General features: G+C 32.4%; 14 protein-coding genes and 2 pseudogenes across 25 annotated transcripts; 9 read left to right on the forward strand and 7 right to left on the reverse strand.

Annotated features, from left to right (window-relative positions):
• The first annotated feature begins 357 nt into the window (after positions 1-357).
• LOC114388516 (LRR receptor-like serine/threonine-protein kinase GHR1) lies at positions 358-5,781 on the forward strand. 6 transcript variants are annotated; one of them, XM_028349037.1, is made up of 5 exons: positions 358-610; positions 678-827; positions 933-2,301; positions 2,442-3,986; positions 4,707-5,781. In XM_028349037.1, the coding sequence occupies exons 3-5, from the start codon at positions 1,242-1,244 to the stop codon at positions 5,288-5,290; spliced, it is 3,189 nt and encodes a 1,062-aa protein (XP_028204838.1). In that variant the 5' UTR covers positions 358-610; positions 678-827; positions 933-1,241; the 3' UTR covers positions 5,291-5,781. The 6 variants fall into 6 exon arrangements, with proteins under 6 accessions (XP_028204838.1, XP_028204837.1, XP_028204836.1 ...); XM_028349036.1 differs by having other exon boundaries at positions 696-831; XM_028349035.1 differs by having other exon boundaries at positions 696-827.
• Positions 5,782-7,745: 1,964 nt separating this feature from the next.
• LOC114386756 (protein KRI1 homolog) lies at positions 7,746-11,191 on the forward strand. Its single transcript, XM_028346797.1, has 3 exons — positions 7,746-7,866; positions 8,453-10,603; positions 10,856-11,191. Exon 2 carries the CDS (start codon positions 8,533-8,535, stop codon positions 10,579-10,581), a length of 2,049 nt encoding a protein of 682 aa, XP_028202598.1. The 5' UTR covers positions 7,746-7,866; positions 8,453-8,532; the 3' UTR covers positions 10,582-10,603; positions 10,856-11,191.
• LOC114386757 (probable 3-hydroxyisobutyrate dehydrogenase, mitochondrial) lies at positions 11,116-17,418 on the reverse strand. The gene is made up of 10 exons (XM_028346798.1): positions 17,167-17,418; positions 16,878-16,966; positions 16,523-16,637; positions 15,711-15,861; positions 14,812-14,894; positions 14,225-14,320; positions 13,983-14,125; positions 13,371-13,455; positions 12,235-12,314; positions 11,116-11,372 (listed from the first exon to the last, which is right to left on the reverse strand). Exons 1-10 carry the CDS (start codon positions 17,278-17,280, stop codon positions 11,276-11,278), a joined length of 1,053 nt encoding a protein of 350 aa, XP_028202599.1. The 5' UTR covers positions 17,281-17,418; the 3' UTR covers positions 11,116-11,275.
• Positions 17,419-23,796: 6,378 nt separating this feature from the next.
• LOC114388314 lies at positions 23,797-33,845 on the forward strand (annotated as a pseudogene). Its single transcript, XR_003661478.1, has 7 exons — positions 23,797-23,952; positions 24,397-25,230; positions 26,378-26,524; positions 27,072-27,320; positions 30,004-30,840; positions 31,951-32,106; positions 33,432-33,845. The product of XR_003661478.1 is annotated as an uncharacterized LOC114388314 (transcript).
• A 2,624-nt stretch (positions 33,846-36,469) lies between these two features.
• LOC114387188 (endoribonuclease Dicer homolog 2-like) lies at positions 36,470-39,874 on the reverse strand. 2 transcript variants are annotated; one of them, XM_028347332.1, is made up of 7 exons: positions 39,762-39,874; positions 39,551-39,657; positions 39,267-39,444; positions 39,000-39,113; positions 38,089-38,223; positions 37,872-37,948; positions 36,827-36,939 (listed from the first exon to the last, which is right to left on the reverse strand). In XM_028347332.1, the coding sequence occupies exons 2-6, from the start codon at positions 39,631-39,633 to the stop codon at positions 37,904-37,906; spliced, it is 555 nt and encodes a 184-aa protein (XP_028203133.1). In that variant the 5' UTR covers positions 39,634-39,657; positions 39,762-39,874; the 3' UTR covers positions 36,827-36,939; positions 37,872-37,903. The 2 variants fall into 2 exon arrangements, with proteins under 2 accessions (XP_028203132.1, XP_028203133.1); XM_028347331.1 differs by lacking the exon at positions 37,872-37,948 and having other exon boundaries at positions 36,470-36,939; positions 39,762-39,873.
• A 7,151-nt stretch (positions 39,875-47,025) lies between these two features.
• LOC114387205 (protein POLLENLESS 3-like) lies at positions 47,026-50,156 on the forward strand. The gene is made up of 5 exons (XM_028347345.1): positions 47,026-47,434; positions 47,774-47,986; positions 48,176-48,324; positions 48,424-48,492; positions 48,585-50,156. Exons 1-5 carry the CDS (start codon positions 47,222-47,224, stop codon positions 49,747-49,749), a joined length of 1,809 nt encoding a protein of 602 aa, XP_028203146.1. The 5' UTR covers positions 47,026-47,221; the 3' UTR covers positions 49,750-50,156.
• Positions 50,157-52,253: 2,097 nt separating this feature from the next.
• LOC114388645 (histidinol dehydrogenase, chloroplastic-like) lies at positions 52,254-56,964 on the forward strand. Its single transcript, XM_028349244.1, has 13 exons — positions 52,254-52,595; positions 52,676-52,728; positions 52,829-52,901; positions 53,033-53,134; positions 53,545-53,646; positions 53,765-53,836; positions 53,907-53,969; positions 54,076-54,117; positions 54,414-54,473; positions 54,557-54,667; positions 55,402-55,572; positions 56,122-56,212; positions 56,435-56,964. Exons 1-13 carry the CDS (start codon positions 52,398-52,400, stop codon positions 56,710-56,712), a joined length of 1,416 nt encoding a protein of 471 aa, XP_028205045.1. The 5' UTR covers positions 52,254-52,397; the 3' UTR covers positions 56,713-56,964.
• A 1,187-nt stretch (positions 56,965-58,151) lies between these two features.
• On the reverse strand, positions 58,152-62,040 carry LOC114385665 (pentatricopeptide repeat-containing protein At1g51965, mitochondrial). 2 transcript variants are annotated; one of them, XM_028345674.1, is made up of 3 exons: positions 61,170-62,040; positions 59,049-60,280; positions 58,152-58,860 (listed from the first exon to the last, which is right to left on the reverse strand). In XM_028345674.1, exons 1-2 carry the CDS (start codon positions 61,908-61,910, stop codon positions 59,075-59,077), a joined length of 1,947 nt encoding a protein of 648 aa, XP_028201475.1. In that variant the 5' UTR covers positions 61,911-62,040; the 3' UTR covers positions 58,152-58,860; positions 59,049-59,074. The 2 variants fall into 2 exon arrangements, with proteins under 2 accessions (XP_028201475.1, XP_028201474.1); XM_028345673.1 differs by having other exon boundaries at positions 58,152-60,280.
• A 785-nt stretch (positions 62,041-62,825) lies between these two features.
• Positions 62,826-67,128, reverse strand: LOC114388545. The gene is made up of 11 exons (XM_028349085.1): positions 66,965-67,128; positions 66,774-66,851; positions 65,930-66,025; positions 65,751-65,826; positions 65,574-65,660; positions 65,377-65,450; positions 65,177-65,284; positions 64,952-65,089; positions 64,123-64,228; positions 63,701-63,909; positions 62,826-63,267 (listed from the first exon to the last, which is right to left on the reverse strand). Exons 1-11 carry the CDS (start codon positions 67,031-67,033, stop codon positions 63,199-63,201), a joined length of 1,110 nt encoding a protein of 369 aa, XP_028204886.1. The 5' UTR covers positions 67,034-67,128; the 3' UTR covers positions 62,826-63,198.
• Positions 67,129-73,169: 6,041 nt separating this feature from the next.
• Positions 73,170-79,430, forward strand: LOC114388176 (homeobox-leucine zipper protein HDG11-like). Its single transcript, XM_028348509.1, has 9 exons — positions 73,170-73,288; positions 75,295-75,412; positions 76,172-76,654; positions 76,966-77,067; positions 77,158-77,361; positions 77,989-78,169; positions 78,297-78,568; positions 78,714-78,803; positions 79,047-79,430. The coding sequence occupies exons 1-9, from the start codon at positions 73,170-73,172 to the stop codon at positions 79,428-79,430; spliced, it is 1,953 nt and encodes a 650-aa protein (XP_028204310.1).
• A 1,157-nt stretch (positions 79,431-80,587) lies between these two features.
• LOC114386678 (putative germin-like protein 2-1) lies at positions 80,588-82,103 on the reverse strand. The gene is made up of 2 exons (XM_028346714.1): positions 81,915-82,103; positions 80,588-81,277 (listed from the first exon to the last, which is right to left on the reverse strand). The coding sequence occupies exons 1-2, from the start codon at positions 82,024-82,026 to the stop codon at positions 80,742-80,744; spliced, it is 648 nt and encodes a 215-aa protein (XP_028202515.1). The 5' UTR covers positions 82,027-82,103; the 3' UTR covers positions 80,588-80,741.
• Positions 82,104-84,849: 2,746 nt separating this feature from the next.
• Positions 84,850-87,736, reverse strand: LOC114385797 (tubulin beta chain-like). Its single transcript, XM_028345862.1, has 3 exons — positions 87,240-87,736; positions 86,787-87,056; positions 84,850-85,808 (listed from the first exon to the last, which is right to left on the reverse strand). The coding sequence occupies exons 1-3, from the start codon at positions 87,631-87,633 to the stop codon at positions 85,132-85,134; spliced, it is 1,341 nt and encodes a 446-aa protein (XP_028201663.1). The 5' UTR covers positions 87,634-87,736; the 3' UTR covers positions 84,850-85,131.
• Positions 87,737-101,023: 13,287 nt separating this feature from the next.
• LOC114388663 lies at positions 101,024-103,000 on the forward strand. Its single transcript, XM_028349273.1, has one exon. The coding sequence runs from the start codon at positions 101,374-101,376 to the stop codon at positions 102,535-102,537; it is 1,164 nt and encodes a 387-aa protein (XP_028205074.1). The 5' UTR covers positions 101,024-101,373; the 3' UTR covers positions 102,538-103,000.
• A 12,865-nt stretch (positions 103,001-115,865) lies between these two features.
• Positions 115,866-120,048, forward strand: LOC114388549 (dihydroceramide fatty acyl 2-hydroxylase FAH1-like). Of its 4 annotated transcripts, none has more exons than XM_028349093.1 (8): positions 115,866-116,028; positions 117,002-117,059; positions 117,253-117,345; positions 117,994-118,190; positions 118,350-118,455; positions 119,155-119,301; positions 119,392-119,485; positions 119,686-119,820. In XM_028349093.1, exons 2-7 carry the CDS (start codon positions 117,006-117,008, stop codon positions 119,437-119,439), a joined length of 645 nt encoding a protein of 214 aa, XP_028204894.1. In that variant the 5' UTR covers positions 115,866-116,028; positions 117,002-117,005; the 3' UTR covers positions 119,440-119,485; positions 119,686-119,820. The 4 variants fall into 4 exon arrangements, with proteins under 4 accessions (XP_028204894.1, XP_028204891.1, XP_028204893.1 ...); XM_028349090.1 differs by lacking the exon at positions 119,392-119,485 and adding an exon at positions 116,175-116,361 and having other exon boundaries at positions 115,874-116,028; positions 119,686-120,048; XM_028349092.1 differs by lacking the exon at positions 119,392-119,485 and having other exon boundaries at positions 115,874-116,047; positions 119,686-120,048.
• An 11,924-nt stretch (positions 120,049-131,972) lies between these two features.
• LOC114386352 (berberine bridge enzyme-like 13) lies at positions 131,973-133,931 on the reverse strand. The gene has a single exon (XM_028346348.1). It carries the CDS (start codon positions 133,873-133,875, stop codon positions 132,244-132,246), a length of 1,632 nt encoding a protein of 543 aa, XP_028202149.1. The 5' UTR covers positions 133,876-133,931; the 3' UTR covers positions 131,973-132,243.
• A 4,222-nt stretch (positions 133,932-138,153) lies between these two features.
• Positions 138,154-139,751, forward strand: LOC114385818 (annotated as a pseudogene).
• Positions 139,752-143,280: the final 3,529 nt, after the last annotated feature.

Below are 143,280 nucleotides of genomic sequence, written 5' to 3' on the forward strand. Positions count from 1 at the left end.
ATAAAATAAACAAACCCTATCTTTTGTTCCGGCTTTTTTTTTTCACCTTGCCTCCATGTCAAAATTGCAATGACGAATGCAGACACTGAAAACCTCAAAAGAATGAAATTCTAGAGGCTGCTTTATCTTTAGGCCTCTCATAAACTAACAATTAGGATTCCATTTTAAGGTGCTCCAATCCTCCATTGTCACATGCAAACTAAAAGACATAAGTTAAAAAGAACAAAGTTACTCTCTTTTTAATGTTTTCTTTATTGTCACACTTCATTAAAGTAAATTTTTTTGGGGTCATTTACTGCTCAGAAAATTTAAATACTTTCTTTTTGGGTTTTTAAAAAGATTTCTATCCATCAATTAAAGCCTTTTAGGACCAAAAAAAATTCTGGGTCCCTTCTCCTTTATTGCAGTATGGAGTGTCAACTGGTTCTCATTTCCCTTTTCCCCTTAACTTGGTTGTGGCTACAATGCTGCTGTACTGTACTTAATTTCTGAAGTTTTAACTTTAAAGTTCTAATCTTTGTGCTAAACTCTCCTGTCTGCTTCAAAAGATTCATACCTGAGGGGAGGGATTTCTGCTACAGTCTACATTGTGCTTTAGGAAGTGTTTTTGGTAAGAAACATAGTGTTTTATGTCTCAGATCTCTCAACATTCACACATTTTGTTTGGTTCATTTCAGTGCATTTCATGTTTCTAGGTTACACCATGCAGCTAATGGTTGTCTCTGCAAAAGAAGCTGCACTGCATTTGTTGTAAAGTTTTTCTTGTTTTGTTGAAGGACAACGAATCTCTTGGAGCTACTAGTTTCCCATCATTTGGTGGTTGTTTAGTAAGTAAAGTCGATGACTCTGTGTAGTTTTTTTTTTGTTTGTTTAATATTTTGTTCTGGCTTTATCATTTCTTATTGAATGCTGTCTATCTTTGCTTGCTGTAGGTTGGGGCACTTGTGGTTTTGAAGAACCCCTCTTTTCGTTTTTGCTGTAAGTCCTTCACTAAGTGTGGATTGAGAAGCTTGAAGACCCAACTCTCTCTTTTGAAGACTGTGTTTGCTTGCTTCTTTTCTAAATTGCTGCTTTCTTTTAGAAGAACCAAAGAAGGGCATCTTGGAATTCTATTTGTACCTTTTTTTGGTGGGGTGAAGATAGTTGCTTATCCTTTTGAACTAAAAGGGTGAAAGCTCCCTTTCTGTCTTCACTTAGTGTGAACTACACAGAAGTAAACATTCTAGTGTCTGTAGAAGACTATGAAGCCTTTTAGCCTTTTAGTGTTATCTTTATATTTCTTCTCTGTGGTGGGGCAGCTTCCTTCTCAGGACATTTTAGCATTGCTGGAGTTTAAGAAAGGCATCAAGCATGACCCTACTGGTTATGTTCTCAATTCCTGGAATGAGGAATCCATTGACTTTGATGGATGCCCATCTTCATGGAATGGAGTTCTGTGCAATGCTGGCAATGTTGCTGGGGTTGTCCTTGATAACTTGGGTCTCTCTGCTGACCCTGACCTGAGTGTGTTTTCAAATCTTACAAAGCTTGTGAAACTCTCCATGTCCAACAATTCCATATCAGGAACACTACCTGACAACATTGCTGATTTCAAAAGCCTTGAATTCTTGGATATCTCCAATAACCTCTTTTCCTCATCCTTGCCATTGGGAATTGGTGAGTTACGGAGCTTGCAGAATCTGTCATTGGCTGGAAATAACTTCTCCGGCCCAATTCCTGACTCTATTTCAGAAATGGCCTCCATCAAGTCCCTGGACTTGAGCCGCAACTCCTTCTCTGGAATGCTGCCAGTGACGTTGACTAAGACGACTAGTCTTGTATCTCTTAACTTGTCTCATAATGGCTTCACTGGAAAAGTTCCCAAAGGTTTTGAGCTGATCCCCGCTCTTGAAAAACTTGACTTGCATGGAAATATGCTTGAAGGTAATTTGGATGTTGTATTTATGCTTTTATCAAGTGCCAGCTATGTTGATTTAAGTGAGAACATGCTGTCAAGTTCTGATTCCAAGAAGAAGTTTCTACCACGAATATCTGAAAGTATTAAGCATCTGAATCTAAGCCACAACAAGCTTACTGGGTCATTGGCTAGTGGAGCTGCTGAACCTGTTTTTGAAAACTTGAAGGTGTTGGACCTCAGCTACAATCAGTTGGATGGAGAATTGCCTGGATTTGATTTTGTTTATGATCTTGAAGTTCTTAGACTTAGCAACAACAGATTTTCAGGATTTATTCCTAATGGCCTGCTGAAAGGAGACTCTTTGGTTTTAACTGAATTGGATTTGAGTGCCAACAACCTCTCAGGTATATTGGCAGTTCCATTTTTTCTTTTGCTCAAAATAAAAAACCTGTCATATTTTCCTAATGGAATTGATTGTTTGTGGTGTTACATGAGAGTCCTTAGCTTCTGTTATTATTTGTCTAATATTCTAATTGTTTTTCAGGGCCACTAAGTATAATTACATCAACAACACTTCATTCTCTTAATCTCTCATCAAATGAGTTCACGGGTGATCTGCCGCTGCTGACTGGAAGCTGTGCTGTACTTGATCTGTCAAACAACAAATTAGAAGGAAACTTGACCAGGATGTTGAAATGGGGGAATATAGAATTTCTTGATCTCAGTGGGAATCATTTGACGGGGACCATCCCTGAGGAAACTCCTCAATTTTTGCGATTGAGTTATTTGAACCTATCCCATAATTCTCTAAGCAGCTCCCTTCCAAAAGTCTTAACACAGTATCCAAAGCTTAGAGTGCTCGACATTAGTTTCAACCAATTGGATGGACTACTTCTAGCTAATCTGCTCACACTGTCCACATTGCAAGAGCTGCACCTTGAAAATAATATGATCTCTGGTGGCATCAAGTTTTCATCTTCTGCTGACCAATCTGATCTTCAGATTCTTGATCTTTCTCACAACCAGCTTAATGGCTATTTTCCTGATGAGTTTGGGTCATTAACTGGCCTGAAAGTGCTAAATATTGCTGGAAATAATTTTTCTGGTTCTCTTCCAACTACCATTGCTGACATGAGTTCACTAGACTCCCTGGATATATCAGAGAATCATTTTGCTGGTCCTCTACCAAGTAACATCCCAAAGGGGCTCCAAAACTTTAATGCTTCACAAAATGATCTGTCAGGACTTGTCCCGGAAGTTCTTAGAAAGTTTCCTAGTTCTTCTTTCTTTCCTGGGAATACCAAGTTACATTTTCCAAATGGTCCTCCTGGATCAGTCAGTTCACCTGCTAAAAGTTCCAAGAGGAAGCATATGAACACCATAGTTAAAGTCATAATCATAGTGTCATGCGTGGTTGCACTCTTCATATTAATCTTGCTTGCTGTCTTCATACACTACATACGTATATCAAGATCTCCACAAGAATATGATGCAAGTAAGGATATCCACAGGCATCCTCAACCAATTATCTCGGCTCCTGTTCGTACGACTGATAGGGGTGGTGCTTTGGTTGTTTCAGCTGAGGACCTTGTGACCTCACGCAAAGAGTCACCATCGGAGATTATCAGCTCTGACGAAAAAATGGCAGCTGTAACGGGGTTCTCTCCATCAAAACAAAGCCACTTTTCATGGTCACCAGAATCTGGTGATTCACTTACTGGTGAAAATCTTGCAAGACTAGATACGAGATCGCCAGATCGGTTGATTGGTGAGCTGCATTTTCTGGATGATACGATAACATTGACACCTGAGGAGCTCTCAAGGGCCCCAGCTGAAGTTTTGGGAAGAAGTAGTCATGGTACTTCTTACAAGGCAACTCTGGAGAATGGTTTGTTGTTGAGAGTGAAGTGGTTGAGAGAAGGAGTGGCAAAACAGAGAAAAGAATTTGTCAAGGAGATGAAGAAATTTGCAAACATCAGACATCCAAATGTTGTAGGATTGAGAGGATATTATTGGGGTCCTACACAGCATGAAAAGCTTATACTTTCAGATTACATCTCACCCGGAAGTCTTGCTAGTTTTCTTTATGGTAATATGTTGACTTTCCTTCTAATATGATTAGACTGCTTTTCTTAAACTTGAACCTTAAATAAAGGAGGCACCTTAGGAGTGGTGTTGGGTAGGTTAGAATTAATAAACAAGATATATAGAGGATTTGAAGGATAGGATAATATAGTAGACTAAAATAACATGATCCTTGATTTCCAAATGGTTAACATATCTAAATGGTCTTTTGAAATGCTTGGAAGTGCTTGCCATGGCAGCTTCTACTATAAAATCTGCTTGTTCATCACACATATTTGATATATTTATATTGATAGCCTTATATAAATTTTATTACTTAATTTATAATTTTCAGTCTGATTCCTTCAAATTGCACCACAAAAATCACTCTTTCGAAAAATATAATCTACATGCAAGGAAATATGTCAGTTTTTGTCAAAATTTGCCAAAGATAAAAAAATTTCATTTGAAGTGTGTAAATCTCAATCCTTCTAAACTGATTGGTTATGCTTGAATCTGATAATGCCTTAGCTCCCATGTAAAGTAATCTGTACTGTAGTTGCATGATGCCTACTATGCATTAATTCTAATGTGTCTTCTGTGTGTCTGTATGCATTGATTCTAATGCCTATTATATTTTACTGGTGCAACTAGTAAAGGTTTCTAATAGTCATCTATTATATCTATTAGTCTTTCATTCCTAAATATGTCATGTTTGAACTTAATTATAAATTTCAACTGTCAGATCGACCAGGAAGAAAAGGTCCACCACTAACTTGGGCCCAGAGGCTCAAAATAGCAGTCGATGTAGCACGTGGTCTGAACTATCTCCATTTTGATCGTGCTGTTCCTCACGGGAATCTCAAAGCTACAAATGTGTTGTTAGATACAACTGATATGAATGCACGTGTCGCCGATTACTGCCTTCACCGACTCATGACTCGAGCTGGTAACATTGAACAGATTCTTGATGCTGGGGTCTTGGGTTATCGTGCACCAGAGTTAGCTGCTTCCAAGAAGCCAATGCCCTCCTTCAAGTCAGATGTTTATGCTTTTGGAGTGATACTTTTGGAACTTCTAACTGGAAGGTGTGCTGGTGATGTTATATCTAGTGAGGAGGGAGGTGTTGATCTGACAGATTGGGTAAGGTTGCGCGTAGCAGAAGGCCGAGGCTCAGAATGTTTTGATGCTACCTTGATGCCAGAAATGAGCAATCCAATTGCAGAAAAGGGAATGAAGGAGGTCCTGGGAATAGTGATGCGGTGCATTCGGTCTGTTTCTGAAAGGCCTGGTATCAAGACTATTTATGAAGATCTCTCTTCTATATAATCTGCTCATGCTAACTGTTTCAACTTTGACATATTGTGGGAATTAATGTCTCATTAGTGTCCCATGTTGGTTCAGAGCTTGGCCTTTTAACATGTTTGTATTAACCATTTTTTTAGCTGTAAAAATGGGGCTGCGCCAAAAGCATATACATGGATGTTACTTGATGGGTTGTGACCATCTAATTCTGTCTTGAAATGGTATGTGCTATGAATGGTCATTTCTTTGCAAGTACTACACGGTTGAAGGCTGTACAAGTTGGTCATGTAACCGTTAGCACTTAGCAGTTATATTTTTTTGTTGATTTAATTGATCTTTTTTAGAGTTGATGGCCAAAGATGTTGGACATAGTTCTCCGCAAACTCAGCTGGTTTTCACTTTCAGGAAGTTGCGTGCCACTAATGAGTAACAGTAGCTGTTACTATTGTCATGTAATCACAATGGTTGTGGAAGCCATGATTTATTAAATTCAATCTTTGCCTGTGTTGATTAACTACCGGTATTTATTTCTTACAGATTTATCTAGAAGTATAATTCGTTGTTCAATTCAAGAGATTTTCAAACATTAGATTTGATGTTTTAAAATCTTAAAATCTTGCTCTTAAACTTCCAATTCTTTTAAAATCTTCCAATCCTCCATATTCACTAGCCATTTTCTTTTCTTTGGTCCTTACCTACATAACCTTTTTAGATTGCATTGGTCGTCTCAAATCTCAATCTCTTCCTAAATGAGGCTCTATACTTGAAGGATCCTTTTGTAGGGTATTCCACAATCAAATAAGTATTATCGGTTTAGAATATTTGTATTTTAAAATTGAATTTTATTAAAAGTGAATTTGAAATAAAATGGGTTGTGTTGGAAACTTTCTTAAAATAAGATTGCATTGTGCTAATGCATGATCTTGCAATAGCTAAGGTGAAGAGTCAGAGGACATGTACTCTAACACTGTTTTGGATTGGCGGTAAAAATTAACTTTAAGAATAAAATCATGGTAAAATCATTACGAAAACAGTTATTTGCTGCTTTGGAAAATTACGATAGATTTTTTTATTCAAGAGAAATCAAATATAGATATTACGAAATTTATAATACTCAATGACTCTATTCACTAAGTGAGTTACAGGCCTGGATAATTACAAAGAATTTAACTTACCTTTTTATCAAGCAAAAACTAAGTCTATGTTTGTGAATGGAGATTTCATGGAAAAGGGAAGATAATTTTTTGTTTCTATAAGTATTTTTTAAATTGATAATTTTTAATAAAAGAAATAAAACAGAAAATAAATATAAGCTTATTGTCTTAATCATGTGTTTATTTTAATGAATATTATATAATTTTCTTAATTTTAAAATAAAAATAGCACAAATTTATTTTTTTCTTGAAAATTAAACTTCTAATTTGTAAACATACCTTAAGAGGAATCTTCTCCCCCCTCCCAAAAAAATTGGAAAAAACATATATATTCTGAATGAAAATTAATAACTATGTCAAAACACAAAAAAATGGGTTTCATAAATTTAATTTTTTTATTCATTTACATATATTTGAAAGGCTGAAGACAATTTTTATTAAATATATTTTATGGTCCATGCTACTTGTAGTATAAAGGTTAATATATTTTTTTTACTGCAGTACAAAGATTAATTATGTGCATGCAATAATTTATCTTTAGTATATAAAATGTTTTTTTTTTGTTTGCAGGTATGTAAATGTTTTTTTTTTTACTACAGCAATGTAAATGTTAATAATACATTTTATATTGTTATAAAATATTGGCATAAGATTTTTGGATATCATGATATTAATGTAGAATATAAATTATTGGTCTCTGCCATACAACCTAGCTAGCCAACTGTATGGTGGATTTGATTGTGTAGAAGAGAAAAAAATGGAAGAGAGTTGGGAAGGAATATCTGAATTAAATTAGACAGTAAAAGTGTGGGATCCGCACATAATTTTAAAAATTTCTCTCCCTTTCTCTCATATTTATCCACAATCAAACATATGCTCAATGAGATCCTTTGTTCTAAACTTCTAAACACATTTTCATGCAAGATTTATGAAAGAAAAAAATAAGATTCACGATTTCTTGTAATTTAATTTAATAAATAAGTTTAAATATTTTTTTAATTTTTTTAATTTAGTATTATTTTATTTTACATCTTTGTAAAATTTTTATTTTTTATTTTTAGTCCTTAAAATATTTTATAGTACTTTAAACATGGAAAAAAATATTGTTTAAATAAAAAAATATAATTTATAAAAACTAAAAATAAAAAATAATTTTATAAAGAAAAAAAAATAAAAAAACAATAAATTAATAAAACTAAAAAGATATTTAAACCTAATAAATATTATAGATTATAGATTTGGCACCAGATCTAATCTACAAAGTCTGACCACAAATTGGAGCGGGTCGGTTTGGTCAAACCCGTTATGTTTGTTTTTAATAACGTAAGGTTTGGTTGAACGTGTGAAATTCACAATCACAAACGATCTTGTCTCTGTCTCTGGTTCGCTTCGTCTCCGGCGTCTCATTTACGGTCCCTGCCTCTGTCTCTGTCTCCGTTCGTTCTGGTTAGACACTTACCTTTTTCTTATTCATTAACGCTTTATGTATTCTGTTCTTTCTATCTATCTCCTGTGACTTCAGTTTCAAAAATTGTCATACCATTCTGCTCCGTTTTGTTGCTTATTTATTTAGTTCCCTAACAACACTGCAAGTGCTCTTTATTGGGGTTGTATTTATTATCTTGCTACCCACTATCTGTATCTGTATTGTATTGTGTTACTCATTTCATCTTGTCTTTGTACTCTACCTGTTTGATGTTATACCCGCTAGGGTTAGCTTACTGGTGGAGGGTTTGGGTAGTTTGCATGAGATCATAGGTTCTTAACCTCAGTGTCGCCTGTCATTGTACACCAGAAAAGAGCTGTTTGATGTTTCCCTTACCCACCTGACACAAGTTAACTGTGTTAAATAAATAAAACAAGTATTTTTTAAAAACAATGATACTAGAAACTTTGAAATAATGTTCTGCATGAGAGGAATATAGTTCTGTTTTTATTTTTATTTTATGACCCGACAAGTTCTAGTCGCTTGCTTTTGGCAAATTTCCTATGTAAACCTGCTAAGTGTTTGGTATATATTTGGAAATTTCAGATTATACGCTGAACATATCTTCGGGGGGATCTGTGTTTTGGAGGATTAATTTGTAGCAGTTAGCCTTGTCACTGTAGAGAATGCCTCTGCAACTTTTTGATGGCAGTGATTCCGAAAATGAGGACATTTCAAAGATCAAGATAGACGAGAAGTATGCTCGTAGGTTTGAGCACAACAAGAAGCGGGAGGACCTCCAGCGTTTTGAGGAATTAAAAAAGAAGGGTGTTATTGATTCACCTTCACCCTCACATTCTGAAGGTGAGGAGGAATCTGAGTCTGAGTCATCATCAGATGATGAAGACTATGAGACACTTGTCAATTCTAGAAGGAGTGACAAGGAGTTCTTTGATGCCTTAATTAAGGTGAAGAAGCAAGATCCTATTCTTAAGCTAAAAGATGTTAGGCTCTTTGGGTCGGATGATGATAGCATTGATGATGAAAGCAATGAAAAGGAGAAATTTAAATCAAAAGACAAGAAGGGTGAAAAGCCAATGTATTTGAAGGATGTGGTGGCAAAGCATTTGATTGAGGAGGGGGCAGATTTTGGTGATGAAGAGGAGATAGATGAAATGGAAAAATGTAAGGGTAAGAAGGTAATGCCTTCCAAAGATAAAGACTTTGTTAATAAGGATGGGAAGAAGACTTATGGTGATGAGCAAGAGGAGTTGAAAAAGGCTTTTCTGGAAGCAGTAGAAAGGGAGGGTTTGAAAGATGGTGAAGAGGAGTTTTTCACTGTGAAGGAGAAGGTAGGTGAGGAGGACAAAGTAGATAGTGATGACAAGGAACTTGAGGAGAAGCTGGATGAGTATTTTGGTGGAGATGTAGAATCAAATGAAAATTCCAAGTTTCTAAGAAGCTATTTCATGAACAAATTGTGGATTGACAAGAGTGGGAAGAATTTGAATGTTGGAGAGGATGAATTGCAAGAGATTTCAGAGGATGAGATAGAGCTCGAGAGACAGGAAGAATATGAGTACAGATTTCAGGAAAATCCAGGAGATAGGGTGTTGGGTCATGCTCGGAAGGTGGAGGGATCAGTGAGGAAGAAGACGAATGCAAGGAAAGAGCAGAGAAAGAGCAAAGAGGAGAGAATGGCTATAGAACAAAAGGAGAGGGAGGAGGAGTTGAAACGCTTAAAGAATTTGAAGAAGCAGGAAATACAGGAGAAGGTTAAAAAGATAATGAAGACTGCAGGGATCCATGGTGATGATATTATTCCATTGTCCATGGCAGAAATTGAAGAGGAATTTGACCCAGAGGAGTATGATAGAATGATGAAGAAGGCATTTGACGAGAAATATTATAATGCAGTGGATGCTGACCCTGACTTTTGTAGTGACATTGATGACAATGAGAAGCCAGATTTTGAAAAGGAGGATGAATTACTTGGGCTTCCTAAAGGCTGGGATGCATGCGGATCTAATGGTGGGTTTTTAGCTGCAAGGGAAAAAGCACTGAAAGAAAAGATTGAGAATACTAGTGATGACGATCTCCCTGAAGCAGAAGATGAAAAAGAAAGGTTTGAGAATACTAGTGATGACAATCTCCCGGAAGGAGAAGATGAAAAAGAAGAGAAAATTCCTGAGGAAGGTAGTCGGAAGAGGAAGCGCAAAACAGCACTTTTGGAGAAAGCAAGACAGGCAATGATGGATGAGTACTATAAATTAGATTATGAGGACACAATTGGGGACCTGAAGACAAGATTCAAGTATGCCAAAACAAAACCAAGTAGATTTGGCTTGAGTGCCTCAGAGATACTATTGATGGATGACAAGGAATTGAATCAGTATGTTTCCTTGAAAAAGCTTGCTCCTTACCAGGAGGAGGAATGGAAACTAAGCAAACAGAAAAGATACATGCTGAAGATGAGGGCTAAGGAGCTCCTTCGCACATCAAGTTTGGATAAGAAGAAAAGGAAGAAGTCAAAGGTTGATTCTGGCAAGATAACTTCATCAAAAAGTGTTGTGGAGAACGAAAAACCAAGCACAGAAGAATCAAATATTAATAGGGATAATCTATCAAGGAAAGCCAAGAGAAGGCGGCAAGTGGCTAATTTGAAATTATCACAATCGAGGCTTAAAGCATATGGGAAGATTCCCTCAAAATCTAAGCATGGAGGAAAGCACTGAAAGCTGTCACTGATATATGCAGGTAACTACTTTAGTGCGAGGTTAATTTGAAGTAGCTATATAAAAATATCCATTGCTATTGTTAAATAATGACTGGTTTGATAAAACATTTCCTTTCTGCTTAAGGTGATTTATTTTAAATTAATGTGATTATATTCAGTCAAAATTAAAGTGATATTGGATTAAGTTCATATATTTATTTATTTTTGAAAAGGATTTGCTTCCTCCCCCTCCCCAACCTTGTCTGCTTGTAACTTTTTTGGTGGTTTTGCAGAAGGAACCAACTAACCGAGGAACTTACGATCTTAGAACAGATTTGGAGCTTACTATTGCAAATTACTGTGCCGTGGATCATGGATGTGTTTGCCTAAGTGTTTTTGTGGAGAGAAGTTTTAGTTGTCTTTATGTTTTCTCAAAATGAAGTTTCTTAGAGTCTATGGAATTTCTTAGCATACAATTACAAACTGTCAATTGGACAAGCAATGTTGACCAAAAGTTGGTGCTCGTCTCTGTTTTCAATATTGCATGTACTCATTTAGAATTAGTGCTTTAGTATTTGCTTGTCTTGCGGAATCTCACTATTTGCAATAAGTTGCAACTGTTTCTACAACTTCATTGAGCTCAATTGATGTTCTTGCCATATATATTAGGCATGGGATCAAAACATTTTCATGTATACAACCAACATCTTAATTTACTTATCATGAGGTTCGTCCATTCCAGAGTAATAATGATGAAAAGCACATGAAAAGTCTTTGGCTTCATGGCCAACGCTGCAGAGCTCAGTATATCTGCACAAAAAATTCATTGGTAAACAAACTGCTAATACTTCATATACTCAGGACTAAAGCTTTCAACTAGCTTTAGCTTATAAGTTAGTTTTACCAACTCATGAGTCAGATGTAGCTAATGAAAACCTCCCCCCTTGGATTTCTAAAGGAGTTAAAGCTATTAATAAAGACATATAGGAAATTATGCATTTGCCAAAGTGGTGCATCATCCAAATAAAACATGCCACCTTTCGCTAGAAAACAGAAAACAATAAAAGAAAAGGCTTCGACTCCAGTATAATGTGTTTTAAAAGCTAATCCTTCTCAATATTTGAAATTAAGTGAATTGAAATCCTTTTGTATTAATTTGCCAATAAAATATGTATTGGCATTACATGTTGCAATAGAAGTGGAATTTCGTTTCATAACGAGAGTGGGAGTTCAAGCTCAACTTATATATAAACACATCGGGTATATTTTTCTATTCCGTCTTACTGTCTAGTCATTGAATTATGAAGACCAAATATTTATGAATTTGGGAAAGAAAATACAACAGAATCTCATGTAACATTCCTCTGACCAACTATTTACCGAAAATTTTAATTAAAAAAATGCACAGTGAAAGAGCCGTGATCATACATGGCCTTCATATTCAACACAAGTTGAGTTATCTATATAAAAAAACATAAGTTGATTCATCTAGTTGGCAGTTTGCATAATTTGTTTGCTTTAGTAAAAACACTGATTGTACCATCTTAATGCTTAAGCAGCACATACATATTATAATAGTTTTAAGGTTCAGAATCACAACAGTTTTCACCAATGGATTTAACAGAAAGAGGTGTACATGACATGCCAAGGATATGCAAGAAGAGGGACTTACATCTTTTGTGCTTGTGATGTTAGTGGGTATTTACATCCGGCCAGCTTAGCTGATTCTACCGCTAGATTCAAGTCTTTTGCCTGGAGCACACATACAATTAATTCGACTTATTTTTAAGAACCAAAAATTCAAACTAAAGCAAACACACTTGTAGAAACAGATTTTTTAGAAAAATCATTACACTTTATTTAGCAGGTTATATATAATTTTGTATAAAATCCAACATCAGGTTTCACAAAACAAAAAATTAAGAAAGGCATCCAAGAAATGTATAATAGATTGCTAGGAACAAAGTGAGAATAGTAAACGAAAAGAGAAACAGCATGAGTCAACATCATTAATATATATAGGATACTGCAAAAGCTCTAAAAAAGGAAATTGTGCACCAGATAAAAAGTTTTCTGGCCGTTCCCAGGCTGTAACCCAATAAAATAGAGTAGAACATTGTGTTTTGTCATGAACCAATTCTTCATAAAGGCATTCGATTTAGGTCATTTTTAATAGTTTCATTTGGAGTTGTTCTTGGTCTTCAATCTATAGGCATTTACCAAATTCATTTTTTTTTTCTTTTTTTGGGACAAATTAACAAAATTTTACAAGCTAATAACAATTTAGCATGCATTGTATTGCTAAAAGAGAACATGTAAATTTCAGAAAGAACATGTAAAGCTTTGCTAGTGGAGCCAACGTAGAGAGATTTTTCAGAGAGAAAAAAAACTTGGTTAATTATGCTATTAGCCACCCATTCTTTGAATATCATGAACTAGTTGAGCAGTTAGTTATTTCTAAATTGAAAATAATTTTAACAAGAATTTCTTCTTCTTTTTTTGTAAGTTTCCCAAATAAATTTCAGTATATATCAAATTGGTCATTCTTATTATTATTATCGTGTGTCCATGCTCTTGTATCCCCACACCCTTAGCTGTGAGACTAATCTAGTTTGGGTTGAGATTGTCCCTCTTAGCAATGCATTTTTGCAAGCTTTAACTGTTGAAATCAATGATTATTAGAGGTCTAAATTTGGCGTAGTTGCATCCCACTGTTATGACTATTCATACTAAAGATTTCCAAGTGGTACAATCATCACAAATTCAGAATTAAACATTTTCAAGTTGAGTTAAAGCTCAGTTACTTACCATAAGCTTGGATGCAAACCCTCCGTTATAATCCCTTGACGAGGGCACCCCTTCCATCAGCCCAGGAACTGGGTTGTAAGCATCACTGTAATCAATGCAACTTCAACATATTATTTTGATAATCTAAATACCAAAACTTTAACCTTCTAAAAATTTCCTTAACAGTTGTGAACTAAGCTATAAATGGAAGGTTTATTGCTGGAAAAGGAAGCATATTTTTGTTATCAGGAGAAAACTACAAGGGTCTCAAAGTATACAACAAGACAACAAATATGAGGACAGTAATTTTTGACGAAAACACCAATAATGAGATAGGAATATTTCACTAGCAGTGAAGCTATGTCAACTGTCAAGGCAACTAGTTATGTGTCTCTCACACGGTGTACTTCAACATTATGACCTTTTGAACTTCATGCTACTTTCATTTGTATTAGGGGAACTATACTCCTACATTCTACTTCATATCTATTCCTTTATAGCTACAATATGACAATACTAATTCTAAGGCCCCTAAGAATCATAGCCACTACATATTGTTAATGATGCTGACTAAACCAATATAATTCTGCAGCTAGTTGTCACATTGACTCGACAGAGAAAAGAGCCACATACCTACTCCAACAGCGAGCACTGGAGCAGTTAAATATATTTGTCAAGGTTCTGGCAGAAACACCTAGAGATTGGCCTAGAGCAAGAGCTTCTGATATTCCCAGCATGCTAACAGCCAAAGCCAAATTATTGCAAATTTTTGCAGCCTAATAACAAAACCCAGGACAAAATATGTGACTTACAGTTAAACAGGCAATTGGGAGTACCCATAAACCTACACTAATTATAAGTAATGTGTAACTTACAGAACCACTTCCTGCTCCACCACAATATATTGCACTTTTACCCATTGAAAAGAGCAAGGGTTTTGCAGCAAGAAATGCTTCCTCCAAACCACCAACCTGGGGAAGTTCCATATCTTGTTATTACTCATTTTTTGCCAACAATTTACGACTTTGCGGCAATTGTTTTAGCACTATTACCTCATTCCCATGTGCAGTTCATAACATTACAACCTTTGTAGTCAACCAATCATAACTTTAATGCATTATAGATAATATTGTGGCATGACTATTATCAAAATTTAACATCAAATTGAGAATATACTAAACTTCAGTGAACTACTAGTTTGGTCATCAAAGCATCAATTTGGTACTCTATGATACTTTTTTGACACCATCATAGTCCAAAAGTTACTGCAAACTTGGACCAGATTGATATCATTCAATGACTGCAATTAATCATTTAAGGTCTAATTTGATGTCATCAATTTGGTACTCAACAGGAATTGGAAAAATTAGTGATACATTGAAGCTACAATTATTACCAATTTACCAAGTATATTGTAGTTTATGTAAATTTTCAGCAGGTTAGAATAAAACAGTAACAATACCATAAAAGTAAGTGTCCCTGCTTCAGCTGCAGTAACACTTCCAGATACAGGAGCATCCAACTTGAAGGGTTTTTCCCAATCACCTACACAATGTATAATCATTCAGTACCACAACATTAAAAGAGTAAATCGTTCAACCTACTAATTGCTTGAAAGCAATTGATAGACCAGGAGGATTTTATGACAGCCCCTCTACCCATTCGTAAAGAAGAATATAATGAGACAGCTTATTCTCTAGAAGACTTCATTGAACTCCTATCCATTACCATTCAAGACTAATCTTCAAATGAATACAGATTTGAATCTTTTTACAAAGTAATATCTAATGACTAAAATGCAAAATCTACTCATGCTAAAAGCTAGACAACCAAATACAATCATGAGACACAAAGTAGTGGGCAATTTTCAGTTTGGAACCAGTAAGATTGTAGTAGTTCCAAACTTATTTGACACATACCTTAACCGCAGACCTATTGTTAACTTCATCCATTAAAAAGTTGAAGGAACATGATGCAACAGAATGACAGAAAGGAACTTTATAAAATATTTGAACAGTAAGATGTATAAACTGCAGAACCCACGGCTTTGTGATTTTAACACTAAAAATATACTATGGGTTTGTGTGTGGGAGCAAAAATGAACACAAATAATGGGACATGAGTTAAACATATTCCATGAAGAGAATAGAAGTTCCTCTCGAGCTTTATACAAATATCAAATTTTTGTGAATTGGATAGCATAGCCATAGTATACACAAGTGAAAAGACATTTTCATAAATTAGTTATGAATGAATATATGATAAAAAATAATTCTATGGTACTAAAAGCACTAACAAATTCATAGATGGAAATTCAAGTTATGATATGCTTTACTTGGTTGATATTTCACTTTATGTTACCTTTCTTTTCTTTTAGAATATAATTAGATACTGTAGCAGAAAGGTTTCTTGATGTTTCTGGATCAATAGTGGATGAATCTAACAACAACCATGGCCTTAGGAGTTTTCCACCATGAAGCAAACCATTTGGTCCAGTGTAAACATCAATCACCTACTTAAATTAAATAAGGATGTTATTTTGGTATCAGACCAAAGTCATATAATAATATTGGGAACTATTACACACTTCATGGAAACCTGAAATATGCTAAATGAGATATTCAGGTACCCAGCTTAGTAAACTATTTAGTTAAATGACAGTTTACAGTTTAGGGCTTGCTTTAATATAGATGCCATCATTTATAAAGAGCTAAATGGAAGAAAGGATACAATCAGACTATACAAAAATAATTTGATATAATGCTTGACTATTGAATATGTTCATTTCTATGTCTCCAGATATATATTACAAATCCTATGTTATTCGATGTAATGTGCTACACTAGGTTAAATAGGGAAGAATTGATGGAAAAGGGTGGAAAATAATGGATTTCATCATGTTACAGAATCAGAAGCCTTCACTTTTGTATATAAGATAGCAATACAGGTCACATCAAACACTTCAAATTTCTTTTTTTTCTTTTTTTCTTTTTACCAAAGAAACTGTATGGAGAAGTTGACAATCTTCTCATCTGAGCTAGTTGACAAAAAATTGAAATCATAATTCAAACAATTAGAAATTGTTGAAGAACTATAAAAGAAATTGAAGCCACAAATGATGTAATGCTTTCACATGTAGGGGAATGCCTTTTGGAACTAATGGCCATACTCACATGGGCAGAATTAGGTAGCATTGTGATTACAACATCACTTGCTTCTGAAACTTCATAAGGTGTTTTCTTTGTGGGAACTCCCATCTGAGAGAACATCTCGAGAACATCAGAGTTTCTGCCAATTTTTAACAAATTCAATTAACAACACGACAGACATTCTACTCAAATTAGCAAAAAATAAAACAACCAAAATCATATTAACAGTTCCATTAAAAAAAAGTACCACAAGCCCCCAAGATGAATTAAACCTAAAAATGAAATGAGATTATACTTTATAGCATTCTCACAGGGACAATTTTAAGAACTCGAAAAAAAAAAGAGCATGATAAGATCAAGAAAATGTTTGAAACAATACAGGTCATGAACTGTGAGTCTGAATCCAGCTTTGATCAGATTATTTGCCATTCGGGACCCCATATTTCCAAGACCAATGAATCCAACATTCTGCAGTGCAACAGTGATGAGAAGAGAGAAAAGTGAAAATTTACAAAACATGCATCAACTTAACAAGTAACAACATGTCATAGGGGACATACACATACTCAACCAACTGAAGCTACACATTCCAGTGTTTTACTTTTGCATACTCAAATCAATTTCAGCTTAGAATAGGCAAAAATAGAGATAAAATTAGAGAAAGAGACCTGCAAGTGACGAGGGGGAACTTCTGACGAAGAGAAAGTGCGTATTGAAGAAGAGACTAATGCAGAGTTGCATTTCGAAAGAGAAAGCAAAGATTTCAATCTGCAAATCGCCATAGATAGATATCCTTTCCTATTTCTCACTCCAAAGTTAAAATGAGACACGGCATGGAATTTCACGATGGAACGAAACAACCACGTGCTTAAAAAATAACGTTAATTTAAGAAGTACGAGGCAAACTTCAGTGTCAACATGGTCTTGTTGAGTTTGACATGGAAATTTTGTGTCAATTTTTACTTTAAAATTAAAACCCTGTACTAATTAATAAATAGAAGTGCTAAGAACACTTTTTCTTAAGAATAAATACTTAATTTGGCACCTGAAAATGTGATATTGTTAGATAATTTTATTATTAAATTATAATACATTTTGAATGATGAATTTATTGTCAAATTATTTGTATAATCAATTTTTCATATTTTTACCTATTTAATAATTAAATTTAAATTTTTACATTTTTAATAATCAAAATAGTTATTTATTTCTTTTTCTTACTAACAAATATATGAAAATCACATGATTTTAAATTTTTTACACCTTATTTAATAATTTTTCTCATGGTATTATAATATTTAACTAATAAGAAAAAAGTATTAACAAAATGTGTCAGAGAAAAATTGATATAACGCATTCATAAAATAAGGATAAACATAAACTATGGATAACTATGAATCTTGACGCCGCATGAGGACACACTCGTCGACCTTTTAGACCATGATAATCTTGTTTGATTGGTAACTATTAATTATTTAGTTTATAAACAATGTATGGGCCAAAGCAAAGACAAACCCGAATAATGGATCCTGATGGAAATAATTAAAATATCAATGTTAAAATTAAAAACTTTAAAAAAATCAAATCAAATTATTAGAGAAAATTAAAAGCATGTTTAGTTTATTGTGTAGTTTTTACTTCTGGGAAACAAATGGATCAGTTTAAGAACTGATTTCAAAGGGAAAAGTTTGGGTGGAAGAACCTACTTCCATCAACATTGTCTAATAAAACGAGCCACTAATATAAAAAAAAAAGTGCGCTAAAAAGAATAAGTGAGATGGAAGCATATGAATTTTTTTTTCTTTTTTTAGACCACTACTACAGAGAAAAATCTTTTCAAGTTAAATAGAATTATTATAAACCATAAAATTCTCTCTTCAAAACCAGATACCTTAGATTTAAATCCAAAATCTTTGGTAAAAGCATATGAAACTGACATCCAGTTAACTTGTGCTTAAATAAAAGTTTTTTTTTCTTTTTTTTTTTTTTTGAGAAAAAGGAGTAAACATATAATGGGTGATATATATATATATATATATATATATATATATATATATATATATATATATATATATATATATATATATATATATATATATTATACTTTTAGTAAAATTATCAAGTAATAGTTAATCTTGAGGATATAGGAGCAACGAGTACATAATTAATGTTGATAATGTGTGTGTGTTTTTTTTTCTCAAAATAAAATAAAAATATCCTACTATCAATCAATTAATGATTTTACAATAAGTAAGCAGATACACAAACAAAATGTATTAAGTCGACTAATGCTAGTAATTATTTCATAAAGATAAACATCCATTATATTTTTAAAGTTATAGAATTTAGGCACAATATCATAAAAAAACATTTCTCAATTTTAAAATATCCTTAAATTATCTTTTTTAAGGTTCTTCGCCTCAACCTCACATGAATATCTATATAATTCTAAAATAACTATTTCATAATAGAAAAAAAATTTTCAAATGCGATTATTTCTATTTCAGAATTATATAATTATAGAATAGGAAAAAAATCTCATTTTGGAATAGTTTTCTGAAAAGAATTTTTCTAATATGAAATACACATGAATACCTATATAATTTTAAAACAACTATCTCAAAATATAAAAAAAATTTCTTAAAAAAACTATTTTAAAATGAGAGTTTTTCTATTTTGAAAGTATAAATGTATTCTAAAATATTTATTCCAAAATAAAAAGATCTCATTCCATGATAATTTTTCTATAAAGAATTCTTTCTATTTAAAATAATTGTTCTAGAATATATATACACTTCCAAAACAATTATTTTGGATTAGAAAAAATTCTTTCTAGAATGAGATTTTTTGTATTCTAGAATAATTATTCCGAAAATGTATATTTATTTTGGAATAAAAAAATTCCATTTGGAAAACAATTTTTTATATGGTAGAATAGTTGTTCTGATATAAACTCTTGGAATAACTATTATGGAATAATATTTTTCCTATTTTGGAATAGCCGATGTGAGCTTGAGATCTGGGACACGGTGGAGGGTGGACGTAAGTTGCTAGAGGAAGACGGTGGGACATTTTTGTCCATGGAACTTTCTTTGGAAGGTGCAGGATTCAAATGTCAAAAGACTAATAGGACTAGATTAGGCACTGGGTTGAGCCCATTTGTGTTGACTGCATAGGAGACGACCAAGTGAGGTGCAGAAAATGCAGCTGTGGTGCTGGTGAGGGTATCATGATGTGAGTGTGTGTTTTTATGGAGAGGCTGATAGAAAGCAAGAACTAGGCTATAGCTACTCTTAATAATTTACCATTACAAGCTATATAGAAAGTTATATGAATAAAATAAACTTTCATATTTCTATTAGAGTTATAGTTAATCACTTTGTACTTATTCCTTCTCATTATCAATATAATTCATTTTCAATTTATCACACTCTTTTTCCCCCTCAATTCTCTCTTCTCTTTGGTCTGAAATCATGCTTACCAACAATTTATTCATTAATGATCATAGTCAAATGTGGGTACAATTTATAACCTATATGTATCCTAAGTTCATCCAATATAACAATTTATAACCTATATTAACAACGGTACAATTATTCTCATCTAGTTTTATAGAATTTAAAATAAAACTAAATAACATTAAAAGATAAAATACTATGTATCCTAAGTTCATCCAATATAGTCCCTTCAACTATTTAAATTTCTTCCTTTTGAACCTTCTTAGGTCCATCTTAACAAAGACTAAGAGACTGGGCATGATTAATTCTTTATTGTTTGATGTGTGTCAATATGCTGAGGGTGTGATCAGCGATCAGCGAGTGATAAAAAGATAAGAGAGGACGAGAGAGAGAGAGAAAGTGTTGTGAAAATGAATTTTAAATAAGTTTATTTTTAAAAAATTTAATTCTTAAAATAATTTAATATTTAATAAAAATGGATTCTTAGTTGTAACTACTTTGAATCCAGTTTCTATTTAATTATTGCTAAACCTCGTATTTTATAGAATGTTTTGTCATTTTGACTTAATAAATCATAACCTTTTCAAATTAAAAAAATTGGTCGTCAACAAGAATCATTTTGGATCTATTCCTATTTTATCATTTTGAGAATTGCATAATTTTGATTTCTTATTATATATAATGCATAAGGATAAGGGATACTCTTGCCAAAATTACATTGAAGAATGCATAGGAATAAACGAGCACTCTTGTTAAGTTAAACAATATTTTTATAAAATTTTCCTCATTTTAAAAATAATATTCGTGTTAAATATATTTTAACTATTCCTTAAAAATCACGATAGTCGGAAAAAATTTCCCTTTTATCAAATGTCTCCTAAAGGGAATATGGCTTAAAAACCAATTATCTATTGATTGAAAAAAATCCATAAAAATATTAATATTTAAATTATAGATATAATATTTTTTATTATAAATTAACTATGTAAAATCAAATATTAATTTAAGCTCGTACCACTGACTCCAAGTACCTAAATCAATTGATATAAAATTATTTTTATCTTAATTAATATTAATAATTTAAATTTAAATACATAAATACATTAAATACTTGAAATGAAAACTTTATTGTCTATAATCCTATTTGACTTGTACAAAACTCTGTCCCATAAAAATATACATTTGTTCTTGAGTTCGTGCCTGCCTTTTACTGGTAAAAGCTTTAGCATATTCATGTCAATCTGTTTGACAATGTTATAAAAATATAAAATCAAATATTTAAGCTCGTGGCTTTTACCGGTAAAAGCATTGGTATATTTATGTAGGTAAGTTTGATGGCCGTTATTAGGTCACATTGGTGTATTATATATCATCTAATTACATAATATCACTTGATTTCTTTTATTACATCAAATAATAATTATTATTTTTAATTAAAGTCTAAAAATATTTTTCATATTTGATATTTTTCTTTTTAATTTGAGAAAAAGCAATTACCTATATAGATGTGTGAAAAAGCAAAAATCTATCCTAATAATAAAATAATTTGTAATATATTTTTAATAGAATTTCTATTATTATATAAAAATGTATAAATATGACATAATGGTATGTATCTTACCTAATTTAACTTTTACAATTTTGAATATAATTTAATGTATTAATTAATTTTTTATAATTTTAATTTTTTAACAAAAACTTAAAATTCATTAAATAATTTTTTTTAAAATTAATCTATTTTTTTAAGAATAAAACTTCATTCCCGCTCTCAATTAGACATTTTTAATATTCTCCATGTTTTCTCTTTTAATCATCTTTCAATCTAGTATATCTTATCTCTATATATCTTAATTGAATTTCAGTAGTCTTTTAAGAAAATGTTTTTATTATTTATCATAAATTTCAATTATATATATATATATATATATATATATATATATATAAATAATTTATCTCTTATAGTACAAAAAATTAAAATACTAGTTTATTATTATTATATAATATTTGATATATAGGGATATAAATTTTGTGAGTGATTATATAGGGATAGCGTCCCTATCATTTACCTTTCTACTCATGAATCATGCGGCTGGAGGGAGTAATGTAATAGTAGTAGTCTTGCATTATACGTAATGTACGTAAATACTTGGTATAATCCTCTTAATCAACGCTATTAGAATTATAATATTAAAGTAAACACGAATCAACAAACGCGCTAACAGAAGAAATATCATGGGGCATGCTATTCATGAGACATTAGTTGTAAACAATAGCCGAATTAAGAATTTGGGTTTGGAACCCTATCTCACCATACTTACTGTGCATGTCTCAAAATAAAATCGGTATAAAAATGTTTTACAAAATTTATAAAAGCTCTGATTTCATTTGTATCATTTTTTTAATTACATAGTTAAATATCACTTAAAAATTTGTGAAACAAACATTTCAAATTAAAACCTAAATTCGGAATTACACCGAATCAAATATTAGTGGGTTCTATACCATATATACTGATATTTTATGTAGGCAAATTGAATATATCTATATATATATATATATATATATATATATATATATATATATATATATATATATATATATATATATCACGTACAATTAATTAAAAGAAACCAATTAAATAAGAATTGACTCTTAATGAATAAAATACTATTATCTTTCAAAACTGAAGAAGAAGAAAATACTACTATTATATATTAAATGATAATGAATATAACTTTTTTTTAATTATTAACCGCTATTAAATTCTTACTTAATAGTTAATAGATCTTTCTCTTTCTGTCTCTTACACACCGATGATTTATAGAGAAGTATTTTTTACTGATATTAAAAATTAAAATAAAATATATTTTACAAAATAAATATATTTTTTAAAATTTAATAATTAAAATTATAAATGTTTTCAAATGGTTTAATACAAGAGTTTCTTTATAGTAAAAAAATTACAAGAGTTTCTTTATATTAAAAAAAATTACAAGAGTTTCTCGATATTTTCTTCAGATGCAATCTTGCAAGTTAAGAAAATATTCGGCCAAAAGTTAAATAAATCATATATGCTGATGACTTGTTAAGAAATTATAATATATATGCAAAATATTGAATAAGTCCATCCCCAATTACTCTAGAAAAAGTCCATCCCCAATTACTCTAGAAAAAGTCCATCTTCAAGACGATCGCAATTGGCGAGAAATTGTCCAGGTGAGTTGACAAAATATACATCAGATTATCTATTGCATAAAATATTGGCTTAAATATTTTTTTAATGTATGATATACTTCGAATTTTGTTTAGTTTTTAATAATTTTTTGTCCTTAATAATTTTTCTATCTAAATCTGTTTAAATAGCACTTCAAAAGGTAAAATAATTTTTGAGAGAAGACCCACATCAGCTGAAAAGTAACCAATAATGTGTACTTTTTAATCTTTTTATAATTAATAAATCGACATTAATAATAAACTCTTTCTTAAGCTTTTATACCAAGGAAATTTATAACTGTCTAGTATATACATGGCATGATCTATCACGAGTTAAAAAGAAAATCAAGACTAAAATTGCGTATGGTAATGAAAAGGGTTCATCTTTGTTTATACTCATTAACAAAGTATTTTTTTAGTTTCATATCTTCTAGAGTTTTTTCTTCTATCCGCAGAAAATTGTAGTCCCAGTAGAATATATAAATGTCAAAGCCTTTTCGTTAGTCTACGATCTTGCCTTGTTCCTCGTAAATTCGCAACCCTCATTCCTTTCTATTAAATTATTTATTTTAATTAAAAGCATTGAAACTTCAAACATACACACACTTTAAATTCAATATTCATGTTTATAAACGTCATGGCTTAGAGCATCCGCAATTAATGCACAACTCCATCTGTCGCTATATAAATCTTTTGTTCCAAGGTTAACAATTGAATTTCTGTAGTTGAAATTACCAGTTACTATACTCTCTCTTTCTGAAACAATTTGCCCAATTGTTTGAGGTATGCTCATCTTCCCATGACTGCCACTAGTTTCCATTTCTTGCTGCATACTTACCAATCATCTTAATCATTAAAAGTTCACATAAACTTGAATATCACTAACCCATTAGTCTCTGATCCATATTGACTTCATAAAACTGGCTATCAAGTTAAACATGGTTTGCTTTTGTTCGTTCATTAATTTTGTCTTACTATTATCTTGTTTTAAGTGTAACACGAGAAATATATATATATATATATATATATATATATATATATATATATATATATATATATATATATATATATATATATATATATATATATATACTGGCATGCATATGATACCTATTTTGTTTTATTTTCCTTCTACTTTTGTTCGTTGGCTGGCTGAAGATGGTACCCTTTTTAAAATTGCTTATAATTAATTATCAATTCTTGCTAACAAAGGATTGTCCTAAACAGATGTTCAATATGAGATTTGTATCTCAAGATTGGGTGGTTTCATGTGCACTAATACTTCTGGTGTCATGCACAACATACTCATCAGCTTCTTTGGGGAAACCTGAGAACAACATAAAAACATCTGTTTTTAAATCACCCAAGATTGAGCTAGGTCCAGGGTTAGTTTCAAACAAATTTTATTTTGATGTTGACTTTCCAAGAGGCCATATTGCACTCAAGAGTTTCAATGCTGAATTGGTTGATGAGTCAGAGAAATCAGTGCCTCTCCAAGAAACCTATCTCCATCACTGGCTTATAATAAAATACCACCAGCCAAAAAATGTGACACACAATAACCAAACAGATATTGTTTTTGTGAGAAACAGTGGCTTTTGCCAGGATGGTACTCTTATCCAGTATTTTGGTCTTGGATCAGAAACAAGAGGAACCGCCACTGATATTCCAGACCCTTTTGGAATAGAAGTTGGAAACCCTTCAGAAATTCCATATGGATATGATGAGAAATGGTTGATCAACGTGCATGCCATTGACACAAGGGGCGTGGAAGATAGGTTGGGGTGCATTGAGTGTAGGTGTGACCTTTATAATATCACAAAGGATGCAGATGGTAACCCTTTGAGTCCAGATTATAAGGGAGGTTTGGATTGTTGCCCTGATAATACCACGTGCAGGCTAAACAAAGGCTTCAAGGGTCCAAAGAGAACCTTATACCTTAAATACACAGTGAAGTGGTTCAGTTGGGACAACTACGTGGTGCCCCTTAAGATTTATATACTTGATGTGACTGATGTTTTGAACGTGTCCAAAGGAGGGACTCCAAAGCATAATTGCGAGGTAAGTCAATTAAGTTTAATAATACTAACACCTCATGTATTGGTTTTAAAGAGAGTACACCTGTTTATTTTTACTTCTTTTTTTATATATAATGATCACATTGAGATTTAAATTTAAAATTTTATGTATATTATTCAAAATCTCCCCCCATAAGTCAGTCCTAATAATTTTATATATAATTGTTTTTACCTGTGATGTTTATGCTTTTTTATAAAAAAAATATACATACTCCTTCCATATTAGACAGATTTAAATTCTGAAATCATTAACTGATGGATTTAAAATTTCATTATATCTTCACCAAGATTTATTTAATCTTATATTGTTAATTTCATTTACTTGGTTAAGAGATAATATTTAAATCAATCATATCCGTACAAGTAATTTTTTTTTTGTCTAAATCTATACAATTATTAAATAAGGATATGATTGGAAAAGAAATTTGACCAATCTAAATTTCTAGAAAGAGAATAGTCTTAAAATAAAAAAAAAATGCGAGAAGTCTATAACTTTAGACTGAAAAGTATCTCGTTTACTTTTATATATGAACTACGGAGGTCGTACAAAATATTCTTAAAATGATTTTTATATTTAAAGAGTACACCTGTAATTAAAATTAACTTTTAAAAAAGTCATTTTTTAATTATTATTATTATTATTATATGATAAAATTATGGGATAAGGGAATCAATCACGCAACTTTTGAAAACATATGAATTCAAAGGCGTTATATATATATATATATATATATATATATATATATATATATATATATATATATATATATATATATATATTTATTTATTGATTGAGTTGATTTTTGAAGAGGTCTCTCTTAATAAAAAAAATTCAGCCTCTTCTAAATTATGTAATTTTTATTTATTTTCATTTTGATGTTCATAGTTATATGTTTCTTATTTTAGTTTTTCAGGTAATTAAAAGTAAGAAAAAATCGTCGAATTAAAAGCACTAACTACAAAAAAATTAAGTAGGTACTATAAAGTATAGAAAATTTTCTCCTAGAGCAGTATAGAATATTTCGTCCACTTGTATATGTCTCAATTCCAATATAATCCAAAAATATATATAATTCTAGTCCACGTTTCATTTTGTTGGATGTAAGTAACAAGAGATTTATTTGCTACAGGTTGAGTATCAGGTTGAACCTCGCAGCAAAGGCTACAATAGTAGTGATGTCAGAAAAACAAGCTTCCCAATGCAGACTGGTGGATATGTCATCTATGGTGTTGGTCATCAGCATGCAGGTGCAATTGCATCAACGCTACACGGACAGGTGACATATATAATTATATGAATATTAATGCTTTCTAGTCACACGAGTAAATAAGCAAAAACTAATTAAACAGGGAAAATGGTACTATTTTCACCCTTAAAATTAAAAGGGATTCTAAATTCGCACCTTTTGTTCCATTCATGCCATTGATTTCAACTGAGGATCATAAAACATTTTACTTATTCAACATGTAGTACAACACTAGTGATGGCTTTTTTTTATATATAAAAAAAACAAATGTTTTCATTGATATATACTTCTTTTTCTTTCACCAAATCCACTCCTCCCACATTCACCAAAAATAAATTAAAATAAAACAAAAAATAAAAATCTTCTATCTTATTCAGGAAATTGGAGGATAGTTGTTGGGGATTGGATCATCAGTGCTTCTTTTACTATATTTCAATTAACCATATCTTTGAACCCTTATCATTGAAACTGAATTAATTTGTAAGATGTTTATACCCCGAAGAAAAAAGATTGTGAGATGTTAACTAAATATTGGACTAGTGCTTATTGTTTGAAGTTTTGACAAAATTAATTTCAGGATGGGGGAGTTATTTGTTCTTCAATACCAAAATATGGTACTGGAAGTGAAGCAGGAAATGAGAAAGGGTATGTTGTAGGAATGTCCACATGTTACCCTCGACCAGGTACTATCAAAATAAAAGATGGTGAAACCCTAACTCTAGAGATTATCTACAGCAACAGCGAAATGCACAGTGGAGTAATGGGGCTTTTCTACATCTTGGTGGCAGAACAACTGCCACACCAACACCACCTTTGACATTATTATGTGTCCTAACTAAATTCATCTTGGAAGTGGATCCAAGAGACTATAATATTATATGGTATCTATATAAGTGAATATGTGTTGTGATGAAAAATAAAGCCAGCTCTGAGTCTTGTAATAATAGGTCTAGTATTAATGTATTATACTATAGTCGCACATCTTTAGATATATATCCTGTCAACATATTCTTCATCACGACGAAGAATATATAGTAATTAATCAGATTAAGAATAGCTGGTTCTTATCTGAAATGTATGATTCCGTGTGTTGATTGTACTCTGTAAATGATATACATAGTAAGTAAAAATAATATTAAAAGTGCTTTCAAGATAAATAAAAAAAAAAAAAGTAACAAAACTGTAAGGATTTATATATATGATCAATTAATTTAAAATGAAATTTTTTCACTTACAAAAGCCTAAAAAACTAATTCCCTCTGTATATTACGTTATAACATCTATAGTCGTTATTAGAGTCTTAGGAGTAATTGAATTGAGTTACTCTTGAACTATTTAAATTCAATTTGTTAAGTAGTCAATCAAGATCAAGCTCATTTTTTAATTAAATAAATAAACTCAAATTTAAAATTAGGTTCAGTTATTTAAATGAATCAAACTTAAACTTGGTCAACATTTACAGCTCATTAATAACTCATGCATGTGTACATATCATAAAAAATAAAAAGTGTTGTACTACATGTTGAACATGCATTTTTTTAATTATTATCTAATATTAAAATATTTTATTAAATACTATACTGATAAAGGTAAAAAATAATTTAAGAAAAATTTCTACAAAAGCAAAAATAATTAAATTATTAATGAACTAAAACAAGTAATACCGAAGCTCTATTTTTGTATAAACAATTCAACCTCAAGTTTTTAGTTATACTAATTGTTTAAATAAATAAACTAATTAAGCAATCCATTTTTTTGACTGTCAAACCTAAATTTTTAGTACTTCACTTGACTCATTTACATTTTAATTGTTATCACATACTCATATCCTTTTAAGATATTGTTGGGCCAATCCAATACATATTTATCCATCATCGATTTCAGAAAATTACTTACGAATTACATATTTTTTTATAATTCTTTTAAAAAATGTTTTACAAATTAACGGTCCATGTAAGATTTAAACCTCTAATTTTTCGGTTATTAACACGACGTTCTAATTAATTGAACTAATAGGTTAATTATGTTATAAAATAATTGATGTTATTATATATAACACTAAAATTTCTAATATATATTTAATGCACATGTAAATTTACATAATATTAACAATTAATTTTGATTCATTAAATATATTAAAACAAAATTAATTGCCACAAGATTTATTATGTAAATTTACTTGTGCATTAAAGATACATTAGAAATTTTAGTGTTATATATAACGACATTAATTATTTTATAACATAATTAACTTATTAACTCAGTTGGTTAGAGCGTTGTGCTAATAATCTGTAGGTACATGCGGATTGCGAATTCCTAAGTTTGTTAGGGGTAATTTTGAAAAAAAATAAAAAATTATTAGGTGTACAAGAAAAATGTTTAGTTCACATTTGTATATCAAATGGTTAATAGTTCTATTATTATTTTGTTTTACTAAGAAAACATGACCACTATAATTTTCAAGCATATAGGGATTGGATTGATGGTTGTCAAAAAGATGAGTTTAGAATGAAGAGATTCTTGATGAGTATGTTCTTATAGAACAGGTTACTAAGAATGACTACTACAACTTCTAAACATATAAGAATTAGATTGATGGTTGTCAAAGATGATTGAGAAATAAAACATTCTTGATGAATATATTTCTTTAGAGAATATATGATTCCTAACTTTCAAACACCTACTTATAGTGTTTATGAAGCGTGTTTAGAACATGTGTATTGTGAGTTCTTTTATACTCATTAACAAAGTATTTTTTAGTTTCATATCTTCTAGAGTTTTTTCTTCTATCCGCAGAAAATTGTAGTCCGATTAGAATATATAAATGTCAAAGCCTTTTCGTTAGTCTACGATCTTGCCTTGTTCCTCGTAAATTTGCAACCCTCATTCCTTTCTATTAATTTATTTATTTTAATTAAAAGCATTGAAACTTCAAACATACATACACTTTAAATTCAATATTCATGTTTATAAACGTCATGGCTTAGAGCATCCGCAATTAATGCACAACTCCATCTATCGCTATATAAATCTTTTGTTCCAAGGTTAACAATTGAACCACTCTAGTTGAAATTACCAGTTACTATACTCTCTCTTTCTGAAACAATTTGCCCAATTGTTTGAGGTATGCTCATCTTCCCATGACTGCCACTAGTTTCCATTTCTTGCTGCATACTTACCAATCATCTTAATCATTAAAAGTTCACATAAACTTGAATATCACTAACCCATTAGTCTCTGATCCATATTGACTTCATAAAACTGGCTATCAAAGTTAAACATGGTTTGCTTTTGTTCGTTCATTAATTTTGTCTTACTATTATCTTGTTTTAAGTGTAACACAAGAAATATATATATATATATATATATATATACTTGCATGCATATGATACCTACTTTGTTTTATTTTCCTTCTACTTTTGTTAGTTGGCTTGCTGAAGATGGTACCCTTTTTAAAATTGCTTATAATTAATTATCAATTCTTGCTAACAAAGGATTGTCCTAAACAGATGTTCAATATGAGATTTGTATCTCAAGATTGGGTGGTTTCATGTGCACTAATACTTCTGGTGTCATGCACAACATACTCATCAGCTTCTTTGGGGAAACCTGAGAACAACATAAAAACATCTGTTTTTCTATCACCCAAGATTGAGCTAGGTCCAGGGTTAGTTTCAAACAAATTTTATTTTGATGTTGACTTTCCAAGAGGCCATATTGCACTCAAGAGTTTCAATGCTGAATTGGTTGATGAGTCAGGGAAATCACTGCCTCTCCAAGAAACCTATCTCCATCACTGGTTTATAATAAAATACCAACAGCCAAAAAATGTGACACACAATAACCCAACAGATAATATTGTTTATGTGAGAAACAGTGGCTTTTGCCAGGATGGTCCTCTTATCCAGTATTTTGGTCTTGGATCAGAAACAAGAGGAACTGCCACTGATATTCCAGACCCTTTTGGAATAGAAGTTGGAAACCCTTCAGATATTCCATATGGATATGATGAGAAATGGTTGATCAACGTGCATCCCATTGACACAAGGGGTGTGGAAGATAGGTTGGGGTGCATTGAGTGTAGGTGTGACCTTTATAATATCACAAAGGATGCAGATGGTAACCCTTTGAGTCCAGATTATAAGGGAGGTTTGGATTGTTGCCCTGATAATACCACGTGCAGGCTAAACAAAGGCTTCAAGGGTCCAAAGAGAACCTTATACCTTAAATACACAGTGAAGTGGTTCAGTTGGGACAACTACGTGGTGCCCCTTAAGATTTATATACTTGATGTGACTGATGTTTTGAGCGTGTCCAAAGGAGTAACTCCAATGCATAATTGCGAGGTAAGTGAATTAAGTTTAATAATACTAACACCTCATGTATTGGTTTTAAAGAGAGTACACCTGTTTATTTTTACTTATATATATATAATGATCACATTGAGATTTAAATTTAAAATTTTATGTATATTATTCAAAATCTCACCCCATAAGTAAATCCTAATAATTTTATATATAATTGTTTTTACCTGTGTTGTTTATGCTTTTTTATAAAAAAAATATACATATTCCTTCCAGATTTGAATTCTGAAATCATTAACTGATGGGTTTAAAATTTCATTATATCTTGACCAAGATTTATTTAATCTTATCTTGTTAATTTCAGTTAGTTAAGAGATAATATTTGAATCAATCATATCCTTACAAGTATTTTTTTTTTATAAATTCATACAATTATTAAATAAGGATATGATTGGAAAAGAAATTTGACCAATTTTAAATTTCTAGAAGGAGAATAATCTTAAAATAAAAAAAAATGTGAAAAGTCTATAACTTTTAAATGAAAAGTATGTGGTTTACTTTTGTATATTTTATAAATGGACAATGGAGGTCGTAGAAAGTATTCTTAAAATGGTTTTTATATTTAAAGGGTATCACTGTAATTAAAATGAACTTTTGAGGAAGTCCTTTTTCTAATTATTATTATTAATATATAATAAAATCATAGAATAAGGGAATTAACTACGCAATTTTTGAAAACATATGAATTCAAAGGGCGCAAAATATATATATATATATATATATTGATTGATTGATTGAGTTGATTTTGAAGAGGTCTCTCTTAATAAAAGAAATTTCTGCCTCTTCTAATTTATGTAATTATTTATTTATTTTCATTAAAATGATGACACTTATTGACGTTCATAGTTATATGTTTCTTATTTTAGTTTTTCAGGTAATAAAAAGTAAGAGAAAATTGCCAAATTAAAAGCACTAACTATAAAAAAAATTAAGTAGGTATTATAAAGTATAGAAAAATTTGCTCCTAAAGGAGTATAGAATATTTCGTCCACTTCTATATGTTTCAATTCCAATTTAATCCAAAAATATATATAATTCTAGTCCACGTTTCATTTCATTGGATCTAAGTAACAAGAGATTTATTTGCTACAGGTTGAGTATCAGGTTGAACCTTGCAGCAAAGGCTACAGTAGTAGTGCTTGCATTGATGTCAGAAAAACAAGCTTCCCAATGCAAAATGGTGGATATGTAATCTATGGTGTTGGTCATCAGCATGTAGGTGCAATTGCATCAAAACTATACGGACAGGTGACATAATTATATGAATATTATTAATGCTTTCTAGTCACACGAGTAATAAGCAAAAACTAATTAAACATGGAAAATGGTACTATTTTCACCCTTAAAATTAAAAGATATTCTAAATTCGCACCTTTTGTTCCATTCATGCCATTGATTTCAACTGAGGATCATAAAACATTTTACTTATGATAAAAATTAAGAAATGGTAGAACTTTAATGTTCATTTTACTAGGATGCATGGCTTTTTTTTGTAAAAAAATTAATATTTTCATTGATATATACTTCGTTTGCTTTCACCAAATGCACCCCTCCCACATTCACCAAAACTAAAATCAAAAATAAAAATCTTCTATCTTATTCAGGAAATTGAAGGATAGTTGTTGGGAATTGGAGGATAAAAATTAAGAAATGGTAGAACTTTAATGTTCATTTTACTAGGATGCATGGCTTTTTTTTGTAAAAAAATTAATGTTTTCATTGATATATACTTCGTTTGCTTTCACCAAATGCACCCCTCCCACATTCACCAAAACTAAAATCAAAAATAAAAATCTTCTATCTTATTCAGGAAATTGGAGGATAGCTGTTGGGAATTGGAGGATAAAAATTAAGAAATGGTAGAACTTTAATGTTCATTTTACTAGGATGCATGGCTTATTCAGGAAATTGGAGGATAAAAATTTAGAAATGGTATAACTTTAATGTTCATTTTACTAGGATGCATGGCTTTTTTTTGTAAAAAAATTAATGTTTTCATTGATATATACTTCGTTTGCTTTCACCAAATGCACCCCTCCCACATTCACCAAAACTAAAATCAAAAATAAAAATCTTCTATCTTATTCAGGAAATTGGAGGATAGTTGTTGGGAATTGGAGGATAAAAATTAAGAAATGGTAGAACTTTAATGTTCATTTTACTAGGATGCATGGCTTATTCAGGAAATTGGAGGATAAAAATTAAGAAATGGTAGAACTTTAATGTTCATTTTACTAGGATGCATGGCTTTTTTTTTGTAAAAAAAATTAATATTTTCGTTGATATATACTTCGTTTGCTTTCACCAAATGCAACCCTCCCACATTCACCAAAACTAAAATCAAAAATAAAAATCTTCTATCTTATTCAGGAAATTGGAGGATAGTTGTTGGGAATTGGATCATCGGTGCTTCTTTTACTATATTTCAATTAACCATATATATCTTTGAACCTTTATCATTGAAACTGAATTAATTTGTAAGATGTTTATACCCGAAGAAAAAAGATTGTGAGATGTTAACTAAATATTGGACTAGAGCTTATTGTTTGAAATTTTGACAAAATTAATTTCAGGATGGGGGAGTTATTTGTTCTTCAATACCAAAATATGGAACTGGAAGTGAAGTAGGAAATGAGGGAGGGTATGTTGTAGGAATGTCCACATGTTACCCTCGACCAGGTACTATCAAAATAAAAGATGGTGAAACCCTAACTCTAGAGATTATCTACAGCAACAGCGAAATGCACAGTGGAGTAATGGGGCTTTTCTACATCTTGGTGGCAGAACAACTGCCACACCAACACCTCCTTTGACATTATTGTGTCCTAACTAAATTCATCTTGGAAGTGGATCCAAGAGACTATTATATTATATGATATCTATATGAGTAAGTGAATATGTTGTGATGAAAAATAAAGCCAGCTCTGAGTCTTGTAATAATGGCTAAGTATTAATGTATTATACTATAGTCGCATGTCTTGAGATAATATCCTGTCAACATATTCTTCGTGACGAAGAAAATATATAGTAATCAGCTTAAGATCAGCTGGTTCTTTTCCGAAACGTATGATTCCGTGTGTTGATTGTACTCTGTAAATGATATACATAGTAAGTAAAAATAATATTAAAAGTGCTTTCAAGATAAATAAATAAAAAAAGTAACAAAACTGTAAGGATTTATATATATGATCAATTAATTTAAAATGAAATTTTTTCACTTACAAAAGCCTAAAAAACTAATTCCCTCTGTATATTACGTTATAACATCTATAGTCGTTATTATAGTCTTAGGTGTAATTGAATTGAGTTACTCATGAACTATTTAAATTCAATTTGTTAAGTAGTCAATCAAGATCAAGCTCATTTTTTAATTAATTAAATAAAATCAAATTTAAAATTAGGTTCAGTTATTTAAATGAATCAAACTTAAACTTGGTTAACATTTACAGCTCATTAATAACTCTTGCATGTGTACATATCATAAAAAATAAGAAGCGTTGTACTACATGTTGAACACGCATTTTTTTAATTATTATCTAATATTAAAATATTTTATTAAATACTATACTGATAAAGGTAAAAAATAATTTAAGAAAAATTTCTACAAAAGCAAAAATAATTAAATTATTAATGAACTAAAACAAGTAAAACCGAAGCTCTATTTTGGTATAAACAATTCAACCTCAAGTTTTTAGTTATACTAATTGTTTAAATAAATAAACTAATTAAGCAATCCATTTTTTGGCAGTCAAACCTAAATTTGTAGTACTTCACTTGACTCATTTACATTTGTAATTGTTATTATACTCATATTTTTTAAAGATATTGTTGGGCCAATCCAATACATATTTATCCATCATCGATTTCAGAAAATTACTTACGAATTATATATTTTTTTATAATTTTTTTTTAAAATGTTTTACAAATTAATGGCCCATGCAGGATTTAAATATGTGATTTTTCAGTTATTAACACGACGCTCTAACCAATTGAACTAATAGGTTAATTATGTTATAAAATAATTAATATTGTTATGCATAACACTAAAATTTCTAATGTATATTTAATGCACATGTAAATTTACATAATATTAACAATTAATTTTGGTTCATTAAATATATTAGAACAAAATTAATCGTCACAAGATTTATTATGTAAATTTACTTGTGCATTAAAGATACATTAGAAATTTTAGTGTTATATATAACGACATTAATTATTTTATAACATAATTGACTTATTAGCTCAGTAAGTTAGAGTGTTGTGTTAATAATCCATACATACATGCGGATTGCGAATCCCTAAGTTTGTTAGGGGTAATTTTGAAAAAAATAAAAAATTGTTAGGTGTACAAGAAAAATGTTTAGTTCACATTTGTATATCAAGTGGTTAATAGTTCTATTATTGTTTTGTTTTACTAAGAAAACATGACCACTACAATTTCCAAGCATATAGGGATTAGATTGATGGTTGTCAAAGAGAGGTTGAGAATGAAGAGATTCTTGATGAGTATGTTCTTATAGAACACGTTACTAAGAATGACTACTACAACTTCTAAACATATAAGGATTAGATTGATGGTTGTCAAAGATGATTGAGAAATAAGACATTCTTCATGAGTATATTTCTATAGAGGATATGATTCCTAACTTTCAAACACCGACTTATAGTATTTATGAAACGGGTTGAGAACATGTGTATTGTGAGTTCTTTTAATCTAATGATTAATAGGAGTTATTATTATTTTGTGTTGCTTTTATTACATTAGAGTTATGTAAATTTGATTAAAAAATGTTATGTGCATGCTAATGTTAATTATTATATGATATAATAATTGTAACATTTATATTATTGTATTTGATTTGAGATGTTTTGGTTTATTTTGGATTATATTTGGTGAGAAATACGAATATGATTTCTTTCAAAGATTGATGGTGTCTTCTTGAAAAAATACAACGTAAAATTCATACACAATAATAAAAAAAGGATCACAAAATATGTTATAATATATATCTATAATCACACACTTGTGTTATGATCATACTAATAAATTGTGAGTTATGTGATCATAACTTAAGTGAGTTAAACCCTAAATAATTTATCTTTATAATTTTAATTACTTAGTGATTTTGTTGTATTGGTTGTGTTTTGTGATCATTATATTAAAATTATTTTTTATACCACATTTATTCAATCCAATAATCATTTTTTAAAATTAATTTCAAAATAAATAAGAATTAAATAGATATGTATCGTTAATAAAAGATTTTACACTCTCAATAAATTAGAGATTATGTTTGAAATGACTTTTTAATGTAGTTAGTATCAAAGTTAGTGCATATAGTGATTTGTAACGGGCAAGTGTAAAAATATTCTACATTTTTTTTACAACAAATTATTAGTACATATCTTATTTTTTCAAATAAAACCAAATTAATATTGTTCAAATGAGAGAATGTAGAATTTTTTTCTTTACTTGATTGATGCATTTATTTGTTTTGTTAGAATACATGTTAGATGTATGATCTAATATATTTTTCTGCTATGCCCAATTATTAAGATTAATTCGGTTTTTAAAATTTGAAGGTTAGTAAGCAAACTTACCATAAAATTGAGGGACTAAAAATATACTTAAAAGCCTTTATATTATAACCACTGCACAAAACAACTAGGACAAAAGAAAATATTAACAAGTATTACAAGCCTCCAATGACTGGCTAACCCTAGTGTACCCTATAATTCTTCTTCCTTCAAGGAATTCAAAATTTCCTTGCAGGCTATCTTCTTGGCTGTGTCCCTAAGAGCAGGGCCGGTATACTCATACTCGTGAATGACCCCATCTGCTTCTAGCTCCATTCTATAATTAGTCACACCATCTTTGCGGGACACATCCTCTAGTACAATCTTATAACTTCTTTTTTGGCACAGTTCATTCAACTCTCGGATGGGATGGAGCTTCAGTGTTTCTGGTGTGACAAGGGGTTCCAAAAGTGGCCTTATGCTTTGCCACACAACCTCCTTATTGAATCTTGAATCAACAAGAATCGCTCCAGCCAGAGACTCTATGATATCTCCAAGTACCTATCAAACAATAGGAACAATCTTATGAGTTTTGTAATGGTTAACACATTGTGTCTGATCATCTAAGCCACAGAAAAGAAATGCTCTGCAAAACTCAGAAAGTATGTACTAAGCCAAAGAATTAATGACACAAGAAGGGAACAAAGCAGCTACATGTTTATACATGAGTCATGATGGACAAATAATGTTTGCAAGGTCCTTTAATATTGGAGAAGCACGAGATTTTCATCAAATTTACCAATAATTGATTAATTCATTAGTGTAGTAACTAATTATCCTTCGACATTAGAAGTACTACATTAGTAAGTTTTGTGAACTAATTAATTTATCCTTCACATAGAAAAGCTACTCCAAAATTGCAAGAAAACAGAATTGAAAACCAGAACAATGCTGCACCTAAAAATAAAAGAAAAATAGTAAATGCTAACAATGCGTTTGAAAGAGTTTTTACATAAATTACTTTGGGTTGAATACAATACTCTTTCACCTCAATTTAATTCTCTCTCAAATTTACTTTCAGATTCATTTAGAGCTTATCACAAAAGCTTATTGCTAAGATTCAAAGTGAAGATTATTCAAATAAGCCCGAAAAAATATATGAGAAAGTCATAAGCCACTTTCATAGGCTTAACCAAACACCTGCATAAGTGCTTGATGTTAATGTCAAGTAAGCCCAAGTAATTTATGTAAAAACTCTTTCAAACGCCCCACAAGTCTATGAATGGACCGAAATGCCTTTTTCATTAGAAAGTTTCTAGAGATTAGAGCACACTGCATATTTAACTCTAAAAAACTTAATAAGAGTTGTTTATAGATCTAATAGCTGACCAATTCATGGATGGACGGTCTTTTGTTATTATAGGCATGCATGTCATAGAGGAAGGAAAATATTTTAATAACGCCAATCAACCACAGCTCACACAACACCCCACCTAATCTGTACTCTAGCCTGGTGGTAGAGGGTTTAATTTCCCCCTTTGCCCCTGTCCACAGATCTTTGACCCTCATTCTATTACCCAATAAAAAGAAAGGTTAAAGTTATATTACAAAGAAGTCACAACTCAAATATATTATGATGATAAGAATTAATAAGAAATTCAAAGACACAAACCAGATACTAGAAAATCATAGAGAGGATATAACACTTACAGTCATGATGCAGGCGTAAGGGTGTTTACCCCTAGCATGATGGCATTCATCCATTATCAAAACCTTTATCAAATTCAGTTTCAAGAAGCTATGCCTCAAGCAATTCAGCAATATTGCAGGAGTCATGACAAACACCTATACATTCGAAAGCATTACTGACAGTAATTACCAATCCATGCAGCATACAAAAAATAAATTTCAAAAGCATCATACTAAAACTAAAAGTAAAAAATGACTGCAACGCATGCCATATTCAAGTCAATTGAATAATAGGGGAAAAAAAGCATTTGTCTTCTAATATGTTTTATTCAAGCATAAAGATAGAAGCCAAAACCTATGTTTAAGTATACTATAAGCTTTAACTTGGTACAAACTTTACAAATAAAGAGGAAAATGCCAAATTTAGACAACATGCAAGAAACAAATTCCAAAATGAACAATAAAAAGAGTTTGTAGCCAGATGCCCATCAATAAAATCAATGAAGGAAATGGAGTATTTCTTGAGTTCTCTTGGAAACAGGCATGGGGAGTCAAGAGAGACTAATCATGTAATCATATTAAGTTCAAAACAACAGACGCCCAAAATTTGAAGGGGGGATATTGTGTAGTATAACTACCAAATACCATAATTGTTTACTTCCATGATTAGGAAAGGTTTGTTTAAACTTGATTTGTACAGTTTTTATTCTGTTCTAATTCCATAATTAGGTCAGATGCAGACTATATATGTGATTTGTCATCACCCTCTGTAATTACCAAATTATTTGTAAATATTCAACCACCTTTTCAAGTGGGGGAAAACAGGAATATGTCACACATTACACAAACAGATGGGTCATTATTGAGCAAAGCAGATTCGTAGAACTAACAGGGCATCTTTCAGTCCAGATAGAAAATGCAAAAGCCCTCACCTCATGTTTCTCTACTTCTTGTTTCCAGGTAGTAGCATCCCAGAAGTCAACTCCCATGTCTCCCCAAAACATTCCCACTTTTAAATCGGTGTGCTTTTTCACGGCTTCTGCTTGCTAAAGTGAATGAATAGCAACAAGTTAAAAGACAATGAAGACAAAAAGCATTTATCCATTACATTAGCTCCTCAACCAGCACATGGCAATCAAATAATGCATCTCAAATTTGCAAAAGGCCACATCATATATCTATGAGAGAAAGTGGCATACTTGAGAGACCAACACAACTTGGGGAACCAAGAACACTGAAATTTGAGGAGAAGGCTTTCGCAGATGATGAGCATAGCTGCGAAGAAGCATGACGGCTATCAAAGTCTTACCAGAACCAGTCTCCAAGTACACTATGGTATTCTCACGGATAGCATTGTCCAACGCTTCAAGTTGATAGCTACAAAACAAATCAATGAGAACAAAATGATTATAACTATAATACATTCAACAATGCATGAACTCAACACTAGAAATGTTAACATCTATCAGCACATTAAACTCACCTTCCTGCAAATGGAAGAACATCAGCAGTAATCTTCTGCTGCTGGGTATTGGAATCCACTTCCAATGAGAGTACTTCTTCCATGAGTTGTTTGCCTTTTTGATCAACCTACATTCAAGTTCCATAGAAAGAAAACACCTCATCAGAAAAATGATCCCTTTCCTTATCATGGAAGATGCAAAACAGCAAAAAAAGTTAAACCCGGAACTCACAGACACCGATTGAAGAAAGGGTAGTGCAAAAGGTCGCAACTTTGGCCTCTGAGTGAGAAGTGAGACTGAGAGTGAGGATTTTAGCGGGTGTGTGTCTATTTAACAAATCTTCCGAAACAAAAAGTGGATGGATACTATACTACTACTTGTTACCTAAGCACCTTGCAAGGGAAGGAATAATAATACGTGGCAGAAAAAGACAACAAGTCAAAAGGGTCACTCACGCTGGTCTATTTGATTATTTTGGTATATGAAAAGAGTAAACTTTCACAGAGAATGATAACCATACGTACGATACGAGTATTCACTGACACTCTCGCTCACTATTTTCGCTGACACTTGAGAGTTGAGAGGCACGTTTTTAAACAAGTTGAAATAGTTGAGAATTTCATAGTGTTGACGGAGTTTCCAAAAAATTGAATTTAAATGAATACCACTGTGCTGATGTGTTCTGTTTCTTCTCTTTTTCTTTTTTCTGCCCTGTTGTGTTCTCCAAGGGTGAATGCATGCTTATGTAAGAATTAGTACATCCTAAAAATGTACCTGTTCAAGAAAAAAATAGGTTAGTGGCAGAAAGTGTGTGATGAATTTTTTTTAAAAGTTAAACACAAGAAAAAAATAAAATAAATGATAAATTTAATGTGATATTTGCTAAAGTCAATTTTTTACATTTTCATTTTGACTAAACAAAATAAAATATTTTTATTTATTTTTTATTAATTTATCATCTTACTTTTCTCCCAAATCATTTCATAAAAGTAATAATAATGGATTACAATTTGGTGTATTTTTGAATTGATTGTCATTAGATTTTGTATGGACAATTAAGATTAAAAGGATAAATTAGGAACGAGGTGTTAGTAATATATTTTTTTAGGTTAAAATATCTTTTCAGTTTTTATAAATATAAAAAAGTTGGATTTATGTCCCTACGAAATTTTTGGTTAACTTTTTTTTCTCATATTTTATAAATGTGTTATTTTTTATAAGCTAAATTCGATTATATTCGATCTTAAGTGACATTAATTTTTTATTTTAAAATTTAAAATTTAATTATGGGATTAAAAATCACCATAAATTATATAAAAATAAAAAATACGGCATTTTTTTAACCAATTCAAATCGTAAATAAATATGAAAAAACAAGTCATCAGTTGAACCATCCCCACGGCACCTGAACCACTATCAGCGCCACATTTGAACCAAACAGCCACCACCTCCAACCAAAAAATCCCAAACAAGCCAATTGCAAAAATGAAACACTCACGATAATCTCAACGAGAAATGTGTCGAGATCATCGGCGTTGATTCTAAAAGAAGCTTCGACCACTGTCACCTTCGACTTCTATTGGTTAATTTGAAAATCGAGATAATACTGGATAAATCTGAAGTCGTGTATAACACTTTCAGATTGAATCAAATTTCGGGGTTCAACCAAAATTGTTCAATTGGATAAAATCAGAAGATTATAATTCAAGAGTTTTGTTTTGGTCTTGTATGTTTTGTCACACCGTTATGCTTTCTGAACCAGAATGATTATTTATGATCAAAGAACAGGTGGTTTTTGGCGGTTGATGAACAGGTGGTTTTTGGCAGTTGATGGAAGTTTTATCTTTTTTAAAAACTGTCTTTTCCTGAAAGTCACTTCCATGTAATTTCCAAAATTTTCCTAAACCGAACATCTCGTTATTACATTAAAACAAGCGTGCACTCTTATTTTAACATAATAAAGAGATCAATTACACTAAAATGTCCAACAAACCTCCCCCATTTTAGTGTAATTACCGATCAAATCACCAAAGTCATAACATACCACAAACTACTGCATAGATGAAATATCGTGACGATTGAATTTCATCTTAGCAAATTACACGTTTCAAATATTCGAATATCAGGGTGTCACTAAGGATTGAACCCTTTCTATTCATAATGAATACATGAAGATAATCTGCACAATAGTTTATAACATTACTCTTGCTCGACACTAGTTTACTAGCCTGTGTCCCTATCCTTCATAAGCATATCAAAGCCAAGTCCCAGCTTCTTGAAGCGGCTAAACTTCATGCTTATATAGGTAGTCCTTTTCTTTCTTGCACCTGCAAATGCAATTTTTCAAAAGAATCATTGAGAAGTTATACTTCAACCTCCTTAACTTACATAACCGAACACATACCTTTTGGGATACTTTCGATGATGTGTTACAATCTCTACATGTTAAGCTTTCCACATTGAATTCAGCACCTAATGTCATATTAGATGGGAATTGGGTATCTTAACATAAGAGATTTCAGATGGACTTTAATCCTAATCCCACAGCCGACCTTTTCACGAGATCTCTACTTAACCATTTGGTTAAATGATCGGCCAAATTATGCTGAGTTCTCACAAACTCCACTGATATCACACCATGCATGATTAACTCCCGAACCATGTTGTGTCTAACACCCAAGTGTCTAGACTTCCCATTATACACTTGACTATATGCCTTAGCCAAAGTTCATATGGGGTAACCTTATTCCTTTTGTTAGGAATTCGGTTCAACAAGTAACATGGAATTCACCATTTCTTTCAAGGTTCTATTCTTCCTTTCGACTACACCATTCTGTTGTGGTGTATAGGGAGCTGTAGTTTGATGTATTATTCCAATGGATTAAAAATAAACCGGATCATAATACTCACCTCCCCTATCCGTACGAAGAGTTTTGATTAGCCCATTTTGATGAAGTTCTACCTCTTTCTTATAAATTTTAAATTTATCAAGAGCTTCATCTTTTGTATTTAATAAATATACATAACAATACCTTGATGCATCATCAATAAAAGTAACAAGATATATATATATATATATATATATATATATATATATATATATATATATATATATATATTTTATGACCTAATGATGGAGTAGCATGCAAATCACACAAATCACTATGAATAAGGTCTGAGACTTTAGTCTCACTTTTAACATCCTTAAAAGGTTTCCTAGTGATCTTGGTCAACATGCAAGTTTTGCATTTTTCAATGTTCATATCAAAAGGAGGAATCATACTTGTTTTTGACATATCTTTTAATCTTTTGTAATGAACATGTCCTAATCTAGCATGCCAAATTTCTGATTTTGTCATATTAGTTATAGAACTACACGAGGCCATACAAACAGATTCATGAACAAAAGGAACATCAATGTTTAATTTAAACATTCCATTACAACGATAACCAAATCCAACAAATGAACCATGTCTTGACAAGATGTACTTGTCACTTTCAAGTACTTGCTTGAAATCACAATTATTTAAAACCATACCAGACAATAAGTTCTTACGAATACCAAGTACAAATAAGACATTATCCAAATACAAACTTTTTCCGGAAGTAAAAACTAAATTCACACAACCTAATCCTAGGATTGGTTCAGTTGCAACATTGCCCATCTTCACAATAGAGTCATCATCGATTGGTCTAAATTCCTTGAACCAACGACGATCTTTGCACACATGGCTTGTTGCTCCCGAATCAAACCACCAAACAACGTCATCATCCTGCACATATAATGCATCAGATATTAGTGATACATAATTTGAATTCGTATTCGAATTAAAATTATTCACTACAATCTGACCTTGTTGCTTTTCAGGATCATTAGACCCACTTGGACCAGCCTTGTTCTTTCCTTTGAACACCCGGCAATCCCTCTTTAAATGACCAGGTTTCCCACACTTCCAACATGACAATTTTGTCTGTTTGTTTGGACCTTTGTTCTTATTTCCTTGAAATTTTCGTTTGTTACCTTTAGCATTATAATTTTGCTTAACTGTTCCACTTTCCTCTACCATATTAACAAAAGAGGAACCTGCTACGTTTTTATCATTGACTTTGTCAATTTCCTGAGCCCTCAGCGACTCCTCAATCATGAAATGACTACCGAGTTGAACCAGAGTCAACTCTTCCTTCTTATGTTTCAAGGTATGCTTGAAGTCTTTCCAAGAAGAAGGCAGTTTATCAATTATAGATGAAACTGCAATGGATTCATCCATTTTCAAATCATGTTGAGTAAACTGACCCAAAATCCGCAGCAGTTCATTATATTGTTCCATAACAGGCCTCGAATCAATCATTTTGTAATTAAAGAAATTACTAACTAAGAATTTGTTACTTGAGGCATCTTCTGCCATATACTTGGATTCAAGAGAGTCCCATAATTCCTTAGCAGACTCAACATTTTGATAAATATCAAAGAGAGAGTCAGACATACTGTTCAGAATGTGTCCACGACAAATGTAATCGTCGTTCTCCCATTTCGAACGCTTCCTTGTTTGATCCAGAGTTTCGTCTTCCATAAACACCGACAACGGTGTACTCAGCACATACACCACCTTCAATGTTGTCAAGAGAAAGTGCATCTTCTTCTGCCATCTTCTGAAATCCTGTCCTTCAAACTTGTCCAACTTCGCAAACTTGCTTGTCATCTTCGAACTATCGTTTGTCATCTCGAAAGAATTTGATTCAATCTTTTGTTGGTTAATTTGAAAATCGAGATAATACTGGATAAATCTGAAGTCGTGTATAACACTTTCAGATTGAATCAAATTTCGGGGTTCAACCAAAATTGTTCAATCGGATAAAATCAGAAGATTATAATTCAAGAGTTTTGTTTTGGTCTTGTATGTTTTGTCACACCGTTATGCTTTCTGAACCAGAATGATTATTTATGATCAAAGAACAGGTGGTTTTTGGCGGTTGATGGAAGTTTTATCTTTTTTAAAAACTGTCTTTTCCTGAAAGTCACTTCCATGTAATTTCCAAAATTTGCCTAAACCGAACATCTCGTTATTACATTAAAACAAGCGTGCACTCTTATTTTAACATAATAAAGAGATCAATTACACTAAAATGTCCAACAACTTCTTCGGTTTCTTCTACTTTGCCTTCTTCACCTCCTGAAAGGCGTTGGCTTCATGCTCTGCATCGCCGTCGGAATGCTGCTTCGATCTGCTCGGAGCGGTGACTGTAGCTGCTTCAGCCTCGGCGTTGTTTTCAGAGTTCAGACCCTCGAAAACCCCATTGGAAGAGAGACGGAGACAAAAAATATATTTTAGTCTTTTTTTATAATATTTTTTATCGTTGTTTAAAATTTGTTAAAAATATAAATTCAAAACCTTTCATATTTTAGTCTTTCTTTCTATAACACCTTTCATTTTTTTTTTGAGTTCTAATAGATGTTAGATAACATTAAATAGTGTATCAGAGAATGTGTTATTAGTATTTTTCATTATGAAATTATAAATCTAATTTCCATGTTCCATTTGTTTCTTCTACTTTCACTTTTATCCTCTATATCAACCCTATCAACTATTGATTTTTCCACTCCGATTAAAGAAGGAACCTTCCTTACCAGTGTGAAGTTCAAAACCTTTGATGTTGGGCGTTAGGCAAGAGATGTTGACAACTTTGTCCTTCAACCAGAACCACTACCAACAAATGAGTGATGATCGATTACAATCAACAAAACTCAACAACTGAAACACCATAGCCAAGCACTGGTTAGGGCAATCTGAGATCTAATCAAAGATTTCGAGAATAATAAACTCTACATAATAGTCTTGGTGATCACTAACTTTGCTAAGCATAAGAAAAATTAGGATAATGGATTTTGTTTGTGGGTGGCAAACTTGGACTACATGGAAAATTTGCTAGATAATTCCTCCTATATATAATAGTATATCACTTATGCAACGTATCCTATAATCCCAAAAAAATGCAATGTACCCTATAATTAAATTCAAATATAGATATATCAAATACATTAAAATCATAAATGAAACCAGGGTAAGAGTTTAGCCTATGGGTGGTGGATTTGTTTAGGACATTTGTCATTCTGTATTATCATGTATTCGACTTATGATGTTTTTTTGTACAAACTTATTTTTATGTTTCTATGAACTTATTTTTAACAGTTTATGTTTGTCCCATTTTTATGTTTAAAAGACACACCTAGTAAAGTAATAAAGAACAAAATTTTGATTAAATTAAAAAACAAACAACAACAACAACAACCACAACTAACATAAATTTCATAAATTAAAAACACGACTAAATAGGATTATGATCTTCGTTAGAGCTTGTTATCGCCATTGATCCACACATCAAAACAATGATCCCTTTGGCAAGTCTTGGTTTTATTGGTTTAAGTATAAGTGTAAGAATTTCTTGTAGAGATTGGCTAACCATTACATACAACTTGATCAAACCTTTAATACTAAACTTTGAAAAGAAGAAAAACATCTTGTCTCTTTCATTATTGTCTTTAATCATACTCAACACAACCATTACATACATATTCAGGTTTACAATAAAAAAAATCATCAAATAAGCTTATTCCACTTTTAGTGACATATGTAACTACTTTCCTCAAAGCAGCAAGCAACATTTTCTCACTGAATTTTGTGAACTTAGGACCATTAGGACATTCATACTGTACCCCTTAGAAGTTGATACCACATCACCACCATAATACACAACAACAACTACTTTCTCCATCTTCAATCTAACATGGTGAAAGATCCTACACAATGCATTGAGCTTCCTCAAACCACTCGTATTTATTATCATCTTGTATTGTTCTCTCATGAGTCAATTATCAACAATGACAAAGATTAGACTGATAAAATAGACGGTTCAAATTGCATTAAGCTCTATAAGGACACTACTGGCTTGTCAGGTTGTCATAAATATGATTATTAAATCACAATATAAAACATTAAAGTTTACTTTTAAAAAATATATAATGGAATAATAATTCCATTATTTTATCTGGGGAGGAATCAAATAACATAATGGAAATATGATTATGTTGTTTTACTCCCACTATACAACGAAATTGTGTTTACGTTGTACAATCGGGGGCCCAAAAAATTAACAGACATATGTTTTCGTTGTACACTTGTACAAAGGAACAGTATTTCTGTTAATTTTTTTCACTTCCAATTGCGCAATGGAAATATGATTCCGTTGTGCAATTTTTCAAGGGACAGTTTCAGAATATGACTAAAGTGCACCCACATGGGTAGTGCCATTAGCAAAATGGGTAATGTCAATAGCAATACTCATCGAAGATTGATTTGGGTCCAACTTTAAAGCCCAAACCTAAAAGAGATCTCCCGAGCAAAAACAGTGACACAATAAAATAACCCCAACGGCTAGTAATTTTAAAACGGCTACTTTCCTTTACATTTTTTTTTTCTTTCACCTTTCATTTCTCAATTTTTCTTCCTTTCACTTTCTATCGTTTAAGCACTCATTGTGCTTTTCGACCTCTGTTAAATTCGTAATCTTTCTCTCGTCCCCTTCACACCCTTCAACTAGAAGGAAGAAGAAGAAGTGGGGGATCTCTTAAGTTGAAAATTTCAATCTTGTTCCTCTGGTTTCAGCGTTTTCTTGTCGAGAAAGTTCTTATCACAATGCAGTTTGAAAGAGGCTCTATGGCGAGGTGCTACATGACGCCGCCTCCACAGCCGCCATCGTCGTGGAAGCCGCCACATTCACAGTCCCCCAGTGTGCCGTTTTCAGAGAGAAAAAAATCGCCAAATTCTGCGAATAAAATTGATCTTTTTCATATAATTCACAAGGTTCCTGCTGGGGACTCACCTTATGTTAAAGCCAAGCAAGTTCAGGTAACATGGTTTTTTTCTTTTTCTTTTTGTGTTGAATTTGGATGTTACTTCTTCTGGGGTGCGCTGTTCTTGCTTGTGTTCCTTCACTTCTTGGTCTTGAATTTTCTTACGTGGGAAAGAAGGTTTTTGTTTCTGCGAAATTGCTTTTGTTTTGTTTCTTTGATGTTTCTTTCTTTTTGTTTTGTTGTGAATATGACGGAATTTGAGGGTGTAAGTAATTATGCTCATAGTGTTCTGAAATTATAGAATTCATGGGGTGGGGTATAAAGGGATATTGTTGGTTTATTTTCTTTCATGGGTTTTGTGCAGTGATTATTAATCTGAATTCTTCATTTACAGTTAGTGGATAAGGATCCGGGAAGAGCAATTTCCTTGTTTTGGGCTGCCATCAATGCCCGAGATCGTGTTGAAAGCGCCTTGAAGGATATGGCCTTGGTTATGAAGCAATTGAATAGGTCAGATGAGGCAATTGAAGCTATTCGATCTTTCCGTCATCTTTGTCCGTCAGATTCTCGGGATTCTCTGGACAACATTTTGGTTGAGCTGTATAAGGTAAAAGCTGATGAATTCTCTTCTATTTTGTTGCTGTTTTTCTGTGTCTTTAACTGAATTATAAAGGCTTGTGTATGTTGGTACATCTTACCTAGTGGGGTAAGGCTGTTATTGTAGTATGTATGTTGGTGTTCATCACCTAGTGGCTAGTGAGATAAGACTATTGTTGTTGTATGTATGTTGGTCAAGAGGTCCGGAAGGATCGATGAAGAGATCGCCATGCTTCATCACAAGTTGAAGCAAATTGAAGATGGCTTGACCTTTGTGGGAAGGACTACAAAACAAGCAAGATCTCAAGGAAAGAAGATTCAAATAACTGCCGAGCAAGAGATATCGAGGTTATTTTTTCTCACATACATGTTTTTTTGTTATTATATACATCTAGTTTATGGACCATGTACCTTTATTTGACTTTGAATGTCTCTCTAATAATGTAGGATATTGGGAAATTTGGCCTGGGCATACTTGCAAAAAGGAGACTATAAAGCAGCTGAAGAACATTATAGGTGAGCTTCTAAGATGGAATCAAAATGGAGTTTTATATTTTATTTTTGTTTCTTTGAAGAGAACAGTAACAGTTCCTCATTTGTTTCTACAGAAAAGCATTGTCTTTTGAGGTTGATAGGAACAAACAGTGCAATCTGGCTATATGTTTAATTCATATGAACAAGATCAAAGAAGCAAAGTTTCTACTCCAGGCAGTTCGCACTGCTACAAAAAATAGAAAGATGGATGATTCCTTTGCCAAATCATTCGAACGAGCTTCTCAGATGCTAATTGAGATAGAGACATCATCATCATCACAGAATGCAGCATTTTCAATGACGACTATGTCGCAGTGCTCTCCACAAAGCTTTGAGAACTCGATTAGAAAGAGCTCTGATAGAGTTCAGAGTGGGTCAGAAAGCCGGTCTGAGACCTCTGAGGGGGATGTACCTCATGCTAGGAGGAGATTGTACCAGTCCCCTGATCCTAGTAGAAGAGATCTTAGTGTTCCTTGCACAAAACCAAAAAGATGTTCATGGGGATTCAATACTGGATATCGAAGGGAAGCTTGGGGTGATGTCAATTCAGATTATAAACCTTCATTTGGGACTCCTCCTAATGATAAGCATGCCACAAGGATGCTAAACTCAAGAGAAAATGGTTTGTCTTCTCCTGCCAATGGGAAGTGGAGGGCAATGACATTGGAAGACCAGGCTATACTAAAGCATGAAGCTACAACAGCAACAAGTTCTGATTCGTTGCATGCTTTGAATACGGAAGTAGCTATGGAGTTTACTGAGAAGGAGAAATCTGCTGCAGATGACAGTAGCTATAGATCAATACTGTCAGAATCACATGTCACAGTTGTGAATGGTGCCAATGAGTTTGCTTCAGGAAAAAGAAAACCTGAGAAGAAAAGTTGGGCTGACATAGTAGAAGAAGAACAAAATGAAGAATATGACTTCTTGAGTGGTTTCACAAATTTTGATGATAAGAATGGTGCAGAAGTTTTTAATGATGAAAATGAAGACTCCAACATAATCTATCCTAGTTCTTGGCTACAGAACCTGCCTGAATGGTCAAACAAAAAGCTTGAATCATCGGATAAGAAAGATGACTATGCATCTGAGAGTACCATTCTGTCAAGGAATCCGACTGCAAGGCGTTCTTTGTGTTTCAACCCGGAACTGATTGGGGAGAAGAAGCTAACTAGGAGAAGCAGGTTACAGGTATTTCAGGATATTACTCTTCTCCCTGAAACCCCAAGATTTGCCTAAGATTTATTTGCCTCTACACAAGTGTCCTAATGGATGGAGAAAGGAACATTGCTAGGACTTCTTGGCTTAATTACAGGATCTTATGGATGGAGAAGGATCACATTGTTAAGACTTTTACTGGCTTAATTACAGGATCATGGATCTCATTTACTGAAGGAATTCTATTAATATAGCTTATTCTTTCATTCATACTCATGTTTTTTCTTTTTTTTTGTAACAAGTTCTGTAAATCCGTGTTCATTTGCCCCATTACTGTAAAATAGTTCCCTCAGTTGTACTGAAACTGGAAGAGTGCCTATTTCTGGTACACTCACAGATTGTGCTTCAATTTTCTAGTTTCATTACTGATATTATGTACTTCTTCTACAATCAATGAGAAAAATTATGCTTCTGTTTGTTGCTATTAAGATTTGTAAATCCAACTTCATGCTTTCCAATACTGTAAATTAGTAGTTTCCTCAGTTGTGGTGAAACTGGAAGAGTGCCTATTTCTACTACACTCACAGATTGTGCTTCTATTTGAATAACTTCATTACTGACGACATTCTGCAATGCTCCTTCTACAGTCAATGGAAAAAATTATGCTTATGTTTGTTCCTTTTAGGATTTGTAAAATTCATGTTCATTCTTTCTAATACTGTAAAATGTTCACCAAAAACAGAGAGAATGATCACAAAAAAACTATTGTCAAATAGTTTCTTCAGTTGTATTGAAACCAGAAGAATGCCTATTTTTCTGGCATACTCAATTTGTGCTTCAATTTGATTAGTTTCATTACTGATATTATATACTGATCCTTGTACAATCAACGAAAAAAAACTCATGTCCGTTAATATAGCTTATTCTTTCATTCATACTCATGTTTGTAACAAGTCCACAGCTAAGGTTATCATATTTTGAAGTACGGGTACCACAGAATGTATTTAAAGACAGATATTGTCATATTGAGCACTTTTTATAAAATGAACAAATGTTAACAAATATAATTAATTGAAACGGTTGAAGCCTCAATACTCCGTGCTCCATGTTTCTATCATGGACTTTAATTTGCTTCCATCTTATGATTCAACTAACCAGTATACAGAACCATGCAATTTTGATAGTATCATTTATCATCTAGATCAATGTATTGCTTCAGTATTTTTAATTCTTTGTAGTGGTTTCTTTTGGAGTTGTCGAGGAGTGCCTATCCTTGACGTGTTTTTCTTGCTTCACTTATTACCTATTCATAACTGTCTTATAATTATATACAGTAGAACTAACCTTTTGTTAATTTGGTAAGGTATAACATATTCAGTGACTAACCCCAACATTTGTGCAATAGTAGACTCATTAACTTGTTAGGCGACATTAATACACATTTAAGAAGGAATTGCTTGCAATCATTAATACACATTTAAGAAGGAATTGCTTGCATCATGGATCACACTCACACATGCAATTCTAAAACTGTCACACTAGAATATTGTTCAGAAGTGTTGATTATGACATCATCATTGACTATCTCAAAAGCAACATATATATTAAAATCTATATGTCAAACTTGAAAGACTTGATGAGATTAAACCTCTAATTTGGCATAAAATTTTCTCTTGAAGCCATCATAACTGATATCATATTTTATTTCAATGGCTTTGTTAGTCGCTAGGGAATGAATCCTCAATTCCTCATGGCCCTTAATACACTTCCTTTCATTTGGATAGGCAAAAAGTAATAAATTGACTTTTTTAAAGAAATTAAACGGTAAATATATATGGGAAGAAAAATTAGAAGTTAACAGAAGTGTAAAAGAAGCAAATGTCACTGATGATTAGTATACTTACCCAAACATCATTTTTGACGGTCAAAATTTTTCTTTTCATAAAAAGAGTTCAATTCTCATATCTATCAATGTAATTTACAATTTTACATTGTCAATTCTGAATAATGAAAAAAAAACTAAATAAAAAAAATACATTCTCAATTAATTAAAAAATTATTTTAGCTATGGTTTTAAAAGTAATTATTATAAAAGTAAATTATCAATAATTAGATAATATTATAAATATCTTTATATTTTCCGTGTATTTTTAATTAAATTATAAATATTATTTTAAATTGTGTGATTCTGTTAATTATATCTAACTTAACAAACTAACATTTATTAATAAAAACAAACATCAAGTAAATCACAAACAAATTGGCTTTAATTAACCATCTTTCTTCTTAAATTTCTTTGACCAATCCTTCAAATTATCATTCAAATAATATCATCAATATTTTTTTCTCACAACATCAATATTTAATTAAAGAGAAATTAACTTACTCCTTACTCCAAGAGTAACTTAAAAGAATTATTCTTCGTCTTAATCGTTAATTTTCTTAAAATTTAATTACTCACTAAAATCATTTGATTTAAAAAAAATGAATGGAAAGAATAAATTGGAGTAAGTTAATCCTCCGTTTAATTTTATTTAGAACTTTCAAACGCATGCCATTTGGTATCCCTACTATTTTACGAATGAAATAATTTTGTATGTAGTTGTAAAGTATGATGATTCATAACCTTAAACCGGAGCAAAGAGACAAGCGAGAATAGCAGTGTGGTCTCTCTCTCACTCCAACTCTAACCACAGAGACAACAATTCAACAACGTTGCTTCGACGACAATGGAATCTGCGCTTACAGCTTCTAACTGGAACCGTTCTTTGATTCGGATTCGCCACACTAGGCCACGCTTCGTTGCCACTCGCCCCACAGCAATACGGTGCTCCATCAACTCGTATCGCTTGTCCAACCTCACTCCCTCTGAGCTTCAGAGCCTCAAGAGCCGACCTCGTATCGATTTCTCTTCCATTTTCAGTGTTGTGAGTAATGAATGGGTTTTCTTTCCCTTTGTTTTCAAATGGGTCACTCTCAAAATTGTTCCTTTTTTTTTCCCTTTCAGGTTAACCCCATTGTCGATGATGTTCACAAAAGAGGGGATGCTGCAGTTAAAGAGTTCGTCTCTTCTTCATTCAATCTCATCTATGATCTTGTTATTGTTGTGTGTGGCTTCTTAACTTCTTTGCTTATGTAACTTCACCTATGTGTTTTGTAGATATACTTCAAAGTTTGATAAAGTTGAATTGGATAAAGTAGTTGAGGTTGTCTCGGAGCTCCCTGACCCTGTGGTATGTTTGTTTGGATATGCATACAATATGAAGTTTTATTTTGTTGAAGATATGCCTTTGATTATGATTCACTTTAGTGATGTTGGTTTGGGCGCTATTATATTCTTGTTTTTGTGCCTTTTGTTTTGCAGCTTGATCCACCTATTAAGGAAGCTTTCGATGTTGCCTACGACAATATTTATGCATTTCATGCTGCTCAGAAGTCACCCGAGAAAAGTGTTGAGAACATGAAAGTATGTCAGTGCTGATTCTTGCTTATAGACCGGCTAGGTTGGATGGACAAACCAGGGGCTTATTGATTCATTGCTGAAATGATACCTTGCATAAACTTGTTCTTGTGCATTATTAAGTCAAATTTTGAAATATTCAGTGGTAGGATATAGTTAATGTGGTTAGTCTTACAGCATTGAGCATTATGTAGGAATAGTTAAATAATACTAGAAGGGTCGAATGGTAGGTTATCTTTTTCAGTTGTGATTATGTACTTTTCTGTACATGGTTAGTCTCTTATTTTTTTTAATTTTTGTTTTTTTTTTATTTGCGTATATCATATCATTTGGCTATCATGCCTACATGATTGTTTGTTCTTTGGTTCTTGGTGTTTACTACTTTATGTGAATCTTGAGTTTTCTGAAAATCTCAGGGAGTCCAATGCAAGAGAGTTGCAAGAAGTATTAACTCCGTGGGTCTTTATGTTCCAGGGGGAACTGCTGTATTACCTTCAACAGCTTTGATGCTTGCAGTTGTAAGTTGAATAGACATTTCAGTTCCTCTTATGACTTTCAATGTTCTATAATTTTGGTTCTGTATATTGGTATTTATCTAGCCAGATTTAGCTGATGGTTAATTATTTTGTATACCAGCCTGCACAAATTGCAGGATGTAAAACTATTGTTCTTGCAAATCCTCCAACTCGGGATGGCACTACATGCAAGGTATTTATCTATTTTGTATGAAAATTATAGTCATGATGTTGTTCTTGTTCTGACCAATGCTTTCCTGCAGGAGGTACTGTATTGTGCAAAAAAGGCTGGGGTGACTCACATTCTCAAAGCTGGAGGAGCACAGGTTTGAAGCATGATAATATATGATAAAATTTATCTGGTTTTGCATTCTGAATCTAGTATCCTTGTAAATTAAACTGTTATTAATATGGCATTTCTCTCCATTGTAGGCCATATCTGCTATGGCTTGGGGAACAGAAACTTGTCCAAAGGTGGCTAGCTTCTCATTTAACCCATCTTTTTTGTTTGCCTCTCTATTTATATTTGATGGATTCAGCTTTATTTCTTATTTTTTATTTTCTCTCTATTAGTAATTTAGTTATCATATTCTAATAGTAAAAATAGTGAAACTCATTCCATGATATATTATCCAACTAATCCTAACCACACCCTAAATAGATTATATAATCTTGTGAATGAATCGTACTTAAGATGTAACTTCAACAAAACCTTCATACTTAGTTGATCATTTTTAATTTAAATTGTGAATTTGTGGTGAAACTTGTAGGTTGAAAAGATTTTTGGCCCTGGAAACCAATATGTCACTGCTGCAAAAATGATACTTCAAGTAAGCATGTTTATATTGCATTAAAATTTATGGATCTGTATCCACTATTACATTTCATTTCTTGAATCTTAAATCTTCTGCAGAACAGTGAAGCCATGATTTCAATTGACATGCCGGCTGGTCCATCTGAAGTTTTGGTCATTGCAGACAAGCATGCAATTCCTTCTCATGTAGCAGCTGATTTGCTTTCCCAGGTTTAATAAGTTTTAATATAGTCCTATTTGCTTTACAAATACTATTCACTAATTCACATTCATAATGAAAATTGGTACTCTTTCTTTGTCTCCCTCTTAGAAACGAAATTCATGTTCTAGTGTAATTTATACATTATTCTAAAATCTTATTTCTAGTTTCTAAATTATGAGGTTAGTTTTCCAAAATTCAATATAGGAAGAACTCATAATTTGCGCAGCTTGTAGGAAATGTGAATTAGTTGAAGATTAATCACTATATCTGGAAAGCAACCAAATTTGTAAACTGAGGAGATGGAGTATAGAAGCATTTGTTTGTTTGTTTAGAATCTGATTATGATTCTGTGTTCTCTTAGTTGACAATGAATGTGCAAATACTCTACACCAGAGAAAACGAACTGGAACACCATTCTTCAAATAAGGCTCAAAATCTGCAAAAACTTAAAAGCACAGATAAACCCCAACTGACAGAACCACTTCAAACAAGACCTAAAACCTGCTAAAAATCCAGACACTGACTAGAAACAGTAGTGCAAACCATATCCAATATATAAAAAATTAATATAATGTTCAAAGTCTCAGACAGACAGACATGCTTCACCATCTTGCCAAATTATGAATTGAGCTTGATAAATCATCCCTTTTTTTTTTCTACCTACACACTTCGAAGATGATTCCTAACCTTTTTAGCTTCTTGTACACTGCTGATATCTATGCACCTAATTTACAATTTTCAGGCTGAGCATGGTCCAGATAGTCAGGTTGTTCTTGTGATTGTTGGAGATGGTGTGGATCTGAATGCAATACAGGAGGAACTCAGCAAGCAGTGCGAGAGTCTTCCAAGAGGCGAGTTTGCCTCCAAAGCTCTGAGCCACAGTTTTTTTGTGTATGCACGTGATATGCTTGAGGTTAGTCATCTTATCTATGTTTCTTTCTTGACCTACTAAAAGCAGAGCGACGAGATCAGGATTAAGAAGGATTCAGGTAGAGAGAGAACAATTTCTTTGGAATAACTAGAACAGACTGTTAGGCCTCTATGCCTGTATTTATACAGTGCACACCAAGTATGCTTATTCCATAGTACAGATTGTACTTGTGTGGAGGAGTGTTAATATAGTGTTAGAGAAAATCAAGAGAAGAATAGGAATAGCCAAATAGGAAAGAGGGGCCCACCCCAAAAATACAAAATAACCTATGAAGCATCTGTATAAATAACTATTCTCAATTTCTCATACATTTATGCCACATGGAATGTTAAGATGATCTCTTGATATGCCAGAATCCAGAACTTTCTTCGGAAGAATTTATAATTTAGCATTGAATTATATATTTATTTATTTTTCAGTCAACTAATAATTTATATTTAAGTCCTAATTCTCCTCTCACTTGTGAAGTCTCAATTCACCTAATGTTGTTATTGGAGTTTTAGAAGTAAAAGTTACCATTGCATCTTTCAGGCTATCAATTTCTCAAACTTATATGCACCTGAGCATCTAATTATCAATGTGAAAGATGCAGAGAAGTGGGAGAGTTTCATTGAGAATGCAGGTGCTCCTATGGATTTTCCTTTTGTTACTCCTTATTTATGTTTAGTTTTTGATAAATGTAGGGTTTGGAGGAGTGGGGATGGACTCTTGTGTGTTGTCAAAGATACTTATGTCTTCAAACTCTTATAGGATCCAATTCCTTTTTGATAACCTCATTTTTGTATCCTTGATGGCATGGAAATTCAAGAATCCTAGATCTTAATGTCTGTCATTGGCTCTGCAGGTTCTGTGTTTTTAGGGCCTTGGACACCTGAGAGTGTTGGTGATTATGCAAGCGGGACAAACCATGTCCTTCCTACTTATGGCTATGCAAGAATGTATGGTGGTGTGTCATTGGACTCCTTCCTGAAGTACATAACTGTGCAGTCTCTTTCGGAGGAAGGTCTAAGAAGGCTTGGGCCATATGTAGCAACCATGGCTGAAGTTGAAGGCCTTGAAGCCCACAAGAGAGCAGTTACCTTGAGACTTCAGGACATAGAAGCCAGGCAGGTTTCAAGATGAGATGATGCCTCAATTCATTGTTCTCTTTATCTCTTGTAAGCTACTATAGCTCTTAGTTTTTGCCAAGTCTAGGGCCATTTTCTTGATGAGATTACCTAGATTTAGGTGGCATTAGTAGCTAGAAGTTGCCATTTCAAGTTCATGTAACAATAGCTGGATAACAAACATATACTAGTGCCTAATATGTTGGTGATCTTTGGTTTTGATCAATCAATAATGCATCCATTTTTTTGGTTGCATAATTCATCCAAATATCTAATGTATTTGCTGAACTGTACTTTTTTTTTTCCTTTCCCGATAAGCTTGCTTGAATGTACTAGTACTCGTTCACCATGGTTAAGAAAGTATTTGCAAAGAGGGATAACTTAGTATTTCGAAAGAATAATAATTCATAAAGTGTATTGAGAAATCTTGTAAAGACAGAAATATCTTTGTAAAAGAATGAAGTGGAGTCTTGGAAGACTAAGGAAAAAAGTTTTGTTAACGAGTATTTTTAACACTGGTTGAGAAACATTTGTTCTTATTTATAAGATGTCTTTATTACATAAAATTAAAAATTGAATGATTTAATATTTTTATTTTTATTTGAGAAAGGCTAATTAGTGTCTTAAGGATGATCAAGTACAATAAGTAGAAATTATTAAATAGACAACAAAATTTATATGATTTTTAAGTAATTAAAAGCATTTAATATGATTTGTTAAAAGTTATCTACCCGTTGTCTGGGGGAAACTCATTATTAAGATCCTTAATTAAATACAATTTTGTTTTATTTAATATTTTAATTTTATATTCTTCAATAATATCTTAAAACATTTGTTAATGATTATTTAATAAAATGAAAAGGGGGCATTCTACTTGTTAGTGCTTATTTTTAACTGCACATCAATATTTTCGTGGGACTTAGTGTTAGATTGCGTTCATCCGGAAGCTAAATAATTTCTTACTGCTGATTTTTTAAAAATACAAAATGTGATCGGGGAAATTAAGAGAAAAAAAATTAAGTTATATGAAAGTATCGTAGCACAAGTTATAATATTACTATAGTGATGTGCTTTTGTTTTCATGTAGTGACTAATGTTTTCCACCAAAAAAAAATGTAGTGATTAATGTTCAATACTAAAAAGGATATTGGTGGCTAAATAGTTTATACATGAAATTAGTAAAATGATTTTGTTTATTCCTTAAATTTATTTACACGTCGATAATATATTTATCTACTTAAATAATTATTTCGTAGATTTTCACACAATGATACCTCAATCTTTTGTTCTCTTTATCTCGTTTTTAGGTGCTAGCTCTTTAATCATGTAATAGACTCGTTTGCATGACAATGTTACACAAGCATGTTAACAAGGCTAAAAAAATATCGGAATAATTGGCATAGAACAACAATAAACCGATTTGTCTAAGTTTAAGAAAGCATACTTCATAAAGGATAACTAGCAGAAAATAAAATAGACAATACGTAAAATGGGGGAATATTTCATCTTGGTTCTTTACATTGTACAAGACCATCCTCAAACTATGGGGGGAAAATATATATATATGCTTGAAGGATGCGAGCTATTAGCTTTTGAATTAAATATGTAACCAGTTGATGTATATGGATTATGGCTAGAAGCCCAGGAATCACCAATATAAAACCAAGGAAAAATTAGTGATGTTTCACCCTGCTAGATTTTCTCTATTACTATATCTCGTGTAACAATGGATAATTCCAGGAAGAGAAATCACTGGCTTGTCTTTTCCATACAATTTCGTTTATTTTTGCAAGGTCATTAAATGAGAAACCCCTGCCTGTGAATAAGATGATGTATCTTGTATGAGTTTGAAACAGACCCTATCAGGAATTAAATTATCAGAATCTACAAGAAAAGAGATTTGTAACAGACCCTGTTCATGGGATTCCCAAGAGGAAAGTTCCAAATCCCAATGCAGGAAAACTTGAGTTTGTTCCTAACAAACTTGCAAGTCTACCTGTTCTGGAGCATGCTTTAGCCACTGCACTTGAAGCAGCGCATCTGGTTGCAACCAAGTTCATCCGATGGCCATAATCATAAAATGCTCAGCCTCAGCTATAGATTAAATAGCATCAGAAGAATCCTGAGAAAGCCTACTTACAAATGATTTCTGCTTGATAAGAATGTACAACAATTGAGGGCGAGCCCTGGTGCAGCGGTAAAGTTGTGCCTTGGTGACTTGTTGGTCATGGATTCGAATCCGGAAACAGCCTCTTTGCATATGCAAGGGTAAGGCTGCGTACAATATCCCTCCCCCATACCTTCGCATAGCGAAGAGCCTCTGGGCAATGGGGTACGAAGTTTTTTAAGAATGTACAACAATTATTGTGTTTTCTCTGTCATCTTAAAGGGCTAACAACCCAACCAGTAATAGGATTCTGCCGGCGAAACCTCAACTTCCCGTGTCCACCACTTTGCAATCGTTCAAGCACTGCATACGTAATTGAATCTGGTGTCAACCCTTGCTGCTTGAGTTTTGCATAGAGGTCCACTGCCTCAGCAGTTCTTCCACTCCTTTCAAGACAGTCAAGCAAAATGTTATATGTGATTAAGTTAGGAGTGCATTCTTCAGCAAGCATTTCATCAAACAACCTACACGCCATCTCAACTTTATCCGTCTTGCCAAAACACTCAATAAGTGTACTATAAGTCACAACATCCGGATTTAATCCTTTCTCTTGCATCTCTTTAAATCTCATGTGAGCTTCATCAACATCCCCATTCTTTCCAAGGCAATTGATCAAAGAGTTATAGGAAATGACATCAGGCTTACAATCGCTGTTCTCTAGTTCTTCAAAAAATTTAACAGCAATGTCTACTCTTCCAGCCCTGCCAAAGCTGGAGATCAAAATATTGTATGTAAATATGTCTGGTGGAGGGCCATCTTGTTTCATCTTTTCATAAAGATCATGAATGTGTGATATTTGTTTCAACCGGCCAAGAGCTGTGAATACTGTATTATACATGATAGTATCAGTGGTTATACCCTTTTCATGAATTTTATTCAGAAGGTCTATAGCTTCTGTCATTTTACCGGCACTGCATAAACTCTCCAACATGGACATGCAAGCATCTTTGTCACCCTTGTCATGAAAGTTCCACATGTTGCAAAATAACCTATGTGCTTCAGAAGCATGACCCACTTTACTTAAAGTCCTAACAAAATATGCATATATCTGCTTATTGATATATTTCTTTGATATGTCCACAATATTGTCTAGCTTATTAAGCTTCCCTTCAGCAACCAGAAGATTCAAAATCACACTGTACGTAAATTCATTAGGCTGAATATCATTCTCCACCATTTTTGAGAAAAGCAGAACAGCTTTGTCAACCATTCGCCCCTTGGCAAGTGCCTCAATCATAGTATTATAACCAATCAAATTAGGAGTACAGCCCTTTGCTAACATTGCCTGAAAAAGTGCTAGCGCCTCATCAGTTTTGCTAGATTTCCCAGTCATTCTGATCATAATAGTGTAAGTGAACACATCAGGCTCGCAATGCCTCCGCTTCATGTCCTCAAAAACTTTATATGCTTTATCCACCTGCCGAAACAGCACATATAACAATAACTGATAAACAGGACAACAGAAGTAAAATGCACATTCCAAAAACAATTTACAACACTAGTGGAACTCAATTAGATGTCCATCAATCTATCCATACAAGCCTCTCCTAGAGCCTGCAGGGCAACATACCAATGCAAACTTCAGACAAAAAGAGAGTATATGATATATGTACTTGTGAAAGGCTCTGTTTGAATAAATTTCTTCATAAGCTCTTATAGAAGATGAAAATAAGAAGCTAAAATGAACCGAACTTATGCACTCTTATAAAAGTTATCCCATTTAACTTTTCCAAAAGCTGAAGTGCATAAGTTGTTTTAGCTTGTGGGAGAAACAGAAACCCAATTCATTTTACTTTTTTTTTTTCTCTTAAATGTTCATAAATTGTTTTCAACTTATTCGAATAAACTCTCCTAATGAAAACACCCTTCAACATATATGAAAACAATTTAATCCTATTTCTTCTTTGATTATAAAACAACTCTTACACAAGTAGTCACATGATGAGTACTTATCTAATAAGCACTTAATTAAGACGTTTGAAATCCAACCCTTCAAACTGAGCTACACAATAGCACTAAATAATTAAAATTTATCCAAAAGGGTGTCAGATTTAATCCAAACAATTGAAAATTTCAAAAAGAAAGGGAAACACATTGCAATAGCAATCCTTTTCATCCTTGGTCAAAACATCCAAAAGCATGCTGTAACTAAACAATTAAGATGTCTGAAAAATAATGAAACCCAACCCACCAAACTCTGGTACAAGCTAGCACTAAATACTTAAACTTTATCCAAAAGGGTGTCAGGTTCAATCCAAACAGTAGAAAAATTCAGAGAGAAAGGGTAACACATTGCAACAGCAAACCTTTTCATCCTTGGCCAGAGCATCCAAAAGCATGTTATAACCAAAAATGTCCAACCTATACCCATGCCTAATCATATCCAAGTAAACCCTAAACGCAGTAGAAGAATCCAGGGCCCTCAAATACGCCTGAAGCAAGCACTTGTAGGTGTAAGCATTGAGCCTCAGGTCCCACTTCTTGACGAGCGAAACGCAGCGTTCCAAGTCCTCGCCGGCGCCGAAGAACCCGACGAGGATGTTGACGGTGGAGATGGAGCCGCGGACAGCGCGGCGGTCCATGTCATGGAGGAGCGAGCGCGCCTGGTCGAAGCGCGCGGGGTTGGTGGATTTGGAGAGGATGAGGAAGAGGCGGTTGTAGGTGAAGGACTCGTGGCGGAAGCTAGGGTTTAGGGAGGGACAAAATTGGAAGAATCGGAGGGCGAGGGAGGGGTGTTTGAGGGCCTTGAGGATTTCGGAGGCTTCGAGAGGGGTGAGGGAGAGGGAGAGGGAGGAGAGGTAGTCGGAGAGGTCGGAGAAGGGGTCGGAGAGGGTGGTGGAGGGGGAAGGTGGGGAGAGGAGGATTTGGGTGGCCTTGCAGATTAGGTCGCGCCGGGGGAGGAGGTAGCCGCGCGGGTCAGAAGGGAGGGGCGGCGGAACGGTTACTTCCGCCGCGAGGGAGCGGCCTGTGGCGGTGGTTGAGGTTATCTTGGCAGTGTACTTTGTGGCGAAGTGGCGGCGGAGGTGGAGGAGATGTGGCGGCCTCATCTGTGAGTTGGGTTTGGTGGGGTTATGGTGACAGTGTTGTGTTGGGTTCTACTGCTTCGGCATGCAACAAGAACTTCGATGCTTCCCTACTCGTCCAAGATGCAGGTTTTGCCGGTGTTTTTTTTATTATTTATTTTGTGAGCAGGTTTTTGGTCTTTTAAAAATGTTTTTTTTTTTTTATTTATGGTGTGTTCATTCGTAGAGAAAGAAAATAGAAAAAGAGAAAAAATAAATGATAAAATGGCGTAAGATTCATATTTTTATATTTTATTTTAATTTTAATTCATTTTTTTATTAATGATAAAGAAGAAAATGTAGATAAAAATTTATGCTTCTAAATTCTTTTGATTTAGAACATTTTTGTATAGTTATTTACATTAAATCGTAAAAAAATCTATGTTATCAGTTACCAGACTTGTTTTGTAAATTCTCTGTAGTAAATTTTCAAAGATACATAAATTACTGAATTTATCTTGTATATTAATTTTTTTAATTGTTTATTTATTTTTGGGTGATCTACCAGTTTGTATAATATTTTTTTATTTTTTTAAAAAAAATGTTTGATCTAAAGTGTGTCTGGTAGTGTCAAAAAGACAAAAACTAATTTACATACAGGTTGAGCTTCCCTTGGATTCAGGTTGAGCTTTAAACCTAATCTATAACGGAATTCTTACGATATAATCTACTTTAAGTCTTCAAAAACTAATTTTAATAATGACTTTTTTAAAAGATTAACGCAGTAGCAGGCAATATATGAAGAATCCATTCAAAAGTGTATACCCTATTTTACCTCATCTGTTAGTGTTACTGAAAACGAATGTACTTTAGAATGGGGATAGAAGCTAGACAACATTCACATGGCTGGCGTGCTTCATAGTCAGTCAATCGACAATCATGGGGAAGATGAGCACAATGTCAACAAATGGTGAGCTCGTGTTATATGAAAATAATGCTCTGCTCATTATTCAGAAACAGGAAGGCAAATTTCATTATTTTACAATAAAATTGAAATAATTTGGATCAAAATGACAACCACGGGGTACACCCATTATTGTAAATAAATGGCTGGAATAATAACACATCTACTATGACTATCTACGTCCTGATTAAACACGGGGGCACAATGCTTCACATTTAAACAACATCGGTACAATAATCCCCTATCCTCTAAGACCCAAATCCTGATTGGACTAGTTTCCAATACCTCATATTATGAATATAGTAATTGGCTACACCGGTCCATTCGTTGGTTGAAAAGATTCGTCTTCGTACGCACCATGATCCATGCCTAATCAAGCTTGACATTAGAATATAGAAGCGTGTCCCTTGTAAGCGGCATATTCATGAGGTAGCATATCTGCCAGCAAAGAAATTAATTAATTAATATTATGCATCAATCTCAACATTACCTATCCACCATAGCATCATTAATGACGGATCCTAAAGTACCTTATGCATGATTATCCTTGATTCTTCATAGAGAGAAGAATTATCCAAATAAGAAACTAACACTTTTTCTGATACTTGCACCCATCGTCCAAACAAAAGAATCATTTAAATACTACAAGAAATTACCACTAGGATTTCAATCCTTTTCAAGTATTTGCTAAGAAAGGTTACTACCCTGCCCCTGCTCTAATCTAAATAAAGATTGTCTTCCAATATTTAGCTAGGCCTTAATGACAGATTTTAAACCATACAGAAAAGGAAATTCTTTTTTGAATTTCCATTTTTATCTAATATATTATAATATAACTATTAACTAGTATCATTATTTCACTAATACTTACCCCCATAAAGGTTGAAATGAGCAATATTATTCCTGTTACCCAAGCAAGGGTTCTCCTAACCAGCACCACTTCTGGCAATGTTGCATTCACTGCATTTGTTTCTGCCAACCATCGAGCATACGGATGGTGAGGAGTAAAGATCACATCAAACTTCTTGCCCGACTCTTGAGTAGTGGCCACATGACAGTATATAATTCCAACAATTTGACCTGCTCAGTCATTGATCATTAGGAGGTTAAAAAAAGGAGATGAGTTTTTTAGATCAATACAGTTGACATCTGATATAATCTGAAGAATGAATGATCAGCTAAGACTTTGCTAGTTATTTGACTAGGTTTTCTATATTAAAGCAAATCATTACCAATATTGTAAGGCTTTAATTTAAAATCAAACAGCAATTATTTTAGCCTAGCAAAATTGACCTTTGTATGCTTCTTGCAATGAACTAAATATCTTTGTCATAGTTGCATACAACAATTCAACTCCATGCTGAGCAATACTTTCAGTTTCATATTGCTCTTGCAAAACCTGCACCATATTAGTCAACAAAACAATTAAAATCCATGTATATAACATCAACAGTCAACACGTTTTTTATTGATTATTGGTTATGTTCACAAACTAAATAACAACAGTCAACATCATCTGTTTCTCTCAAATTTGCATTCATATACACTTATTATGTTGCCATGTTATCAAGCAAATAGAAAAAAGTGTCAACTGAGTATTGAAAAAAATATATAGCTTGGCAGGACTTGGGATACAAAATTTCTCAGGTAGCATAGTTTAAGCTGAGAAAGAACAAGTACATTGGATAATGGCTCGTGTTCAGTTCAGGTCAGCATGGTTTAAACTTTAAACTCTCCCAGTCACAAAAAGGAAAATGGTTTTCTTTCAATATTTTCATTCTAATTTTAAAATTAAAGTCATTTCAATTTTATCATATTCCAAATTCTAGAACAATAGAAATAATAAGGAATATCCTTAAAGAACATCAAATCTAAAAGTAAATAAATTATCCTTATAAGACTAATATTGTGGCAATTAGCTTTTGTATAGAGTTATGTTCTTATCCTCTCCCCAGGAAGCACTAACAATTGCAGATTGCGGAATATGCTGGAAAGCCAGTAATCCACTACATTGGATAACGTTGCAGGTAAATAGCACATGTCACAAGGCAGTTCTTCCCAAAATTCAAAAGAAAAAAGGTAGAGAAGAATAAGAAAAGGTGTGAAGATGAACATGACATACCTTAATGCCATTAAAGCATCCAGTTAACAACTCAGCAGGACCCTTTGCACTCTGTGATAAATTGTCATGCATTTGAATTGCTCTTTGGACATTATGTGTGAGAGACATAAGACCTACGATGAACTTCCTTTCTGCTTTCTGCAAAAACAAGCAAGTAAACCTCCCAATTAGTCTTGACACATTCACATATAATTAAAAAAATATACCTTAAAATCCTCATTATACCTTTGACATATGGAGATTCACTGAGGCACCATTTGCCAATGGAATGGTAAGCACTCCATTTAATGGCTCAAGGGCATCAGGAGCATATGACCCACCTATCAAAGAAGACTAAGAAAACAATGAAAAAGTCATTTTCAAATATAACATGATAATCAAATAATACAGAAATAGTTACAAGTATAATATAAATCAAAACTAACAAAATCACTAATTTCTTTGTCAGTCCAGTCTTCCAGTTGTTCATCCAAAGAAACCACAGAAACATCAGTTTCATCTGCATAAAAAAAAAATGAAAGTGAAAAACCTCTTACAAAAAATTATGAAATCATTGGTAGTGCCTACCACCATTTTCATTATATTCTCTTTCTTTTTCGAAATGAACTTTTCAAAGCCTAACCTGGAAGTTGAATGCCAACTTTATCTGAATTTGTACTCCAAAATGAATTGCTGAACATTGGATTATCCTGGACAATTTTTCCAAGAGCTGCATTCATAATCCATTACTGTTATCTTTTTACGAAACAGAGAACATAATATAGAAATTGATTATTCTATTTAATACAAGGCCAGAGACCATTGATTCCATTTACTTCCAGCAAAAACACAGCACGGGGCCTCTTGAATGGGTTAGGAATTAGAACCTCATTCAACTGCACAAAGACATGATATTATCATCAATCAAACCTATAAAAGAAGTATGATGTAACATGAATAATGCAGTAAAAACAGAACATCACTAATGATTTCAAGAACCTTGGATGAGCTGGCAGCAGAAAAGGTGGAAGGAGGTGCAAAACCAAGCAAGACTGACACAGCAGCACCAACTTCTTGAAGCAACATTGAAGGTTGCTGCAAAGTGAAATAAACCCAGTGAGATCATTATATTGATTTAACCATTACAACAGAATGCAGTAATCTCATTAGTGAAACTAAGGGGAACATGGAAAAGATGAAAATGAAGAGAGTATTTAACCTTAATTAGTTAATTCCAATATGAATCTCTCCCAAAATGAACAAAAGTAAAGAGAAAATTCTAAAATAAACTTATTGTAATTTAACAAGGTCTACTTTATCTGAACTAAAGGAAGCAGTCCACTAACCTACTTTATTAGGGCCATATTTGAATCAACTTCTCAATAAAAACTTATAGAACAATAAAATAAAGTAAAATGAATTACGCTTCCTCCATAAGTTAAAATCAGTTTTTGGAGAAGCTACGTGAGAGAGTTTTTATAAATTAGCTTATACAAAAGCTAATTTTAACTTTTACAAGAAGCTTAATTCATTTATTCAAATAGACTCTACCTTTTCCATCTATTGAAAGTTCTAACACATTCATCAAGTGTCACTTCCCCGGGCATTTCCAACACTAACGACTAGGCTCAAATTGCATGATTTATTCATAACATTACAAAAATGGATTTTTTTAAAAAAATTAAATAAAATAAAATTGTTCGTACCTAAATTTTTAAAATCAACTGAAAATCAAACTTCAATAAATGTGAATTCAAATAAACGACTGAAATTTGCATTGATCAGCGAGTTGAATTGGAAGATAAAATAAAATGCAGAAACGAGACAAAAGAAGAATCTGAACCTCATCGTTGGATGATCTAGCGCGAAGGAATTGATTACTGGAGCTATCGACGAAGAAGACGGAACCAGAAGCCTCACCCTGCGATAATACACAGACAACCGAATCAAACAAAGAGAAAATCGTTAGATCGAAACCGAACCGCCATCAAGTGCTGACGAGATTGAAGAGAATACTGAGATAGAGAAACGAACCTTGATTTCAGGAGAGAATAAAGAGACAATGAGGAGAAGGCTCCAAATGACGGAAACGCGAAACTCCATCGCAGAGACAGAGAGAGAGAGAGATCCAGAGGTTCCACTTCAGCAACGTGCTTCGTTATTTCTCGCAATAATGAAACGTCAATCGCACTCGGAAGACAGAGGGCTCATTTGGGCTTTCTCATGTGACAAGCCCAATATGACAATGGCATCACTGGGCCTTAAAAAAGCAAAATCTATTGCCTGCTATTGGTTTCCCTTTGTTGCTATTTAAACCTCCAAACCAAGAAAAAGACCTCCTTACCCCCACCCTTTCCCCTACCCTCCCTCTAAAAACACCCCCACCCCAGTGGACACACCCTTACCCTCTTCCTCTACTTCTCTCACTCTCTTCAGCTAAGTCTTTTTTCAAATTTTGGCCACCTAAGTCTCCTCTATCTCCTTAAAGCTCAACATTTCATTCTCCTTCACCAATCGTGCTGCCTAAACCCCATTATTTTCTTAAATGGTGATTAAGTTTATATTTTTAAGTGCAGTGTGCCACGTAGATGATGTATTAGGCACATTGGACAAGTCAACTTGAAGGAGGACAGGACAAGTCCATCCTATGTAGACGAGTACCACTAACAACTTTTTGCTCGTAGATAGAGAGTTATGACAGTGGTGCGCAAGCAGAGGTGTTGAAGGAAAATACATAGACAATTGAGAGCCCATGAACTGTTCACCCCCTTACAGTGGAGGACTGCGCAAGTCAACATTTGCCATGCAAGTTGGGATATGGACATAGGGTGTTTTGGGGTGTGCCAAGGACTCAATGTTGGCTCATCTCGTACGTGCACAATTTGGCAATGTCCAGGGGATTCCTCAATCCCTTGGCGTGATTACATAGGTGCCCTTTTTTGAGGATGTTGATGAGCATTATTGACAATGGACTGAGAACACCATTCATGCCCCACTTCAAGGACCCGCTTATGCCTAATGGTGTCCCACGGATGTGCATTGACGATTATTGCAGTGGTTTTACGCCTGCTCTCATCCATACATCCTGTCCCCAATAATAGCCCCCCTTATGCCTTATCGACTTGCTACAACAGTCAGCATGCAAACACCCAGATAACCATTTCCAGGCAGATAATTCACATGATTATCGTGTAAGTATCTTTATATCTCTGTCTTTTGTGTTGTATAATTTCCTTGTACTTATATTCTTTTTGGTAGACGATGTTTGAGAGTGTCACTCACAATTTTCAAACCATATTAGATTTAAGGCAAGTGACCCTTGGAAATGAGGCTTTTGAGGATATAGAGTATTGGGTATTGATGAGGTGGGCATAAGAACACTTCAAGAGCACGCACATAGTGGAGGAGGAAGACTAGTCGATGATTTATGTTTTGTATTAGACATTTTGTGTTTTAGTGGAGGAGATAAATGAATGATTTTTTAATGTGGGGTTAGAAACAAGTTAAAGAATATTAAATAAATCCTATTAAATATTTGAGTCTAATTAATTCATAAATAAATTTTGGATGACTTTTTGTATTTGTGGTACAATAAATAGTTTTTTTTATAAAAAAATATTTTTTATATAAATTAATGCTTAGGGCAACCAAAAATCTATTAGAAAGAAACAAATTTGAGGTGTCGAGAAATCTAAACCAACTAAACAACATTGTGTTAGGTTGGTTCGAGTTTTTATGTAAGACGAATTATTTGTTTTAACCATTAGATTATAAGAAAATGTATTATGAAGCTAAAAAATAACTTAAAAGAGTTACTTTTAGAATAATTGATCCATTCTCACATAAAAAAAAATATATAAATTTGTGCAATGAACATTATAATTTTGTAAAAACTTGTGATATTTTTCTTTGATGAAAACATTATCAAGGTCAACTACAATTTAGGGCCTTAGACTTTAGGCCCACCAGTAAAAAAATTGTTATTAACTTTTATAAAGCAAAAAAGACAACATATATTAACAAAAAAAGGCCACATTAGTAAAAAAAAAAAGCCTAATTTATAATTCTCTCATTTAAAAATAAAAATTTCTTAAAATTTATTAGGCCTCACTTACCATTGGACCGATCTTGAATATTATTGTTAACCGTTTGATAAGTGCACCAAATGTCCAAGTAGTTAAAACTCGGAAGTTCGAGTGTCGAATTTCACGGGTGAAGAAATAATTAAAGAAAGGGACAGAAGAAAGAATAGGAAACAATAATAGGGAATTATAAGTAGTAGAAAGCAAAATAATTAAAAGCAAAAGAATTAGATAGGAAATTCAATGAAATGCGAATGTTAGGACCTAGCATGCCTTGTTTGCCTAGGAAGTATGATTTTATGATTTTTCTTTATCACCTCAAGTGAACTACTTATCCTACCTACATCTATTCATTTACTTGCCCCTGATGCCTCACGATGACAAACCTATTTTATTTATTTATCCCCCAAATGCCTTTGAAAAGATTTAACAAATAAAATGCATGAAGCTTGAATTCTAGATGTGTGCTTAAATACATGGGCATAAAGTTATCATTCTATGTCTAGCAATGATTTCCTTATGATATCTTTTCTTTTTGTTCTATTAGAAGTTACTCTCTGTCGAACGTCTAACCTCTAAAACTAATGCATGCATACCTTCTTTATATCTTTATTCGGAAGTTATCCTCTGTCGAACACCTAATCTCTAAAAGAATGTAAAGATGAATAATGCATAGGAGATAAAAAGAAAAGACAAAAGGATAGAAAATACATGTTGCATTGATAAATAGTGAAGAGTACATCATACATTGTCTTGGTTTTTTAGGCCTGTCAGGCCCTAACTAAGAGTTTAGCCTCTCATGACTATTGAAGGCCTTACATTGGAATAGGGGTATGAGAACTTATGGAAGAAAAGGGGTGAATAGAGAAAGGGAAGAAATGGTGAAGGAGAGAGAGAATTTCCTAAGGAAGAGTTCTCAGACTTTTGGTAGTAGTGAGAATGCTCTGAGACTCGGTGTGTCCTTTCCCCTTGGTCAGACTCTCTATTTATAGTTGCTGAAGTGGACTTGGACTTGGGCTTTTGTAAGCTCGCTTAGCGCACGTTCCTCTCGCTTAGCACATGTGCTGAATCTCGCGCTTAGCGCCTGTTTCTCGCTAAGCGTGCATGCTCTGATGTTGCGCTTAGTGCGTGCTGCGTGCTTAGCGCTGGTAATCGTTTCTACGCTTAGCGCATGTTGCTCGTTGAGCGTGCTGTTGGGCTAGGCCTGAATGTTATAATCTTCATTTTTTTTAATTTGCTGTACTTTTTGCTCTTAGTCCCTTCAATTGTTATATCAACAGCCAATATTTAGAAAAATATCAATTCTTAACAATTTAGACCAAATAACTGTTAAATAATTATTTTTAACAACAATTTTACTTTATTTTTGTATCATCAATAATATAATTATTTAGTAGTTATCAATTATAAACTATTTTTTGTTCCATTAAAAAAAATTCTAGCTCCACCATTGATCAACTGTCACATAACCAAGATGGTATAAATACCATGTCTTGGAATTCTAAAACAATAAAAGTTTTGAAATCAAAATAAAATGCCAAAATAACCCAAATTTAGGAATGGAGAGAATGGCTACGGAAACACAATAAAATGAAATTTTATTGAAGAAAATCAAAATGGGTATGAGTCCCAATGGAAGGTATCACTTTATCGCAAGATGAGTTGATTCGATGAGAATGAGATTAATTGGAAATCACATAGAAACTCTAGATATCTCATGGTCACACCTAAATATTGTAAGAAATACAAAATAAAATTTTATTATATCAAAATATATTGACAGGGGAAAGAAAACATTTATTATATAAAATAAAATACATAAGTCATTTACTACTTTCTTTTTTAATAATTACAATATGTTAATTGATAGGGTGTATTTATTAGTAGTTCTTAATTGTTTATTTATGGTATAATTGGGTGAGAGTAAAGAAAAAAAAACAAGTGTACCATACGTTTTCTTTTGTTTAGTTAAAGATAAAATAAAAAAATAAGGAGATAAAAGTTGTCTTTTAAAAATAAAAATTCAATTTTTTCTTTTTATTTTCTCTTGCTTTCAAATTTAAACTTTCTCTTTCATTTCATTTTTTATGGTACACTTTTATCTCCTAAGTAAAATTGAAAAAGCTCAAATTTACGGAAATTAAAAATAAAGGTTTATACATGTTTTTAGTCCCTGGAAGTTCGTGTCTTCTTCGTTTTAGTTCTTGTATGTTTTTTTTTTCATTTTTAATCCTTGTAATTTGCATTTTTTCAGTTTTGACCCCTATAAAAAAATTGTTTATTTTTTGTCCTTGTAAGTTTGCATCTTTTTAATTTTAATCTATTTAAGATTCTAATTTTATCATTTTCAGTCCCTATAAGTAGGGGTGCGAATAGGTCAGGCCAAACTTTAAAAGGCCTCAGCCTAGCCTACGATGAATTTTTGAGGCCTGAGCCTGACCTATAACCTATCCAAGGCTTTTATTTTGGCTCGGCCTAGCCTCTTTAAAAGCATGGTCTAGCCTGATAGTCTTTTTAAAAGCTGTTTTATATTTGTTTGCTTTGAGGTAGGAACATAATAAGAAAGTTAATGGAAAATAAAACGTTAACCTAGGAAAGTCAATAAAAATAATGAGTAATATAAAGGGGCATATGACTGACACCTAAATTGTAATTAAAATCTTACTTGATTATAGGAATGGAAGTTATGGAGCAGAAATATGTAAACAAAGTCCGCTGGTTTTAAAAAGAAATTAATTGTACCCAAAAAATAATATAAGTATAAATTTGTACCAAAAAATAATATAAATATATATACATATATATAGGTCGGCCTATCAGGCTTATAATATTTTTTAACAAGCCTAAGTCTGGTCTATTTAATTTAATAGGCTTTTAAAAAAGTCTGAGTCTAACTTTTTAATTAAATAGGTCAATTCAAATCAGGCTTTATGTAGGTCAGGTCGTAGGCCCCTGTAGACCGGCTTGGCCTATTCCCATCCCTACCTATAAGTTTGCACTTACAAGAACTAAAATTGAAAAAATGCACACTTACATGGACTAAAAATGAATAATTTTTTTTTAAAAAAAAACTTATAAGAACTAAAAATGAATAAAACAACTAACAAAGACCCATACTAACAAAAATGTGAACTTAGAGAAAATAAAAACATATTTAAGAAAAAAAAACTCATTTATTCTTCTTCTTTGAACCAAATAGAAGATTATGGTATCATCAAATAGGATTAAGTATTGTTTTCTTTTTATATAATTTTTTAAAATCTACATTTAACATATTTTTTTATCATTATGTAGAAGCTTAAATATGAATTTAGTTCATATAAGTTTACGCTTTTTTAATTTTGGTCCTATATGTTCATGCATTTTCATTTTGGGTCTTTGTAAGTTTATTTATTTATTTTTTGCCCCCTAAGTTTAAACTTTTTCAATTTTAGTCCCTTTAAGAATTTAATTTTTTTAATTTTAGTCTTTGTAAAGTTGCATTTTAGGGATTAAAATTGAAAAAATACAAACTTAAAGAACTATAAATGAAAAAAAAACTTACAAAATCTAAAATTAAAAAAACACAAAATTATAGAAACTAAAATAAAAGAAAAAACTACCTAACCAAAATTAAAAAATCATAAACTTACAGAAACTTCATATTTAAGCCTTGTGTAGATTTTATGTACGTTTCACTAAATAACTTATGCTCTATATTTAATGAGTCTCACATAATTCATTCATCTTATATTTCTTATCTTCATTTTTTTAATCTAGGTACATATGGAAGGCTTTAAAATATTCCATTGTTGTTGTCAAATTCTTCCAAATAATCTTTTCCCAAAAATGGAGTTTTGCAAAAATACCTCCTTTTTTATAATTTTTCCAACCTTAATAAAATTTGCTTATATGGAAAAGATTAATAACTTTTCTATTTTCCCTCACTCAAGAATCCAAAAAAATTATCAAGGAAATAATCAAATTAGTTTTCTATTTATTACTGTTATTATTATTATTATATATTAATTTCTTTTACTTTTGCCTTTGGTGGAGGATAAATCATGAGTGCAAGTACATCGAGGTTGTGAAGGTCTAAGGGGAATATATAAACACACTAAAGGCTCAGAAATCTCCAATAGTTGCAACTGTACCTATTTGCTTACCGTGGTTGAAAAATGGATTCTTCAATGGCAAGTGTTGGTGGCTCTGGTGATGAAGGCTCTGACAACTTCAACCAGGGAAGAAGACCCTCCTACAAACGTCTCACTTCTGCTCAAACAGCCAGACTTGAAAGGTAAGATCACCCTTTTGGTTGTACAATGTTTGTTTTCAACATTATTATTTTTAATTAATATTTTGATTTGCTTGATTTTGAGGGAACATCTTGCTTTATGGGAGAAGGAAATGAAAGTAACAAAATATTGTCCATTTAGATTTATTGTGCTAGTTACTAGCTAGCTGTTTCATAAAACTTTTTTTTTTTTTAATCAAGCTCAATACATGTCTCTCCACATTAATGATAATAACTTCTCTTGATTTTGCCTTGCTTGGCTTCATCTATTTGATAACATGGTTTTTCTTTTACTTAAATTTGGTTAATGTCCTTTTGATTATCACTAGAATCACGATGAATGGTACAAATATTAATTTGTAGAATTGATTTTTTTATGTGTATTATAGTGGCCATGTAGATAGAACTTAAGTTCTCATACATATTACGCATGATAGATAGATTGATTTGATGAAGACAAGCGAATTGGTTAAATTGACTTTAGGTGCGAGATCCACGAATTATAATTCCTTAGTCTATGATTGTTTATAAATAGTGACAGTTTCTGAAATTTTGTTCAGTGGGATAAAAAATAGTTTAATATTTTTTTAAGTAAAAAATCATATAAATTTTATTTAAAATGATAATAAAAAATTAAAAACAATAAAATTTAAAAGGATAAATGAGTAAAATTAGTATCAATTTATTATAGCTTTTATCTTTTATATCTATTTATATTTATGTTATTGAAAAAATTATCTTATGAAAACAAAATCTATTTTTGTATGGGGATAAAAAAAATATTTATTTAATATATTCAAGTAAAAAAAATTACTTAATGGAGGCAATTGTCCCCATTATCCTCCACGTAGATCTGCCACTGTTTACAAGTTAGAAAATTCATTTTTGCACTTTTTCTCAAAAGAACACATTTCTATACAAATATATGATTCAAACTAAGAAATATCAATAACACTCTTTGATATTTTCTTTCTAATATTTTTTTTTACTTTTTATGATTGATAAAAATTTATTAAAAATAACAAATTTTGGTGGTTGATCTCACATTTTAAATTTGGTACTTGCTTGTATGATAAATGAGTTGATCGTGCATGTTAAAATGATGAAATTAGTACTACTTCACATTTTATTAAATTAACCATAGTGAAATCGATACTAATAAATTATATTATACAATATATTAGTCAATAAAGTAATATAAAATTGAAAAAATTAAGTCAAATTTTAAAGAGTTCTGACGGTTTTTCTATCAACATTTTTTTATTATTTTGACCGAATCTGTTCTAATTTTGACTATTTTTTTATCTATTGAATTTTAGTTGTTGGGACTTGGACTAATTTAATAATTTGATTCTTTTTTGTTGAATTGGATAAATATAATTATTATATTCAATGCACTAGATTCTTTTTACAAATGAAATTGAATTTAATTTTCCTTTTCTAATTCCTTTGTTCTGATTCATAAGAAAGAAATAAAAATATTTTACACTCATTAAGAAAGTTGGTTATGTTTATTAATTTGTGTCAATCTCAATTAAAAAATATTTTTTTTGAAACTTGATATAAAGTATAAATCTCTTAAGTGAATGATATTTTAAAGATAATCTCAAATTATTTATATTTAAGAGGAAAATTGAATGTTTTTGCTTATAAAAAAGAAGAGAATACCAAATTCAGTTAACTATTTAGACATATTATTTAGAGTGTTAACCAATAGGAATTAGATATAGTAAAAGAGATAAGTTGCTCACAAGGTGACAAATTAAGGCCTGAATTTTTACAGAAATAAGTGTTCATATACTGTGTATCATATCTTAAACAAGATTGTTTTCAAAGAGAAATAATGTGGAAAAAACGTTTATTTTAACACATTGAAGGTTAAGCATCTAGAAAGTTCTTGGTACATTTACTTTTTGGTTATGCATTTTTTAATTATTTAACTTATCATCTTCCCTTTTTTTTATACTGTCTCAACTAATTATTATTGGGGTTTAATTTTTGAAATAAAGATTCATCAAGGATTGCCCACACCCCGACGAAGCCCAACGACGTCAATTAGCTTCTGAGATTGGGCTTGAGACTAAACAAGTAAAGTTTTGGTTTCAGAATAAGAGGACCCAAATCAAGGTGATTTATTTTCTTTAGTCTAATACTTTTTATTTAAAAACTACTTTACATGTGCTTATCATTTTAGAGAAAGTATTTTCTACAATAAGATTAGAGTAACTACTATATGTAATCTTTTTTTTATCATATATAGATAATTATCATACTGTTTGAGATTATAAGAGTTATTACGTAGTAACAAGATACAGAGGTTTAAGAGAAGAGAGAAATGTATGATGAAATAAAATGTGATAAAAAGATTAAAAAAATATAATATTGTATGAATAATATATAACTCACCATTTTATGTGTATGTTATCTTAAGAATCAACACGAGCGAGCAGATAACACTGCTCTTCGGGTTGAGAATGATAGGATACATAGTAAAAACCTTCTAATGAAAAAGGCATTGAAGAATATGCTTTGCCCATCTTGTGGGGGTGCACCGTGTCAAGATGATCGTGAACATTTAATGCAAAAGATGCAACATGAAAATTCTCGGCTAAAAGAAGAGGTTAGTGAACTTGTTCGATTAATTAATTCTTCTTAAATTTGATGTGAATAATACTATTGAAAAATATTCAAGTCTCACATTGACTAAAAATAAAATCAAATTAGAATAGATAAATGAGGAACAACCCTCATCCCTTGAACTAATTTTTGGAGCTGAGTTAGGCTTCTCACATTATTTATTTTAAGAACTACTTTTTTTAACAAAAGGGCTATAGGATGATTGGTTTTAATTAATATATATACATTTTTTTGTGATTTGGTTTTCAGCATGAGAAAGTGTCTAGCCTTCTTGCAAGGTACTTGGAGAAACAAATGTCACCGCCTGAGTTCCAACAGGTTTTTAATATTCCTATCATAGGATCAAGTTCACATGCTCCAAAACTTGAAAATTCATCACTAAACTATGAAATTGGTGGAAGTTCAAGTCATGGTCCAAGTCTTTATGGTATGCAAATTATGGATGGTCATGACCATAACTTAATGGGAAGTGAAGGTATAGAGAAGACCCTGATGTTGAAGGTTGCTGCTTCCGCAATGGAGGAATTGGTTAGGCTTATTCGGATTAATGAGCCCTGTTGGATCAAGTCTTCAACTCAAGATGGACAGCTCATTCTTCAGCATGAAAATTATGAGAAAATGTTCCCAAGGACCAATAATTTCAAAGGTGTCAATCTGCGTGTAGAAGCAACAAAAGATTCAGGAATAGTGAGCATTAATAGCATTCAACTAGTTGACATGTTTCTGGATTCGGTGAGCATGCGCTTAATAACTCTTGTTTGTTAAATATTTCTCTCTTAATTTTTTTATAGCAAATGTTAATCATTATCCTTAAAGATTCTAATTAAGAAAGTAAAAGGAAAACAATTTTTTATTAAGATGGAAAAAATACACTCTCCTATATATGATTTTCAATAAAACATTGTCTCTTAATTTTTTTTAACCAGTGCCTGTAAGACGTTGATTAACAAAATTCATTTTTTATTTAATATTATAATATTGATTATCTACAATAAAGAGATACATATATACTCATAAGAGCAATGGTGAATCCATCTTCACAGGACAAATGGATTAATTTGTTCCCAACAATTGTTACAAAAGCAAAAACAATAAAGGTACTTGAAAATGGTTTGGTAGGAAGTCGAAGTGGAGCCTTGCAGCTGGTAAATATTTTCATGCAAACCTTGCTTTTTGTGTAATTAAGTTTCTTTGCTATAATATTTTAATTTGATGACAATACACTTTTGTGGCAGATGTTTGAACAAATGCATGTTCTTTCACCTTTGGTGCAACCTCGCGAGTTTCAATTCCTTCGCTATTGTGAGCAAATTGAAGAAGGTGTATGGGTGATAGCAGATGTGTCATTTGATTCCTTTCGACAAAAAACCTCTTTTTTTCACTCTTGGAGACATCCCTCTGGATGCATGATTCAAGAAATGCCTAATGGTTGTTCCATGGTTAGTAATTACATATTTTTGAAATAGAGTACTTGAGTAGATCTTCAACTATATGATTGAAATCCTCTGCGCGCGTGTTATTGAGAAGACATTTTATATATTCAAATTAAACAAATTTTAATGAAAAGTATCAGTGCTTGACCATGCTAGAAAGCATGCATACCTTGTTAAGTTGAATGCCTAACTGAGAAAATGTAATGGTTCACCTCACCCATTGTCACTTTTTAGGGCTATAATGTCTGAGCATTCAAGACTTTTTCAATAATTAATATATGAATTGAAAGTTTTGTCATTCTTTTTCATTTTAGTTTCCATTTCGTTTAAAACAATTAAGTATGTGTGAATGTAACACTGACAAGTATAAGATCAAAATTCTAAAATGTTCTTGAAAGGAAAATGTTATTACCAGTTTTTTTTTAATTAAAAAATTCCACCTCCCTCATTATTTGAGAATATATCCCAATGAAATTTTTACTTTCAACTAACAAAAATCTTATAATTCCGATAGTATTTAAATAAAGCGAAGGATTAAGTCCAGTTATTTTCATGGATTGTGTTCAAATATTCATATTCAATTTTTTTTCATCAGACAAAACTCAACAGAAAGATATTATTGTGTTCTGTTAGGTTACTTGGGTTGAACATGTGGAAGTGGATGATAAGATCCAAACTCATCAGCTATACAAAGACCTTATTGGTACAGGAATTGCATACGGAACAGAAAGATGGATTATGGAACTTCAAAGAATTGGCGAGAGATTTGCTTGCTTTTATGTTGAAAGGATACCTATTCAAGACTCTGGAGGAGGTCACACTAGCTTTGTCATAATTAATATTCACTCAGAAATCCTTACACTTGTTCATTTATATATTTACCTTATGATTCATCATCATATTCTTATAGCTAACTCTATATTTTGTTATTCATTGTTCAGTGATCAATTCTCTTGAAGGAAGGAGGAGTGTGATGAATTTTTGTCATCGTATGATCAAAGTCTTTTGTGAAAGTTTAACCATGTCAGGTAACTTGGACTTCCCACTTTTGAAAATGGAGAACAATAGCGGGGTGAGGGTTTCTATTCGCAAAAACAGAAACCACCTTGGTCAACCAAAGGGCGTGATTGTTGTAGCTGCTACCTCCATTTGGCTTCCTCTCCATTATATGAAAGTTTTTGAGTTCTTGACAGATGATAGAAGACGTGCTCAGGTTCGTACAATAAGCTAGGCTAATAACCAATCTTTTATTTCATCTATATAAAAATAGTTTTTATTCGTTAGTTAAATTTAAATTACCTTGCATTAGTTGCAGAATCATTAATAGCTACTTAATTGTTATTTTCTTATGTACATAGTGGGATGTTCTTTGCTGTGGAAATAACGCGAACAAGGTTGCACACATCTCAAATGGAATTCATCCTGGCAATTGCATATCTATTTCTCGGGTAATTAACTTCAATCTTTCATACTTATGTTTTATGTTTCAATTTTGTTATTAAGAGAAGTTTAGCTTAATTTTTAGTACAATTATGTTCAACATAGACAGTGTGTCATTCAAGGCATTTCTTGTAATTCAACAAGTACTTTGAATTAAATTTTTATGAACACGGTGCCAATTAACTTCATTATAATTGTTTCTTCAAGTAATTAACTTGACTATAATTTTCACTTCAATTATTCATGTCTAGCCATTCATCCCTAGCGAGAACAATGCACTGATTCTTCAAGAGAGTTTCACAACTCCCATGGGATCGTATGTTGTATATGCTCCAACCGACGTAGCAAGTATGATTTCGGCCATAAACGGAGAAGACTCTTCAATGCTACCAGTTCTTCCATCAGGTTTTGTCATCTCTGCAGATGGTGAACCAAATGCAGCTTTGGAAGCATTTAACAGTTCAGATATTGAAAGATTAGGAGGCTCATTGCTGACTGTGGCTTTCCAAATACTTGCTTCAAGTCCAGATGGAATCAATATGCCAAACATGGAATCTGTGGCAGCTGTGAACTCCCTTTTAACCTCAACAATCCTAAAAGTCAAGGATGCTTTGAATTGCAACAACTTGGAGTGATCTTTTGGTTATGTAGTTTTTTTTTTTAATCTCTTGCTCAAGGACAAAATATTGCTTTGTTTCCTTTGCATGCATGACTAGTTTGCTTGACATTTGAATTAAATAATATGCTGCTTTATTTCCTTTTCCCCCTCTATTTATGAGTGATGAATAATTTTGATCCTTATGGTGCCAGTGGTTCTTTTTAGACAAGCTTATCATTTTTCTTCTTCTGATAAGCTAAAAAATATATTGAAAGAGAGTACAAGGGGTAATCCTTCCCGGCTACAAAGTTAGGCCATCATGACTTTGAGGATTGGGCAATACAACAGAAAGGATTGTCAATAGGATTAGCTAAATATCTGATTTATTGCTTCCCCATAATTTCTCTACAATATTCTCTTATATTAGTTATAGGCAAAGTTTCCTTGTATAACAATTTTGATAATGTACCAGATCTTGAGTTCTAAAATCTAAAAGTTCACATCTCTCGTTGTGCTCTAGCTAGGAGCTTTTGCATCTTGTTTGTGCTCACCAACCCAATTTTCTTTTTGGGTTTGCTATGTGGTTGGATCCTCGAAATTTTGTTTGGTGGGAATTAATTCGTTCCTCTCGATTAATAATGTCTAGATAAAATTTCATCACTCGATTCAATGAGAAGAATTATTTTAGTTAGCAGTTTCAATTCAAAATGTTTGAGAAAGGAAAGGAATTTTTGGGGCATCTTGATGAGTCCAGTTCAGCTCTTTTTTTTTAACAAAGTTCAGCTCCTGTTGCCACCCAGAAACTTCAAACATGGGAGGCTAAAAATGCACGAATCATATCTTGGATATTTGGTTCAAATTAAACCACATATGATGAGCAATATGGTTTTCTACAAAAAAAGAAATATGAGAATATTTGATACGATTTATAATCAGGAAAACAGTTGATTCCAATTGGAATTGAAGATAGGAAAATTGTAGTTGAAGAAATTTTTCTATTGAGCAGTACTATTTAGTTTTCTTGAATTTGTGAAGTGAATATTCTGATATTATTAATGCAAAAGTAACCAAGGGGTACTGTTAGAAATTCAAACTGTCTAAGAGCCAACATGATCCTGATGAAATTAAAACTAATTTATGACTGCATGGGAAAGACCACAAGGTTAATATTCAGTTAACAATATAAACTTATTAACACCAAATTCTATAAATTAATCAAGTGATAGATCTTAACACAAAAAGGCCAACAAAAAATAAAGCATACAAACGGAGAAAATGCATAAAAACTACACAGCACATAGTAAGCAATAAATTAATCAAATTCTAAATCTCTCTCCCATGTTCTTGTCTAGAACTTTGACTGTAGATAACTGACGATAGCCTTGTCCAAATGGAAAGCCTTAACAAGAACGTCTCCATCTATATCCGGCGTAGCCCCGAACACCGCATTAGCAACGGTGATGAGTCCTGGATTCTGGCTGCTAAGAGCTGCAATGGCCACAGCATTGTCATACCCAACATTTCTCTGGTAATGCACAAGTCCTGTGGGGAACACAAACACATCACCCTTCTGTAAGACCTTCCTGAAGTGGCGGTTTTCGGGGTTGGAAGTGACGAATCCAACTTCTAAGGTACCATCCAGAACGGTTAAAACCTCGGTGGCGCGAGGGTGCGTGTGAGGAGGGTTAATGCCCCATGGAACATAGTCAATGCGAGCCATGGAGATGCCGAGAGTGTTCAACCCTGGAAGCTGAGTTGCGAAGGCTGGTGTCACTTTTGACCCATTAGGGTTTGTGGTGTTGCCTGCTATGTGAAGACCACTGAAGAAGAAGTCGTTTGCTTCAACAAGTTTTGGATCCTTGCATGCGAAACCGTTCACCAGCACTGCCATAATTTGATCAATGGACACAAATGTTATAATCTTTTGCACTTCTCTCTGTGTATAAATTATAAACTTTACACTAAAGGGCGGAGTCATGTTATAGTTACTCAAACTTTTGGGATAAATTAGAGTAAATTCCACTAATTATCCTTGATATTTTATAAAATCATACAATTTTTTTATGCTTTTATCTACTTCTATATTAACTCTCTTAATTTAAAAAATATATATATATACACTGACATCACTCTTATAGATTACACTAACTAAACTCACTCTTGATTATTTAAAAAACATTTTTCTTACAAGAGAAGTTATTGTAAATATTTTAAAAAATTATGTAATTTTACGAAACTAAAAGAATAGTTAGTATTATTTACTCATAAGATATATAGTTATTTGATCACAAAACATTTAAGCTCGGTTCAATACCTAATTTTATATAATAAAAAATGTCATAATTTATGAATTTCTTGCCTGCAATTCTCTTAAATATGCAAGACTGAAAAATAATCTTGTCTTCCTTTTATTTATGCCGAGTTGCAAGAATATACAAAATTTAGAATTTAAAATAAAATGCGAAGATAAGTGTCACTAAGGACAATATATAGTACGTGCATGCATATGCATTTGCTATACCTTGCCCTTTTGGGTCTGCCACACAGAAATCTTGGAGAGCACTATTATCAGCTGCTAAAGCAACTGAAAGTGAAAGAGCCAAAACTGCCAGCAACAACGAGAGATTAGCCATTTGACAAGAACGCAGAAAGCCCTAGTGGAGTTTGTAAGTGACGAGAATATGTGTGTGCTAGCAATGTGTGTTTAGCATTAATTGGTTATTGGTGGATGAATATGGCATTGCATTAAGGCCTATTTATAAACCAATGTATAGAAACAAATATGCCGCCCTAATTAAGAACGGAATTGGTCATGTCATGCTAACATTGGTTTCAATAATATTTTTTTCTATAAAAAAATAAACAGAACATAATTGGTCATCTTTGAAGTGGTAAGAAAAACATTAGTGATTGGTTTTGCTCAAGCTAGCGTGTGTACTGTGTAGAGGAATCTCTTCCTATGGATAATAATGCCGGCGATGCTGCCATTCGGCTAGTCATTTACAAAAGAATCTAATTAATTGATTAATTAAATTTAATTGAAACAGCTAACTCTTCCATTTGTAAAGAACATTCTAAAAGTAGAATGTGAGTGGCGAATAAAAATAAGGGTATTATTGTGTATTCTAAATGAATGACAACCGTATCTATTTGGGGTTGGAGCTGTTGTACGTATTCGAGAAAATTTCTTTTTTTGGTATTACTTTGTCGACCTTTTGGCTAAGATCAAGTGTAACTATTCGAGGAGATACATTTCATGTTTTAATAGATTTTATTTGGTACAACATGCAATCAATGGTAGTCAGAAAAAGGAGGGAAAAAAGGGCTTGCAGGTTAGAACTTAGAAATACAATTAGTAAAGATAAAACACAATAAAATTCTCTCATAACAATATTTAATGTTTTCTTGATTTTTATTACTTTGGGCTTAATTGCGCAAGGTCTGTCTATTTGAAGGTTCTTTCTGTACGTTTTATTGAAGATATGAATGTATGAGAAGGTCTGAAACATTTTGCTATCATCTGAAACATGTACATGGAGACGTTTTGAGATTTATTTTCGTAATTTGTAGATGCTTAATTTTAATGGCTTATAAACATTATCAATTAATCAATAATTCTAAAAATATTTTATTTAATATAATTATTCTAATTTATATAGAGATAATTACAAAGGGAGAACCCAAAAACCTGAGGCTGCGCTGCCAGTGCAAGGTTTTCACCAAAAAAGAAAAAGTGATGTACACACGTGCGGGCTGAGCATAAAATTTAAAGGGAAAGGAAATTTCGTATTCTGAAAGTTACGTTTGGCCCTTCCCAATTTTAATTCTATGCCCCACTTCTAATTATGCGGATGCCAAGGATATTTCCTAGGTGTGTCTTTTTTTCTTTTTTTTTTTCTTTTTTTTATCTCTCCTTCTCATTTTACCTTTTTCATTCTACACCCCCTTTGCCCAACCAATTATTTTTCAAGAGATGATGATGATGATGATGAACGGAAACCAAGATCTGGTGAACACATGTTTGCTACCCTTTCTTGCCGAAATAAGTTTTTCAAAGAGTTAAAAGTTTTAACTTTTACAGAAACTAAAATTTTAATATTTTCAGAAAAATAGTTTCCAAAATATATCAAATGAATTTTAAAAAAATATATTTTAAAAACATCTATGATCTATCAATTTATAAAATAAATATGTTAAAAATGTGTTTCAGAAATTAATTTCTAAAAAGATAAAAGGATAGGAAGAGAAGAAAAAAAAAAAAAAGAATTACCCTGAAAATGAGCTTGCACGAAATGGACCTACTTCATACGTCTTTTGCAAAGACAATACTGGACAGCTCGTTGTGGACCAGCAAGAACAGATTGCAACTCACCCACTCTTAAAGCTGACCGTCACTTTAGGATAAAATGTTTACATTTTTTTTAAGTTTAATGAAATTTCATTCAATATTCTTTCCTTTATTGATATTAGACAAATTTCTTTCAATTCATATACTAACAGCATAAGACATTCAACAACAAAAATAATATATCAGCATAATGTATCCTTTCAAAAAATAAACAAATTAGCATAATATATGTATCCTTCTTGTTAATTTAAATCTCTCGGATTACTTACGCAGTAAGCTGTTATATAAAATGATGGACTTTTTTTTCACTGCATAAAATGATGGACGTTATAGTTATGTAAAAAAAAGAAAAAGATATCAAGTATTTTTATATAAAAAATATGAATAAAATACTAACAAATGGTTGAATTAAAATTGCATATTTCTGATTTATCTTCATGATTTCAGGCTCTAATGTTATATACAAAAAAAATAAACAAGAATTTGACAAACCAACCCCCACCATACTTCACCTTAAACAAAATTTTCTAAAAAGGAACCATAAAAAATGATAAAACGGGTGAATATTGGCCATAATAAAGAGTAAAGTTAACCCAAAAAAAAAACAAAACAAAAAAGTCTGTTCTATAAAATAAAAAACTAAAAGGCTTTTATAATTTCAAAAAGCAAAATATTCCACCCATACAATTTCAGAGACTAACTCCCAGTGACCTGCCCCTGTGGCTTGATAATGGCACCATCTTTTGTAGCCTTTACAATCACAACTTGACGAGGCCAATAAATGAAGCCACGGGTTTCACGATTATCTACTGTAGCCTTGCAAGTTACAATCACAACTTGCCTTGCGTCTTTCTTCTTCTTCTTCTTCCTCCATATGTTCTTCTTCTTCTTCCTCCATATGTTCGTTCAAAATAGCATTTCAAATATCAACAACTATGATAGTAATCGTCTTCATTTTATTCTTACTAGTCATTGATTATAACTGCAACATTTCATTAGTCTGCCAAAGCTTGCCCAACAGGGACCAGGCACGTATCATCGGAGCTTCAACCGTTGGTAACAGCATGTCAATTCAACAAAAAAAAAGAAACCCAAAAAAACATTATTATTGTTTAATTCAGAGGCAACTTACTATATAATCAAATTATCAAAAGGGGAGAAAAAAAGAGGACCAGTCATTAACTCTTACAAACAATCCAAGACTTGATCTCTCAAGAACATAAGCATTGTCAACAAAACCCAGTTTATACAATGTCAACAATCAACAATAAGCATACACATTAACGAGTCAATCTAATTTGACTGCATCACAATTTTAAACTTACACCACTCGTTCAAAGCCAACCCATATTGATATTTGAAACAATTTTTGACAAATAAGAGAGATGCCTTAAGCACCAATCTCCTCTTCTTCCTCCTCTTCCTCATACTCCTCCTCATCAGCAGTAGCATCCTGGTATTGCTGATACTCAGCAACAAGATCGTTCATGTTACTCTCAGCCTCGGTGAATTCCATTTCGTCCATTCCTTCCCCGGTGTACCAGTGCAAGAAAGCCTTGCGCCTGAACATGGCCGTGAACTGCTCACTGACTCTCCTGAACATCTCCTGGATTGAGGTCGAGTTACCAATAAAAGTGGATGCCATTTTAAGACCCTTAGGTGGGATATCACACACGCTGGACTTCACATTGTTAGGTATCCACTCGACAAAGTATGAGGAGTTCTTGTTTTGCACATTGATCATCTGTTCATCCACCTCCTTTGTGCTCATCTTACCACGGAACATGGCCGAAGCAGTCAAATAACGACCATGACGAGGATCAGCAGCACACATCATGTTCTTAGCATCCCACATTTGCTGAGTCAATTCGGGAACAGTCAAAGCCCGGTACTGCTGGGATCCTCTTGATGTCAAGGGTGCAAACCCAACCATGAAGAAATGGAGCCGGGGGAATGGGATAAGATTAACAGCAAGCTTGCGAAGATCAGAGTTCAGTTGCCCAGGGAAACGTAGACAACAAGTAACTCCACTCATGGTGGCAGATATCAGGTGGTTAAGGTCACCAACTGTAATCAAAACAAGAAAAAAAAAATTGTTAAAATGAACTTCCAACTAATGTCCTATTTGTTTAAGGCCCAAAAGAATTTATTCGTAAACTAACAATAGTTGTCTAGGTAATTTTTGGAGTTCTTAAAATCAATCCAGCCGTGAGTAGAATTGATTAAGAACTAAATTATTTTAGCTTTTCAGGTGGGAGTAAAAATTGTTTTAGGTGAAGGAACCAACAAAACATAAAATTCAAGATGATTTTATTTTATTATTCAAATAAAATCAATTCTTCTTATAACCCACTTTTAAAATGTCATCCCCAAACAAAACTCAATTTTCTTTACATTAGTTCTTTTAACATCTTCAATACAAATCTCAAAAAAATATCAATAAAGTGACCACATTCCATTTAGAGAAAGGGACTGAAAACCAAATTGATAGCAGAAGCTGAACACCACCACTCACCAGCAACTAGCAAGACACAAGACCTAACCCCACTTGAATCCCCCCATGGCCCCACCAACACAATGACAGTTCAGCTCTACTTGAATAAACTTCTCCATAAACAATTATACAAGGGGGAAAAAAAGATAAAATGAAATAAAGTTCCCCCATTATAAGCTAATTTATCGTAGATCTCTCTCATTTAGTTTTTTCAAAAGTTGATTTAACTTATGCATAAGTTAATTTTAGCTTTAGGAAAAGCTTATTTTATTTTTCCTTCTTATTTTCTTCTCTAAATACTTATGGAGAAATTTATCAAAGTAAACAAATAAAACAATCCTTACACTGACAAATATTACTCAACATTATTCATCCAAGGCTCCAAGCTTACAGAACCTAAACCCTAAGTTAAATTGTGAAATTCAAAGCAAAACCAGACAATTACACCAACAATTACTCAACAATTCAACCGTTCATCTGCAGCAAACAGCAACAAACAGAACAACCACAATAACAAAAACACCAATTAAAAAGAGAAAGCAGAAATTTACACGTGGGCGTAGCGAGCTTGAGAGTCCTGAAACAGATGTCATAGAGAGCCTCATTGTCCAAAACCATACACTCATCAGCATTCTCAACAAGCTGGTGAACAGAAAGAGTAGCATTGTAAGGCTCCACAACGGTATCAGAAACCTTGGGAGAAGGAAACACGGAAAAAGTCAACATCATCCGATCCGGATACTCCTCCCGAATCTTCGAGATCAGAAGCGTCCCCATGCCGGAACCCGTTCCTCCACCAAGCGAATGGCACACTTGAAACCCTGCCACGTCATCATCACCATTCCAATCCCATCAAAACCACAACAATCCAATCAAATCAATCAAAATTAGTAACCAAACAGTAGATTTAACTTACGCAATGTACATAGATCGAAAAATACTTTAGTTGAAGAATGACAGCTAAAAACGCTCTCATTCAAGATAGTTATTCTAATTGGTTATACCTTGCAAGCAGTCGCAATTCTCGGCTTCTTTGCGTACGACGTCGAGGACGGAGTCGATGAGCTCGGCGCCTTCGGTGTAGTGACCTTTGGCCCAGTTGTTGCCGGCGCCGGACTGGCCAAAGACGAAGTTGTCGGGGCGGAAGATCTGGCCGTAGGGGCCGGATCTGACGGAGTCCATGGTGCCGGGCTCCAGATCCATGAGGACGGCGCGTGGAACGTACCTTCCGCCGCTGGCTTCATTGTAATAAACATTGATGCGCTCCAATTGGAGCTCGGAGTCGCCGCTGTACTTTCCGGTGTGGTCGATGCCGTGCTCGTCGCATATCACCTCCCAGAACTTCGCTCCGATCTGGTTACCGCATTGCCCTCCCTGGATGTGCAAGATTTCTCTCATTTTCACTGCGAATTAGGGTTTTAGGAGACTTGGGATTTGGGTTTGAGAATTTGTGTGTGTGTGTGTTTTTGGAATGAAAATGAATGAAGAGGGTCAATGCTTTGAAGGTGGGGGATAATTTGAAGGGTGGTCCTGTTTAGTAATTATGGAATGTTTTGAGGGTGTTTTGGGAAGAGAGCGAATGTTTTTTAAATGATATTTTTTGGTGGTGTGCTGAGCTGTGCAACTGTGATAAGGAACCAAAAAGACGAAACGACACTGTTCTGGAACCGTTACCATTTTTTTTAATCCAAAGAGGGCAATTTTTTTTTTCATCTGAGGTGGATTTTAAATTACCAAAGAAAATGAAATAAGTAATAGGTGTTATCATTTCTAAGTTACAAATCCTATTAAGATTTATTATTTATTTAATTGTAACATATTTTTTTTATTTATAATTTCAAAATCGTATATATTTTTTTTATCTTACAACTTTAAAGTTATAAGTTTAATTGTTTTTTTAATATTTTATGATTTTGAAGTTGTAATTTTTTTAGGATTTATTATTTAGTTGTATTTTCTTTTATTTTTCTTTCAATTTAAAAAAATATATAAATAATTTTATTTATTTATTTCTTAAATAAATATTTTTATGCTTACTTGTTATTAATTTTATTAAATATATTGTATATATTTTTATATGATTTTATTTAATATGTTATATATTTTTTTAATACTATTTTATATAATTTTTTAACATTTTTTATTTAATATATTTTGTATATTTAAAATTTAGGTAATTTTTTAATAATGTTATTGAATTTGATTTATTTTGTAAATGAAATAAATAATATAAAATATTTTAATTTAAAAATCTTTGATATTTAAATAACAATTATATATTTTTTTATATAATCGTAGTAATTGTCTATAAAAATAAGTAGCTACTAATATAATTTATATTTTTTATGTTTTTCTTTAATTTGTATTATTTATTTTATATTAATGAATTTTGTTTTTTTTAATTTAACAACTACTATTATTACTAAATTATTACATGTTATTAATACTAAATTCTTTTGTACAAAATAAATAATATTATTTCATAAGTTATAAGTTAATATTAGTAACAAAATATTTTAATATTTGTTTTAAATTTTATTTTTTTAAAAAAAATAAGTATTTAAAATAAAACAAATATTCAAAAAAATATATTAAAAAAATTATGTTAGTCTTTTTATTTCATACAAATATAATCAAATTCAATAACATTATTAAAAAATTATCTAACTTTTATATAAACAAAATATATTAAATAAAACAATATTCAAAAACTATATAAATATTTTAAATAAAATAATATTAGAAAAATATATAACATATTAAATAAAATGATATAAAAAAATATATACAAGATATTAAATAAAAATAATAACAAATAAAAATAAACATATTTGTTTAATAATTAAATAAATAAAATTATTTATATTTTAAAAAAAATTGAAAGCAAAACAAAAGAAAATACAACTAAATAAAAATCCTAAAAAAATGTGACTTCAAAGTCATAAAATATAAATTTAAAAAAACAATTAAACTTACGACTTTAAAGTCACAAGATAAAAAAAACATATACAAGTTTGAAGTTATAAAAAAAAACTAAAATCGTTAAAATTTTTACGACTTCAAATATAAAAAAAAAAGATAAATAGTCACTTTTGTCCCTCAATATGCAATTCGCTGACAAATGTATCCCTGAAAGATGAAAATATAAAAAGTATTACAAATATATTTTGTCATTAACTTATGTTCGTCACCGTTAATAAAGTCGTCTACGTGACACAGAAGAATAAATTTGTCACTGAAATGATTGTCAACGTGGATTGCTAATATAGGAACATATTTTTCATAATATTTTTTTTATTCTACTAACAAATACGTCCCTACAAGATGAAAATACAAAATTTAGTCTCTCAAAATATAAAAAGTATGACAAATGTATCTTAACGTTAATAATAGATTGTAACTTCTTCTTCTTCTTCTTCTTCTTATTATTATTATTATTATGTGTTTGTAATTTACTGCTATTCATTCAGTATTTATGCAATATATTTTTGAATTGTCTTTTAATATATATATTATTATTATTATTTTTATTTTCTCGTCAAACCTTAATCTTTACCATTAAAAAAACTTTATCTTATATTTTATAATTTTATCAAATTTTTAATAAATTTCTCACTTTTAATCTTTAAAATTATTCTATATCTCAATTCTAACTTAAGTATTCTAATATTTAGATTGAAATTAATATGTCAAGTGTTTTGAGTAGAAAAACACAACAAGCTGCATGACCAAATTTATTTATATTTATTTTTAAAAAATAATATAATCAACTATTTTTTTAAAAGAAAGTCTGAGAGAAAATTTAAACTAGATAGAACTAAAGTAAAATTATAAATTTTTTTCCTTAATCAATAAAATGTATATATATATATATATATATATATATACCTCAAATATAAAAGAATCTCATGGATAAACCTTCCATGCTTCCACTCGAGACAACACTTACTATACATAATATGAATGAAATGAAAAACAGTTATTAACAAATAAAGAACGCAAATAAATTTAAATAAAAAATATAATAATGCTCAAACTAATAGAGACGTTAATTCAAAAAAAAAAACTAGTATAAAGGTTTATTACTTGCGGAACGTAGAATTGTATCTCTAACTGACTTAGAGACTACAACAACCTTGCATTCCATTTGACAATTTTGTATTTTCATCTTTCAAAGACGCATTTGTCAATCAATTACACATTGAGAGACAAAAATAACTATTTAAAAAAAAACAATAAACTGTAGTAAATGGTACTATATCTAACACAAAATACTTGTTATCACCTATCTCATCTTTGATGAAAATTTAAAATCGACCCCAAATAAAAAAAAAATTATCCGCATTTGATAAAAAAAAAATCGTTACCATCTCTGCCTTTGTTATTACTATCAATAATATCAACTATAAATAAATATTTTTAACCACATTTTTTTTATCATATCATAAGTTATATTAAGTCTATATTTTTTTCTATATTTTTTTTTTCTAGATTGGTGTTCATGTAACATTTTTCTATTAGGGTTGCCGTTTCTCTTTCTGTTGCGGTGTCTCCTGAAATATAACATGCATTGCTTGTAATCATTCTATATTTCTATTATTAAATGAGGATGGCTTCTTTTTTTTTTGTGAGAAATGGTGCTTTGTCTGTGACCTTTCTGAGATATAAGGAGAGCTAGGTGATTACAAATGAATTCTGAAATTAAGTACTTCGTGCTTCTTATAAGAACTAATTAATTTATAGATATCAAGAAATTTAGTTAATTTAATTAATGCTGCAGTATTTAAATTTATAATTTTTTTATAAAAGAGTTTTATTTTTTTATAACTCACATAATTATTTATATAACATTTTGAACCACTGCAGATGCATTAGTGATAAAACAAAAAAAGTTTAGATGACATACTCGAGATCATAGATTCTAATAATAATAGTGTGACCATGGTAAGCTGTTAATTGCAGTAACTTTTTTTCTTTGGAATAAGGTTTTTAAGATTTATTTGGAATAAGTTAGGCAACATTAAAAATAATAGTTTTTTTCAATTATTCATAACATTAAAAAGATATATTTTATTAATTTTAATTCTTCTGATCTTTCTCATAACTAAATAATTATTGCTTTAATTTTTATAAGTAAGATCTAAAAATAATCTACGACAAACTTTGATTTCCAAAGGGCTTATAATATTAATATACTTTATTTATTATGTATTAAACTCGAAGAAACGACTAACAATAAGGGTATTTTTTTATAAAAACATATATAAGAGGCATTCTAAACTACTTTTTTTAGACTCAGAAAAAACTAATTCAAGTTGATTAAGAGTGTGAATTAACTTTATTTAATTTGTTTCAATTTCCTTTAGAAATAAATTTATTCCCTGCATTATCCTTTACAGATTACACTAGTTGATGAAAGACTTTTAATTTAAGAAAAAAAAAATTGTGGGAATATTTTTCTCCATTTTAAGGAAATGTCATTGATATTACAAAAATCATAAATCACTGAAAATAAAATCTAAACTAAATAATTTTATGAGGTTTTAAACTAAACTAAATAACTTTAAATGGGTTGTATTCGAGTCGCTATTTATTTTTTAACCTAGAGTGTAGTTTTTGTAGAACGGACTGAACAATATACTTTCAATTTTGTTTTTTATAAATTATAAAAAAAAAAAATCGCGCGCGAGATGAATGAGTAGTTAGTTGATGATGGACAAATATAATGGTACGAGAATCGAGATGGGAGAGTTTTTTCGAATAAAAACAGAGCCAAACTTAAGTGGGCATTATTTTAATTTTTTTCATATGAATATTTCAATTTGAATTATAATTGAATAAAAATTATGGAGTGAGATCTAAATGAGTATAGTTTAGACGTCAAAACATTGAATTTGTTAAAAAAGACATGTATTCATTTGCCATCCACAATTAGTTTTATAATCTATTTAAAGAATCAAAATTTATTAACATGTCTTGAAGTATGGACCTGTTTTTTCTGTTTTTTTTTTTTTGATGTTCCTGTATTACTCTATTAAAATAATAATGCATAACAATTTTGTTAATATTTAATTTTAAAAATCATCAAAACTGAACAACACATGAAAAGACAATAAAAAAGTAAAATTCCTTGAGGTACGGATAATCTAAATTCCTAATTAAGTTTAAGTTGGTACCAAATAAAAAATAATAATTAAGGAGTGGGATATTAAAAACGGCAGTTGAATGAGTGTTGATTGGAGTGAGGTGGGCCGGTGAGAATTGATGGCCTTATAGCCCAACCCAGCTGTCACCGATTTCTCCAATTTTTGGATCCAACCTTTCAATGTCGTGGAGTCACGAGGGGTTGGATAAGTTTTATTTGTAATGAATTTAATTTATCACTAAAATATATAAAAATATATGTATAAAATATTTTTTAAAAGTAAACATTTTTTTAAATTAAAAAAATTGCATACGGTAATATTTATAAAAAATTAATAAACACTATAAAATTAAGAAGTATTTACTAAAAAGAATATATCTTCCTCTCCCTTTTTTCATCCAAAATTCAATTTTCAAGCATATTAAGGTTACCATTACCCTCAAGACTTTAGAGTAGGTAAAGTCAAATTAAAATCATAAAATGTAATACAGGCTCCTCCCTTTGACTTCATGCAACCACAGTTTGGAAAATATATAGCCAAGCCCAAAAGCCTATTCAGAGTTTTGAAATCCCTGTTTCTTTCGGTTTAAATTTTGGGAAGTAATTAATGGTTTTAAAGTTTTTCAAAATATAGCAATAAAATAATTGTGATTTGAAATAAGTTGAATAGACGAACATTATGCATTTATGCAATCATGAATATTTGCTTTTTCTTTTTTTCATGCCAGAGGTTTAACGCTGCTATAGAACATCACCGAATTAATTCCTTAATAGTCAAAGTGAGTATGATACCATATTACTATTACCCAAAGAGTGGTAGCGTAAAAAGAAAAATACTACCATAACACAGAAAATAACGGATATGTCATATGTGCAGTCTTATTCAAAACATCTAATTAATGATGACAATCAATTTTTTTTTTTCCATAGAAAAACTTAATACACGCCACTTCCAGGAATGAGGAATATATTACTACCAACGAAGGTTTATTTTGTTATTAAGGACCGGAAACATATTTTGATCATCATAAGCTTTTGGAACTCAAAAGTTACCTAAACTTTTCATTAAAAAAATAGATTGTGCTACTTGCGGATGCTATGAGCCTATGAGATTCCCTTTCTTGCGTTTGTAAAAGAATTTCTTCCTTTTGTTTTCTTCGTTCCATTATTAAAAAATGTCGTGAGTGAATTCATTAGAACGGCCCATTACCAAAAAAAAAACATTTATAGCGAGTGATTGATTATCCAAGTCTCTCCACCCTCTTTCTTTCTCTTTTTTTTTTTTTTAATTTCTTTGTTATCTGTTTTACTTCTCCATTTTCTCTTTTGATTGCGATAAAATGGATGGGAAATAGGTAAATAGGAAGAGAAATGAGTGAGAAATTAAAAAGTGACTATCTTTGCTTGTGTAGAAATGAGAGAAGAAAGAAATGAAAAGAGTAAATATTCAAATTTGTTCATGATATTTGATTGATATATTAGTTGCTGAAAAATGGAAAATTATTTTTTTTACTTGAATATGTAAAAATTGTGACATTTCAGTCTCGCGGTTTGTCCGTAATCTTTAATGTCTAAGCTTACATGACAACTAAAAACTGAAATATCATGAAAAAATATATCTTAACTTGATAAGATTAACTTATTATTAAAATGTTGATAGAATTTGTCATTTTTTAAAATTTATTTATTTCTTTATTTTCTTATGTTTTTTTTTTCTCTTGAATCACCATGTGTGATGTGAAAAAATATTCCTGATAACTCTTTTTTCTCTTTTTTTATGTTTTTTTTTCACATCACAAGGTGATTCAAGAAAAGAAAAGAAAACACATACTAAAATGTTATTTGATTTTAAAAATATCTTGATTTTAAGAATTAATATCTTAAAAGATTTTAAAAATATTAAATAACGTGAAATTATATGCTTTAAAAAAGAAAAGGCATACTAAAATGTTATTTGATTTTAATAGTGAAAAATTCAATCATATAAAGACAATTTTTTTTATAGTGATAAATAAAGACAAATTGTTATAACGTGACATCTAAGTTTCTCTATCAGGGAAAACAACTCATAATTTACATTTAAAACGTGTCACTTCAGTATTTTCGATCGTTCCAAAAATAATTAGTACTTAATATTCATTATTCGGTCCCTTTCAAGTCTCTCATCCGTAGTAGTATTACCATAGCAAGTTATCTGTCAAACCACTATAAGGTTATGCAGAGTAAAAATGGTTCAAAAGTTGAATAAAAATAAAATTTAAAAGTTGTTAAATTAACTCAATATTTTTTTTATGGGGAACGTGATACAATGATGAAAGAAAAAGTTACAACATTTCGCTTCTTGTAGAATTAGGTTCCATCAGACACAAAACATTGAATTGCTTCTTGAAAAGAAAACGAAATAAATCGAATCCTGCATGCATGAATCTAGAAAATAAGATGATTCTGGACACAGACTAGAAAAGAAAACTAGATGGACGCTCACAGTTTCCATTATCAAGCTAACTTTAAATGGAAGTTCTATTTTTATTATTATTATTAATTGGTTCGGTGTGTTTGCTAGTGTCCCTAAAGATGGGCATTGAAGATCTTCAAACTTTGCTTGCGAGTGTGCCCATCTTGCCCCCTCAACAACGAGACATCTACGTGTGGCACCTCTTAAAGAAAAATATCATACCTCCATGCCTAATTCTCTATTCACAAGGAACATTATCCTATGGCCAACATTTCTACAATGTCTTGAAGAATAGAAATATTAGAATTATTTTGTGACTATAACCAACCAATTTGCATTAATTATGAGATTAAAGATGTCCCTGTCCTGTATTTTGTCTCATCAATTCTAATGAGAGCTTTTTTTTTTTTTTTTTTTGGGTTGAAGAATTAACTATGGAGGCTTAAATAACAAGATAAAATAATTGTTAATTAGCTTGGTATATTAGTTAGTGGGCATGATTGACGTGCATTGATAATGTGTGCTATTGTGTTAGGTAACGAAGATTGAAATTTGGGGTTAAAGAGCAATATAGCATCTTGTTTGATTGGTCAAACCACAGTCTGACGCTACTTTAAAAAGACTGATTCAGTGGCCTCCAACACAATCAAATTACTGAATCTTGTTTTGTGAAAATTGTTGATTCAATCTAGTAATGATTTAAAATACTTGACTTGTACTACTGAGCCCTAACATCAACGGGTGCAGGAACATTAGTCTAATAAGGAATTTTAGATTTTTGAGTATGTAATTACGTTATAAAGCCGTGGATCATACCAAAAATACTTGGGGTTGTAAAACTGTGTTTAGGAAGGAATGGAAGTCCCTGAAGATATAGCAAAGCTAAATGCTCGGCGCTTGCAAAGGTTAGTAATGGCTAATTAAGGACCATGAGTGGCCCATAAGAACACTTCAAAACAATTGAAGAGTGACCACTGACCAGAACCAGAGAATCAGTTTCTAATACCATCAGACAAATTACATCTAATGAATAAGATATGTTGAGGGAAGGTTTATATATGCAACATCTCATTGCCCCCTCACCCCACAACGGATCCAGTACTAAAATAAATGGCATCCAGCTATACATTTGAGTATAATCAGCATTTAACATATTTATGAATATAAATCAATAATAACTGTAGTACGTATTCTAACACTTTGAATTTAATCATTATTATGAATTTACAGAATTGAACAAAGGCTTTTAATCTCGTGCTTGGTAAGCAAAGCTTTACATAAGTTATTGGCGACAGCTCTTTAGTCCATGATGTGAATGTTAAAAGGGATATTTTTTTTTTCCCGTTCTTTCATGGTTGGTGATATTGGTAACAAATCAATTTTTGACTTGTGGAAGAAAAAAGATAACTGAAAAGTGAAAAGGCTTTGTTTTGACAATGAGTAACAATGACATGAATTGATTCAACCCTACAAAATCATGCTGAAACCATGAAAAAGTAGAAGCAACTATATATTGTTTCAGCTTCACCATGAAAAATTAATTGATTTGATTTTTTCTCACCATGAATTTATTCCAAATACATTATTGATCCCTGGCTTCCTGTCTACTCAGACACACACATACTCATTAATTTGATGTGGCTCAAGTTCCTATAGATGGAACAGATATTATTGTGGTTCATTCACTAACTTAGTAACTTGTGTAGGGAGGTCAAACGTTCTATTCTTGTGTAAGGGTAAAGATGTTCAGAGATTTTTTCTTCTTCCTCGGCTGAATTGTGATGGATCTTTCAAGAAAATTGGAGAATTTATGTGGTGATTCAAGAGAAAAAGATATAAAACTCAAAAACAAGAATGAGAATGAGACACACTGTGAGAGATAAGGCACCTATCCCTTCCTTTGAGTTTAGGGATGAAAACTCCAACTCTACAATTCACTTCTTTCTTGATATAGCTTTTCCCTATGCCAGATTTAACTACCCTAAGCAACTCTTCTAGAAGCTGTTATACATTTGTAACTACCCACCATGTCACCTTGATTTGGTGCACTAGGTACTTCTGCTGCTGATGGTGGCTTAAGTCATTTGTTATATCAATTTGTGTTCTACTAGTATTAGCATTAGTTTGTTCTCCGTGTTAAATAAGTAGTTTTTAAGTTGCTAGCTTTAACATATTTATTAGCCAGCCCCAACCAAAGTGCCTTAAAGAAATATGCATTACCCACTCAATTTATACATGTGCATTCGAAAAATTACAAATTTGGGCAACATTCTCAGCGAAGAGGGTGATATGTGTCATGACATAATTGGTATTTTGGGTCAAATGTGAACATTTTTAGTGATTAGCAAATGAATTTAGACAAGTCAGCTTCACCTTTTAGCCGAAACATTCCTCCACAAACATTTCATATGTTGATCCTAGGACAAATATATTTGATTGCATGCTTATTTCAGCTTTCTGAAAAGCAAACTCCTGCTTTTATTGAAGATAAAGTCAGGAAGTTATAATGGTGAAAGAGCAGAGCACTATGCTATTGGTCGAAGGAAGAAAAGTTCAAACAGGAGGCTCAACTATGCTTTTACATTAATATACTATTTAATTTAGTTTATTTCAAAGAAATAATCAATTGTTTTTATCGGCTTTTTAATAGAATTTTTTTAAAAATAAATGGTCATTTCGTGAATGGGTTTGCATTATATTTTCCTCACTATTGGTGGGGACAAAAGTAATGTAAAAGAAAATATCAGCTGGCTTAGCTGGAATTATAAGAGTAAAATAACCAGTATAAGTTTTAAGGATTTGAAATGTTTGAACCTTGCCATGATCTGCAACTGCAGACAGAGTTTAGAGCTATTGATGGAAAAATCTCTGTTCCACAAATTCATAAGAATTAAGTACTTATCATTTGATTCAATTTTGGTACCTATGCGGGTCATAAGCATGACATTTGGAAGGGAAGGAAAATAATTGAAAAGGGTTTTCCATTGGCGGGTCTGTCAAGGAAACTCCATATCTTCTTGATGATGTTTTGGATTCGGATACCTTTTGGATTAGGCCATGTCTTATTTGTTCAAATTTGATGTCTACATGCAATAATTAATAGTGGCACCTTCTTCATGCCACATTGGTCTTTCACTGTTATAGTCTCTCTTTTCCTCCTAAATTGGAGAGTATATTCTGTTTGAGTCCTTCACAAGTAGATTATTGCCCTGCTGAATACTTCACTCAAATACTTTGATGTATTAAATCCATTCACAAATCATTAACTTATTAATTTTTTTTGTTTAGACCACATATAAGTTTCATTGGACATAATTCTGTTCGAACTAATAAGATTACTATAACAACTTCTCCTCAGTTGATCCACGTAATTGTTGATAATCATTAACTTATATTGAATACACATTACACTGACTAATGTTATTAACTTATTATCACTAAGTTAGTACAAGAATCTCTCGTGTTCTACGTAGAATTCCGGTGGCCATATGATATGACCAGAGAATCAATTTTTTCTCAGTCCAATAATAGTTCACATTCTGTGGCGAATTTCATTGGTAAAAGAACAACTTAATACAACACAAGCAATAAATAAAAAAATGAAGCTCTGATTTTAAAGCGTGAATCTATGGCATATTCTATATTGAGCTTAGACAATATCAGTCAAAACATAAGGTAGGGGATGAAAGGAGTAGACAAGGTATCACTTTCTCATAGCACGAGACCAAGTAGAGTCAAATTCCATATGATTCCACGTGCTTCTCGTTCCAATGTTCCCCAATGATTCTGACTTTGCATTTACATCACCTATTGTTGTGCTAAATAAGGCTTTGTATTATGAGATCCAAGAAAACATGCTAAATTATTCGGCTTTGTTTGTGTCTTAAAATGATTCCTTTGTTCAAAGAAACTCTGCCTGCGTGCCTGGGATACCCACCAACCCCACTGTCACTCACTCACACGCCCAGCCATAATCATAGTTTTTTTCAAGCTCTTTGGGTCTTATCCCACTTTTGGGACCCCAAAAGTCAACCTTTTTTATGCTCCTTTCTTCCAATTCTTTTAGTATATATTACAAATATTCTCTACAAGACATATATGATCAAAATACTATTACTATACTGTAATTAACAATATTATCTCCCTAAGTAAATTGCATATATAAAATTTAAATTTAAAATTTAAAATTAAACTAAAATAATTTTATATCAGGTTGATCCATGTTTTCAATATTCTTTTCTTTTAATTCTAAAGTATATATCCATTATAATATGTAATTTGATCAAGGGAAATGGCCTAGTGGTCCCATTAAACAATTATCTAATGTGCTCCAATTATTAAGGCAACACCTATTGTTCATTGTGTAGTGGAAAGAATTATATAGTCAATCACATCATGCAATATCTAAAGACAGCTTTAAGAAAAAGAAGATAAAAAGAATAGCGTTGTTGTTGGAGTTCACTGTGGCAGCTCCTGTGTGTTACATTTGTATAGTTTTTCTGCCAATTAACAAATGTAACCTCACATTTCCTAGTTCTTACTGGCAACCAATTGGAATGGAGGAAATTGATATAATCCATATTATAAAGCCATGAAGATAGAAAAGGAACGCGTTGCGTTGCTGAATTACGCAGCTCATAAAGTGACAAGAAAGTCCATATCAGATTGCCAAATAATTGCAATAACAAACTTAATTGTGATGTTGCTTATCCAAATTAGGATTAACCTTGAAATTTCACTTTGTAATTTGTGGTAAGATCACCACGTACTTTCACATTCTTGATTGATAAATTAATTGTTACACGCTCATCAACTTTATAATATATATAGGTAAGATTTGTTTTTGTTGCCTTCAAACAACTATATAACAAATAAAACTAGCATGCCCTCATAAAAATCATTTTGTCATATAAGAAAAAAAATGTCAATATAACAAGCCTGTCACGCATTATGAATTAATGTCATGTTATTTTGAATTTTTTTATTAAACATATATTTGAGAATGTCAGTCCACTTGCTCTTCTTACATCTTATAAACATTTTTTTATTTATATAATAAATATAACAGGAACATTTCTTAAAATTAATATCATTACTATCTAAAAAAAAATATCGTTACCGTACTTTTTTATATTATTAATTAAATTAATCTATTACATTTTGAGCTTCTTGCATTCATTTTAGAATACTCCTAAGTTCTAACTCACATCCATAACAGGTTTTTCATGAATAAAGTATATTTTTTTGGTAAAAAAGAACCCTATGTCTCAGGAAAATGTATATTAATTTATTTTTTTAATGATATAATGACAACTACCTTTATGTATATGATATTGTTATTTTATATATATATATATATATATATATATATATATATATATATAAAAGTCCATAAACTCTATTTTCAAATTCAGGGGGAAAAATCTACATCATCTTTGAATATTAAAGACAAGAGAAGACTGATAACAACTTAAAAAAATAAATTATATAACGTCTTAGTTCATCACTGTTCATAGCAACGTTATAACTTAAGTTTTATGTGTACATAATTAAATGTAACGGATGATATTATCAACACCCTTCTCCTCAAACCAAAATATATACTTCCTCACCGTTTGTATTAAACTGAAGCACTTATTTTTCATTACATTATATAAATATTAAACAGCCAAATCCAATATATATAGCTTGGCAAGAAACATTCCTCCACCATTGATTGGTAAAATGCTGTTACACCACAAGGAGGTACCTTGTTATTAGTTTCGTCTTCCTATTTCACCAAACAAAAAACCAACCCACCTTCTCTTCCTAAAAAAAATATATATGCAAGAAACGAATCAATAGTCCACATAACCACGCATATTCTCGTTCACTAAAAAATAAAAATCAACGGCAAAACATATCAATTTGAAAAAAGAAAATCTTTCTTTAACTCCAAAAAATCACAAATGTTAGTTATATTACTCGCGTTCAAGAATGAATACGTTATTGTCCAAGAATTAAAATAACCAATAATCCATCTTAAAAATTAAACTCAAGCTTACACGGTACAAACTTGACTTTAATTTTTAAGATGAAAAATAATTCTGACAATTAAAACAAGCAATAAATGCCGTACAACGAAGGGTGTTATCTCAAATTAAAATCAATTAATACTTCAGTAAGACTAAGACATATCAAAATCAAGATAACATATATTTTTTAAAATTATAAAAAAAGAATAAGAATAATTAAAATAATGTTTGGTAGTATAGACTTATTAGATGGTAGTAGTACAAAAACTCCAAAGAGGTCGCATTCTGGAGTGGGGAGTTTTCAACTCACAACAACCCTTCCTTTTATAATTAATTCACACACACAGAGAGTCACGCGCCTTCGTTTCTTCCCCTTTCTCTCTCCGTGGAAACCGGTTACTTTCTATTTTCTCCCTTCCTTCTAACCAATGTTCCATTATTCCTAACCCTTAAACTAAACTAAACCCTTTCTTTCACTTGTTTCAATTTAAGTTTCTTCAACTCTTCTTCTCCCTTAAACGACGATGCCGTTTCCGTGGAAGAAAAACCGCGTCCCCCGAATCTCCCAAATCGTCGCCGATCTCCAATCGCCCAAACGCGGCGGCTCCCTCGTCGTCGAGACCGGCTTCCCCACCTCCCTCATCGACCTTTTCGTCAAAAACCGAAGTCGCTTCCAAAAACACCGCTCCAAAAAACCACCGCCGCCGCCGCCGCCAAAATCCCTCTCCGCCACCGATCCGCCTCCCCCGCCGCCTCCCTCTCCGGCCACCTCTCCGCCGCCACGCGTCCCCACCTTTCCAGCCACTCCAATACAACAAAACGACACCGCCGTTTCGGCTCCGGATCGAATTGCCCAGTGCTCTCCCCGGTCGGGTGTGAACGCTGTCGTTCTCGTCGCGAAGATTCTGATGGTGTTGGTTCTGGTCGCGAGCGTGGAGAGGCTCACCGTCGGAATCACCGCGTCGGCGTTCTCCCTTCTGCTTCTCGAATACGCAGGCCGGCGCGTCGTGGTTTCGTGTTCTGTTCCAGAATCATGGTGGTTCCAAAAGGTTGGGATGAAGGAGCGTGTTGAAAGAATTGAATTTGAATCCGAGGAATTGAGCAACAAGGGTTTGTCAATCGATGAAATTGAGGATGTGGAAACAACCGACGAAGTGGGTGTTAGTTGCGAAATTGGTGACGTGGCATTGAAGGTTTTGGAGCCGTGTTTATGTGATGAAGATGTTTCTGAATGCAAGATTAGACCTAGCCGAAGTGGTAGGTTTAGGTCCAAGATGGTGAAGCTTGTTTCTAAGAAATTTCGTGGGTCTAAGAAAGAGAAAAAGGGTGAGGTGAATAAACACAATGAGGGTGAGTCAGGGAGTGAAATTTCAAGCGCTGTGGGGGAAGAAAAGTTACCAATTTTAGAAATTGAAGTAGAGGAAGAGAATGGGGATAATAAGTCAAGTAACAGTAAACTTGATTGTGGAATCACTTGTTCCTATGATAATGAGAAGAGAGTGGAAAGAGTTGGGAATTCAGGTTCTTCCATGGTTTTAGTTATGATTATTGCCCTTGTTGGGCTTCTTTTGGGGCGCTTCCCAGCATTGGTTCTTTTGATGACATGGTGTTGCTTGATGAAGATAGTTGGGATTCTATGGAGATCACAGAATGTGCCTATGATCAAGTGTTCTGTTTCAAACTCTTGATGGAACAAGTTTTTGTTTTGACTTCTTTTTTTTTTTCCCACTTTGTTTCTAGATGAAGATACACAGCTGGTAAAAGATTCATGTTGGTCTAAAAGACTGAGGAGTGAGGAGAGGATTATTCCCATGATAGGAACTCCAACCATTTGTTGGGAATCCAACTTCATGCGTTGTACTTTGAGATGTAAATTTATAGATAGATAGATACTAATCACAGTCCATACATTCTTTCTTTGTCTATGATGTTAATTAGTTATTCTTATGTGTGATGCGTCCTATATGTTTTGTTCAGTTGTTAACTTCTAATGCGTTGTTTTAGATGGATGGCAAAAGATTGAAAAGGTTAGAAGATGCAGATAGGAAGGAATGGAACTTCTGGTGACTTTATTCCCCTTTGTATTCCGTTGTGTAGAATGTTACATATCTTCTAGATTGGGAAATAAGATTGGAAACGGCTATGAAATTATATTTAGCGTGTTTGAGATTTTTTAAAAAAAACTAGGGATAAAATGGATTTGAGAAGTGATAAATTCATAATTTTTTGTCATTTTATTCACCCATAGTAAAATTTCCAAATAAAAAAGAACTTCAATGCACCGATACATTGATATTCCTCCAAAGTTAGCTTTTAAAAATATTCAAACATGGCATAAGTTTCTTCGTTTTTGTTTGTTCCCTGTGTCTTTATTACGGAGAAAGGGAGAAAAAAAAATACAGATAATGACGCATTCTTAGAAATAACGTAAATAAAATTCCAAAGGATGTATATAAATATAATATAGTAGAGAGAGAGAGAGTAAAAAATGTATCTTATTTCATTCACATAGGGACATTATACAAGTAAATAAAAGAATCCCCAAGCGAGAAAATTTGGGAACTATGGTTTGATAATTATTTACAATATCCTCTTCAGATTGTCTTTATCAACGAAAACTCAGCCCATCATATTTTTTTATGGAAAATAAAATAAAATTTGAGTGAATTAGATTTCGAAGGTTGATTACGTTAGGACAAACTTCAAGATTTAAATATGACATATAAAAACAACGAGAACAAAAATTAAATTCACATCTTTTTAAAATATAAGTTCATTACTTACTAATTAAAAGAGCATTAATTGATAACACATCATATCTTATTAGGAGGAATCAAACCAAACAAATTATAGATATCATAGAAATCGTTATATCACAAGTAAATAAATATACATTCTTTAACATGCGAAAGTATATGCTTAACATCATTGCAATGTCTTCTGTTAGACTCACTTGATGGGAAGTATTTGATCATACAAGTAACAAATTTGTTTCCATAAACTCTTATGATACCCGATTCTCACAATTTTTTACTATTTGAACGAACAAGGTAATGTGATAAAAAAAAAGCAATAAAAAATAATAAAGCAACTAAGATTTTAAGTAACTCTAAGATAACTACTACTGTTAAAAAAAAACTACTATACATGCATGTTTTTCAATTTTTAATGTGAAGAAATAGTATGTGAAAAGTTATGGTTTCAAATTCCTTCTTAGTTTCCTATAATTTCACGTAATCTGACTCAATTTTGTGCACTAGTACTAATTTTAGATATAATTAGAAAAAATTCAAATTACACATTAACTATAAATATTATCAAGATAGAATATATAATATATAAGTAGAAAAAATTCTTATTCTGAGTTAATTTTATAATTTAATTAAATTTAAATTCATATTTTAAGATAATATTAGAGATTATTCTAAATATATTAATGGATCATTCATGTTATTTATGCATCAAACATTGAACATGTGAGACATAACACACTCTCTATAAGCTTATTTTTTGAGTTAAATTAGACTCAATCTCATATCTTAAAAGTTAATTTTGTTAAACCAACAAAAGTTTAGATAAGTTGAATATTGAAAACTTATTAAAATCAAGATAGACCTTAAAGATGTGTTTGTTTCTAGATGTGGTGCATGACTGCTTAAATAGCACAGGACAACGAGCAAGACAAATTTTTACGTTATGTGTGTGGTTTGTTGTACATGTACATGCACAACACAAATGTAAAAATATGAAATTTAACATAATATATTTTTTTGTTAATTTATCACAGTATGTTACTCAAATTGGAGTTCATAAAGGCATGGCTAGGAGTCCAAATTCTTAGAATTTTAACAGATTTAATTGTTAGTTGTTAGCAACTTTTTTTTTTATAATCAATCATGTGTAATATATTTTCATGGCTATCGGCATCGATCGATGTAAATCATGAGATGATATCTCGTGTGGTCATGAAGGCGTTGATTCAAGCAAAGGAAACAGATTGTACTGTAAAGTTTATAAAGGTATTTTTAGGTAAGCACTTCTAAAAGAAAAAAAATAAAAAGAAAAAAGATGAGATGAAATTTTTCATAAACAAAAATAAGCTCTTCATAAATTCATTTTTAAAAGCTCATCAATATAGTTTCTTTAAAAGATGAGATGACATCTACAAATTAGCTAATAGAAAATTTATTTTAGCTAATGGAGAATTTCATTTCATTTTTTTCTTCTTATTTTCTTCTTCTAGAAGTACTTCTAGAGAAGCTTACATCCAAACAGGCCTTAGATTTAACATCAGCTTTTGAGTCCACATTACACTCTTCCAATCTTCGAAGGATTTGGTTCAATCTAACGTTATTTGAGTTTCTGTGCTCCGAGAAAGTTCCAATTTTCTCTTGTTATACCGCACTGCAAAACAACATAGAACAAAGTGGGAACGAACATGAGAAAGAGAGAAGAAAAAATAAGGATAATTTTGAATTTTTTAACCGTTAACCACCAGACAAAAAGTTATCCCATGAAATAATGAGTTACAAATTTCGAGTTTTGTCAGTTGTTCACTAATTATTATTGAAAACAAACACTAGACAAATGTTTTTGTTATGTTCAATTCTCTAAAATTTGATTAATCAAACACACCTGAAATTCAAAAAAATACTTATAGAAATATTATATGATATATATTAATAAAATTCTCATATTAATAATGAGATTCAAACAAACATCCTGATAAAATGTGTCTTATTGAAACAACCTTTAACACACTTTATATATAAAATTAGAACGAATACTATTCAAATGTAATTGATGAATTTACTGTATAATTTATAATATTAGTGGGTAAAAACATGAACTTGGAGCATTGGGGAGGAGGTGGGGGATTCTGAATAATAGATAGACGAAAGTGGTTATTTTAAGAACTAGAAGCTTCGGTTGCCATTTAATGGTGAAAAGGCAAATTAATGTTCATGATATACAAACGAAATAAAAGGGGTATCAAGTTTATGTGAGAGGAACTAATAAAAAGGCAACAAGCACCACATATCATGCTCAATTGGTCATACTCATCATAAAGGAGTAGGTGATTCCCGTGAAGTGTGAATTACCTCTTGAGTTGGGTATATTTATTGGAGTGGATAAGGGACATCAATAAGTGAAGTGAGTTGTTTTTGGGACAACATTTGTGGTGCTTGTGAAGGTTTGTGCCTCTTTCACTCTTTGCATAGGAGACAATCATAAGTACATAATCAATAGAGCATTGCTAATTCCCAGCAAAACATGTAGCGAATATTCCGGTACTGATTTTTTGCTCTGAAGTATCTATATCATGATAAGTTGTGAAATGTATGTAAGTTCTTCACTTGATGCTAGACGTATCATAATAAATTTAAAATCATAAGACGAGATGAAATGTTGTGATATTTTCTTAAATCGATCTTTAAATTAATCTTTTCGCAAGGGTTGTTCGAGTGGTAAATTAGCTTGATTGTCCTAATTGCTGAGCCTGTATATGCCAATCAAAATTAATAAAACCAATATATATATATCAAAATAGAGTAATTAGATATTACTTTTCCAATTACATGCTTAGAAATTCGTATAGACAGAAAAACAAACGAAAACTTTAAAATGTGACACAATATATATTTGACGTAATTGTATTTTTTTTACCCTTCAATTTTGATTTTAGTCTCTTAAATTTCTTGAAAAAATTAAGTTCCTTAGAATAAACAAACTTAATCCCTTGGTTAGTTTTTTATTATTAAAAAGACGCCTAAAATCAGGTATGGCATTTATTTCATAATTTAATTCACATATCACACCGACTAATATTAATTATTATTGTCATGGGAATTCTTTTTGGACATGTGCAATAGACTATAAAGCTTTTGTTCAATATATTATATATATATTCTATGTAAGTAACTTTCAATTTAACGTTCAATTTTAATAGAATATTATTCAATTAAAAACATGTAATAATAGTATTTTCGTAATGTAAGGTCGCGAATTAAGATTAGAATCTTTATTAGTAAAGGTATCTATATATTTTTTTTGACAAACAAAGGTATCTATATTTAATAACGGACTAACAAAATTACCTCAAAAACATATGATGTGCAAAATATATAGAAAAGTGCATAAAGCTCAATTTTTTTTTGTTTATGTACCAAAAAGGAATGACGTGATGCGTTCAATTTTGGAGAACAAAGTCAGAAGAAATAAATTCAAAATTAAATGTTGATAATTGAAACTTGTCAAATCTGAAAATAAAAAGGTTACTTATACATGAAACGTAACAACACCGCTATAATATTAATTGTGAGGTTGGAAATTTATTAAAAAAGCACCATGATATTAATATTTTTTTTAAATTAAAATATTATTAAATCATATGTATTTATTTATAGGTAAATTATGTTTTGTTTTATTTTTTTATGAAATTTACTTTTAATTTCTAAATATTTTTAGACCAATTTTAGCCTTTTAACTATTATCCATAATTTATTTTTGGTCCCCTTATTGAGTACTACCATCAAGAAATGTGAAGAATCAATCACAAAAATCACGTGAACTAATCTAACACGATAATCGCATGTAAAAATTTGTACAAATTATGTTTAGTTTCTTATTTTTTTAATTAAATTTCCTTTTAGTTTCTCAACAATATTTTGATTGGATTTACTCTCTCGATTACTATTTATAAATGTTTTTAATTTTTCTCGTTAAACATTATCAATTAAATAATGATATCATAATCAAATATAACATATCACATAAATTATTAGTATGATGTGAAAGTCACATGATAAATTATGAAACACAAGTAACAAATGTAATTTATAAATTAAATAAGAATTTACTTGTTAAAAAAAAGTTGTGTCTCACAATTTTTTATTTAATTTCAAATTAGTTGTGAAAAATAAATAAAAAAAGAATATGAAAAAAACCCAACTAAGAAAAACATTTGTGAAAATTTCTAAAGCTCAATTTTCTAATTCTTCCTAACCCTTTTTCTTAAACAAACACCAAATCTTTTTCATTTCAATCTCGTTGCTCATATAAATCCTTTTGTTCCATAAGCAACAATGTGCATAGAGGGCAAACAAGTGGTGAAAATGGTAGAAAGAGAGTGAGGTGACAATGACAGGTTTCAATGTCGCGATAGAGAGATATGAAAGTGTAATAATTATTTTCTATAACCAGTGATCAAGTGATTGAAAATAATAAAAGAGAAGAATAAATTTAAATTTTGGTAGAAAAAAGTAAATTGAAAATATGGGTTGTTTTCTGCTTGAGTTTGCATGAAAATACCAAACATCAAATTTTACCTAAATTCTCAAAAGTAAAAAATAGCATACAATATAAACTATAAAAATATTAAAATTACAAATAAACTGATATTAGATGGGGCCGTATTGGATGAGTTACAAGAAAGGCCATTGTTAAACACACGCTCTTTTTTTGCTATTAACACCCTTCTGTGTTTCGTTTTTTTTTATTTATGAAAATACCTCTCTTCAAAATGTGTTTCCATTGATCACTATATGCATTGGAAACACATTTTATTTTATAATAAGAACTTATACAATATCATCTTTTTTACACATCCAAATTCCATCAAGATCTAATAATATCAAAATACATATTCATTTTTTCTAGTTAGAAGCATTAACACTTGCTTTTATCAAATTTTGCTTCCATCGAATTTTGCCACATAGGGTCACTCGGTACTATGGTATTGCCCCAAGCACTTGGCATATCTTCGTTAGGAAAAAAAATATGTGCCAACTTCCATCCACGATGATGATGATAAATTTTGAATAAAGTTGGGAAATTACTGATTAAAATTAAAATAGAAATATGTTTTCATTTTGATATTTGTTTCCGCTTTGATTATTTATCAATAATCAAAACGGAATTATATTTTTGTAGGATCATGTTAGAACGGAAACATATTATCATTCTATATAAGTTTCATGGAACATGTTTGTGTTTTTGAGTGCAACAACGAAAAAAAAGAAGAAGAAAACAAATTTACCTCCACCAGGTCTCTATATTTGGCGGGATCTTAAGTAATGAATCACAGCATTTATCATAGTTTATTTTAGAAATACATTGATAATATTTTCATTATTCGATTTAGTTCTATCTAAATGGGCTAGAAATTGCAAGTTAGCTGTTAAGCCCAGAACAATAGACGTTAAATTGACAACTTCATGTAGGCCATTGTTTATTGGTGTCCACTTTTTTTGCTAATGGCACTTCCCAGCTTTTAAAAAAGCAAGAAAGTTACCATTATAATCCAAGTCAATTCCATTTCTCTTTTGCTCCAAGCTCTTCCTCTCTTGGAGGAAAATTTGCTCTCTTTTGCTCTTATTTGGTTTTTTTCTTTGTTCTACGCAAAAACGGAAACATGTTCCATGGGACCTATATAAAATGGTAGCGGGTTTCAATTTTCTTTTAAAGTAATGAGTAATGCATCTCGTAGTTTAACATGATAGATAAAGAAAGGTTCGAATTTTGATTTACTAGTAGAAGTTTTTATATTTAATAACTGGCTCTCTAATCTTATATAAAAAAAAACTGGCTCTCTATCAAATTTACCTCTAAAAAACTTAGTATCATATGTGAGGAAATAAAAGAAAAAGCATAAAACTCGCGTAGAATCTCTCAAAATAATTTTTTTAGATACAATAATAAAATTAAGAAAGGAGTTGAAATTCTTTCAATAAAAGAGATACATACATAAATATACTCTTATATTTTTATTTTATGTATTTTTTTTCAATAAACATATGCCATAAATTAAATACTAATTGTGGATTTCGAAGTAAATTTATCAAAACATAATAAATTTCATTTATGGTCAAGGTATTCTAAAAAGAAAAATTGACTCACAAAATATTTAATACTAATTATTTTTCATCATAAAAAATTAATATTTAAATATTTCAAACACGATATTATCGATGAAAAGCGTCTTGATGTTTGAATAAGTTATATGTTAATCTTAGATTGTGTTCGGGTAAGGTTAGAGAAAAAAAAAGGTTTATTTTTTAAATAACCTTTTCCTTAAAACTTTCTTTTGGAAACTACTCCTTTATAATCTTTTAAAAAAAAATCACTTTTTTAGTTTTTCAGCACTATATTAGAGATTGGTTTGTGGCTGTGTACATCTTGTAGAGATTGTTTTGCTTCTAAATAATAAAAATAAAGAAAAGCAGGCAGTATCAACTATCAAGGTAGTCAAAACACACAAATTAAAAGAATTACATGAAACTTCTCCAAAGAAACAAGAAATCACCTTGTGCAAATAACAAAAGGATAACAAAGAAACCTAGTTTGATAAAAGAAAAAAAACTTGTCCATCATATTTTGTAATTGGTTAGTGACGATGTCTTCTGCTTTGAGGATCAGAATTCGCAAGCAAAAGAAAAAAACAAAGAACCTAAGGGGCAAGGAGAAGAAGAGAACAATGATTTAGTGAGTCTATACAGAAGAGAAAGCATTCCTTTTTATAGGTAGACAAAAATTATTATATTTTTTCCAGTAGTAAATATGATTGACCAGAAATAATAAGTAATAAATAGGTATCATAAATATAATTTAAAATTTTGTGTCTAGTTTTTTCGTATATAATTATCATCATAAACGTAAATTTAATTTTTGTTACTATTTTTAATTACATAAATAATATATTAATACAATAGACTTAAATAAAAAATATTATGCTTCCTTTTTCAAACTTTGAAAAAAAGTGAGATATACTTTTGTCAAAACCTGATACTATGCAGACAAACATGTTTAGCAAGATATTTTATATAATAGTAGCCTCTAACCCGCGCGTACATGTCTTCTGGTTATTCATTTAGCAAGCATCGGGATTTTTTGTTGCAAGGTAGGAATAAAAAATGCATTTTTTGTTCTGTTTTTTTATTCTTCTAAGTTTTCAAAATTCTCATTTTACACTTATTTAAGCATCGTGTCAATAACATAGGATAATTGAAGTTATATAATTGGACTGATAATTTATTTATTTAAAAAATAAATGAAAATAACTTATAAACTTTGATAATTTTACCTTATTCAACTATAATTTAACTAATGAATAAGATGTACACAAATTATACTGTTATTTAATTACAAAATTATCATAATAATTTATTATTTTCTATAACAATTGTTTTATAAGTTATACAGAAAAAATTATGATTGATTAATGATAAAAAAATTAACAAATAAAATAAAAAGTGAGAGATATGAAAAAAATAATAGTAATACACATAATATTCATGAGTTAGCTTCTCACAACATTCAAAGGAGGTCGTGCACTTTTTTCAATACATGCCAATTGTGAGCCTCACCAATACTCTTTTACCCTTCAAAAAAGTAAACTTTCTCAGTTTTTTTGTTCAGTTTTTAGCACATACTCTATTCTTTGTTTAGTTTTTAGATGTTGAGTTTTTTTTATCATTATGAAATAAAAATAGAATCATTGGAACGAAACATTCTTTTAACAACATTGGTATCAGATCATAACATTGGGCATTAAAGCATTTAATTTCAAGTACTACATGGTTAATTGGCTAAGAACAAAGTATACACACCAAAACAAAATAACAGCTTAGAAAGTCTTGACACACAAGATCCATGACCATGAGAGCTAAACCACCATTGATATTTGATTAATTGTCTAAGAACAAAATATGCACACCAAAACAAAATAATAAGTTAGAAAGTCTTGACACACATGATCTTAAACCATGACACCTGAAGCACAATTTCGAGGTCCAACTATTCATTCATTCTTGATATGCTTCTTGGTAGTTGAGAGCTGAGCAAAAAGAAATTGTTTAGGAAAATTATCATCTAGAAAGACATCAGCTAAACCGTACTTGGCTGGAGTAACAGACACTTCATGTTGTGAATCATGGTTAGGTACTTCATCCATAGCTTTCTTGGTTGGAGATGCAGCCATAATTGCTTGCATTAGTTCAGGATCATCAGATATATTTTTTCACAGATGAACCCTATATTTGGACTGGACCTTGATTTTAAATGCAAGAGTACCACCCTTAGATAGACATAAACAAAACAGTTAACATATTAGGGAAACGGTCATTAATAATATAAATAAAAAGAAAGATAGGAGTAAGTGAAACATATAAACACACACAACAAATATCATGTTATTTAATTTTTGTGCAGATTTCCCTATAAGTTCTATGCACTCATCATCCCAGAGTACAAAATTGAAACTTTGTTTCTTGCGATACACCATCACTTCTAGCTTATACCTTTTACACACAAATACAATTGGCTCACAAAAGAATTTAACAATAAAATAAAATCTAATTTAATGTGTAATGGTAAACTAAAAGTACACAACCTTACTATACTCCCTTCATTGTACTTCCCACGTGAACATTTGAATGGTCCATGTTCTAGTACAACACTCTTGTTGCACTTCACACATCATGCATAACACTATCCATGATTAAGTACGATAAATACATGACCATCATAACTACATACAAAGAAAAGACAGCCCACAAAGTAACTGACCTTTCTTTAATAATAATAACAATAATTAAACAAAACCAAAAAAATAACACAAATTAAGAGAGAATAGAAAGAAAACTTGTGTCATCACAACATAAAAAAGGGCCTTCAGCTAGCGCATATATAATAATAATAATATTAATTAAACAAAACAAAAAAATAATACAAATTAAGAAAGAGTAGGAAGAAGACCTGACAGAATAGCGAAAACTGTTTTAACTTAGAACAACAAAACCAATAAAATAACGAAGAAAAAAAACATTCAATAGGCAAAGAATACCGTATTAGGCATGCAAGATCAGTGTTACTATCGAAAAGGAAACAAACACGCATATCAACAAAGCAAAAAATAACCTTGTCAATTAGAGCCTACATAATAATAATAATAATAATGATAATAATAATAATAATAATAATAATAAAACAAAACCAAAAAATAACACAAATTAAGAGAGAGCAGAAAGAAGACTTGTGTCATCACAACATAAAAAAGGGCCTTCAGCTAGCGCTTACATAATAATAATAATAATAATAATAATAATAATAATAATAATAATAATAATAATAATAATAATAAAACAAAACAAAAAAAATAACACAAATTAAGAGAGAGTAGAAAAAAGACCTAACTGAGCAGCGAAAACTGTTTTAACTTGGAACAACAAAACCAATAAAACAACGAAGAAAAGAATATTCAATAGGCAAAGAATAGCGTATTAGGCAGCAAGATAAGTGTTACTACCTGAAAGGAAGCAAACATGCATATCAGCAAAGCAAAAACTAACCTTATCTGCTAGAGCCTACATAATAATAATAATAATAATAATAATAATAATAATAATAATAATAATAATAATAACAACAACAACAACAATAACAACAATAACAACAATAATTAAACAAAACCAAAAAATAGCACAAATTAGGAGAGAGCACAAAGAAGACCTGCGTCATCACAACCTTCAGCTAGCGCTTACATAATAATAATAATAATAATAATAATAATAATAATAATAATAAAACAAAACAAAAAAATAACACAAATTAAGAGAGTAGAAAGAAGACCTGACGGAGCAGCAAAAACTGCTTTAACTTGGAACAACAAAACCAACAAAATAACGAAGAAAAGAATATTTAATAGGCAAAGAATATCGTATTAGACAGGCAAGATCATTGTTACTACCGGAAAGGAAGCAAACATGCATATCAACAAAGCAAAAAATAACTTTGTCTGCTAGAGCCTACATAATAATGATAATAATAATAATAATAATAATAATAATAATAATAACAACAACAACAATAATTAAACAAAACTAAAAAATAACACAAATTAAGAGAGAGTAGAAAAAAGATTTGTGTCATCACAACATACAAAAGGGTCTTCAGCTAGCACCTACATAATAATAATAATAATTATAATAATAACAACAACAACAATAATTAAACAAAATAACAAATAACACAAATTAAGAGAGGGTAGAAAGAAGACTTGACAGAGCAGCGAAAACTGCTTTAATTTGAAACAACAAAATAACGAAGAAAAGAACATTCAATAGACAAATAATACCGTATTAGGTAGGCAAGATCAGTGTTACTACCGGAAAGGGAGCAAACATGCATATCGGCACAACAAAAAATAACCTTGTCAACTAGGGCCTACATAATAATAATAGTAATAACAATAATTAAACAAAACCAAAAAATAACACAAATTAAGAGAGAGTAGAAAGAAGACATGTGTCATCACAACATACAAAAAGGCCTTCAGCTAACGCCTACATAAGAATAATAATAATAACAATAATTAAACAAAACAAAAAAATAATTATTAGAAAGAAGACATGTGTCATCACAACATACAAAAAGGCCTTCAGCTAGCGCCTACATAAGAATAATAATAATAACAATAATTAAACAAAACAAAAAAATAATTATTGTTATTAGGCAAAAAGTTATGACAGGGTAAAAAAAATCAGCTAGATTGATGGTGATTTTTGAGGTATGGGATTTTTTTTCAATATTGATATAGTTCATAGTGACAATCTAGCAACCACACCGTCAAAAAGTTATGGCAGGGTAAAAAAAATTAGCTAGATTGAATTACTATGATAGCAAGCTTTAACAAATTACAAAGCAAGAAAACAAACTTAGAGATGCATATTAATATAAAAAAAAAATTACTTAATCACACTTTCTCCCCGACAAACCCCACTAGAAACTCATTCAAAGACAAAGATTCAAATTATTAAGCGAAATTAAATGGGAAGTTGAAATCCATCAACCAGGGAATGACACGTATCAGTGGCAGCAAGAAAAAAGGTGCAAAAAAATGGAAGGACAAAATGACCAAAAAATCAAGAAAAGTACCACATGTCAAACTCTCATGTACGAGCATAATAGGAATTTTATGGGCATTCTCTTCAATAATTGTCTTTTATATAACATGTAATATGATGATATGATATAATATTTTTATCATAGTTTCTCAGGTGTGTGCTGATAATCTCAGTTAATAATCGTCTCTTATATAATATGATAAATAAATTTTAAATCATATTATTATAATATTCTCAATTTTGGAAGTTTTTATTAAAATTTTCCATTTTATTTTATATGATTATATAGTTTAAAATATGGATCAAAATTAGTAAGTAGTAATTAATAATGTGGATATTCATGAAAAAAAATCATAATAATGGTCAAAATAAATTAAAACAAAAATTCATATTAACTATATATAAAAAAGAAAATGAGAGAGTATAATTTACCCTACATTATTTTCCCACCATGTAAATTGTAGATTCCCACCATGTAGATTGTAGAAGGGTGTTTAGTGTTAAAAAAAGAAGAAGAAGATATCAGTGTTTTAAAGATATTGGTTAAAATATTTAAAATAAAAATATATTTATTAAAAGATGACAAATTATATTATTTATAAATTTTTTATATTCTTTCATAATTTATATGATAAATAATTTTTCCTTTTAAATTATAGAAGAATATAAAAAAATCATAAATAAAGTAATTTTTTTTCTCTAATATATATATTTTTACTTTAAATTTTTTAAAAATATCCTAAAAATACTTGTACAAAAGACGAAAAAGAAAAAGGGGTTGAGTGTTCTTCCTCACCGGTGTGCGGCCACAACTTTAAAATATCTCACGTTATATCACATTAGCCTGACGAGATTCGGCGGGTCCCACCCGAAAAGACCATCATCGTCTGAGAAGCTACTCAGCACCGTATCCCAAACTCGGATTCTTCTTATCCAATAGAATCTTGCCACGTCATCAAAACTCTACACATCTTTCTGATCCTCACGTGAGCGTTGGCGCAGGCGATCCCGCCATAGTGCCAGGCTGTCACTGGCTAGAATCCAACGCGGATAGAGATATTATTATTCATCGATGCCGTGGAAACGAACGGCTGAGATTCCCTCTCGCACGCTTTTTCTAAACAAAAACTCAACGCGCCACTGTCTATCCCTTTTCCATTGCTCGACGTGGCGGAGAAGGTTGGGGTGCTTCCTCTCTCTCCGGTTAGGGAAAGAAACGCACTTTTTGGTTTTGGTTTTGGATTTCGATCTCACTGCATTGCCTTCTGCTACTGCTAGGTTTGTTCTCTCCATTCACGTACGGTTTCTACTTTCTAGATCTAGAATTGATTTAATTGTTTCGTTTCAGCATTGCTGTGTTTCTACGGTTATCATGTGCTCTTTGCTAGATGTGAATTTCAAGCGTGTATGTTTTTTGTTTATAGTGATTTTAGAGGTTTTGCCACTTCAATTTGCTGCTCAATTGGATCCGTGCACTTTCGGTGATACCTGTTCAACTTTTAATTGGTGGCACTGCTAACTATTTGCTGATTCGAGTTCAGATTTCTGTTTTATATCCTAGCAGACGAGCCAGTTTTGAGGATTTGTTTCCGTACTGTATACTGAGCATTGGTGATTATTGTTGAGGAAAAGAAAATATCCATTTAATTTTTAATTTTTAAAGTATTTTTTTAATTTTAGTTTTTTAGTTCATAGATTATAAATTTTTGGGGTATTTATGCATGTGAGATTATTGTTTGTTTTTTTGTTTGATGTTGATGATAAGTAGTTTGGCATGTTTTTAGTTGGATGAAAACGACGCTGGTCGGTTCTAGTACCTATAAGGGTGTGATAGGGGTCCGTTTGTTTTTATAAATTGCGTGCGTCTTATCATTGTTTTGCAAGTTTGCAGCGTGAAATAGTTCTTAGAGCAACCACCACGTAAGCTTTGGCATGGAGTAATGATAACTAGAGAACCTTTTTGCAATGTGGCACTATAAGTCTATATAAGACTATAGACAAATAAGATTATTGAAAATGAATTGTTTCTTTGTTCTTTTTGGCAACTCGCCTTCCTAGCTTTTTCCCTACAAAAAAGGATAAAAATCAATGCCGTCAGGAAGGCAAGATAAAACAATACTTGTGAAGTTTCCTAACCCATGTGGCATGTAGTGAGTGATGCATATCATGCTTTTATATAACATTGTTGTTTTTTTATCATTAAACATACTTCCTGTTAAGTCCTGATACTATTTTTGGTCTTTGAATTCAGTTGCATGATGGTTGTGCAGAACTTTGTAGTTGATTTGAATAAGGCCCTTGTTTTCCAGGTAAAGGCAAAACCCCTTGAGATCTTCTTTCTAACATGTTCTCCATGCTCTTTCTTCCCATAGTTTTCAAGTTTCATATAAGTCTTGTTTCTGTTTATGTATGATCTCAGGTTGAGATAGCAAGTAGTTAGTTTTTGCTTTGTATACGAAGTAATCTCTTGTTGAGTCTGATCTTATTTTCAATGTTTTAAAGGTTGGGCATCTTGGAGAAGCTTATGAAGAGTGGGTTCACCAGCCCATTGTCAGCAAGGAAGGCCCCCGTTTCTTTGAAAATGAGATTCTGGAGGTATGCCCTTTAACTACAGATAAAACTATAAAACCAAGCCTGGCCTCACCAAGAGAGGTTGTCTAGATGGACTAATTGATGCCATATTGCCATTGGCTTAATAAAAAACCAAGCTTTTAGTAAAACCGTTTAGAGCAAGTTTTTTTTTTTTCCCAATGGTTTCGCCTTGCTCCTCTGCCTTTTCAATTTGACCATATTCCACTTGATCTACTTTTCTTCTCATGAATCTTCTGTTGGTTTTTTCTCATATGATTAAGTTTTATCAGGTGAGTTTAAGTCATATTGTCCTGAATAGTTGCTAATCCTAGTTTCTCCATGACTATTCACCTTTAATCTTGTTTTTCCTTTCATATGTTTCTACTTTTCAGCTCATTCATTAACCTCAGTGTTCCCATTACCACTAGAGTTATGTTTGGCTATCGTTGATTCTTCTCTACGCAACATTTACTAGCATAAACATTTCCGGTTTCATAGCTTTCTGATGTTGATAAGCATGTTTCAACAAATTTTAACATTATGATCCCATGATCCATTTTTTTAAAAAATTGGCCACATTACAAATGGACAAAGATTTAAATTTTAAGTTCTGATAATACATTGAAAAAATTCCATTTGTTATTGACTTGTTATTGCTACTACTTGGAACAGTTCTTGACGCGCACAGTCTGGTGGGCAATACCAGTCATTTGGCTGCCAGTTGTATGCTGGTTTATATATAAGTCCATACGAATGGGCCTCAGTTGTCCTCATTTAGCTCTATTGGTGGTTCTTGGCATTTTTGTTTGGACACTGCTTGAATACTCATTGCATCGTTTTCTTTTCCACATTAAAACAAAGACCTACTGGTTAGATCTCTTCCTTTCCCCTTTCTTTCCATAGTGTGAACCCGTATGTTAATATTTGCTTGTAATTATGTTTAACTATATCTACTTTGATTAACTTATTGGTTTGAATAACACTAAGTTTATTTGCTTTTTATTTTGGGGGATTGAATGCTACTTTAGGGGGAATACCTTGCATTATCTTCTCCATGGCTGCCACCATAAGCACCCCATGGATGGCTTAAGACTCGTTTTCCCTCCTGCTGCAACAGCTATATTATTGATGCCGGTATCTCTTTTTTGCCATACTTTATATTGCATTTTCCCATACTTTATTGGCTGAGAAAATATTTGTGGGATTTAAATTTTCATCGAAGTTTTTACCATCCATGCTTCCTATAATTGGAAAGACCAAAGGAGTAACTTCATTCTTTTTCTCTTTTTCCCTCTACTATCTAAATTACTCATTTAAATTAAGTGTGTCACATTGAATTTTTTTATTTCCCTTTTTCCCTCTAGCATATAAATTACTCATTTAAATAGTTAAATGTGTCACGTTGAATTTTTTTATATATTGTTAAGCTACATGCCACTGATATAAAAATTTGGATGGAAAATCACTGATTGGACAACATTGGATGTTTGAAGTGAAACTAAGTAGCAGATAGGATTTTCTTTAAATTTGAAATTATTTAGTTTATGTTTGAGGAGATCTTTTAATAATTCGGCGATGTTTATATTCTCAATTTGTAATACTAGTTTCAGAAAATCTTAAAAGAATTTTTTTCTTCTGGATTGAGCCACGTATATCACCATTTCTAGCTTTCTTTTGAAAATGCCCATAAAACTTTTTTGACATTTAATAACATTATTTGATTAGTATGCAGCACCGATATGTCAATATTGGTAAAGATTTAGAGATAATTTCTTCACATTATTGCTTAAGGTTCCATGAAGTGATGTTAGTGATTTTGTCTGCTGTGTCCAGTTCTGGAACTTGGTGAAACTCATGGCGACCACTTCAACTGCTCCTGCTTTGTTTGGAGGTGGTTTATTGGGTTATGTAATGTATGATTGCACCCATTATTACTTGCACCATGGTCAGCCAAGGACTGAAGTGCCCCGAAATCTCAAGGTAAAAACTCTTATCTTCAACTGTGGATGATGATTAAATTACCATGCATTGCTTTGCTATATTTATCTAAACGAATTCATCTTGTTCTAGCACAAATCATTGAAAAGGAAAATAGTTGATGGTTTCACCAGTTCTTAGAAATTGAAGGGCATTAATCTGAGAGTAAGATACAGTGAATGTGAAGGTATCTTGTCAAGGGATTTGGATCCTCCTTTTCTTAGGAACAAGAGTTTATTTTTTGTTAGATTATCCTGCCAAATGTTCATTTTCTCCTACCCCCCTTTTTTTATGTTGCACTTCGTCTTTGAGTGTATCATATACTAGCAATTATGTCCATTTTATTAGCCATGCAAGTTAAATCTTCTTTCTCCCTTTTTTCTGCAGAAGTACCACTTGAATCATCACTTTCGGATCCAGGATAAAGGCTTTGGGATCACTTCATCACTATGGGATAAAGTTTTTGGAACACTTCCTCCTAAAATGGATGCCAAAAGTATGTAAATTACTGTCAAGGGTAGCATATGTTCGTTGGTTAAAATAATAGCAAGTTCAGGAATTCCTGCTTTTATTTATCTAATTTATTTGACCTCCCCAATCATTGATGTTTTCTGGGGTGTTAGCGTGCCATCATTCGTCAATTTTGTGGTGCCAAAGTTCGACAATTAAACATTCTGTAAAAATTGATTTCTTGTATCAGATTGATTTATGATGGAAAGCTCACCTTGTGCATACTCCTTTCCGCTGTAACTTCAGTACTTCACTAATATCTCTACGGCTTAGTGTTTTAGTCCTTCAATTTTGGGGTGTTTTTATTTTTAAGTCCATGAAGGCTGAAATTAAATTTGCTTTTTTTTTATAGTCCATGGATTTTGAAAATTAGACTTTTTAGTCCTCCCATGATAAATTGACACTTTGTGATGGATTTAAAATACAAATTCTAACGGTAAAATTAAAAATCAAATTTTGACGACTAAAAACTATTACAAATTGTTAATTTATCATGGGAAGGACTAAAAATAACAATTTTCAAAACTCTTGGGGGGCGGGTAACATTAGCTCAATCTTCGTTAATGAGCCTCCCCAGATATATTATGCAGGCCCACATCTTTCCTGCAACCATTTGTGATGAAATAGAGAAGCTTTGCTGCCATTTTATCTGGGGTAGCACCCAGGATCAATGTAAAGTGCATCTGATATGTGGGAACTCTATGCTCGCTGAAAGGAAATGGAGGACTTGGCTTTAGAACTCAGAAATCTCAACTGTAGCTATGTCCTGAATCTGGGATGGAATATTATTCATTAACTAGATAATCTCTAGGTTCGAGTCTTGCGAGCCAAATATGGATTTGGCTGCCAACCTGTCCCAGTCATTCGAAATGAAACTGAAGCCTCTCATACTTGGCGTGGGATCGTTATGACATGGAGTCATATTGAAGATAATATCACCTGGAGTATTAATAATGGTGATTCAGCCCGTTTCTGGACTGACCGTTGGATTCCTGGTTTCCAACCTCTCTCTTCTATGATGCAGGTTCAAATTCCTCCACAGGAATGCAATCTGGCAGTGTCTGCATATAGCTTTCATGATGGCTGGAATTGGAGAGGGTTGAATAACATTCTTCCCAGAATGTTTGTTCTACCATTGCTGCAATAAATCCACCTGTTCAAGGTTACAAAGATACTCCAATATGGTGTACCTCGAGAAATGGTATGCTATCAGTTAAGACTGCATATTGGTATCTTGCAGGTTATTATGATAATCCCAGGGATGAGTCTGGAGATTTCAAGATGATTTGGAGATATGAAGGCCCTCAGAGAGTTTGTTTGTTTCTATGGAAATTGATGCATGGGAGGTTGCTCCCTAATGAAGAAAGAATCCGTCGCCATATGACAAATGACAGTGCTAGAATCCATTATGCACATTCTGTGATTGTGAAGACATCATGAAGTTTTGGTCAGACATGATTCCTTCGAACATCAGGGCAAAATTTTTTAGTATTGGTCTTCAAGATTGGCTTGCTTGGAATTTGAACACAAAGGATATCAAAGCTCCTTTAGGCACGTGGGCTAGTTTTTTCGGGCTAACTGTCTATCATCTATGGTTAGACAGAACTAAATTGGTCTTTACTCAGCAATCTACTCTTTCCCTTGGGTTTCTGTAGCATATCATACAACATAAAGTAGAGGTGGCCATTGCTTGGACCCCTCCTCTTTTTCAAAGTAAATGTAGATGGATCATATAAAGCCTCAACTGCAAAAATGGCTTGCAGGGGGATTATTCTAGATTCGTTTGGGAGAGTTTTGTCATGCTTTCATTCGAATATTGGTGTGTGTAATTCCATTTGGGCAAAACTGTGGGGTCTAAAGCATGGAATTAAACCGGCAAGAAATATGAATGAATATTCGGAATGCCCATATTTGAAATGGATTCGCTGGCTGTGGTTCATATGATTCAGTCAGGGAAGATCAACTCTTACCAGAGAGTTGTCTAATATGTCGCGTAACACCGAATGGAGAGCAACATTACTCATGTTCATAGAGAAGCAAATTGTTGTGCCGATTAGTTGACAAATTTGGGTCATGAATCTGATTCTTTTGTGACGATTGCTAATTCAATTCCTTGATGAGAGTCTAATAATATTATTTCCTGTTATAAGAAAAATTCCAGAAACTAAAAAAATAAACACTTGAAATATTAAAATAATAATTAAACCTATCTGTACCGCAATGGCTTGGTGTGGGTTGACTTTTACTGTCGTAGAAATCATGAGCATTTAGACAATAATGCTTATACAACTGCACACAATCACAGTTTCATTATAATTTATTGAATTAAGGCTTATTGTAAATTTTTAAAATAATTCACGTAAAAAGGAAGCTTGAAAAATAGTAGTAATTGATTATAAATATGATGCAAACAATAATCGATTAGTGTCCAAAAAGCAAATTTACTTTTATAATATCTAAAATTCATTATTGTAAATGATTCCAAAATAAATAATTGTTTTTTTTTCCAGAAGTAAACAATTTCAATTACTCACTTCATCATTGTTTAATGCATGTAAAAGATGTACTTAAAAGACAAGTGTATCCTATGCGACGGATAACATATTTAAACTCTGGATATCCTATCTTAGAAACTAATATTGATTTTAAAAATAACTAAAGTTCGGAAGCAATCTAATCTAATACCGAGAAAACTTATCGATAACATTGTAAAAACAAAAAATAATAAGCAAATAAAATCCCACTGTGAGTTGTTACATTGGGCGAACACGCACGCAACCACACGGGGCATGGTGGCCCTTGGAGCAGTCACGTTGGGCGACCCTCTTAGCTTGTTGGGCGAGTGCGACGCCAATGCCCTCTTTTTTTTGTTTTTTTGTCCTTTTTTGTTCTATCTTTTGCTTGAAGATTGTGCCTTTGTTACCCACTTATTTATTTATGCTTCATCATCCAAAATAATTAAAGCATTTCATTTTCATGTAATTTTTGGATAAAACACACAAAAATATTGACTACTTAAATTCTTCATTATTGGTCCAATTTGTCACACATTTTCCTTTGAGCTTGATGCTAAAGTAATATGATATTGTTCTATAAATCTACATAAGCTGTAAATTTATCATTTTTCATACTTATTTTTATATTTGTTGATTTAATTAAATTATTAAATATTTTAAAACTCACCTTCTATGTTATTTATATTTAAAGTCTTCTTATTTTAAGATTTAAAATCTCAAATTATTATTCAATGAAACGTATTTAACATTTGTTTCTTTTCAGTCGATCCAAGCTCTGGAGATCTTCTTTCAAACATGCTGTCCATGTTCTTTATAATATCAGATTATTGTTGATTACAATTTTTATTCTTTTATAATATTTGAATCATATTAAATTATTTTAAAATTTTCCTTTTATGTTTTTTTTTTTAAATTTAGTTCAGATTTAAAATTTCAACTTTGATTTCATTTTATTTATTATGAAAAAAATTAAAAAAATAGTTTATTCTTTTTCCTAAAGTAAATGATTTCAATTATACACTTTATTCGTAGTTAACATTGCTTTATACTTTAGAACAGTCAAATATTTTAATAAAAATATTTGTTTGTTAAGATTTCCAATCTGAACTTTAATATCTTTCTATTTTGAATTCTTATTTTTAATAAATAATAATAGTATTTCTCTAGTTTTGTAAAGAATTTTTTAGAAAACCATTGATTATTTTGAAAAAAGCCAATGTTTCAAATATACACTTTAATATTACTATTTATTAATTTGAATTTTATTTTACATTATTTAAATTATTATCATTTTAATCTTTTGCATTCAAGTTTTTTTTTTAATTTTATTTTTAATTTTTCCATAAGTGAATATTTTAAATATGCAGTTCAATGAATTCGTTGTTATAAATATTTTTTATTTTTTAAAAGATAACTAACTAACTATATTTAAAAATTATTTTTATGTTAAATTAATATTGAGAAAACTTTAGTTATCTTTATGTTTCAGATTGCTATTTTGAAAAAGATAATTATTTACTTCATTAGGTTAATAACTCAATAGGTTGTTATAGAAAAAAATAATTGCTTACTTCATTAGATTATTTTTTCAGAAGCTAATAATTCAAAATGAACATTTTTGTTATCTAATGTTAATTTTAATAAAGATATTACTGTTCCAAAAAATAACTGTGCCAATTATTTTTTTTTATAGAAAATAGTAAAATTATTAACTATTTTCAAAGTTTCTTTTTATGCTAAAATTTTACCTAAAAAATTATTTTTATGTTATGATTTGAAATCTGAAACTTAATTATCTTTCCATTTTTTAATATTATATTACTTAAAATAGTGAATTTTTCTTTCTTTCAAACACATTGAAGGGGCAAGAACTAGGTTGGTGAGTGAAGAAGTGGAAATATCCATTGTTGGACAGTATAATAGCAGGTGAAACTACAAAATAAGAATGACAAAAAACACAAGAGAAAAGAGTGAAAGAGAGATGATTTATACTTTTTATCATAATGTTCAATCTGAATTTTGATGATTTTAGTTCATGGAGAAGTTCATTTCATTTTTTTCTTCTTATTTTCTTTTCCTAAAAGTGCTTATAGAAAAGATTATAATCCAAACATGCCCATAGTCAAGGAGTTAAAGTCAAATGAACAAAAGATTTTGAATGCTAGTGTTAGGGAAAAGGAGAAGAATGAGACTGGGCTTCGAGGGCCAGTGTCCTCCAAACACAAATAAGAATGTGTAAAGATAATTTTCATTGTCATTTCCTTATTACATGAAGCTGTATATATAACTATGATCATAACAAAATTTGGAATTTTCAAGGATATGCACTAACAAAAAGGATCCTACTCTATGGAAATGGTAGGAAAAACAGGAGACAGAGTTGTCAGGTCACCATAAGCTGTTACACATAATCGTGGAGGTATTTTGGTCTTGTGCTTTTTCTGTTGGGCCTTGCCATTGTCACCCATTCTTTCATATCATTCCCCACGGCTTGGAAAAGCACATTGTCCTCAAGGTGGAAGGTGTTCTTCAATGAATTCCAATCCTCCCACGTGGTCTCCTCGGGTGGAAGGCCCTTCCATGACACCAATACCTGGATGTTCGAGTCCGTGCCTCTGCGCGTGGCCAAAATCACCAAAGGAGTAATCAAGGGTTGACCATTCATGCAGTTAGCAGGAAGGGGTAAAAGGTCAATGTGCTCTGTAGTAGAGTGATGGAAGGGTTTGAGTAAGGAGCAGCGAAACACGGGATGAATGCGAGCATCCTTCGGCAACTGTAGCTTAAACGCAGCTTTGCCCATGTGTTCCACGATCTTGTAGGGCCCGTAGAATCTTTTCGCAAGTTTGGAATAAGTTCCTGAGATAGAGGATTGCCTATGAGGGCGCAGTTTGACCATGACCCAATCTCCTTCCGCAAAGGTGACGTCCCTACGGTTCTTGTCCGCCATTTTCTTCATAAGGTCCTGAGCTTTTATCAACTTCTTGCGAATAATGGAAAATGCTTTTTCTCGGGTTTTCAAAATATCATCCACTACGTCCAGCTTTGAAGTGCCTGTAAGGTATTGTGGAATGGAAAGGGGCTTCTTGACAAAGGTGAATTAGTATGGGGACAAACCCGAACCAAAATGGATCAAGGTGTTGTAGGACCACTCGATCTAATTTAAAAACTTGCCCCACGATGATGGCTTCTGATGCACGAAGGCTTGAAGACATTGCTTGATGACCCTGTTCAATACCTCCGTCCGACCATTGGTCTGCGGATGGTAGGCAGAGCTCATTCGCAAAGTCGTGCCACTTAGCCGGAATAAGTCCTGCCAGAACTGACTCATGACCAGAGATTAAGCTTTGAGGCATACCGTGAAACTTACCCACAATGTCCATGAAGAGCATGGCAACTGAATGCGTGGAGTGTTGGGTGGGTAACATACCCAGGTGGATGCCCTTCGAAAATCTATTCACCACGACCAAAATTTTCGTATAGCCTCGAAATGGTGGCAGACCAACGATGAAGTCGAGGGAGAAGTCCTCCCAAGGGCGGAGAGAGACTGGTAGAGGACAGAGGAGGCTGGCCTGCTTCTTGGTCTCGTACTTCGTATGTTGACAGTCAAGGCACTGTACGACAAAGCTGGCGACATCCTTGCACATTCCGGGCCAAAAAAAGTTATCATTAATACAAGCGAGAGTTTTCGAGATCCCCATATGCCCTCCAATGGGAGATGAGTGGTATTCTGTGAGTAATGTTGGAATGAAAGCCGATCCTGCCGGTAACCATATACGACCTTGGTACAAGATTAAATCCTAAGCAATTTGGTAGTTGCGAAATTGATCAGGATGGAGGGTAATCTCCTAGCACAACTTGAGGAAATTAGGATGATGTAATTAGTGAGATTTCAGTTCACTGAGAAAAGTCAATGAAGAAATCAAGAGCAGTAGTAGGGAACCATCCATGGTCTCTGGGAGCCGAGACAGGGCATCAACTGTTGTGTTTAACTTACTTGAACGACATTGAATGGAGTAATTGTACCCCATCAATTTAGCCAAATACGTTTGTTGTTCAGGTGTTTGAATCACTTGCATTATCAACTCTCGCAGGCTACGATGATCGGTGATGATGGTGAAACGGTGCCCCAAGAGGTATTGATGCCATTTCTTCATGGTAGTGGTTATGGCAAAGAGTTTGTGCACATAAGTGGAAGCACGAAGAAGCTTGGGTGGAAAAGGTTTACTGAAGAACGCAAGTGGATATCTCTTCTGAGATAACACTACGTCGACACCAGACGAATTCGTTTCCACCGTAAATGAAAGTTCAAAGTCAGGGAGTTGCAAAACAGGGGCATTAGTCAACACTTGCCTTAAGTCAAGAAAGGCACGATCTGCCTCCGGTGACCACTCGAAGGGATCCTGACCCAACAACCTTGTTAGTGGTGCCGCAATCGAAGCGTAACCCCAAATGAATCGGCGGTAAAAGCCGGCGAGGCCAAGAAAACTGCGTAAGGTTTGAGCCGAGTGTGGTGTAGGCCATTGACGAATGGCGAGGATTTTCATTGGCACCGATGCTACCCCTTGAGACGAGACCATATGTCCCAAATATTCAATTTGTGTTTGCACAAATGAACATTTGGACATCCACAGGAAGAATTGCTTCTTCAAGAGAATCTAGAAAGCTTTTTCCTAGTGTGTGACATGGTCCTTGAGGGTCTTGCTGAAGATCAAAATATCATTAAAGAAGACAATGATGAAGTGACAGAGATATGGCCGGAAAATGGCATTCATCATTGCCTGAAACGAGGAGGGGGCGTTGTATAAGCCAAACGACATGACTCTGAATTTGAAGTGGCCATGGTACGTTCAGAAAGCTTTTTTGGATATGTCTTCTTCATGCACCAATAACTGGTGATAGCCATGGAGGAGATCTAACTTAGAAATCCATGTCGTGCCACCTAGTTCATCCAACAGTTCATCAATGGTGGGAATCAGAAATCGATCCTTCATCGTAATCACATTGAGGGCACATTAATCAATACAAAACCGCCAAGTGTCGTCCTACTTCCGAACCAAGATCACCGGAGAGGAGAAGGGGCTGGTGCTTGGGTGAATCAAACCATTCTGCAACATCGTGTTCACTTGAGTTTCAATTTCTTGCTTTTGGAAGTGAGGGTATCTATAAGGCCGAACGTGTTTGGGTCTGCATTTGGGACGAGGTGAATGCGATGATTGGTGGGTCTAGAGGGTGGTAGGGACGAAGGTGTTTGAAAAACGGAAGCAAAGTGGGTGAGAAGTGTCTGAATAGATAAAGGTATGGAGGTATGGATGAGTGGTGTGGAAGGGTGTTCTGTTGGGGTAAATTGGAGATGAAAGTAGGTGCTTGTAGTGTCTTTACGAACAGTTCAACGAAGCTGATGAGGGGTGATGAGATGTAAGGAAGCATCAGTGTCTCCTTGAAACTTCACTAAACGCCCTTCGCGCATAAACTTCATTGATAATTTGTTGTAGTCCGTTAATACCGGCCCGAGAGACTTTAGCCATTGCACACCCAGAACAAGATTGGTTTCGCACAGGGGCAGGACATGAAGATCAACACAGAAGGTAATGTCCTGGATTGTGATCATGGAGGCTTCGAAAAGAAGGTGATAATCCAACGTGTGACCATTGCCCACCATCACCCGCAAGGGAGCTATTTGGCACAGTGACAAGCCTAGTTGCTTCACCACACTCTCCTAAATAAAGTTATGCATACTCCCCCTGTCTACTAAGATCAACACGAGGTGGAGAGCGACTAGGCCCACCAGGCGCAGGATTTCAAGGGCGAGATGGCCCGAAAGGGTATGAAGGCTGATTTGGGCCTGAAATGGGTCAGTGGGGTCGGGCGGGTCGGGTGAGGGCTCCAAGGAAGGAGCAGCGTCTTCGAAAGGCTTTTCATAATCCCCAATAAGCAGAAATGCCCTGGAGGAACACTTGTGGCCGCAATGAAATTTTTCATCGCAGTTGAAACAAAGGCCTTGTTCGCGCTGCAATGTCAGCTCCTCCAGTTAGAGGCGCTAGATAGGAACCGCGGGGTGAGATGGAATCGAAGGTGATGCTAGCGGCACTGAAGAAGGAGCAACAGCCACCGGCGGCGCGAGAGGCGTTGGTGAAGAAAAGGAAGATGATCGAGGACGTGGCGGCCGACGACCGTCAAATAGTTTCTCCTCCTGGAGACGGGCCAACCCTGCCGCCTGGACCAAGGTGAGGGGTTGCAAAGCCTGAACCTCATGGTAGATGTTGGCCTGGAGTCCTGAGATGAAGCAAGTTAAGAGGAATTGTGGCGGCAAACCAACAATCCGATTGGCCAAGTTTTCAAACTTCGCCAGGTACGTTTGAACATCTCCTCGTTGTGTGAGTTTGAATAAAGACCCAGTGGGGTCTTCATACTGAGTGGGAGAAAATCTGGTCTGTAAAGCTTGCAGGAACGTCGGCCATGAAGTGAATTGACCATTTCTAGTCATCCACTGGAACCATGCAAGGGCCTTGCTATCCATGCAGAAGGAAGCAACGATTATACGTTCGTGTTCTGGGGTCGAGTGATATTCAAAGAACCGCGTGACTTTGAATATCCAACCCATTGGGTAGGAACCATAAAAACACGAAACCTCTAGTTTCAGGCGATAAGCAGAGGATGGGGACGCAAGAGGTGGTACAGCTGTGGAAGAAAAGGGTGAGTGTTGAGGGGAGTCTGGGGTGGGAAACTTGTGGATGAGTTCGTCCAATTTGAGGGTCATGGAATGAATGGTTTCACTGAGGGATAAATGGTTCTGTGAGAGCTTGGTGATGGCATCCTCCAAATGGTTTGAGTTTGCTTTGGAGCGAGTGGACTCAACCATAAACAAGGTTAATGAAAGCACCAATGTTAGGGAAAAGAGAAGAATGAGACTCGACTTCGAGGGCTAGTGTCCTCCTAACATAGATAAGAATGTCTAAAGATAATTTTCATTGCCATTTCCTTATTACATGAAGCTGTATATATAACTATGATCATAACAAAATTTGGAATTTTGTAGGATATGCACTAACAGAAAGGATCCTGCTCTATGGAAATGGTAGGCAAAACAAGAGACAGAGTTGCCAGGTCACCACCAGCCGTTACACATAATCGTGGAGGTATTTTAGTCTTGTGCTTTTTCTGTTGGGCCTTGCCATTGGCACCCCTTCTTCCGTATCAGCTAGATTTAGGTATTGCAAACTATGCATGTGCACAACTCAAGATGTGTACGAGAATCAGGGAGAAAGCATCGTGCTGAGGTGAATCCTAAATTGAATTTACTCTTTAAAAAGGTTATATATGCAATGATGCGATTGTATATTTTGTTTTCTTTTCATATATTTTTCTTTTAGTGCTTATCTAAACAAGATGCAAACCATTGGCACATTTTTATGTGCATAATTTCTTGGAACATTTTCATTTGTTAAACGAAGTTGTTTTGACTTGCAACATTTTCATTTATTAAACAGGAGAAAAATTGGCCTTTAATCATTGTCTAATCTCTTAGTCATGGTTTATAAATCCTGTTGTTATAATTAAATTGTAGTTAATATTTATCACAAAGAATTTTGATATTTTTTAATCAAATTCCAATTTTGATATTCGTATAGATAGACCACTAAAGTTGTTGTACTCAATAAATATCCTTTTTGCTAAGTTGCACACGTTAATTTTAGTTTTATCTCAGGTGATGCAAGAAAAAGTGTTAAGGTGCATTGTTCTTTTGGTCATTGTGTTGGTTGCAAGGATGTTCAATAATGGGGCTGGTCCTTCCAATAATTCACAAAAGAAAATTAATGTTGTTGGAGTATAAGTGTGAGGTAAAATATGATATTATGTAAGAATAAAAATGTGAAAAAAAGACTTAAAACTTTAAAGTTTAAAGTTTTAAATTAAAATATGTTAGATTTATTTATATGATTCATTAGTATAAATCTTTTTTATTATTGGATATTGTAGTCTGTGTGATGCGGACATAAACACACTTCAAGGGTGAAAAGGTAGAAGGCGAAGTCAAATGGGAACTATTATGATTATTTCTGTCTTTCGTTAAATGTTGCTTCATGCTTTTATTAACCATGGGGTGGTGTCTAGTATAGGTTGGTATGTCCACAGTTTGTGTTTTGGAATATATGATTATACATATGATATTTTGGTTACCTAATAAAATAATAAATTTTATTTTTAATTCTTAATAAATTAGTGAATTTTATTTTTATTTGTTATGATATTTATTTTGGTTATAGGAACTTGATAAAATATAAATTTAGTTTTTATCCCGTTGTGACTGTTAAATTCTTAAAATATGATTTCAAGTCTATATTTGAATACCCTGCACAAATTTTTTAGATATAAAAAGTCTCAAAATAATTACAAATTTAACTATTTTGGAAATAAAAACATAAATAAACTAATAAATAAAGTGGTTCTTTTTTAAGCATGATAATATTTTTTCCCTTAAATCTAAAATTTTTATAGGGTACCAAGAAACACTTTGAGTCTCGAGATCTTCTTTGATCCTGGTGAACTCCCGTGATTTAATTCACCTAAATTTTTAATTATAAAAAATAAAATTTATATAAGATGACTTTAAATTTTAGTATGTAAGCGTTGAACATGCAAAGTGTTTGCTTGTAAGAGAAAGATATCTCTTTGTAAAACTACTCTTTATTAAAAAGAAAGTACTTCTAAGCCGCATAAAACTAATGCATGGGTTTCTTGTATGAAAGATTGGCCAGCTTATGGCAAATACGATCAGCCAATTAGTATATATAAAGGATTTTGAAGTCTTGCTACAATTGGAGATTTAGATGCATGTCCTTTCTTTATTACTTTAAAACATTTAGTCATCCTCTAGTATTTGGAGGTAATTACCCTTCTTCCTCCAAAGTAGACTCCTTATTCACAAGTGATTATGCAGTATCCTCAAGTAGTGTATAATAACATGATAACAAGGTAAACATAATTGAAACCTCAATTACACAACATTATTGTTTCAGGGGTCTCTCAATTAGCATAAGCCTAATTTCGCTTAGTAAGTTAGGCCCTAATGCTTAATGAGTAGGGATATCTTTGTCGCCTACGTGCAACTTCTATACATGTTTTGTATAACTCACTCCCTTGGTGCTTGAGTTATGAGGGTTAGTGAGTTTGTGTAGCGTCTCCAAACTTACTCTATAAAGGTAATCTCGCACAATGTAACAAAGTTTTAATGATGAGACTTTAACATGTTTTCTATATAATTTTTGCTTAGTAAAGATTGTGTCCTTGCTTAGCATTACTTTGACAACCTCTCTGTCCTTGTTTTCACTTAGAGAAGGAGGCCTTTCTCTTAGCGCGAGTACTTAAGTTATAAATCTAAATCTTATATGATTTTCGCTTAGCGAGTTATGACTCATCAAACAAGTACAATGATTCTATAATTCACAATTTTATCAATTCGTTCAACTCAAGTCATTTCTGATACTCCTTATGTAATTTGGTATGTATTATTGTATCATTATATTTTTATTTTTTTTGTCTCTATACATGCATTAATTTTATATTTTGTAGTTGTACATGTAACCTACATGTTTTAGTCCTATATGAGTACTTCTGATTATGTTTTGGTCCACGTGTCACACTTGAGTATCGTATTTAAGAGAGTCATATCCTTATAAAAGTACCTTCACTAGTTGTACAGTTCTTGCTAGCAAAACAACACTTGTCACCTGTAATCTTGTCACACTCACACACAACCACAAAGATAGCAATGATTAAGCACTTCCAACATTGTTTTACAACATTGGAATGACCAAAAACAGAACAAAATCCAAATGTATCCTTTATTCATCTAAATTAGCTAATCAAACCCATAACAAATTTATAGCAACCACCCCAATGGCTCCAGCAACGCAGTGCCTCATTCCCAGGTCTTGCACTTCTTGTCTTTTAGCCTCATACTTGAAACTGGGAGTGGTGGAATGCTCTGCTCATGCCTGAACACATTATCAGGATCCACTTTGGTCTTTATTTTCACCAACCTGTTGAAATTATCCTTGAAATACATATTGCCCCAAGCAGTTGCCTGTATGTAACTTGTGCTGTTCTTCTTGTTCATTCCCAAATCCAGATCTCTATAGTTCACATATGCCTCCCTTGGGAACTTGGACACATAAGGAGTCATGTAGTTGTAAAGCTTCCTAATCCAATCTATATGCTTTGAGGCATTCTTATCCCCATCTTGCCAAAGAGTTAAGTACTGGATTTTGTAGAGTGTTCCATTCCTGTGAGGGAAGGGAATATCAGATTCTGAAAATTTGCTCATCATTCCACCATATGGGTTCCAAATCATCAAGGGACTATCTTCTTCCAGCAATCTTTGCCACAACCCCTTAAGTCCAGTTTCTGGTATTGTATCTCTCACAAAATCTGACTTGGCTTTGAAGTAGTTCTTGAAAGTTGACTTTCCTTGAAGCAGAACTTCAGGGGGAGTGTCATTTGGATAGCCAGCAATATAGAGCACAGATTTGATCCAACTAGTTTCAAGACAATCTTTTTTAGTCAAAACCAATTCAGGAAAGCTTTCTTTCATCACTTGGAGGAGTCTGTCAGCACCACCAAGGAATTGAGCATTATAAGATGTTGTGATAGTTCTCTCAGTTTTGTTCCCAACAGTGGCTGGTTGAATGATGACTCTGATGAAGAGATCCTCATCAATATAGGGTGCCACTTCCTGCCATCTGTGGAGAATCCTGGTTGCATCTTGCTCTAGGCTCCTTGTAACTGTGAAAACTGTGACAGTTTCTGGCACAGGAACAAGCTTTATTTTCCACCAAAGAAGGATACCAAAGCTTGCTCCTCCACCTCCTCTAATAGCCCAAAAGAGATCTTCCCCCATGGCTTCCCTATCAAGGATTTGGCCATTTGCATCAACTATTCTTGCATCTAGGACATTGTCAGCTCCAAGGCCATACTTTCTCATCATGGATCCATATGCACCTCCCGTGATGTGCCCTCCAACACCTAAACTTGTGCAAAGGCCTGCAGGGAAACCATGAACCGAACTTTTCTCATATATTTTGTAATAGACCTCCCCAATAGTGGCACCGGCTTGAATCCAAGCAGTGTTGTCTTCTATATCAACGTTGACGGCGCGAAGCTTTGACAAATCAACAATTATGAAAGGGGTCTCAACTTCAGAAACATATGAGAGTCCTTCATAGTCATGGCCACCGCTACGAATTCTCAGATGAATTCCAAGTTTCTTTGAGCAAGTCACTGCCACTTGGACATGTGAATCGGTCGAGGGTGTGAATATAAGCTCGGGTTTATGCGCTGAGGGCACCAAATACCTTAGGTTCTGTGCAGAGGATTCAAGGATCTTGTTGAATGATGCATTTTGTGGAGTGTAAATTGATGCATAAAATGGAGCTGCTTTGTCTGAATAGAAGCTGAGACATTGGACAAAGTTTTCTTCAAGTGAAGCTGAAGCTGCCATTGAAACTGATAATAGGAGGATTAAAGTTGCTAAGTTTGAGCTTGGTGACACCATGGTTTTGTGTTCTGAGGTTTTGGTTTCAATTTTTTGTGCTTAAGGAGGCTACCACAAATGTTATATTTATATGACCATAATGTGCTATGGTCACAATGTGTTACACAATAGTTTACGTATAATTGAGCTAAGACAAACGTCATAATACAGATGAAGAGTGTTGGCATTATCTTGTGGCTAATGTTCTATTCTTAATTATGACATTGTGAAACATGAGTTTCTGATGTATCTTTGATTACAAGAACATCGACCCCTTTTCACATTTAACATAATCTGAAAGGATTTCTCTATGCTTCATAGTTGCTAAAAAGAATGGTATAAGCAAACCAACTGTCTTCAATGGCCCCACTAGTTTTATAACATTTTAGAATAACGAGATAAGCTTGTCAGTATTCTTGCAGCATCATATATATGAGCATGCAACAACTAAAGGAAATTCTGCATTTTTTTTAATTAATTGTTCCATATTCCATGATAATTAATTCATTTCATGGCTTTGTAGTGGGGATAAACGGCAGGTCCACAACATCACTCGTTCATTGGTACATATTTTACTTCACTTGATAGTGTTACGCAAAGTTTAATGGCAAACTCTTAAAAGTTTTGTAAATACTTGTTTGCCAAGCGTAGTTAATGTAACAAGAAGAAATTTCCATCTCCAGAAGGTAAACTTCTTCTGCATATATAGAATTATTCTCGTTTTCAAGTTATAGAGTAATCTTTGTAATTTTGCACAAATTTATAAGGGTGAGCGTAACTTATAAATGTATGGAAAACTAAAATGGAAAAAAAAAAACCTTATTATCTAATTATTTGGAAAGGTAGGTAACGTAGGGAAAAAGTGTTTAACGAACAGTATAGTTTGTAGTGAAGAAAGTGTACAATATTCCAGTTTTAGAGGTAGGAATTATTTTCTGTAGAATACATTTCTTCATTTTGGAATGGAAATATTTTTTTTGGTGTGGTTGTTAACAGAGAAAATATTACTATAGCCCAATGATATAACCTTCCCAAGGTAAATTTTTTATATTGAAACTGTTTCTCTCTTTTTCTTTTCATAGTTATTTGGCTTTAAAAGAAGAACAAATGGACGCTTAAAGAGAGGGAAAGTTAGGAAAATGAAAGAAAGTAAGAAGCTTCATCTTCCTTTACGATTGGAGATACATGGATTCCGTGTAGTATGTGCAACAAACAAACGGTACATAAAAAATTGCCAATTTTATGAAAAGCGTAACGTGAACCTTTTATAGTTTTGCTAATGCTTATAAACGGAGATTCCAGTGCCAAGTTTGAGCTCAGTGATTGAAAATTTTCTAAAGTTTGGAATTTGAACCTCCAAAAGTCACATCCTCCGTAACTCGAGAAACAATTAGTAGATAAGTTTTTAGATTAAAAAAAAATTGCATCGATCTGCAAGGTGTTGTTGAAGATTTCTATTACACACATAAATGAATAAATAAATTAAGATTATTAAATTTCATTTTTCAGCTTTAACGTGGTTAGAGGAATGAAATGCATTTTCTTTTATAGATATAAGCACCGAAGCATTAATTACTAAATGTTTTTTTTAATCTGTTTTTGCTCTTTTTATGTATTGACTGAATTAACTTTTTTAAAATATCGTGATTTTTGTAACAGCAAGTTCTTCCCTAACAGTTTGTGATTTGATTGCCACTCCTACCCAGGACTGAACCCCTCTGGATGATACACAATATTACGCCGCACCATATCTTTTGCTGTTGTCAAATTTTCAACTGAAACCACGGTTTCGCCTATCCTAATCTGGAACACGTTTAATAAGTTGAGATGCACCAATAGTTTTTTTTTATCTGAAACAATCCTGATCGAATCGGACAGGATCATGATGAATGATAAAATTCTCTCTTTAAATATTTAATAAAATCATATATCATGACTCAAAGTTAAAATTTCTTATTAAACTAAAACAATCTTATGTTAATTAATAGATGCGTTTGGTGCTGATGTACCAATAGTTGGTGTTGCATATTCATGTGTCCATGAAATAGTAGTGTTACCTCTAGCTTCGTGCACCACTTAAGAATCCACTAAGTGGTCAATCTTGAGAAACTTTTTTTACAAAATGGAAATGGCGCAGCTGTACAAGTCTCTTTGCGTGGTATGGCATGCGTATAAAATCAGTACTGGATTCAAGTCAACCACTATCGACAAATTAAAGAAAGGAAAAATCTCTGGCAAATTAATTATTTGGGGATATATATAAGGATTCTATAAACAAGGCCACGAGCTAGGAAGAGACAAGATTCCTAGGCATTTTGAATTATGAGTGGATGATAATGTGCCATTTATAACCTAGTAGTGGATTATGTTCTAATAGGAATACACGTAACCTGCCAAGTAAGACTACCATCATCTTGTATAAAATAAATGTACAGTTTCATAGGAACTTTCATGGGAAGAATGCAAAGTTGAGTTGATGTACATCTTAGGATATAAATAAATTAAATAATAAGAAAGGTAATTTAGGAAAAAAGATATTTTTAAATTAGATTGATATAATTCCTTTATCTCCATAATCAAATGGTTAACATTTCTTAGTTTGATAAAACTTTGTTGCTGCACCATCAATTTAAAAACATATGCGATCTCTTCCTCCCTGTTGACCTCGGGTTGTGTTTTCCTCTTCAATCTCTAATGAATTTTGGTTGTTTATTCATTTTGTGACATATTTGTATCAATCCTTGTGAGTGAATGCCAATTGGAACGAAAATGTGAAGTGTCACCTTGGAGCCACAATTAAAATTGGTCAAAGAAGTTAACACAAGGGTTAACCTCGAATGAGATTCATAATTTTAGAAATCAAATAATATGCAAAGTCAATTAAAAGAAATTGTACGGCGACAAGTTGATAGGTATTTTGCAGATCTTCTAATTCTTGAAAAAGAGACAATCATGGTAGTTTCTTCACTTCAACAACTTCTCTTCTTCTGCAAGAAAATGGTAAATGAAAAGAAACAATCATATAGACAAAATAATACAAAGAGATATAAAAGAGTAGAAAAAAAGTTAAATATGAAAACTGTACGTGGAATGACAGAGGTGAAAGTTGGAGTTTCACAGTAGGTGGAAGGAGAATATTTTAGAGGAGATAGAAGGAGGAGACACACTGAAAGATATAGGTATTGGATTGCAACACCATATGTGGAGAAAACTTCATTATGGTATGTAATTAACAAAATTTTGTTAAAAACCGTAACCACTAGACATTGATTGTTGTTGTATCAACTTTTCTGTTACAATAGGAGATGAGACAGAATAAAGAAGAAGATAAATAAAATGAGTATTGTACAGAATTTGACACATGATCAATTATGCTGATGTAAGAATAATATAGCGACGTGTTTGCATATAGTTTCTTAGTTCACAATTTATATATTATAAATGGATAATAACTTTTTTCTTTTGAAATACACATTCATGCACATGAATTAAAGTGCCATGATGAACTTGAAAAGACACAATTGTGTCTAGCCTTTATAATAAAAAATGGATTGCTTCCATGTGTTTCATAATTTATCCATTTTCATTTTCTCCGTCTGTCAATTTAAATTTTAAATGCTGACGAATATTTTTTATCAGGAATGGAACATCATATACATAAGAAACATTGACGGATTCAAGGGGTGACGAGCTGAGGCCTTCTCCCTCCCATAAGAAAAAATAGATTTTTGAATCGATATGTCTATTTTTTTTGGTAGCAGATCACGTATCTAGTTATATATATAAAATTAATAATAAATATTTTTGTTAAACTTATTATTTATTAAATAATTTTCTTTTAGAAGTTAAATATGAAATAATTGTGTAAATAAATTTTGGTCCCGCCTCTAATACACTCATGCGTCAGTCACTCCGTCCCTGATAAGAAAGACTTGATTACAATTTACATCTGTCTATCTATATTTTTCATCAAAATTTCCTATACACATGCTGTAACTTTTATTTCAGTTTTCACAAAAATTCACGTATCAACATTTAAAGTTCCATTTATTTCTTCTTTCTCTTTATCAGGATTAACACCTCACGTTATTCTATGTGATATATCCAACATAAAAAATGTCATAAACAATCCCCATCAGAGAATATTCTACCCTTCAAAACATTGTAATTGCCAATGGTTTTTCCTTCATGAATAATTAATACCTCCCTAGCTCAATATATTCATGTTTCACGTACTAAATAGCCGCATGAATTGTCTATAAGTGCTTAAGCTCTGAAAGTGTATGTATAGAAACAAATATGGCCTTTTCATGTATCAAATTAGCTCTCCTATCAATCTCCATTTTCATCACAATTTTCCCTGAAACCTCATTTTCTGTTGACCCTGAAAGCGGTTTCCTCCAAGCTTTTCAGCTGGTTTAGAAGACTCAAACTCAACTACAGAAGTAATACTCACCCAAAGCAGCTCTTCTTACACATCCCTTTTGCAATCTTTAATAAGGAACCTCAGATTCTTGAACAGTTCAGTCCCAAAACCTAACCTAATTGTCACTCCACAAAACCTAGCCCACATTCAAGCAGCAATTACTTGTTCAAGGAAACATGGCCTACAAGTGAGAGTTAGAAGTGGAGGGCATGACTATGAGGGTCTTTCTTATGTCTCTGATGTTCCATTCCTCATCATTGATCTCATAAACCTTAGGTCCATAAACATTGACATTAATGATGAAAGTGCATGGGTTCAAGCTGGTGCTACTCTTGGGGAGCTCTGTTATGCAATTGCAAAAACAAGTAATATGTGTGGCTTCCCAGATGGTAGTTGTCCCACAGTTGGTGTAGGAGGCCACTTGAGTGTAGTTGGATTTGGCACAATTTTCAGAAAATATGGCCTTGCAGCTGATCAAGTAATTGATGCTGAAATGGTAGATGTTAATGGAAACATACTAAATAGAACTTTGATGGGGGAAGATCTTTTATGGGACATAAGAGGTGGTGGAGGGTCAAGCTTTGGAGTGATCACTGCATGGAAAGTTAAGCTTGTACCTGTTCCCCCAAAAGTGACAATTTTCAATGTTGCAAAAACACTTGATCAAGGTGCAAGTAACCTTTTCCAAAAATGGCAAACTATTTCTCACAAGCTTCCTAATGAACTTTTTCTTCACTCAGTTATGGGAGTTGCCAATTCATCATCACCTAATGGTGGAAAAACTGTTGTGGTTTCTTTCACTGGATTGTATCTAGGGACAGCTGAGAACCTGCTTCCTTTGATGCAAAACAATTTTGCTGAGTTGGGTTTGCAGCTCAACAGCTTCACTGAGATGAGTTGGATTCAGTCAGTTCTTTACAAATACAGATTATTCAATCAATGGACCCTTGGAGGTTTTGCTTCAGAGAAACCAAACATTCAGAAGCTTCAAAGCAACATCAGACTATGTTACAGAACCCATTCCTGTGGCAGGTTTGGAAGGGCTGTGGAACATGTTGCTCGAAGAGAACACAGTCAACACACCAATCTGATCCTGACACCATATGGAGGGAGAATGAGCGAGATTTCAGGATCAGAAACTCCATTTCCACATAGAAATGGGAGCATATATGGGATCCAGTATTTGGTGTATTGGGACTCAAATGAAGAAACACCAAAGCACATATATGGGATGAGAAGATTATATTCATACGTGACACCTTATGTTTCAAAGTGTCCAAGGGCTGCATATTTGAATTATAGGGACCTTAACCTAGGAGTGAACCGAGGCAGCACAAGCTATGAAGAAGCAAAATCTTGGGGTGTGAAGTATTTTAAGTTTCATTTTGAAAGATTGGCACGAGTCAAAGCTGAATTTGATCCTAGCAATTTCTTCTGGCATGAGCAGAGCATTCCACCTTCGTTTAATTAAGTTGTCTATATCCTGAAAAAGAAACTAGCAAAAATTTGGTTAAGATGATATATGCCAAATTTGAACCACGTATTACAAACTTTTTGGGAAGAGTAGTACATAACTTGCATTGGAAGAAAGATATTTGGTGTATTCAATTTGGAGGTAATTTTGACTTCAATTTAATAAGCACTTCCTAAGACATCTTGTTTAACACAAATTAAATTTGTTAATGATTTTATAGCCATGGATATACGAACACTTTCATACTGTTAGCCATCCGGAGCCTATAGATACATATGTTGAGGAAAATCATTTATTATTTTGTATATTAAATGTAGTATCCAATAATTTGCAAAAGCACATCATCATCACTTGATTAGCAGCATGGTAAGTGAATTATAGCCTTTTAAGAGAGAGGTAGAGACAAAAAAAAAATGAGGAGGCGGGTGAGAGAAAAAAAATGAAAGAAAATTTGGTTGAAGTAAAAAAAAGTTAGTATATTAAGTGTAAAAAATAATAAGAAAAACGTTGTTGTCCATTATTTTAAGTTATTGTAGCAAAGATGAAGATGAGCTTTTTTGTCTAACCGAAAACGTAGATGATGCGAACTTAGACGTGAACGCATGGAGGAACTTTTTGGTGTGAACGAGAGAAGAACACATGGAGTGATGGAGGATTTTTGTTTGATCTGAACGAGAGAAGAACACATGGAGGTTTACAATCCTATGTTTTTGCAGTTTTAACTTGAGAGGGACATATAATAATGAGAAAGTGAATAGAGTATTTTTATCTTTATATTAATGATTTTTTTTGTAGCTTATAATAATGTTGTTTATTAGACAATTTTTTTTTTGTTATGTATTAATAAATATACAACATAAATATGCTTTCATGGTGTATTTTGATTTCGTACATAATGAAATTTTGTTGTATATATAAGGGGTGAAAATTTATTGGACATGACGGAAATAAGTTTTTGTCGTGTTTCTTGACTAACGAAAATGAATTTTTGTAAGGGGTATTTTAATAAAAAACATTAATCAAAAGGTTGAGGTGAACTTAGCAAAACAGGGTGCAGGAACAACAACCACTCTTACATTTCCATAATGCTTTGGACCCATTACCTCGACCCAATAAGCCTAGTAAGTTGCCAAGTTGCAACTTAAATAGTTAAATTCAAGGGAGTTGTTACGTGCACCCAGCATTATTGCTGGGGCACCCAGCAAACAGTGAAGTGGCGAAACTGCCCTTCAGCAATTATTCTTCCGGAAGAAGGTTCTTCCGGAAAGTTTCCGGAAATAATTTTTCCGGAAAGTTTCCGGAAGAATCTTCTTCCGGAAGAATAATTTGTGTCTTCCGGAAATACTCACAGACAATTTCCGGAAGAACGTCATCCGGAATGTTTCCGGAAGAAGCTTCTTCCGGAAGAATTCCATTGAGCTTCTTCCGGAAGTCTTCCGGAAGAAGCTTCTTCCGGAAGTTAGTTTTTTTTTTTAATGCGTATGTAATGACGATTTTGCCCTTGTGTAAATTTCTTTAAATTAACGTCTTCAGGCTGTGTTTTACTGCGCTTTCTTTCTTTCTTCTTCCGTTTGCTTTGTTTCTTCTTCCGTTTGCTTTGTTTCTTCTTCCGTTTGCTGTTGTTTCGGTGGTGGTCCCTTCAGCAGTCTGTTGGTGGTCCCGTGAAGTGAAGTATTTGAAGATTTGGTGGTCCCGTGTTCCGTATTTGAAGTTTTATTAGTGGCTGTTGTTCCTATTTTGTCGGAGGTACGCGTTTATTTCGTTTTCCGGTTAGCTTTTAGAGAAGAAAAACAGTAAAAAATGTATCCGGAAGAAATTTTAGGCACAGAAGGAGGAAGGTCCGGAATGACCACTTCCGGATCAAGGTCTTCCGGAAGTTACGAAGGCCAATTCCGGAAGAAGTGCTTCCGGAAAATATTTCCGGAATGTTAAATTATTACTAATTTATTTTAATTTCTGTTTTATAATTTTTTTAATTTCTGTTTTATATATATTTCTGTTAGTTAATAATGAATTATTGGTTTAATTAGGTATAATGATATATATTGTGGATTATAATTTTTTTTGTTTTATAATGGTATATATATATATATATATATATATATATATATATATATATATTTCTGTTTTATAATTTTTTTTTATTTCTGGTTTATATATGTTGTGGATTATTGATTTAATTAGGTATAATGGTATAATATTAAATGATTTAGGTAACTTAAATGTATAATGGTACAAAAATGTTTTATTAGTTGTTTATTATAGTGATAAGTTTAGTTTAAGTAAATAATGTAGTTATAAATTTAGAATATAGTGATAATTTTAATATAGTCGTGTATGATGCATATGTCCTATTAATATGTTTGTTATTTAAGGTATAGTAAATTTTTGGATGTGGTTATATGATAATTTGAATGTACTTGTGTATGATGCATATGTCCTTAAGGTCAACCAATTGTTATTCTCAGGCAAAGCAATGGGCAATTCCATATATTAGTAGAATGCAGGAATACACAAGCTTGATGTCATTCAAAACACACTATGTAGACCTAAATGAAGACTAAACATTCATTGTTTATTTATTTGTATTCATTATGCGATATAATTCGTTGTAACCCGTCACTAACCAATTAATATTATCAACTACTCGTTTGGTTAAGCAAGGAAATTGTTGGTCCAACAAAAATCATTTACGCGTACAGCATACATCATTGTCATAATTGACAACACATAATGACATGCATGCGTGTTACAGTTTGAGCGTGACAACACATTGGTTGACTTCAGTACACATTTTGAAACTAGCAGTCGCTCAACAACACATTGGTTGACTTGACTACACATTAGCGACAACACATTGGCTGACTTGACTACACGTAAAATCATTTCCTATTTCATCATGGCATCAAGATATAGAACAGAAGTTTCATAGTTTACCTGTAAGAAAATTGGCACGTAAATGGAAATGGTTCTTCACCTATTTCGTAGAAAGAGCTCCAACCCATAAGTGGCTGAGACTCCATGATCATGCTCCAGACACGAAGATATATAAAGACGTTGAAGTATTGAAGAAGGATTATAAGTCCCTTCCTTGCTGAAACAGTAGTAGAACGTGGGGAATATGAAAGGAAGTTGGCAATTTATATGAATACGAAATAGGAATATACGATGATGAGAGTGAATCATATGTAACTTAAGGTGGCTATTAATTGCTTGGAGAATGTGCGCGCCGCCTTCTATGCGTGAATGCGTTTTAATGGTGACGATGAGTATGCTTGCGAGAGTTACAAGAATACAAGGGGAATAAGAATATTCCAAGTTTGAACTTTAATGAACTCTCTTGCTTCTTTAATGAATAGGTTTTGAAGATTGTGATCGTGGAGCTTCTGTGCATTTGGAAGATTTGATCTTTTTTAGGATCCTTTAATTAATCCGTTTATCACATTGTAAACAAGCAAGATGAGAAATGGCCGCCCTCCATTGTCGGAACTGGGGAACGGGACTATTTTTTTTGGATTCTTTGACG

The sequence above is a fragment of the Glycine soja genome, chromosome 15, assembly GCF_004193775.1.
Source record: "Glycine soja cultivar W05 chromosome 15, ASM419377v2, whole genome shotgun sequence".
NCBI lineage: Eukaryota > Viridiplantae > Streptophyta > Magnoliopsida > Fabales > Fabaceae > Glycine > Glycine soja.

Excerpts from the sequence above, each read along its gene's own strand:
- LOC114387205 (XM_028347345.1), top strand. The coding sequence starts at position 47,222 with ATGCAGTTTGAAAGAGGCTCTATGGCGAGGTGCTACATGACGCCGCCT. Across the intron at positions 48,325-48,423 it reads GCCGAGCAAGAGATATCGAG|GATATTGGGAAATTTGGCCT; the intron begins GTTATTTTTTCT and ends CTAATAATGTAG. Across the intron at positions 48,493-48,584 it reads GCAGCTGAAGAACATTATAG|AAAAGCATTGTCTTTTGAGG; the intron begins GTGAGCTTCTAA and ends TTGTTTCTACAG.
- LOC114387188 (XM_028347331.1), bottom strand. The coding sequence starts at position 39,633 with ATGGAAGAAGTACTCTCATTGGAAGTGGATTCCAATACCCAGCAGCAG. Across the intron at positions 39,114-39,266 it reads AAGTTGTGTTGGTCTCTCAA|CAAGCAGAAGCCGTGAAAAA; the intron begins GTATGCCACTTT and ends CATTCACTTTAG. Across the intron at positions 38,224-38,999 it reads AAGAAGTAGAGAAACATGAG|GTGTTTGTCATGACTCCTGC; the intron begins GTGAGGGCTTTT and ends TCGAATGTATAG.
- LOC114388645 (XM_028349244.1), top strand. The coding sequence starts at position 52,398 with ATGGAATCTGCGCTTACAGCTTCTAACTGGAACCGTTCTTTGATTCGG. Across the intron at positions 53,970-54,075 it reads TCAAAGCTGGAGGAGCACAG|GCCATATCTGCTATGGCTTG; the intron begins GTTTGAAGCATG and ends TCTCCATTGTAG. Across the intron at positions 56,213-56,434 it reads GAGTTTCATTGAGAATGCAG|GTTCTGTGTTTTTAGGGCCT; the intron begins GTGCTCCTATGG and ends TTGGCTCTGCAG.
- LOC114388545 (XM_028349085.1), bottom strand. The coding sequence starts at position 67,033 with ATGGAGTTTCGCGTTTCCGTCATTTGGAGCCTTCTCCTCATTGTCTCT. Across the intron at positions 66,026-66,773 it reads CTAGATCATCCAACGATGAG|CAACCTTCAATGTTGCTTCA; the intron begins GTTCAGATTCTT and ends TTCACTTTGCAG. Across the intron at positions 63,910-64,122 it reads ATTGCAAGAAGCATACAAAG|GTCAAATTGTTGGAATTATA; the intron begins GTCAATTTTGCT and ends ATGACTGAGCAG.
- LOC114386678 (XM_028346714.1), bottom strand. The coding sequence starts at position 82,026 with ATGGCTAATCTCTCGTTGTTGCTGGCAGTTTTGGCTCTTTCACTTTCA. Across the intron at positions 81,278-81,914 it reads GGCAGACCCAAAAGGGCAAG|TGCTGGTGAACGGTTTCGCA; the intron begins GTATAGCAAATG and ends AAATTATGGCAG.
- LOC114388176 (XM_028348509.1), top strand. The coding sequence starts at position 73,170 with ATGGATTCTTCAATGGCAAGTGTTGGTGGCTCTGGTGATGAAGGCTCT. Across the intron at positions 73,289-75,294 it reads CAAACAGCCAGACTTGAAAG|ATTCATCAAGGATTGCCCAC; the intron begins GTAAGATCACCC and ends TTTGAAATAAAG. Across the intron at positions 76,655-76,965 it reads TTGACATGTTTCTGGATTCG|GACAAATGGATTAATTTGTT; the intron begins GTGAGCATGCGC and ends CCATCTTCACAG.
- LOC114386352 (XM_028346348.1), bottom strand. The coding sequence starts at position 133,875 with ATGGTGTCACCAAGCTCAAACTTAGCAACTTTAATCCTCCTATTATCA.
- LOC114386757 (XM_028346798.1), bottom strand. The coding sequence starts at position 17,280 with ATGGCGATTTGCAGATTGAAATCTTTGCTTTCTCTTTCGAAATGCAAC. Across the intron at positions 14,895-15,710 it reads TATTCTAAAAGAAAAGAAAG|GTGATTGGGAAAAACCCTTC; the intron begins GTAACATAAAGT and ends TACATTGTGTAG. Across the intron at positions 14,321-14,811 it reads CAGGGACACTTACTTTTATG|GTTGGTGGTTTGGAGGAAGC; the intron begins GTATTGTTACTG and ends GAACTTCCCCAG.
- LOC114388516 (XM_028349037.1), top strand. The coding sequence starts at position 1,242 with ATGAAGCCTTTTAGCCTTTTAGTGTTATCTTTATATTTCTTCTCTGTG. Across the intron at positions 2,302-2,441 it reads GAGTGCCAACAACCTCTCAG|GGCCACTAAGTATAATTACA; the intron begins GTATATTGGCAG and ends ATTGTTTTTCAG. Across the intron at positions 3,987-4,706 it reads TCTTGCTAGTTTTCTTTATG|ATCGACCAGGAAGAAAAGGT; the intron begins GTAATATGTTGA and ends TTCAACTGTCAG.
- LOC114388663 (XM_028349273.1), top strand. The coding sequence starts at position 101,374 with ATGCCGTTTCCGTGGAAGAAAAACCGCGTCCCCCGAATCTCCCAAATC.
- LOC114388549 (XM_028349092.1), top strand. The coding sequence starts at position 117,006 with ATGATGGTTGTGCAGAACTTTGTAGTTGATTTGAATAAGGCCCTTGTT. Across the intron at positions 117,060-117,252 it reads ATAAGGCCCTTGTTTTCCAG|GTTGGGCATCTTGGAGAAGC; the intron begins GTAAAGGCAAAA and ends AATGTTTTAAAG. Across the intron at positions 117,346-117,993 it reads TTGAAAATGAGATTCTGGAG|TTCTTGACGCGCACAGTCTG; the intron begins GTATGCCCTTTA and ends TACTTGGAACAG.
- LOC114385797 (XM_028345862.1), bottom strand. The coding sequence starts at position 87,633 with ATGAGAGAAATCTTGCACATCCAGGGAGGGCAATGCGGTAACCAGATC. Across the intron at positions 87,057-87,239 it reads GAATTGCGACTGCTTGCAAG|GGTTTCAAGTGTGCCATTCG; the intron begins GTATAACCAATT and ends ATGACGTGGCAG. Across the intron at positions 85,809-86,786 it reads CAAGCTCGCTACGCCCACGT|TTGGTGACCTTAACCACCTG; the intron begins GTAAATTTCTGC and ends TTTTGATTACAG.
- LOC114385665 (XM_028345674.1), bottom strand. The coding sequence starts at position 61,910 with ATGAGGCCGCCACATCTCCTCCACCTCCGCCGCCACTTCGCCACAAAG. Across the intron at positions 60,281-61,169 it reads CTCTGGCCAAGGATGAAAAG|GTGGATAAAGCATATAAAGT; the intron begins GTTTGCTGTTGC and ends CTGTTTCGGCAG.
- LOC114386756 (XM_028346797.1), top strand. The coding sequence starts at position 8,533 with ATGCCTCTGCAACTTTTTGATGGCAGTGATTCCGAAAATGAGGACATT.